At 37.4% G+C, this 121,896-nt stretch overlaps 3 protein-coding genes across 3 annotated transcripts; all 3 read right to left on the bottom strand.

Annotated features, from left to right (window-relative positions):
- Window positions 1-24,603: 24,603 nt before the first annotated feature.
- Window positions 24,604-58,136, bottom strand: LOC140157446 (uncharacterized). Its single transcript, XM_072180649.1, has 6 exons — window positions 57,766-58,136; window positions 37,479-37,853; window positions 35,631-35,963; window positions 32,299-32,730; window positions 31,095-31,246; window positions 24,604-25,235 (listed from the first exon to the last, which is right to left on the bottom strand). The coding sequence occupies exons 1-6, from the start codon at window positions 57,818-57,820 to the stop codon at window positions 24,975-24,977; spliced, it is 1,608 nt and encodes a 535-aa protein (XP_072036750.1). The 5' UTR covers window positions 57,821-58,136; the 3' UTR covers window positions 24,604-24,974.
- Window positions 58,137-71,846: 13,710 nt separating this feature from the next.
- LOC140157448 (uncharacterized) lies at window positions 71,847-82,012 on the bottom strand. The gene is made up of 3 exons (XM_072180651.1): window positions 81,585-82,012; window positions 80,444-80,595; window positions 71,847-73,380 (listed from the first exon to the last, which is right to left on the bottom strand). The coding sequence occupies exons 1-3, from the start codon at window positions 81,766-81,768 to the stop codon at window positions 73,120-73,122; spliced, it is 597 nt and encodes a 198-aa protein (XP_072036752.1). The 5' UTR covers window positions 81,769-82,012; the 3' UTR covers window positions 71,847-73,119.
- Window positions 82,013-82,683: 671 nt separating this feature from the next.
- LOC140157995 (scavenger receptor cysteine-rich type 1 protein M130-like) lies at window positions 82,684-111,700 on the bottom strand. Its single transcript, XM_072181244.1, has 4 exons — window positions 111,308-111,700; window positions 105,097-105,471; window positions 94,082-94,423; window positions 82,684-82,844 (listed from the first exon to the last, which is right to left on the bottom strand). The coding sequence occupies exons 1-4, from the start codon at window positions 111,360-111,362 to the stop codon at window positions 82,684-82,686; spliced, it is 933 nt and encodes a 310-aa protein (XP_072037345.1). The 5' UTR covers window positions 111,363-111,700.
- Window positions 111,701-121,896: the final 10,196 nt, after the last annotated feature.

Raw genomic sequence — 121,896 nt, 5'->3', positions numbered from 1 at the left:
TATCGTGCGTAACCATTGGTGACCAGTGTCAATAGCAAAATAGCAGCCGGCCTTGGCCATTATATCGAATAATAATCATCAGAATCGTTGACTCCTGTGATATTTATTATTCTAGCAAAATACTGCCTTGATGACTTACCAAGTATTGAAGTCAATATAAAAAGTAATATCCCCTCATTTGACTGAACTTAAAACAGTTTTAAAAATATTATTATTGATCGATACACTGAATGAGAAATAAGATTGTAAAAGATACGAGTATAGTACAGCATGTTGTGATGGTCTAGTGGTTAACGCCGTGGTTTGAAGTGCGCGAGGTTGAAGGTTCGAACCCTACCTTAGCATTTTGATTTTTTTTTCTCTCGTTCTGTTAGGCCTATGAGGTTGTATGTGTGCAGACCGGTCAGTATTATGATCATTTGGAAATATTTATATGCAACACGTTTGTTTTGCCATGGCCTTCCCTGTAATGTTTTTCATTATGCGTAAATACCGAGATAATGTACGAATTTCAAACCCGATTTTTTGGTATATTTGTAACTTTTACATCGTCCTAACACCCTACCCAGACACACACCTAATTGGAATCAGCACAACTTTGGTGATCTCCAATAGAACACCACAGTTAAGCGGTCAAGATAAAAAAAATGCTTTCTGTCATTTTACCTGATTATTTCTACTTCAAATGACCAGAAACCCTTCCTGAAAGTTGTTTACTAATATCATAAATATTTTCATAATTAAAAAAAAAATCAAAACGCTATGGTAGGGCTCGAACTTTCAACCTCCCGCACTACAGGCACGGCCCTAGCCACTAGACCACACAACCTGCTACCTTATTATTGCACCCTTTGCCATCTTATTTCTAAATTCAGTGTTTCGTTCAAGAAATGGCTTGTGTATTCCATTTTTTGAGTATTTCCCAAAAAAACGCCTTTGCCGTCTTATTTTCAACATTTTGTTACGTAACAGCAAGGGTCACACCGGTAAAAATTACTGGAAGTGAGCCAAGTTGCCGTCGTACTGACTATGGATACATGGCGGCTATTAGTCAGTAATATGATTGCACACTGCTTTAGAAAAGTATTTCACAACTCTTAAAGACAAAACATAATGATATAGGCGCAGGAGCCCCCATGTCACAAGGGAAAAAGCGGTAAATCGCACATTATTTCACATTATTTGCACATTATTTGCAGAATCTCTCATCTTTTTTCAGATTATAAGCTTACTTAACAGAAATTGTGGGAAATTTTGGCGAACTTAGCGTTTTTGAGCGATTTTGCTCGTTTTACCGCTTTTTCCCTTGTGTCATGGGGCCTTCACGTCAAAAAATTAGAATTGATTCCGGATCAAAGTTTCGCAACGAGAACGCGCATATTACTTAGGGCTTTCGAAAGAAGCGGGAAATTTAAATCAAATTTGCTCCACAGGTTCCAAAGTACACAATGTTCTTACACTCAGTGATTTACCAGCCTACCTTGTATGTCCGATGTGTGAAATGTAGCCAATGCTTAATGGGCTGTTCCAGTTAAAATCCTTACACCCTCTAGATGGAGGTCATGACGTCAATCTTGCACAGAGGAGTGTAGATATCAAATGTGGTCACCCATTCAGGCAACTCCATTTGATATTCACACTCCCTGTGTGGAAGATGTCTTGCCGGGTGGGGAGTATGGAATTCAAATGGAATAGCCCAACATTTCTTCTTTTGTAGGATTTGAAGGATTTCAATATTTAAGTCTGTTCCAGATCATGATTTTACATTTGAAATCACTCGCCTTAAAAAAAAAAAAAAATCTGCAGGGGGTGGTAGGTGGGGGGGGTTCTGAAAATTTGAAACGTTCAAAATCACTCATATTTTTAACCACTGGAATCTCAAGGCAGCCAATGTGTAGCATATAGCTCAATTTGGACTCCAACTTGTATATTTTGCATAGGGTTCCATGTAAAATTAAAACTTCAAATGCATTTTTCTGGAATTCCAAGTGCTTTTTTCCTCTGGCGTCAAAAAATTAGAATTGGTTCCGGATCAAAGTTTCGCAACGAGAACGCGCATATTACTTAGGGCTTTCGAGATAAAAAAAAAAAAAAAGCCGCAAAAAATTGAAATCGATATTTTGCTGCTGTGTACTGTACATACTCAATGTGTAGCTGATACAGTGAAATTTGACTGCCACACTCTTGCAGCCAATGGGCTATTCCATTTGACATGCATACACCCCCTACATGGAGGTCATGACCTCAATCGCGCACACAGCGGTGTAGATATCAAATGGAATCGCCTATTCAGGTAACTTCATTTGAAATTCACACTCCTGTGTGGAAGATTAAGGGCATGTCTTCCATAGGGGTGTATGGATTTTAACTGGAATAGCCCAATGGTTTAATCACCTGTTTGAGTTCTGCATGTAAAATCATCTGCAAGTAAGAAGCTTCACGTCAAAAATTTAGAATTGATTCCGGATCAAAGTTTCGCAACGAGAACGCGCATATTACTTAGGGCTTTCGAAAGAAGCGGGAAATTTAAATCAAATTTGCTCCACAGGTTCCAAAGTACACAATGTGCTTACACTCAGTGATTTACCAGCCTACCTTGTATGTCCGATGTGTGAAATGTAGCCAATGCTTAATGGGCTGTTCCAGTTAAAATCCTTACACCCTCTAGATGGAGGTCATGACGTCAATCTTGCACAGAGGAGTGTAGATATCAAATGTGGTCACCCATTCAGGCAACTCCATTTGATATTCACACTCCCTGTGTGGAAGATGTCTTGCCGGGTGGGGAGTATGGAATTCAAATGGAATAGCCCAACATTTCTTCTTTTGTAGGATTTGAAGGATTTCAATATTTAAGTCTGTTCCAGATCATGATTTTACATTTGAAATCACTCGCCTTTAAAAAAAAAAAAAATCTGCAGGGGGGGGTGGTAGGTGGGGGGGTTCTGAAAATTTGAAACGTTCAAAATCACTCATATTTTTAACCACTGGAATCTCAAGGCAGCCAATGTGTAACATATAGCTCAATTTGGACTCCAACTTGTATATTTTGCATAGGGTTCCATGTAAAATTAAAACTTCAAATGCATTTTTCTAGAATTCCAAATGATTTTTTCCTATAGCGTCAAAAAATTAGAATTGGTTCCGGATCAAAGTTTCGCAACGAGAACGCGCATATTACTTAGGGCTTTCGAGATAAAAAAAAAAAAAAAAAAAAAAAAGCCGCAAAAAATTGAAATCGATATTTTGCTGCTGTGTACTGTACATACTCAATGTGTAGCTGATACAGTGAAATTTGACTGCCACACTCTTGCAGCCAATGGGCTATTCCATTTGACATGCATACACCCCCTACATGGAGGTCATGACCTCAATCGCGCACACAATCAATCAATCAATCAATCAATCTTTATTTCATTCAAAATACAACAATACAATAACAGCTAAACAACACATTTGAATGAGGAGATGCTCAGAAGGCCAAAAAGGCCTGAACAAGCACCCCCTTAACCTTAGCCTACGTTTCTTAATTTGTCTAATAAAATACAACTACATACATACAAACACCCCCCCCCACCCTCTTTCATACATTCATGTAGAACGAACTAAGCAGGAAAAAAATGATGAATAAAGAACATGCAGAATATAAGTGTAAGACAAATTAGGATTTCATAACATATGCTCACGTATATCGCAAAAGAAAGCTGACATTTTGTGAATATAGTATAGAAGCTAAGAGATCGGTTAATTTTAATCGATTTTTTTGTTTTAAAAGGAGAAAAATAAAACTAAGTAAATCAAAACTAAGAGGTATTAAGTGTACATTTCCATAAGGTTTGTTTTAACTTGGGATCTAAAGAGTTTTACTGATGTAGCCGTTTTGGCGCATCTGTCGATCGAATGCCATTTTCTTGGCCCGGCGGTTCTTATTGTTTTGTTAGCAAACTCTGTTTTTTGTAAGACAGATCTTGTAATCTTCAGCGTTTCTTGTGTGATACCTGAGGTGATTCCTCTGCTCAACGAAATAACTATTGAAGGCCTTTGGTAACAGATTGGTATTATACTTGTACATGAAAGTGCTTAGTTCGAGATCATAACTATCATAAACATTAAGCAAATTGTAATTCTTGAAAATAGGAGCTGAGTGACTTAAAAGTGACTATTCGATATCATTCTAAGGGCTTTTTTTGAAGTTTGAAAATCTTTTCCAAATATTTTTGACAAGTATTTCCCCATGCTAAGATACCGTAGTTTATGTAAGGAAGTATTAAAGTACAATATAGTGAATACATTATTCGCTCGGGAACAAAATGTTTCAGTTGGTTTATTACACCAACACCTCTAGATATATTCTTTGAGATGTTGGTAATATGAAATTTCCAAGTTAGATTCTCATCAATTGTCACTCCAAGAAATTTGGTCTTATTCAACCTTTCCAGTATTACATTATCTAATATAATATTATTAGTAACATTGTACAATACGCGTGATGTTTTGTGATTTGTACCAAGCACCATATAATTAGTCTTGCTTGCATTCACTGATAGCTTATTAGCCTTAAACCAATTATTAACTTCTTTTAATTCATTGTTGATAAGATCGTATTTGGACACAATGTCCTTATGTGAATAAGTTATAGTAGTATCATCGGCAAACAAGACAAATTTTAGAATGGTGGAAGTATTTATGATATCATTAACATACAAAATGAACAATAATGGGCCTAGGATGGAGCCTTGAGGTACTCCACATATTATATCCTTATATTCAGATTTACAAGAATTGTAATACACATACTGTTTTCTATTATGTAGGTAATCTTTAAACCATTTTAAAACGTTTCCTCTAAAACCATAATGTTCCAGTTTATGTAATAAAATACTATGGTCGATAGTGTCAAAGGCTTTCGACAAATCTAAGAAAATCCCAACAGTTGTCTCATTGTTTTCGACAGCATTACTAATTTTGTCAATAAATTCCAAGATAGCCATATAGGTAGAATGTTTAGATCTAAAGCCAAATTGCTTATCATTTAGAATGTCATATTTATCAATGTAATGTATGCATCTGTTGAATACAAGCCTTTCAAGTATTTTTGAAAAGCATGGCAGGACAGAAACTGGACGATAGTTGGAGAAAACTTCTGGATTTTCTTTCTTATAAATGGGAATTACCTTTGCGATCTTTAACTCATTTGGTACTACACCAGCAGTAATAGACAGGTTGAATATGATAGTTAACGGAATCGCTATTTCCTTTGCAATCCTTTTACCACGTAATTACCAATAGTATCGTGACCAGCACTCTTGTTTTGATTAAATTTATGTATTATTTTTATAACGTCTTCATTAACTATTGGTTTCATGTACATGCTACTGCTTAATGGGCTCTTTAAATAATCATAGTACTTCTTGCCATTTGTTGTAATCTTGGAAGCTAATTTAGGTCCGATGTTAACAAAATATTCATTAAATTCATTTGAAATTTTCTGGGGATCTGACACCGTTTCGCCTTCATCATTTTTGAATTTAGCTTGCATATTTCTTTTGTTGTTACGTCCAATAATAATATTTATTGTTTTCCAAGTTTTTTGTAGATTGTATTTAACAGATTCAAATTTCTTTTATAATACTCTCTTTTTGATTTTCGTATTAACGTGTTTAACTTATTTCTATATGTTTTGAATGACTCAAGCGTTTCATCACATGGCTTTTGTATATACCTCTTATACATCTTATTCTTAGTTTTTATACTTTTGAGAAGACCTCTACTTATCCAAGGAAATTTTGGTTCTTTTTTATTATTACTCTTGCATTTTGTCAAAGGCACACATTCATCATATACATTATTGAAAATATGTATAAACTTATTGTAACTATCATTTACATCTTCATTATCCAGTTCAGCATGCCAATTCACATTTGAAAGTTTTTGCTTCAAATTATTTATATTACAAGTATTATGATTCCTCTTATAGAAGTAATTTGTTTCATCAGGCGATGTTTTTCTTACTGCCCGATTTTTGAGTACTATAGTTAATAGATGATCACTGACATCAGTAACTATTATTTCTGAGTTTACATCGTTGTGATTATTTGTAAGTATATTATCAATAATTCAGTTATTCTAGTTGGTTTGTAAATTGTTGGCATGAACGAATATGAATAAACAAGATTAAGATACTCATGAGTTTGTTTGTGACAGTCATCCTTTAACAAGTCTATATTAAAATCCCCCATTAGATAGCATTCTTTATTTTCTTTAGTTATTTGATCAAAAATAGGACCAATATCTTTGATGAAATGCTCAATTTTCGTATGTGCACGATAAATGGCACCTACTAACATATTTCGTGTATTTTCTCTTTCTATTTCTACAAAACAAGATTCAAAATTAGAGTTTGAAATACAAAGATCAGACCTCAGTTTATATTTGATTGATGTGGAAATATATAAACAAACACCCCCTTTTTCTCTTTCTGTTCTGTTTGTATATTCCATATTATAACCATTTAAGTTGAAGTATTCGGATGGCGATTCTTTTAAGTGAGTTTCAGATAGGCCAATGATGTTAAATTCGTGATTTAAGGTCTAGAATGTTTTCTTTTAATTTTTCAAAATTTTTCTTGATACTTCTAATGTTAACATTCAGTATGGAGAGTTCACTATTGGTATCAATATATTTTTGGCTGAATTCTTCCGGTGTTAAATAATTGCATTCTGGTATTTTGTTCATTTCAATAAATTCGTCATTTTGTTATTATTTTGAAATCTAATTGGATTAAACATCATTTTATCATATTTGTCTATATTAATATCCGATATGTGGATTGTTTCTCCAGATTCATTCATAAGGTCATTATCGCCATCAGAATCCTCATCATTATCTATATTCACATCGTTGATTTTGGAACATTTATTACATACATATTCATCTATTTTAAGTAACGAAATTTCCTTTCGACTGAGGTTCATACATTTCTTATGCACATAGTTTTTACATATTTTACATGAGAAAATTTGATGTTTCTTTTGCATGTTCTTTTTACAAACGATACATTTTTCTTTACCTGCCATTTACGTCTACACACATACAATCTTATAAAACAAATATAAATAATAAAAACAACAACAACAGTATATATATTGTATATCTTAATTTTGTACGATCAAATTATAGAGTGCTCAATAGGACGTGATGTACAAACAATTTGGTGAAAACCCTGCATGCAAAATATCCTAGACGAACGCCCGTGGTTTTTAAGAAGTAAAATGTGGGTAGTGAAGAGCTAAGCTTATTCAGTAATTGAGTATCGATATAATATTGAGTATCGATATAATATTGATCAGCATTGCATACATTCAATCTACACACCAAATAGTTTTATTACACATGATTGCTATATTAAGGGGGTACTACACCCCTGGCCAATTTGGGCCTATTTTTGCATTTTTCTCAAAAATTATAGCGCATTGGTATTAAACAAGTAAGATATGTATATTATAGGGGCAAGGACTACAACTACTGCACTGAAAATTCAGCAACTCAAGGCAAGTAGTTATTGATTTATTGATCAAATATTGGTTTTCCCTCATTTTTGACTATAACTCCACAACTGTTGTCTGTGCTGAAATAAAATTTCCAGTGCAGTAGTTGTAGTCCTTGCCCCTATAATATACATATCTTACTTGTCACTAACGCGCTATAAATTTTGAGAAAAATGCAAAAATAGGCACAAAATTAGGCAGGGGTGTAGTACCCCCTTAAGTAGCAAGGACAATTTAGCATTAAGTGAGAACAACTTAAAACATTTCCCTGGTACCTAATTTAGTCAGTTAACAGTTTTAAAGGTACTAATAGTATTATGGTATTTGCTCGATAGTGATTGAATAACATTGCATACAATTCATCAAGAGAAAGACTCTGATTAATGATTGTACAGAAATTTATCGAATTTTCGTATTGAACAACCTTTAGCCACATTTAACATGCATGTGTATAGGGGCCTACAGCTACGCCATTTTGATATACAATGATTTCAGAATATAATATTGAACACAGTTAATAATTTTATTATTTATATCTGATATATCTTGAATCTTCAAGACAAAAATTTGTCAATAATTTTGTAGCATTCAAGTTCACACTTTCACAGTTATCAATAACTTAATTAGTCTGTTTTTTCTCTGCTTTCCCATGCTGGTCTGTTATAGGATGCATCACCGATTCTACTCTTCCATTGTTTCTTCAAAGTCCCGCTTTTAACCATTTCAGCGCCTTTCCTCCAGATCCTGTCGAGATCATCTTGACAGGTTACAGTCACTTTCTTCTCTGGAACTTCTCTGTTTGTTTGCACAAGACAAGTAACACGACCGTCCCATGTCCATGATGATACTTTTTTAACCCACGGTGCTTTTTGTGAGAGCTGATTTGCCATGTTCAACATGTGCTGGGTAAAGGAAGTCAAATGTTCCTGGATTCCCATTTTCTTACCCTTGAGTTTCCTCCTTTCCTTCATAACACAGGGGTGTAGATATCAAATGGAATCGCCTATTCAGGTAACTTCATTTGAAATTCACACTCCCTGTGTGGAAGATTAAGGCATGTCTTCCATAGGGGTGTATGGATTTTAACTGGAATAGCCCAATGGTTTAATCACCTGTTTGAGTTCTGCATGTAAAATCATCTGCAAGTAAGAAGCCCCCATGTCACAAGGGAAAAAGCGGTAAATCGCACATTATTTCACATTATTTGCACATTATTTGCAGAATCTCTCATCTTTTTCAGATTATAAGCTTACTTAACAGAAATTGTGGGAAATTTTGGCGAACTTAGCGTTTTTGAGCGATTTTGCTCGTTTTACCGCTTTTTCCCTTGTGTCATGGGGCCTTCACGTCAAAAAATTAGAATTGATTCCGGATCAAAGTTTCGCAACGAGAACGCGCATATTACTTAGGGCTTTCGAAAGAAGCGGGAAATTTAAATCAAATTTGCTCCACAGGTTCCAAAGTACACAATGTGCTTACACTCAGTGATTTACCAGCCTACCTTGTATGTCCGATGTGTGAAATGTAGCCAATGCTTAATGGGCTGTTCCAGTTAAAATCCTTACACCCTCTAGATGGAGGTCATGACGTCAATCTTGCACAGAGGAGTGTAGATATCAAATGTGGTCACCCATTCAGGCAACTCCATTTGATATTCACACTCCCTGTGTGGAAGATGTCTTGCCGGGTGGGGAGTATGGAATTCAAATGGAATAGCCCAACATTTCTTCTTTTGTAGGATTTGAAGGATTTCAATATTTAAGTCTGTTCCAGATCATGATTTTACATTTGAAATCACTCGCCTTAAAAAAAAAAAAAAAAAAATGGGGGGGGGGTGGTAGGTGGGGGGGGTTCTGAAAATTTGAAACGTTCAAAATCACTCATATTTTTAACCACTGGAATCTCAAGGCAGCCAAGGTGTAGCATATAGCTCAATTTGGACTCCAACTTGTATATTTTGCATAGGGTTCCATGTAAAATTAAAACTTCAAATGCATTTTTCTGGAATTCCAAGTGCTTTTTTCCTCTGGCGTCAAAAAATTAGAATTGGTTCCGGATCAAAGTTTCGCTACGAGAACGCGCATATTACTTAGGGCTTTCGAGATAAAAAAAAAATAAAAAAAAAATAAAAAAACGCAAAAAATTGAAATCGATATTTTGCTGCTGTGTACTGTACATACTCAATGTGTAGCTGATACAGTGAAATTTGACTGCCACACTCTTGCAGCCAATGGGCTATTCCATTTGACATGCATACACCCCATAGATGGAGGTCATGACCTCAATCGCGCACACAGGGGTGTAGATATCAAATGGAATCGCCTATTCAGGTAACTTCATTTGAAATTCACACTCCTGTGTGGAAGATTAAGGGCATGTCTTCCATAGGGGTGTATGGATTTTAACTGGAATAGCCCAATGGTTTAATCACCTGTTTGAGTTCTGCATGTAAAATCATCTGCAAGTAAGAAGCTCGGCGTCAAAAAATTAGAATTGATTCCGGATCAAAGTTTCGCAACGAGAACGCGCATATTACTTAGGGCTTTCGAAAGAAGCGGGAAATTTAAATCAAATTTGCTCCACAGGTTCCAAAGTACACAATGTGCTTACACTCAGTGATTTACCAGCCTACCTTGTATGTCCGATGTGTGAAATGTAGCCAATGCTTAATGGGCTGTTCCAGTTAAAATCCTTACACCCTCTAAATGGAGGTCATGACGTCAATCTTGCACAGAGGAGTGTAGATATCAAATGTGGTCACCCATTCAGGCAACTCCATTTGATATTCACACTCCCTGTGTGGAAGATGTCTTGCCGGGTGGGGAGTATGGAATTCAAATGGAATAGCCCAACATTTCTTCTTTTGTAGGATTTGAAGGATTTCAATATTTAAGTCTGTTCCAGATCATGATTTTACATTTGAAATCACTCGCCTTTAAAAAAAAAAAATCTGCAGGGGGTGGTAGGTGGGGGGGTTCTGAAAATTTGAAACGTTCAAAATCACTCATATTTTTAACCACTGGAATCTCAAGGCAGCCAATGTGTAGCATATAGCTCAATTTGGACTCCAACTTGTATATTTTGCATAGGGTTCCATGTAAAATTAAAACTTCAAATGCATTTTTCTGGAATTTCAAGTGCTTTTTTCCTCTGGCGTCAAAAAATTAGAATTGGTTCCGGATCAAAGTTTCGCAACGAGAACGCGCATATTACTTAGGCCTTTCGAGATAAAAAAAAAAATTTAAAAAATAAAAAACCGCAAAAATTGAAATCGATATTTTGCTGCTGTGTACTGTACATACTCAATGTGTAGCTGATACAGTGAAATTTGACTGCCACACTCTTGCAGCCAATGGGCTATTCCATTTGACATGCATACACCCCCTACATGGAGGTCATGACCTCAATCGCGCACACAGGGGTGTAGATATCAAATGGAATCGCCTATTCAGGTAACTTCATTTGAAATTCACACTCCCTGTGTGGAAGATTAAGGGCATGTCTTCTATAGGGGTGTATGGATTTTAACTGGAATAGCCCAATGGTTTAATCACCTGTTTGAGTTCTGCATGTAAAATCATCTGCAAGTAAGAAGCTCGGCGTCAAAAAATTAGAATTGATTCCGGATCAAAGTTTCGCAACGAGAACGCGCATATTACTTAGGGCTTTCGAAAGAAGCGGGAAATTTAAATCAAATTTGCTCCACAGGTTCCAAAGTACACAATGTGCTTACACTCAGTGATTTACCAGCCTACCTTGTTTGTCCGATGTGTGAAATGTAGCCAATGCTTAATGGGCTGTTCCAGTTAAAATCCTTACACCCTCTAGATGGAGGTCATGACGTCAATCTTGCACAGAGGAGTGTAGATATCAAATGTGGTCACCCATTCAGGCAACTCCATTTGATATTCACACTCCCTGTGTGGAAGATGTCTTGCCGGGTGGGGAGTATGGAATTCAAATGGAATAGCCCAACATTTCTTCTTTTGTAGGATTTGAAGGATTTCAATATTTAAGTCTGTTCCAGATCATGATTTTACATTTGAAATCACTCGCCTTTAAAAAAAAAAAAAATCTGCAGGGGGGGGTGGTAGGTGGGGGGGTTCTGAAAATTTGAAACGTTCAAAATCACTCATATTTTTAACCACTGGAATCTCAAGGCAGCCAATGTGTAGCATATAGCTCAATTTGGACTCCAACTTGTATATTTTGCATAGGGTTCCATGTAAAATTAAAACTTCAAATGCATTTTCTGAATTCCAAGTGCTTTTTTCCTCTGGCGTCAAAAAATTAGAATTGGTTCCGGATCAAAGTTTCGCAACGAGAACGCGCATATTACTTAGGGCTTTCGAGATAAAAAAAAAATATAAAAAAAATAAAAAACCGCAAAAAATTGAAATCGATATTTTGCTGCTGTGTACTGTACATACTCAATGTGTAGCTGATACAGTGAAATTTGACTGCCACACTCTTGCAGCCAATGGGCTATTCCATTTGACATGCATACACCCCCTACATGGAGGTCATGACCTCAATCGCGCACACAGGGGTGTAGATATCAAATGGAATCGCCTATTCAGGTAACTTCATTTGAAATTCACACTCCCTGTGTGGAAGATTAAGGGCATGTCTTCCATAGGGGTGTATGGATTTTAACTGGAATAGCCCAATGGTTTAATCACCTGTTTGAGTTCTGCATGTAAAATCATCTGCAAGTAAGAAGCTCGGCGTCAAAAAATTAGAATTGATTCCGGATCAAAGTTTCGCAACGAGAACGCGCATATTACTTAGGGCTTTCGAAAGAAGCGGGAAATTTAAATCAAATTTGCTCCACAGGTTCCAAAGTACACAATGTGCTTACACTCAGTGATTTACCAGCCTACCTTGTTTGTCCGATGTGTGAAATGTAGCCAATGCTTAATGGGCTGTTCCAGTTAAAATCCTTACACCCTCTAGATGGAGGTCATGACGTCAATCTTGCACAGAGGAGTGTAGATATCAAATGTGGTCACCCATTCAGGCAACTCCATTTGATATTCACACTCCCTGTGTGGAAGATGTCTTGCCGGGTGGGGAGTATGGAATTCAAATGGAATAGCCCAACATTTCTTCTTTTGTAGGATTTGAAGGATTTCAATATTTAAGTCTGTTCCAGATCATGATTTTACATTTGAAATCACTCGCCTTTAAAAAAAAAAAAATCTGCAGGGGGGTGGTAGGTGGGGGGTTCTGAAAATTTGAAACGTTCAAAATCACTCATATTTTTAACCACTGGAATCTCAAGGCAGCCAATGTGTAGCATATAGCTCAATTTGGACTCCAACTTGTATATTTTGCATAGGGATCCATGTAAAATTAAAACTTCAAATGCATTTTCTGAATTCCAAGTGCTTTTTTCCTCTGGCGTCAAAAAATTAGAATTGGTTCCGGATCAAAGTTTCGCAACGAGAACGCGCATATTACTTAGGGCTTTCGAGATAAAAAAAAATAAAAAAAAAATAAAAAACCGCAAAAAATTGAAATCGATATTTTGCTGCTGTGTACTGTACATACTCAATGTGTAGCTGATACAGTGAAATTTGACTGCCACACTCTTGCAGCCAATGGGCTATTCCATTTGACATGCATACACCCCCTACATGGAGGTCATGACCTCAATCGCGCACACAGGGGTGTAGATATCAAATGGAATCGCCTATTCAGGTAACTTCATTTGAAATTCACACTCCCTGTGTGGAAGATCAAGGGCATGTCTTCCATAGGGGTGTATGGATTTTAACTGGAATAGCCCAATGGTTTAATCACCTGTTTGAGTTCTGCATGTAAAATCATCTGCAAGTAAGAAGCTCGGCGTCAAAAAATTAGAATTGATTCCGGATCAAAGTTTCGCAACGAGAACGCGCATATTACTTAGGGCTTTCGAAAGAAGCGGGAAATTTAAATCAAATTTGCTCCACAGGTTCCAAAGTACACAATGTGCTTACACTCAGTGATTTACCAGCCTACCTTGTTTGTCCGATGTGTGAAATGTAGCCAATGCTTAATGGGCTGTTCCAGTTAAAATCCTTACACCCTCTAGATGGAGGTCATGACGTCAATCTTGCACAGAGGAGTGTAGATATCAAATGTGGTCACCCATTCAGGCAACTCCATTTGATATTCACACTCCCTGTGTGGAAGATGTCTTGCCGGGTGGGGAGTATGGAATTCAAATGGAATAGCCCAACATTTCTTCTTTTGTAGGATTTGAAGGATTTCAATATTTAAGTCTGTTCCAGATCATGATTTTACATTTGAAATCACTCGCCTTTAAAAAAAAAAAAAATCTGCAGGGGGGGTGGTAGGTGGGGGGGTTCTGAAAATTTGAAACGTTCAAAATCACTCATATTTTTAACCACTGGAATCTCAAGGCAGCCAATGTGTAGCATATAGCTCAATTTGGACTCCAACTTGTATATTTTGCATAGGGTTCCATGTAAAATTAAAACTTCAAATGCATTTTTCTGTAATTCCAAGTGCTTTTTTCCTCTGGCGTCAAAAAATTAGAATTGGTTCCGGATCAAAGTTTCGCAACGAGAACGCGCATATTACTTAGGGCTTTCGAGATAAAAAAAAAATATAAAAGAAATAAAAAACCGCAAAAAATTGAAATCGATATTTTGCTGCTGTGTACTGTACATACTCAATGTGTAGCTGATACAGTGAAATTTGACTGCCACACTCTTGCAGCCAATGGGCTATTCCATTTGACATGCATACACCCCCTACATGGAGGTCATGACTCAATCGCGCACACAGGGTGTAGATATCAAATGGAATCGCCTATTCAGGTAACTTCATTTGAAATTCACACTCCCTGTGTGGAAGATTAAGGGCATGTCTTCCATAGGGGTGTATGGATTTTAACTGGAATAGCCCAATGGTTTAATCACCTGTTTGAGTTCTGCATGTAAAATCATCTGCAAGTAAGAAGCTCGGCGTCAAAAAATTAGAATTGATTCCGGATCAAAGTTTCGCAACGAGAACGCGCATATTACTTAGGGCTTTCGAAAGAAGCGGGAAATTTAAATCAAATTTGCTCCACAGGTTCCAAAGTACACAATGTGCTTACACTCAGTGATTTACCAGCCTACCTTGTTTGTCCGATGTGTGAAATGTAGCCAATGCTTAATGGGCTGTTCCAGTTAAAATCCTTACACCCTCTAGATGGAGGTCATGACGTCAATCTTGCACAGAGGAGTGTAGATATCAAATGTGGTCACCCATTCAGGCAACTCCATTTGATATTCACACTCCCTGTGTGGAAGATGTCTTGCCGGGTGGGGAGTATGGAATTCAAATGGAATAGCCCAACATTTCTTCTTTTGTAGGATTTGAAGGATTTCAATATTTAAGTCTGTTCCAGATCATGATTTTACATTTGAAATCACTCGCCTTTAAAAAAAAAAAAAAAATCTGCAGGGGGGGGGTGGTAGGTGGGGGGGGTTCTGAAAATTTGAAACGTTCAAAATCACTCATATTTTTAACCACTGGAATCTCAAGGCAGCCAATGTGTAGCATATAGCTCAATTTGGACTCCAACTTGTATATTTTGCATAGGGTTCCATGTAAAATTAAAACTTCAAATGCATTTTTCTGGAATTCCAAGTGCTTTTTTCCTCTGGCGTCAAAAAATTAGAATTGGTTCCGGATCAAAGTTTCGCAACGAGAACGCGCATATTACCTAGGGCTTTCGAGATAAAAAAAAAAAAATAATAAATAAAAAACGCAAAAAATTGAAATCGATATTTTGCTGCTGTGTACTGTACATACTCAATGTGTAGCTGATACAGTGAAATTTGACTGCCACACTCTTGCAGCCAATGGGCTATTCCATTTGACATGCATACACCCCCTACATGGAGGTCATGACCTCAATCGCGCACACACAGGGTGTAGATATCAAATGGAATCGCCTATTCAGGTAACTTCATTTGAAATTCACACTCCCTGTGTGGAAGATTAAGGGCATGTCTTCCATAGGGGTGTATGGATTTTAACTGGAATAGCCCAATGGTTTAATCACCTGTTTGAGTTCTGCATGTAAAATCATCTGCAAGTAAGAAGCTTCACGTCAAAAAATTAGAATTGATTCCGGATCAAAGTTTCGCAACGAGAACGCGCATATTACTTAGGGCTTTCGAAAGAAGCGGGAAATTTAAATCAAATTTGCTCCACAGGTTCCAAAGTACACAATGTGCTTACACTCAGTGATTTACCAGCCTACCTTGTTTGTCCGATATGTGAAATGTAGCCAATGCTTAATGGGCTGTTCCAGTTAAAATCCTTACACCCTCTAGATGGAGGTCATGACGTCAATCTTGCACAGAGGAGTGTAGATATCAAATGTGGTCACCCATTCAGGCAACTCCATTTGATATTCACACTCCCTGTGTGGAAGATGTCTTGCCGGGTGGGGAGTATGGAATTCAAATGGAATAGCCCAACATTTCTTCTTTTGAGGATTTGAAGGATTTCAATATTTAAGTCTGTTCCAGATCATGATTTTACATTTGAAATCACTCGCCTTAAAAAAAAAAAAATCTGCGGGGGGGTTGGTAGGTGGGGGGTTCTGAAAATTTGAAACGTTCAAAATCACTCATATTTTTAACCACTGGAATCTCAAGGCAGCCAATGTGTAGCATATAGCTCAATTTGGACTCCAACTTGTATATTTTGCATAGGGTTCCATGTAAAATTAAAACTTCAAATGCATTTTTCTGGTTATTCCAAGTGCTTTTTTTCCTCTGGCGTCAAAAAATTAGAATTGGTTCCGGATCAAAGTTTCGCAACGAGAACGCGCATATTACTTAGGGCTTTCGAGATAAAAAAAAAATATAAAAAATAAAAACCGCAAAAATTGAAATCGATATTTTGCTGCTGTGTACTGTACATACTCAATGTGTAGCTGATACAGTGAAATTTGACTGCCACACTTGCAGAATAATGGGCTATTCCATTTGACATGCATACACCCCCTACATGGAGGTCATGACTCAATCGCGCACACAGGGGTGTAGATATCAAATGGAATCGCCTATCCAGGTAACTTCATTTGAAATTCACGCTCCCTGTGTGGAAGATCAAGGGCATGTCTTCCATAGGGGTGTATGCATTTTACCTGGAATAGCCCAATGGTTTAATCACCTGTTTGAGTTCTGCATGTAAAATCATCTGCAAGTAAGAAGCTCGGCGTCAAAAAATTAGAATTGATTCCGGATCAAAGTTTCGCAACGAGAACGCGCATATTACTTAGGGCTTTCGAAAGAAGCGGGAAATTTAAATCAAATTTGCTCCACAGGTTCCAAAGTACACAATGTGCTTACACTCAGTGATTTACCAGCCTACCTTGTTTGTCCGATGTGTGAAATGTAGCCAATGCTTAATGGGCTGTTCCAGTTAAAATCCTTACACCCTCTAGATGGAGGTCATGACGTCAATCTTGCACAGAGGAGTGTAGATATCAAATGTGGTCACCCATTCAGGCAACTCCATTTGATATTCACACTCCCTGTGTGGAAGATGTCTTGCCGGGTGGGGAGTATGGAATTCAAATGGAATAGCCCAACATTTCTTCTTTTGTAGGATTTGAAGGATTTCAATATTTAAGTCTGTTCCAGATCATGATTTTACATTTGAAATCACTCGCCTAAAAAAAAAAAAAAATCTGCAGGGGGGGGTGGTAGGTGGGGGGGGTTCTGAAAATTTGAAACGTTCAAAATCACTCATATTTTTAACCACTGGAATCTCAAGGCAGCCAATGAGTAGCATATAGCTCAATTTGGACTCCAACTTGTATATTTTGCATAGGGTTCCATGTAAAATTAAAACTTCAAATGCATTTTTCTTGATTTTTAAGTTCTTTTTTCCTCTGGTTTCAAAAAATTAGAATTGGTTCCGGATCAAAGTTTCGCAACGAGAACGCGCATATTACTTAGGGCTTTCGAGATAAAAAAAATAAATAAATAAATAAAAACCGCAAAAATTGAAATCGATATTTTGCTGCTGTGTACTGTACATACTCAATGTGTAGCTGATACAGTGAAATTTGACTGCCACACTCTTGCAGCCAATGGGCTATTCCATTTGACATGCATACACCCCTACATGGAGGTCATGACTCAATCGCGCACACAGGGGTGTAGATATCAAATGGAATCGCCTATTCAGGTAACTTCATTTGAAATTCACACTCCCTGTGTGGAAGATTAAGGGCATGTCTTCCATAGGGGTGTATGGATTTTAACTGAAATAGCCCAATGGTTTAATCACCTGTTTGAGTTCTGCATGTAAAATCATCTGCAAGTAAGAAGCTCGGCGTCAAAAAATTAGAATTGATTCCGGATCAAAGTTTCGCAACGAGAACGCGCATATTACTTAGGGCTTTCGAAAGAAGCGGGAAATTTAAATCAAATTTGCTCCACAGGTTCCAAAGTACACAATGTGCTTACACTCAGTGATTTACCAGCCTACCTTGTTTGTCCGATGTGTGAAATGTAGCCAATGCTTAATGGGCTGTTCCAGTTAAAATCCTTACACCCTCTAGATGGAGGTCATGACGTCAATCTTGCACAGAGGAGTGTAGATATCAAATGTGGTCACCCATTCAGGCAACTCCATTTGATATTCACACTCCCTGTGTGGAAGATGTCTTGCCGGGTGGGGAGTATGGAATTCAAATGGAATAGCCCAACATTTCTTCTTTTGTAGGATTTGAAGGATTTCAATATTTAAGTCTGTTCCAGATCATGATTTTACATTTGAAATCACTCGCCTTTAAAAAAAAAAAATCTGCAGGGGGGGGGGGTAGGTGGGGGGGTTCTGAAAATTTGAAACGTTCAAAATCACTCATATTTTTAACCACTGGAATCTCAAGGCAGCCAATGTGTAGCATATAGCTCAATTTGGACTCCAACTTGTATATTTTGCATAGGGTTCCATGTAAAATTAAAACTTCAAATGCATTTTTCTGGCATTCCAAGTGCTTTTTTCCTCTGGCGTCAAAAAATTAGAATTGGTTCCGGATCAAAGTTTCGCAACGAGAACGCGCATATTACTTAGGGCTTTCGAGATAAAAAAAAAAAAATAATAAATAAAACGCAAAAAATTGAAATCGATATTTTGCTGCTGTGTACTGTACATACTCAATGTGTAGCTGATACAGTGAAATTTGACTGCCACACTCTTGCAGCCAATGGGCTATTCCATTTGACATGCATACACCCCCTACATGGAGGTCATGACCTAAATCGCGCACACAGGGGTGTAGATATCAAATGGAATCGCCTATTCAGGTAACTTCATTTGAAATTCACACTCCCTGTGTGGAAGATTAAGGGCATGTCTTCCATAGGGGTGTATGGATTTTAACTGGAATAGCCCAATGGTTTAATCACCTGTTTGAGTTCTGCATGTAAAATCATCTGCAAGTAAGAAGCTTCACGTCAAAAAATTAGAATTGATTCCGGATCAAAGTTTCGCAACGAGAACGCGCATATTACTTAGGGCTTTCGAAAGAAGCGGGAAATTTAAATCAAATTTGCTCCACAGGTTCCAAAGTACACAATGTGCTTACACTCAGTGATTTACCAGCCTACCTTGTTTGTCCGATGTGTGAAATGTAGCCAATGCTTAATGGGCTGTTCCAGTTAAAATCCTTACACCCTCTAGATGGAGGTCATGACGTCAATCTTGCACAGAGGAGTGTAGATATCAAATGTGGTCACCCATTCAGGCAACTCCATTTGATATTCACACTCCCTGTGTGGAAGATGTCTTGCCGGGTGGGGAGTATGGAATTCAAATGGAATAGCCCAACATTTCTTCTTTTGTAGGATTTGAAGGATTTCAATATTTAAGTCTGTTCCAGATCATGATTTTACATTTGAAATCACTCGCCTTAAAAAAAAAAAAAAAATCTGCTGGGGGGGGTTGGTAGGTGGGGGGGGGGGGTTCTGAAAATTTGAAACGTTCAAAATCACTCATTTTTTTAACCACTGGAATCTCAAGGCAGCCAATGTGTAGCATATAGCTCAATTTGGACTCCAACTTGTATATTTTGCATAGGGTTCCATGTAAAATTAAAACTTCAAATGCATTTTTCTTTATTTTCTAGTGCTTTTTTCCTATGGCGTCAAAAAATTAGAATTGGTTCCGGATCAAAGTTTCGCAACGAGAACGCGCATATTACTTAGGGCTTTCGAGATAAAAAAAAAAAATAAAAAAAACCGCAAAAAATTGAAATCGATATTTTGCTGCTGTGTACTGTACATACTCAATGTGTAGCTGATACAGTGAAATTTGACTGCCACACTTTTGCAGCCAATGGGCTATTCCATTTGACATGCATACACCCCCTACATGGAGGTCATGACCTCAATCGCGCACACAGGGGTGTAGATATCAAATGGAATCGCCTATTCAGGTAACTTCATTTGAAATTCACACTCCCTGTGTGGAAGATCAAGGGCATGTCTTCCATAGGGGTGTATGGATTTTAACTGAATAGCCCAATGGTTTAATCACCTGTTTGAGTTCTGCATGTAAAATCATCTGCAAGTAAGAAGCTCGGCGTCAAAAAATTAGAATTGATTCCGGATCAAAGTTTCGCAACGAGAACGCGCATATTACTTAGGGCTTTCGAAAGAAGCGGGAAATTTAAATCAAATTTGCTCCACAGGTTCCAAAGTACACAATGTGCTTACACTCAGTGATTTACCAGCCTACCTTGTTTGTCCGATGTGTGAAATGTAGCCAATGCTTAATGGGCTGTTCCAGTTAAAATCCTTACACCCTCTAGATGGAGGTCATGACGTCAATCTTGCACAGAGGAGTGTAGATATCAAATGTGGTCACCCATTCAGGCAACTCCATTTGATATTCACACTCCCTGTGTGGAAGATGTCTTGCCGGGTGGGGAGTATGGAATTCAAATGGAATAGCCCAACATTTCTTCTTTTGTAGGATTTGAAGGATTTCAATATTTAAGTCTGTTCCAGATCATGATTTTACATTTGAAATCACTCGCCTAAAAAAAAAAAAAAAAATCTGCAGGGGGGGTGGTAGGTGGGGGGGGTTCTGAAAATTTGAAACGTTCAAAATCACTCATATTTTTAACCACTGGAATCTCAAGGCAGCCAATGTGTAGCATATAGCTCAATTTGGAATACAACTTGTATATTTTGCATAGGGTTCCATGTAAAATTAAAACTTCAAATGCATTTTTCAGGAATTCCAAGTGCTTTTTTCCTCTGGCGTCAAAAAATTAGAATTGGTTCCGGATCAAAGTTTCGCAACGAGAACGCGCATATTACTTAGGGCTTTCGAGATAAAAAAAAAAAAAAATAAATAAATAAAAAACCGCAAAAAATTGAAATCGATATTTTGCTGCTGTGTACTGTACATACTCAATGTGTAGCTGATACAGTGAAATTTGACTGCCACACTCTTGCAGCCAATGGGCTATTCCATTTGACATGCATACACCCCTACATGGAGGTCATGACCTCAATCGCGCACACAGGGGTGTAGATATCAAATGGAATCGCCTATTCAGGTAACTTCATTTGAAATTCACACTCCTGTGTGGAAGATTAAGGGCATGTCTTCCATAGGGGTGTATGGATTTTAACTGGAATAGCCCAATGGTTTAATCACCTGTTTGAGTTCTGCATGTAAAATCATCTGCAAGTAAGAAGCTCGGCGTCAAAAAATTAGAATTGATTCCGGATCAAAGTTTCGCAACGAGAACGCGCATATTACTTAGGGCTTTCGAAAGAAGCGGGAAATTTAAATCAAATTTGCTCCACAGGTTCCAAAGTACACAATGTGCTTACACTCAGTGATTTACCAGCCTACCTTGTTTGTCCGATGTGTGAAATGTAGCCAATGCTTAATGGGCTGTTCCAGTTAAAATCCTTACACCCTCTAGATGGAGGTCATGACGTCAATCTTGCACAGAGGAGTGTAGATATCAAATGTGGTCACCCATTCAGGCAACTCCATTTGATATTCACACTCCCTGTGTGGAAGATGTCTTGCCGGGTGGGGAGTATGGAATTCAAATGGAATAGCCCAACATTTCTTCTTTTGTAGGATTTGAAGGATTTCAATATTTAAGTCTGTTCCAGATCATGATTTTACATTTGAAATCACTCGCCTTAAAAAAAAAAAAAAAAAAAAAAATCTGCAGGGGTGGGGGGGTGGTAGGTGGGGGGTTCTGAAAATTTGAAACGTTCAAAATCACTCATATTTTTAACCACTGGAATCTCAAGGCAGCCAATGTGTAGCATATAGCTCAATTTGGACTCCAACTTGTATATTTTGCATAGGGTTCCATGTAAAATTAAAACTTCAAATGCATTTTTCTGGAATTCCGGGTGCTTTTTTCCTCTGGCGTAAAAAAATTAGAATTGGTTCCGGATCAAAGTTTCGCAACGAGAACGCGCATATTACTTAGGGCTTTCGAGATAAAAAAAAAAATAATAAATAAAAAACGCAAAAATTGAAATCGATATTTTGCTGCTGTGTACTGTACATACTCAATGTGTAGCTGATACAGTGAAATTTGACTGCCACACTCTTGCAGCCAATGGGCTATTCCATTTGACATGCATACACCCCCTACATGGAGGTCATGACCTCAATCGCGCACACAGGGTTGTAGATATCAAATGGAATCGCCTATTCAGGTAACTTCATTTGAAATTCACACTCCCTGTGTGGAAGATTAAGGGCATGTCTTCCATAGGGGTGTATGGATTTTAACTGGAATAGCCCAATGGTTTAATCACCTGTTTGAGTTATGCATGTAAAATCATCTGCAAGTAAGAAGCTTCACGTCAAAAAATTAGAATTGATTCCGGATCAAAGTTTCGCAACGAGAACGCGCATATTACTTAGGGCTTTCGAAAGAAGCGGGAAATTTAAATCAAATTTGCTCCACAGGTTCCAAAGTACACAATGTGCTTACACTCAGTGATTTACCAGCCTACCTTGTTTGTCCGATGTGTGTGAAATGTAGCCAATGCTTAATGGGCTGTTCCAGTTAAAATCCTTACACCCTCTAGATGGAGGTCATGACGTCAATCTTGCACAGAGGAGTGTAGATATCAAATGTGGTCACCCATTCAGGCAACTCCATTTGATATTCACACTCCCTGTGTGGAAGATGTCTTGCCGGGTGGGGAGTATGGAATTCAAATGGAATAGCCCAACATTTCTTCTTTTGTAGGATTTGAAGGATTTCAATATTTAAGTCTGTTCCAGATCATGATTTTACATTTGAAATCACTCGCCTTTAAAAAAAAAAAAAATCTGCGGGGGGGGTAGGTGGGGGGGGGGGCTTGCTGAAAATTTGAAACGTTCAAAATCACTCATATTTTTAACCACTGGAATCTCAAGGCAGCCAATGTGTAGCATATAGCTCAATTTGGACTCCAACTTGTATATTTTGCATAGGGTTCCATGTAAAATTAAAACTTCAAATGCATTTTCTGAATTCCAAGTGCTTTTTTCCTCTGGCGTCAAAAAATTAGAATTGGTTCCGGATCAAAGTTTCGCAACGAGAACGCGCATATTACTTAGGGCTTTCGAGATAAAAAAAAAAATAATAATAAATAAAAAAACGCAAAAAATTGAAATCGATATTTTGCTGCTGTGTACTGTACATACTCAATGTGTAGCTGATACAGTGAAATTTGACTGCCACACTCTTGCAGCCAATGGGCTATTCCATTTGACATGCATACACCCCCTACATGGAGGTCATGACCTCAATCGCGCACACAGGGGTGTAGATATCAAATGGAATCGCCTATTCAGGTAACTTCATTTGAAATTCACACTCCCTGTGTGGAAGATTAAGGGCATGTCTTCCATAGGGGTGTATGGATTTTAACTTGAATAGCCCAATGGTTTAATCACCTGTTTGAGTTCTGCATGTAAAATCATCTGCAAGTAAGAAGCTCGGCGTCAAAAAATTAGAATTGATTCCGGATCAAAGTTTCGCAACGAGAACGCGCATATTACTTAGGGCTTTCGAAAGAAGCGGGAAATTTAAATCAAATTTGCTCCACAGGTTCCAAAGTACACAATGTGCTTACACTCAGTGATTTACCAGCCTACCTTGTATGTCCGATGTGTGAAATGTAGCCAATGCTTAATGGGCTGTTCCAGTTAAAATCCTTACACCCTCTAGATGGAGGTCATGACGTCAATCTTGCACAGAGGAGTGTAGATATCAAATGTGGTCACCCATTCAGGCAACTCCATTTGATATTCACACTCCCTGTGTGGAAGATGTCTTGCCGGGTGGGGAGTATGGAATTCAAATGGAATAGCCCAACATTTCTTCTTTTGTAGGATTTGAAGGATTTCAATATTTAAGTCTGTTCCAGATCATGATTTTACATTTGAAATCACTCGCCTTTAAAAAAAAAAAAATCTGCAGGGGGGGGTGGTAGGTGGGGGGTTCTGAAAATTTGAAACGTTCAAAATCACTCATATTTTTAACAACTGGAATCTCAAGGCAGCCAATGTGTAGCATATAGCTCAATTTGGACTCCAACTTGTATATTTTGCATAGGGTTCCATGTAAAATTAAAACTTCAAATGCATTTTTCTGAAATTCCAAGTGCTTTTTTCCTCTGGCGTCAAAAAATTAGAATTGGTTCCGGATCAAAGTTTCGCAACGAGAACGCGCATATTACTTAGGGCTTTCGAGATAAAAAAAAAAAAAAAAAAAAAAACCGCAAAAATTGAAATCGATATTTTGCTGCTGTGTACTGTACATACTCAATGTGTAGCTGATACAGTGAAATTTGACTGCCACACTCTTGCAGCCAATGGGCTATTCCATTTGACATGCATACACCCCTACATGGAGGTCATGACTCAATCGCGCACACAGGGGTGTAGATATCAAATGGAATCGCCTATTCAGGTAACTTCATTTGAAATTCACACTCCCTGTGTGGAAGATTAAGGGCATGTCTTCCATAGGGGTGTATGGATTTTAACTGGAATAGCCCAATGGTTTAATCACCTGTTTGAGTTCTGCATGTAAAATCATCTGCAAGTAAGAAGCCCCCATGTCACAAGGGAAAAAGCGGTAAATCGCACATTATTTCACATTATTTGCACATTATTTGCAGAATCTCTCATCTTTTTTCAGATTATAAGCTTACTTAACAGAAATTGTGGGAAATTTTGGCGAACTTAGCGTTTTTGAGCGATTTTGCTCGTTTTACCGCTTTTTCCCTTGTGTCATGGGGCCTCGCAGGCATGGACATAGGCAAAGAAATAAAATACATACTTCCAGAGGAGTTAAGTGTTGTTACACCCTTTTTTCTTGATGCTAACACTATTTTACCGACGAGTTTTATCTATTTACTGACGACAAAATAGGCTTGTAATCAGAGCCGAAGACTTTGTTATAGCCATAGAAGGTGACATCGGCCTCAAGACCACGACCACGACCACGACCAGTGCGTATCTTTTGGACACATCCGCGACAAATCTCAAGTGCAGATCTTTAATAGGGCTGAGCACGCGATTTTCGTAGGTATTGTAGATGATCCAAATGTATTTACTCTTGCTGCATGATCCATGATGTAAACATGGTTCGGGGGCTATGTTGAAGTTACCACCCTGTATTAATAGTAATTAAATTAAAAAAGGAAAAAAACCCGGAACAACGTATAAATGACTAGAATAGTGTAATACATGATACATTACAACAATAATGATAACAATAATAACAATAATAACAATAATAACAATAATAACAATAATAACAATAATAACAGTAATAATAATAACGGTTGGTCCTATATATAATGTGATTGTAATATGATAAATCATATCATAATTATCATAATGATAGGCTAAATCATACTAAAATAAGGGGGAAACATTCAAATTATGCTCATTGAGTTCTGCGAATGTATTCAAAATGTGTCTCCAATAATAATTTATTCTGCTAAAGATAGCCCCTCGCCCAATTTTTGAACAAATTTGCATAAATTATATAAGACAAAATAAATCGCATTACATGTAGTAGTATATGAAGAGCTTATTTCCAAACCGTGTTAAGGGATGGGGTATGAACGTTTGGACAGTATTTATTGTGGGACATTAGAGCACATCAGACATATCGAATTGCATTCTGAATGTCCTTCTGATATCAAATAATGATTTTTTGAAAATTGATATTTTTGATATTTAACAGTACTCGAAGTAAACTTATAAATTTGATGATTTATACTTAAAGTGTACGGTAGGTGGGATGAAAAGCCGACGATCAATTGAAAATTTTGACCTTTCGTATTGAAGATATGGATTTTTTCCCAAAACACCAAAAAATTAGGTCTTTTGGGGAAAAATCCATATCTTCAATATGAAAGGTCAAAATTTTCAATTGATCGTCGGCTTTTCCTCCCAGCTACATACACTTTAAGAATATCATTAGATTTATAAAATTTACTTTGTTATCAAAAATGTGAAAAATATCAAATTTTAATAATTTGTGATTGGACACGGCAAATCAGCCGTAAATTCGGCCCCGGTCAATTTTTGTTTTATTTCGTGTTTAGAAAATATATATCGTAAGCTTTAAATGGTATATCATTTGACTTCAAATGATATCCAGAAGCGGGTTTATGGTTTGTTGAACTTTTTTCCTTGAACAAAATTATACCTTTTTCGGTTCTACGTGTGACTCTTTTTCCACATTTCTGGTAATAAATATGAAACAGACATAATTGGAGGTCATTACAAATCATCCCCAAGTCAACGAGGATCAGGAATGTCCTCTCATTGTTAATTGTTGGTTATACATACCTAGACAAAATGCAATGCTTTGTTATCTACCACTTGAACAGGATTTAGCCAAAGCAAACAAAGACAAGAACTATTCTATAGAAATAGATAGAAGCTTATTATCCTCTTTAGCAATAGGATTATTGATTGGTTTAAACGGTGGTTGATCAGACACTTGTCGCAACGAATTGAGATACCTATGAATACGACCGTCACATACATTTTACACTATAACTCAGAATGCAGTTTGCCGAGTTTACGGCTCATTCGACGTGTCCACTCACATTTGTCATATAATTTGTATTATATCGTGAATTTCAAAAAATGAAATTAATTTGACATCAGAAAGACATTCTTCGTATTCAGAATGCAATTCGATATGTCTGATGTGCTCTAATGTCCCACAATAAATGAAGAGCTTTGTTGCAAAACCCCTTACATCCACTTTTGACTTTTTGAGAAAAACAGCTTTTTTAATTGTGCAAGTATTATTTGTTCGATTTGATTCAATTTGGGTTTGGATAAAGTGTTGATGAATAGAAGCTAAAAGAATAGGTTTGGTACAATTTTCAAGCCTTCCTATTTATTTTATTATTTCTTTTATATCGCACCTTTTGTGGATGTAAGGGGTTTTGCAACAAATAATTCTAGAAACCACCTTTGCAATCAAATTTGAGCCCATTTGTTTGCACTACTTTATGTAACTTGACTAATGCTTTGAAAATCAAAAAGAAAAATTGAAATATCTCATTTACTTTTTTAATTATGATTTTTAATTAAATTCGAGAAAATGGCATTTTTTGGGTATTTCCGAAGCTACACCTTTTGTTAATTAAAATGATTTTTTCAAACATAGTGACCCCAAGACAGTTCCTTTTGGTTTTAATAGGTAAAGAACATTCCAGGCTACCATTATACATCAAAAAATTAAAACAAAACAATTCTATATTCATTTTAAGTTCAGATTTCCGGTAATTCCCTAAGATTTCCCAAACGGGAAATATGCGATACCTCTGGAAGGGAAGGTAGTATGAAGGTCAAACAACCACCAAAATGTGTATTTTTACCCACACTATAATATTATGCCAATAAGTTTTAAACCAGAGCACCTATAATCATGCACAGAGACACTTTTTCGGGTATATCCAACCCCAAATAAGGCGCCTTAACCCTAAATAAGGAACATACCACCCCCCAGATAAGGCATCTAAACGCCACGTAAGGTGCCTTAACTCTAGATAATAATAATAACAGCACTTAATATAGCGCTTTTCCAACCTGATCAAAGCACTTTACAAAGATACAAAAAATATACAAAAACATAATACCTGAAAAAAGGCTTAAAAACAGCAACAATCAGAACAAGTGAGTTTTAAGGTTACTCTTGAAACTATCTACAGTGGGGGAAACTCTGATGTTTAAAGGGATATTGTTCCACAGTTTGGGTCCCTGTACACTGAAAGACCTATCACCAATTAATCTGTTGCTCCTGGGGACAACTAGACGAGTTGCGTCTAACGCCGAGCGTAAACCCTCTCTGGTTGGGATATAGATCGTCAAACAATCAGACAGGTATATTGGTGACAGATCATTCAGTGACTTGTAGATGTATAAGAGGATCTTTAACTTGATGCGTTTTTCGATGGGTAGCCAGTGGAGGGAGTCAAGAAGCTCGGATGACGAGTATAAGCGGCGAGGGACTTGGAATACAATGCGAGCAGCTCTGTTCTGTAAGCGCTGGAGACGAGCAATATCGGTAGACCTGCAACCAGATAGAAGCGCATTAGCGTAGTCTAATTTGGAGAGAACAAGTGCTCGCATTGCATTGCTACAAGTATCTTGATCGATATAACCCCAGATAAGGCGCCTTAACTTTAGATGAGGGACGTAAACCTAGGATAACACAGTCTAAACCCCAGATAAGGCATCTAAACCCCATATAAGGCGCCTTAACCCCAGCTAAGGGACGTAAACCCAGATAAGGCAGTCTAACCCTCAGATTAGGCGCCTTCCATCAGATAAGGAGCGTAAACCCCAGATAAGGCATCTAAACCCCAGATAAGGTGCCTTATCCATAGATAAGGGACGTAAACCGCAGATAGAGCAATCTAAACCCCAGATAGGGGACGTAAACCCAATATAAAGCTGAAATGACATACCTATGCTTCCATATCCATTACTATTTTATAATTAGCCAAAAAAAAGGGAGTTTATTTATGATCCTAGGTGCTCCCATTCAAAAATTACATTTACGCTCTACCAAATGGGGGCCATCTTGGATTTCTGGGCAAAAAAAAAATGTTATAACGTCAAATTAATGTCAGATTCGGATTTCTTGGGGTCGATTTACCCGAAAAAGTGTCTTTGTACACGATTTTAGGTACTCTGGTTCAAAACTTATTTTGGATTTCTGGGTAAAAATGAGGTCGTAATGTCAAAGTAATGTCAGATTTGAAATCCTTGTGGTCGACTTATCCAAAAAAGTGTCTTTGTACACGATTTTAGGTCCTCTGGTTCAAAACTAAATTTTTCAAGATGGTGCCGGCGACCATCTTGGACTTCTGGGTGAAAATGATGCTGTAATGTCAAACTAATGTCAGAATCGGAATCCTTGTGCTGGACATACCCGAACAAGTGTGTTTGTACATGATTATAGGTGCTCTGGTTCAAAACTTAATTTTTTCAAAATTGTGGCGGCGGCCATTTTGGACTCTAGCGAAAAATGCCGTGATTTTCGCGAGGGACATGGGGGCTATAGAAGTTAAATCAATCGTCAAACCTTACTAGCCAGAGAATGGTCACGGAATTGAGGTTTTTTTTACCTAACTAAGGGGAGACTGGGGCAAAATGAACCACGGGGCAAAACGAAACACCCCATTAACTTATGCATATGCTGCCCTCAATCTCCAAGTTCGTGTATTTAGAACACGGCTAGATCCTGCATTGTTTGTGACAGGGGGCATTCGAGTGAGTCAGGTATGTGTGCTTTTTACAGAAAACATATGTTTAACCCAATAATATTATTATCTGCCAAAGCACTGCTTTTGCTGAATTACTTCGATAGTCATATTAATGATAGATGCATGGTAACATGGGTAGCATACATGATAGTGATGTATGTTGGGAGAAATCCCACTTGGTCGGGGCAAAGTGGACCGGGGCAAAGTGGATAATAGTCCAACGTGGATGGGACAAAGTGGAACGCCAGAAACAGACCCCACTCAGAACTATGTAATACAAATGTATCCGGCCATAGCATACTGATGTACCAGGAGGTAGGCCCTAAGTGGTGTTGGCAATGAAGACACACCTGAAGGGAATGCATTTCTGTAACGCCCCCTCCACGTTTCACTTTTCCATAGCCCCCAAACCCTGGGGCAAAGCGGAACGGACTTTTTCAAGTTCACACCATTTAAACAAACTGGGTTTTTGATCAACTTTATTATGTCATTTGTAGTTGCAGTCCTAAGGTTGCGTTCACATAGAAGTATACTATTCGGGTGTACGGTGCACGTTTTGCAGGTGTACGCGTATAGCTTAAATCGAGCAAGGCAATTTCATAGTACCGGGTCACATAAGGCTACGATCGCATAGAAGTATACTATTCGGGTATACGATGCACGTTTTGTAGGTGCACGCGTATAGCTTAATTCAAGCAAGGTAATTTCATAGTACCGGGTCACATAAGAGCTATTCGAAAAGGCCGTATACCTGCGTTCAGTATAGTATAGTGGGAATCGCACGTGTGCGATTTTAGTGCAGCGTATACCGTCCAAATTTTAAAAACCTAAACCATATGTGGGTAAATTCATTTTTTTAATAGATGCACTATCTAATTCTGCACATTATGACACCTCATTGAATGCAATGTGACCTCAAGAAGTAAAGTTACAAGCATTTGATAAGACGAAGAAAATGGGTAACTGACATACTCGCTATTCGCTATACGAAATACGCTCATTCGATCAGGCCGAGTTCACATAGTATACTCCTATATGAACTCAGCCTGATCGAATGAGCGTATTTCGTATAGCGAATACCGTATTACCGTATACTTCTATGTGAACGCAGCCTAAGGTAAGATTATACCTAAAGTTTTGCCATGCCTCGCTTTGTAATCCTGTTTGGGCTGGACAAAAATGTTTTGGTCCACTTTGCCCTGGTCTCCTACTAATTGGACCTAATTGGAAATAAATGAGTAGGTCTTGATGTAAGATTGATTTAATTGATGAAAACTGTATGAGGAGAATTATTGCTGCCAGGTAACCAGGTAACCAGAATGGTGTTATTTTGCCGGTCTCGAACCCGGTCTCGGACGAGACCTCGAGACCAGTAAGGCCGAGACCGAGGCCGAGACCAAGACCAGGCTTCGAGACATACAACACTGATCGTCACCCTCAGAACCAAATTGCCCAAGTCATTTTTTTTTTTTTTTGCTTAACTCATTTTTATAACAATTGCCACCTTGTAACAAAATGACGATTCCGTGCGTATATGCCTTAGGCTAATTGCGCAATGGCAACACGTGGGATGCATGCATGCGCAGTGGTCTCCTTGTTAGATAACTACCTCCCAGAGCTCTGACTACCTCCTAACAACATCATGAACATATGCCCCTTTACCACCCTACTACCTATGACGTGTTGTCACTACAGCTGAAACTATAGGAATGAAAACGCCTTATCTTACATATAGTCGGAAGACTTTCTTGGGGAACTGGAGCACCATCTTCCAGGAGTTATAGTAATCGGAAATGGGAATGTGTATCTCGCCAACAAAACCTCCAATCCAAATATAATCTGGCAAAACGGTAGTTCTGAAGTGCTGTGGTGCTGGAGCGGCTGAAATATAACATAAGATGAACGCTTTATTTGATATTAGGACACACGCTGACAAACATATGTTTGATTATGATAATTGAAATACCGAGATGATCAGAATCCTGAATATAAGGGCATGTACTTTGGGCTCAGACTTCCTGCCCGTAGTCGTGACCTGGGTTGTTAGTGGCGTTTGTATTGGTCTATACGCCGTAGAAGTGACGTCATAATCGGATTAATTACCATAGCAATAGATGAATACAATTTTGACTATACCGCCCTGCACTACAGCGTTAACGATATCAAAATGCGCGTAAATAAATCATCCTTCTTTCTATGTAGAAATATTGTGGAAACAAAATATTAGCTCTGAAGCTATATGCGTATTTGTAACAGCTGCGTTATTTTTTGTGCAGACTTTATATTACCCTTCGCATCGGCAATTTCACGCCTACAAACATTGCAAGTGATGTAGTTTCCCGAACCAAAAAAGACTACTTGACGGTCCCAAATATGTTTTATTAATACTTGGGTACCCGGGAATACTCCCATGTTGTCAGAGGTAGAGAAAGCGCGTGCACCACCATTACACGCGCCATTGAAATACACAGTAAGACGCGTTTTGAATCGCGTTTTGAAAATGAAATACCGTAATTCAGATATAAAGGTTGGTATCGAATTAAAGCTAATCATGTGTAAAATATAATTCTTATGACGGTATATATTGCTATAACCACCAACTTTGTTTTGCTATTTGCCGCAAAGAAAAGTGGATTTTTTTTACTATCGGAAGGAAAGTAACGAAAAAGGATAACATGAACAAAAGAGGTCCTTTGGTCACCCGGGTATTGACCCTGGAACTCCTAGTGTGCCGAACACAACTTGGGAGGGATCAATGACCTCTTGCCACGGGGGTTTCGCTGGGTCGGCCAGCGATTCCGTGCGTATATATGACTATAATAGTGTTTTTGTGTGATGGAAACACGTGGTATGCATGCATGCGCAGTGGTCTTCTTGTTTACAGCTTTTCTTGGTATATGGCCTGAAGGGTTAATAAGCTTGTTGGTACTTACGTAAGACAAGCAGAGTCATTCCCCTAGTGAAGGAGGAACTGGCCGTCACGGAGTCATAGGGATCTTCGTCTATAGCCTGGCAGTCTAATACCTTCATGTTGTCTTCCTTTCGAGCGGTGTAAACCATTGATGCAAGACGCTTGCCTTTTCTACCATTAAATCCTAACCCGTTGGATTGATACATCTGAACCTTCTCTTGGAGGGCAATACCATTATGGTTATCACTCGAGATTTCTTTTCCCCCTAGATGCCATTCGATGTCCACGTGGTCGTCATTTAGGGTATTCAGACCTCCTGCACGAATCGATGGACATACGATTTTAATAACGGCTCCCTCTTGGATACGGAAAATTGGAAGAATGGAACTGGGATTGTGCTTCCAGGCAATATTCTCACCGTCGTATGTTTGAAGATGGTCCTGCAAAAATAGACCTAAAGGCAAAATAGATTGATTTGTTGTTCCCTAATAAGTGTGAGTGTGTGTGTGTGGTGGGGGGGGGGGGGCAGAGCAAAATTCTCCAAATATTTCACAACGCGCTTTTACTATTATATTAATATCATTCATTGTGATAACGTGAAAAGGTTATCCAAGTTTTAAAACCAGTGCACAAAGTGTTTATTGTTGCCCCTCATTTTTATTCTCAAACGCCCTTCGTGTACCGACAGCCTTAGGTGAACCGGGCGGCCATGATGAGCTGGGGGCCCGGTGGGCGGGGGGGGGGGGGGCACTCACATATAATGGAGCTACTCATGCTTGTTAATCAATTCCAATACTGGACCCTAAGTGGCGTATTGAGTGCCGTTTAATATGCTACCCTTAACGGCGTGATTAACCAAAATCACCCCCCTAAATGGCGTTTTAACCAAAACTCTATTAACCGATATTTTGTGTAAATGACTGAATAAAAGTGTTAATCGTGACACAAATAATCGATCATGTTACTCATTTTCATCTTTTATGTCTGGAATGACTTTATTTCAGTGTTTTTCTCTTCAGAAGTTTATCCTATACACTGCTTGTTGAAAGTCAACAAGATTACTCGTTCACATCAATATTACTACAAGACTGCATCTATTGGATCTGCATGCAAGAAGTCGGACAAAGGAATACATCAAAACATACTTTGCATCCCGGGCTTCGTCTGAACATTTTTGCATTCGATGCATACATGATGTAGGCCTACGTGTATTGCTCTCCATTTTTCACAGTTTGCTCTCAAATAACCTGGATAATGCTGGACCCATTCAGATCCCATTTAGTTAAAATGTGGGTCCAAATTGATTTTTGTGGGTCCAAATTGCACTTATGGACATGTATTTTCAGTAGGCCTACTGGCGTGCACGATAATATTGAAGTATGCCTGATTCGACACCCAGAACTTAACTAAAGTGAGCCAAATTACTGGGTGAAAGACGACTTACCGGCACGAAGTATACTGTAGAATACGGTATACGGTATCCGTATTCGCTATACGCTATAGGTCAATTTGCCAATTTTAAAACTGAACCTTCGTCTAATCAAATGCTTATAACTTTACTTCTTGAGGTCACATTGCATTCAATGAGGTGTCATAAAAATTGAGAATTAGATAGTGCATCTATTGAAAAAATAAATTGACCCACATATGGTTTAGTTTTAAAATTATGACGGTAGCCTATACGCTGCACTAAAATCGAACACGCACGATTCCCACTCAGGTATACATACGGCCTTTTCGAATAGTGCCCTCTTATGTGACCCGGTACTATGAAATTACCTTGCTCGATTTAAGGGATCTGGAATGAGCGTTTTGAGCGTTTCGACAGTATTTTTTGTGGGACATGAGAGCACATCAGACATATCGAATTGAGGGTTCAATTCCGGGGGGTAAATGTACGAGAAGGCATGTACATTCAAAAAAATTTGCGCTGATGAGTAATTCAATTTTGTAATCTCAACCTGCAAATCAACAAAATGTGCGCACTTTACAATTCGGCTGGAACACTACCGGTATGACTCCAACAATGAGTAATAACTCCAAACGGTAATTTTGGACCCAAGATAGTGGGGGGGTCGTAAAACATTTTTGCCCGCGATGGGGGGGTCTAAAAATTGACTCGGTGGTCACCGACATATTTGAGACCACCCCCCTACCGAAGAAAATGCCAGCCCCCTAAGAATTTCTATTAAACATCACCCTTTTTTAAAAGGCTGTTTGACCTACCCTTGAGTACTTGAGTACATTGTAACCCAAATTACCTAGAAAATCCAGTTATCTAAAAACTCCGCTCCATTTCTAGCCCCTTTTCAGATTCGTATCAGAGGGCGGGGATATGTCATGTCACATGTATAGATTGTCTTATTTCTTTTTCTTTTAAAGGAGGTGTCCGGCAATCACAACATTATGACTTATATGTTTAGAAAAATAATTATCATGCACGAATCACATGGCTTTAATTAAAACAAACTCATATTAACCATACAAACGAATAAAAACAGCCATATTCAAAATTCCCGCGCCGAAATTATCTAGAGCAATAGATAGCGACATTACTCCTCTTTACAATAACACCACATTTGAAACAATCACTTTTTTCACGCCTGAATACACGTCTTGTGAATGTAGTTGGGTCTCAAACAGAATGTGCCAAATTGACCATTATTCTGGGCACCACTTGAAGCTGCAATTCCATATCTTCACAATAAGGAACCTAATGGAATCCTCCCAGATGCCAAGGTCACCCCCACAGAGCCAGGGTAGTCAACGACTACCAACATAATATGGAAGTAGAGAGAATGGAATGGGTTGCCATCAGCCCAGACCTCAACCCAATTGAATACCTGTGGGACCAGCTGGGTCGTGTTGTGCATATGCCAGAGTAGCCAATGCAACCAACCACATCGAATGACCTGTGACAAATCCTGGTTGAAGAATGGAAGGCCATCCCTCAGCAATGTGTGACCAGGCTGGTAGGCAACACCAGAAGGAGGTGATGGCTGTTCTGGCTGGGTATGATTTTTCCAACCGCTATATTGAGGTTAGTGACTAGTGAGCACAGAATAATGGTCAATTTGGCACATTCTGTTTGAGACCCCACTACATTCACAAGATGTGTACTCAGCCGTGAAAAACGCGATTGTTTCAAATGTGGTGTCATTGTAAAGGGGAGTAATGTCGCTATCCATTGATATGCAATATGATATGAACATGTCACAAATAATCTGAGATATAGATGCTTGAAACACTTTCCAAACTTTTGTTGAGGAGTTTGGTTCTAAATTCCAGTACGATTAATCACACATTTGCCGGTCACCTTCCGTTTCTTTAATACTACATAGCAGTGTAACTTACCATGATTTGAGCAAAGGACTCCTACGTCATCCGAGTGACTGCAGCCTGATACGGGATACTCAATGTGTTGACAGAAGTCGATTCTCTCTTCGTCTCCATTGCATTGTAAATCGGAATAGATAATACTTCCACTGCCGCCAGGAAACACGTTTTTCACTGCACGTGCGTATGTATGTGGCAATCCCAAATGGCGGCAGACTACCTTGGCATCCTCATACCAGAAATGTCCATTGTGGCAGATGGTTCCCCAAGAACCAAATAGATTGATTTCAACACGTCCTGAATAAGTACTGGTTCCACCGACTAGCCGTAATTCTGGTATTGGATCGCTGTCTGAAGGAAAAGAAATTTGTAGTCACATTTAGGGACCGTTCACAAACACTTGTTAGGGGGGTCTGATGCAAAAAAATTCCATCACGAATTTTTTTCGCCCACCCTTTCGAGATCTCAAAATTTCAGGCCCCTTTTTGCTTCAGCCCCCACCTAACAAGTGTTTGTGAACGGTCCCTTACCATGTGTAGGCTACCTTACTTGCACTATCACAAATCCTATCTTTCTGCCAAATATCCCATTATTAAGGATACGATACAAGATTTACCGACAAGTGACTCATTTCGGAATGCGATCATGAATTTTGAAGAAAAAAAGTTTCCACAGGCTTCGTTGGGACTCGAACCAGCGATTCTCAACTTCCTTCGATTATGCGTCTAGCGCTTTACCACTCGGCCACCGTGGCAGTTGAGCGGAGGAGTGTAATGATAAAAGATAAATCTCATAATGCCATCTTTAGCCTTTTGTTTACTAAAAAAAAGACGCGTTTTGTAAAGATAGATTAGCCGTTTTATGCATAAATAGCACGAACGTTTGGGAAAGGTTTCAAACAAATAATAAAGACACTGATGTGATGATGAAATTGCGTAAGTCGGGAATTATCTGCGTCGCAATGTTTTGTTTTGGTTTTAGGAATTTGACCTTAAAATTTACGACTTCATGACATTATCATTCGAAATAACAAAAGATATTTCAACACTATATGTCCTCATTCTTTCTCTAGAATGTTTTGTACATGTATATGAAATAGCTTCAACAATGGTTCGCTGCATAATGGTAAAAATAGCCTTGACCTAAAAAAAGGGCGAGAGGTACCATATTTACGGATTCAGGCTAAATTTCAAATTGATATAAAACGTTTGTTTTTTGATCGATTACAAACATTAATTTTTGTCGTATAAAGAAATTGTATCTGGCGTGAATTACACTACAGTTTTTATTCCTAGGGCTCTTTGACTTCTTCAAATAACTTTTTTAATGATAGAGTGAATCCCCTGGCCCTCTATAATTACGCACAAAAGATCGACCCCCCTTAAAGTATGGCCTACCCACTAATACCAAGACGCGTCTTAAAACGAAATATTGCGCATTTATACTTCACGCTCTACATTTATAAGTGTAAGCAGATTTAGAATTCATATCTTTTGTAACCTCATAAATAATTCATATTTAAAATTTAAAGATCTATTCAATTTAGATCTTGCATAGGCTATTTCGTTTAAAAATTATACACAATATGTATTTTCGCTGAATTTTTCCGGAAAAAAATTCAAAAAAGTTCGTTGAAAAAAATCTGCATTTTTTTTTTTACAAATTAGCGCGCGGGCTTGGAGACAAACCTTTTTTTTTTTTTTTCTTTGGCCTTAAAAATTAATGAATGATCATATCAAACAACCGTGTTTACTCATCAGTGCATGGGCGATTTTTTTATCTCACTTAGTGTGGCCGAAGGTTTTATTTTAACGGCCCTCCCTGGAAATCAAACGGTGCGCCGCTTTGCATTATGATAACACTCACCTTCTATGCAATGCACCCCGACATCTTCGTAGTGATAGCACTGTGTCGTCTTGGTGGAATCTCCTGCTGATGAACTAAGTATTGAATCATCCCCATCATAGTTACAATCGTCGACTGTATTGCCAGAAGCAGGACAGTTCGTTATATTTGCAATCAGTCCTGTACCATCTGACCATGGACCATCATATACAGGTGTAGCATGGTCGGTAGAATGGCCAAGTTGTCGACAGATCACTTCAGCCTCATCGTGTCCAAATCCGTTGTCGCATACCGTCGCCCATTGACTCTGAACATAAAACTCCAGTCTACCAACACGATCGTTATCTCCATCTTCAAGTCGCACATCACCCGGCTCTGGGGATTGACCCGAGGCTCCTGTTGAAGCAGAAACATAAAGCAAATAAATAGGCCTATATTGAAAGCAAATGAATACACAACATGAATTCAACACAACATTGAAATCACATTAATGTTAACTGTATTTAGTCATTCAAGTTAAATGAATTTATTTAATATGGGAACCCAGAACACACAAAATCCAAAAACATTGTAACATAAATATTATTGAATGTTGACAATTATATTTAGCTAAAATGTTCACCATAATTTATCCATAATTTTTGTCAAATGGGTCTAAAAGAAGAGGTCCAGAGTGTGTTTTTGTCGATTTCGTCCTGACAAGTTGCCTCATATAATAATATAAGGCCCTTGACGGCTGAAGCATTGACATTTATGGAGGACAAACATATATATTTTGTGCCGGTGTCATGGAATTGTTTTGCCAGACTTTGTTAGCCCAAAATGTAGTTCAATTCCGTATTTGATTATGGATGGCGGAAACCTTCAAAATACGCCTAAGAATACGCCTAAGAATACACCTAACCTTAGACGTCTAAGATGCAATCTTAGACGTCTAAGATGCATTCTTAGGCGTCTAAGATGCAATCTTAGGCGTCTAAGAAATTCGCGGTAGACTTAAATCAACGAATCACAGGACTAGAAATCCCAAACAACCAATCATCTTAGGCGTATTCAATTATTGACCAATGAAATCTTAGACGCCTAAGATTTTACACGCCTAAGAATTCTTACACGTCTAAGATTGACCATTTGACCGTGACTAGTGATGGAAGGTATCGCAAATTCGATCAAAACGTACAACGGACGCTGTGAGAATATTTCGAACAATGGCTGGGTGGTGTGTTTTTAATAAACTCCTTTTCTCTCCATAGCCACCCGCGCCCTGAATCCCAAAGAGAAAGGGGTGATGGGGTGGGAGGGGGATAGGGTACATGTTCTCCCACCTTTCGGCACAATGGCCCATTGTTTTGTTCTTTTCAGCCACTTTTTGACAATTCAGGCGGAACAATGTATTTTTACATAATAGGTTTTTTTCATTTGAACATAATCTAGCAGTTGATGTTGTTGTTGCAAACTGATAAAACTTTTAATTTGTTTTAAATATTTTGTTTTTCTGATGTAAGATTTGTTGTTGGTGTTGGTGTTGGTGTTGGCGTTGTTGTTGTTGTTGTTGTTGATGACGATGGATAATACAAATGATGTCAGATGATTATTAGAGTCGTGGTGGTGATGATGATGGCAGTGATGAGGGATTAAATTTAGTATGAAATTTTCACCCCCCCCCGCACCCACCCAGTCAATGTTGTTTTGATACTGAGATAGGAACGGACTAGTATTGGCTCCAACGTTGATTGGGGAGAGGCCCGGAGGGGGTTGCAAGCAATATGAAACATTAATGTTTGCCACTCGTGTTACTTGTAATGCCACAAAGAGCACGTGTCTATGGTGTCACCCTGCTCACTTTTCATGTATGTTTTTTCTTAACACGTATGCTATGAATGAGCCAAAATACACAGTTAAGAGACCTCGATACATCCATTCAACAAGAAAGTTAACCTGACGGTGTAGGTTATGATGCGTTTATATCCAATACGTTCAGAGGTCAAGTTATTACTGCACACACATTATAAGGTCAACCAACTATGTCTTTATAATTCGAACAGCGTGTGACATATTTTCGCCAAGGCCAAATCGTCTTTTATAATTGAAGAGATCAGATATGCTTAAGGGTTCAGCCTATAGGAATAAAGACCAATCGAACATATTCTTGTTTATGCCATAATATTGTAGTCTTTCAACCCTTTCATTACTTCAGCTGTGTAAAGCCGCTAAAAAGTGGTTCTTTTAATTTTTGAAAATCTGGATTTTTCGTACTGATCATACTAAACACAGCCAAAAAAGAAAGTCTCCAGTAGTTCCATCCCCATTTAATCAGATTCTGATGAGTTTATGGCAAAATAATTTATATAATAATTTTCTATACACTCTCCTTCGAAGATTGATACCAAATTTAATATCAAAAGTTTTATCATCGTGAGCATAGAAACATTTGTTTGGAAATTCATGCAATTTTAAAAATGACATAGGGAATTGTATCACGTAGCAGAGCTAGCGTGAGTGTCAAGAATTACGTCGCCTGAATAGGCCGGCAGGTTAAAGGTTTGCCCATGCATGTCAAAATGCAAATCAAATACCCCGCTCTTTCAATTGTGCGCAGGCAAGTGTACAATGATTCCTGTACGGGCATGCTTCAGGCCACATAATAAGCTGATACCATGCATTGATTTTTGCGTGGTCAATTCGTAATTTGTCATTTTTAAAATTGCACGAATTTCCAAACAACGGCTCCTTTGCTCATGATGATTAAACTTTTGATATCAAATTTGGTATCAATCTTCGCAGGAAGGTGTATAGAAAATTATTGTATAAATTATTTTGCCATAAACTCATCCGAATCTGATTAAATGGGGATGGCACTACTGGAGACTTTCTTTTTTGGCTGTGTTTATAATGATCACCAGACAATAATGTTCTAATCACACTATAGACTGCTAGGCAATTTCGGTCATATGCCCACGGATATGTTATGTTCAGTACGGTGTACCATGAGGAACATGCTACCTTAAAATAATTTTTGCAAACTTTGATAATTTTTTACAAACTCAAATGATTTTTTACAAACTCGAATAATTATTACAAACTTTAATTTTTGTTGTTGCAAACTTTAATATAATTTATTGTGCATGTAGAGGCCCATTTATTGTCGGATTTCTGTATTTAGATCACGCAGGGGACGCACCATTAGATTCTCAGGGGTGCATGGGAGTTTGGGTCAGGCAGAATTTTTTTTTTGTTTTTTTTATCGCCTCCAAAGGGAGGATTTATTTTCACCGCCTTTTTTTATTTATTTATTTATTTTTCAATTATAATGTATACCTTTATACAAAGTTGGGTGGGAGAAATTTGTTTTACTCACCAGTGAGGCAACAAAAATTTCCATCTCACTAGTGGGCGAAGTTGTTTTTTCGTCTCACTAGTGGCCGAAGTTTTTTTTTCTTTAAAAAACTCCCATGACCCCTGGAAATTAAATGGTGCGCCTCTTAACGCGGCTGTGTACTCTAGACATTGTTTCTTTCGCAAAATTGAGGGGTTTTTTTATGTTTGCACTTTGTTATGTTTTTTATTTTTAAAGGAATGAAAATCCAGATTTGTAAACTCCAACTGCAATATTTTAAGGATTTTATTTCACTATTCCACTCGTGTTTGAAATTGAAAAGGAAAGAAAATCTTTGTTGAACCAGCAGGGTACACGCGCCCAACAACGCATCGCGTTGCGTATCGCGCAATTTGTTAACGCACAAATACGCTACGCATACGCGACGCTTACATGCGCGGCGCATCTTATGGAAACACCACGGAAGCACTGATTTCACAAAAACCTAGTGGTCAAATGGCTCCGTTTTAGCTGATAAAATGTGGGTTTTTTCAAGTTCTTTCCCCGATTTAAATATCAAGTTATGAATGGATTTCGCTCAAACTTCTCAAGAGGCTGTGGATTTACCCGATGTTCACGTAATATAAGGTACAAAAAACGAAAACTGCCCTATTCCCCTGTGAAATTCGATGAAAGTGCAAAATGTGACCACTTTAAACTTCAACGGCCATTATTTCAATGTTCATTTTCTCGGTAAAATGACGATTTAGGTACGATAACTCAATAAATACAGCATCTATAGGTAAGCCAATATGATCATCGTAAAAAGCACGATTGACTCAAGAAACGGTTTTCTCATTTTTTTATATTTTGGTCTATTTCCGATTTTAGGCATCATTTTGTGCAAATAGGCGTTTGTGAATTTTAAAAAGTTCAATTTGATGTCTTATATGGTCAATATCTCAAAATATAAGGCCAATTGATATAAAAACAAATATAAAAAACCCCGTTTTTGGAATGGAGCCTCAAGTTGAGCTAAAAACAAAATAAAATATTTTGGAAAGAGTGTTTTTTTATGATGTACCTAACAAATATTGCAAAAATTCACTTTTTTGTGATTTTTTCAGAATTGTTGTTTTACCCCAAATATTTATTGATGTCTTGCCTTCATACAAATGTATACTTTTATATGTCTTGTGCGAATAATTACAAAGTTATTGCACTTTTACTACATGCATGTCTGAGAGTACACAGCATCCTTAACAACAATTGGGCGCTATTAAGGTGGCTGTGTACTCTCAGACATGCATGTAGTAAAAGTGCAATAACTTTGTAATTATTCGCGCAAAACATATAAAAGTATACATTTTTATGAAGGCAAGACATCAATAAATCTTAATACAAATACAGATTTGGGGTAAAACAACAATTTTGAAGAAAATCACAAAAAGTGAGTTTTTTTGGCAATATTTGTTAGGTACATCATAACCAAAAAACACTCTTTCCAAAATATTTTATTTTGTTTTTAGCTCAATCTTGAGGCTCCATTCCAAAAACGGTTTTTTTATTTTTTGATATTGGCCTTATTTTTGAGATATTGACCATATAAGGCATCAAAATGAACTTTTAAAATTCAAAACGCCTATTTGCACAAAATGATGCCCAAAATCGGAAATAGACCAAAATATAAAAAAATGAGAAAACTGTTTCTTGAGTCGATCATGCTTTTTACGATGATCATATTTGCTTACCTATAGATGCTGTATTTATTGAGTTATCGTGTACCTAAATCGTCATTTTACCGAGAAAATGAACATTGAAATAATGGCCGTTGAAGTTTAAAGTGGTCACATTTTGCACTTTCATCGAATCTCACAGGAGAATGCGACAGTTTTCGTTTTTGAAACTTATATTACGTGATCATCGGGTAAATCCACAGCCCCTTGAGAAGTTTGAGCGAAATCCATTCATAACTTGATATTTAAATCGGGGAAAGAACTTGAAAAACCCACATTTTATCAGCTAAAACGGAGCCATTTGACCACTAGGTTTTTGTGAAATCAGTGCTTCCGTGGTGTTTCCATCAGATGCGCCGCGCATGTAGATAAGCGTCGCGTATTTGTGCGTTAACAAATTGCGCGATACGCAACGCGATGAGTTGTTGCGCGCGTGTACCTTGCTGGTACAACAAAGATTTTCTTTCCTTTTCAATTTCAAACACGAGTGGAATAGTGAAATAAAATCCTTAAAATATTGCAGTTGGAGTTTACAAATCTGGATTTTCATTCCTTTTATTTATAAAAAACACAACAAAGTGCAAACATAAAAAAACCCTTGTATTTATAAAAAACATAACAAGGTACAAACATATCATAAAAACTCAATTTTGAGAAAGAAACAATGGCTAGAGTACACAGCCGCGTTAATACACATTAATGTTTTAAGCAAATAAAATTCCAAAATATGGTATGTTTTCTGCCTTTGCTTGCCACGTGGTAAGCCTATGTTGAGGTTGCGATTATATGTAAAAAAAATTCAAGATGGATACCAACAAGTCGTGTGGCCGAGCGGTCTAAGACCCTTCTTTAAAAAAAATCATATCTCATCGCGCATAGACTCAATCTCGATAGCCTGAGTCTCGCTGGGAGTCTTGCTCTCTCGTGAAAGTCGAAAGTTTGCAAAAAATATTTCAAGTTTGTAAAAAAAATATTTGAGTTTGTAGAAAATCATTTCAGTTTGCAAAAAAATATTTGAGTTTGTGAAAAATTATTTTAAGTTTGCATGTCCCTCATGGTACACCGTAGTTCAGGGACTGTGCTTTTAAAAACCCGCCAGATCGCAATCAGGCCATTGACCTGTGTTGTGGTCATACGTTGCTCGCTCAACCATAACATCATGACTGTCCCTAATAGCTACTCATTAATAATGCGTTGCGTCAGGTCATGGACTCTATTCAATAATTTTAATCCTTTCTTTAAGGTCAATAGATGAAAGGGAGACCTTGAAAAACAGATGCCTGTTTCTAGATAATATTTTATCATCCAAGCTGGTGATCTAAGATACTTCTAGGAGGCGACACTTATTAATTCATACCGCTCACATCTTTCTTCATCCAATGGACTTTGGGGAACTGCTGAGATAATAAGTGGATGTTACAATCTAATCGGCTACAATCGGCATAGTTGATGATATCTGATTCTGATAATTCACTAGTAGCAGCGAAATTACAGCGCTTTGTATCCTCTGGTGCACTATATAAATCTTATATGGATTCATGTTATTTATTTATTTTATAAATATTTCTTGTAAACACAATCTAATGTGGTGCTCACTACATGTAGAAGGCCTGGTCTGCAAATGTTCAGTGCATAAATCTAGTAAAGATAAAGCTTCATATGTTTAGTGTAATCAAATGAAATACCAAAGCTGGATATTATACAATCGTGATGCATTCCTTCTTGTTATGGACGACAAGTATTAACTTTGATATTATTATGGCAATATCCATTCCCTTCTCAATTGATTATGCTTTCTTTTCGAAAAATAAACCATGAGGCCTAGAGGCCATGATATAAACCTATATTCGGTATGCGGAAACCTTCCACGGTTAGGGCGGCGCTTGCACTCGCATATTCGCTAAACTGCCGCCTCCTTCATTTGCCAACCTTTATCGAGGGGCGTGTTTGAGGTTTTATAGTCATACATGTAGGCCTACCATTTTTCACCCTGATGTGGCAGTCAACGTCAACGCGTTGAAGCAGCTGTTTCGCTCGCGCATCTATGTGGCGTATTAAGCGTGTGCATGGGTACACCAGCGCTTTGGCCGAACGCTAGTAATTATTTGGCTGTGCCCAATTAAATGCTCACTGTACTGACATCACTACCACATCAGGATGAAAAATCGCATATCGCAAACCAGCCAAATTTGTCATAGGTTTGAATTGTAATAGGAAAATCGTGAATATATGGTCTCAAACTCTGAAACATCTGAGCAGAAACGTGTCCTTTTTACTAGTTTAAAGTGAGTCTGTAGCTGTCGCCATCTTTGGAATATAATACAACATTCTCTGGCCAAACATCGGGTTAAATGTAAGTAAATAGTTCAAATCGTCTAAACTCAATAATATCAAACAGTCACGGACATTAAGTCAAGGCTACATGAGAAGTTTGGGGTAGGTCACGCATTTCCTTGGTATAAAAAACAGCCAAAAGGATGTCTAAAATTCCCTCTTTTTATCACAACGCGATTTATTACGAAACAGCATTTTCATAGGGCATACGCTGGTTCTTTCAATTCTAGTTTAAAATCTGTTCGTCACATGCAGTCTGATTTGGTATCTATGTTTTCATCAAAGTCTTGGGAACTAATGTGGACAGTAGTTTCGTTTAAAAAACGGATACTGTTTAAAATATCAGTATTTACGCGAGCGACATTTTGAGTGTGTAAATTGCATTGAAAATTGTCGGCTAAAGAATGCATAAATTAAAATCGCGAACAGTAATAGCAACAATAACTATCTACATTCCAAGCGGAAACGCTTTTCATAAGCATACCACCTATTTTTGGGCAATCGCTGCAACCGAAGTATAAAATTCCAGGCCATCTGTAAAAAAGAGCGTGAGCATATTTTACTATGAACTTGGGACATCAAAACACATGTTTTAATTGGTGTCAGACCTATTTTAATGATACGATAATTATGCCCCCAATAATGGCTTTCATTTGAACTATTATTTGTTAAACTGCTATTTTTACTTTTTGAGAAATTAATGAATTTATCGAAAACTCGACGGAGAGTGTCACATTAACAGCTACAGGCCTTAATTTCAGTCTGCAAAAGTGCAAGAAGACAAGCGGTCAAATTTTCTATGTTAAAAATAGAATCATGGAGGTATATAAATATATGCTAGGCATGTTTGTTCCTCTTTGTTGTTTGTGTATTAATTTTCATCATCATCATCATCATCATCATCATCATCATCATCATCATCGTCGCCGTCGCCGTCATCATGCTCATCAACATTAATACCTGACTACTACTAGCCACACCAAAACAGCACACCAAACCAACGAAAATAAAATCAAACCAATTAATCAATTTTGCTGCAAGTCCTCAGAGAAAATCACATTGGTGATACCGTCCATCACTAAAATATCAATCTTAGACGTGTAAGAATTCTTAGGCGTGTAAAATCTTAGGCGTCTAAGATTTCATTGGTCAATAATTGAATACGCCTAAGATGATTGGTTGTTTGGGATTTCTGGTCCTGTGATTCGTTGATTTAAGTCTACCGCGAATTTCTTAGACGCCTAAGATTGCATCTTAGACGCCTAAGAATGCATCTTAGACGTCTAAGATTGCATCTTAGACGTCTAAGGTTAGGCGTATTCTTAGGCGTATTCTTAGGCGTATTTAGAAGGTTTCCGCCATCCATATTTGATGGGCCAGAGCGCCCAAAGCGAATTTTTTTTCTCTAATTCCCCAAAAACGGTGTTTTCGGGCTAAAAGGAAGATGCCCAGGGCAGTATTTTCTTATATTGCGATTTTTAGGAGAGACATTCCCCAAGAAAAAATAGGGCCACGTGTCTCTTGCAAGCCCTTGCCTCTGATATACGCATTTGCGCTCTCGTCCTGAGGGGCTGTGCAATAATTATGAGCCAGGAGGGGGTAAATTTCAAATGGCGTGCCAGAAATCGCTTGCCCCCTCTCGGCCCTCCAGAAATTGCTTGCCCTCCCCCTCTCAGCCTGCCGAAAAATCTTTGACCCCCCCTTTATACATGCCATTTTTTTGAGATCCCAATTTCTTGTTTAGATATATGTTGCGAGCGCAGCGAGCAGGAACATTTGCATTAAGCCTTTCCGTACTGTTTTCCCAAGCCTTTGTAGAGCGTGTTATTTAAAATTGAAATTTGCACCCCTACAAGTATAGCGCGATTTGCTATAGTAGTTGTCTTTCCCCCAACCCTAAACAATAGATGCAATTATTACCCCTAAACATGCAAACACAGAAACAGATGCCTTTAACCCTAAATAAGACGCTGCTGCCTGGTCTCCTGGATCGGTGTCACGTTGGGCGTAAAACCGGGGTGTAAAACCCCTGAAATAGTTTGAGCCCGCAACATGTATATAGACCATTTAATGTTTGCAAAGATTTTTTGGCGGGTCAAAAGGGGGGGCGATATTTCGCGGGCCGAGAGGGGGGAAGCGATTTTTGGCGAGTTGCTTGAAATTTTACCCCAGGGGGGTCATAATTATTGCACAGCCCCTTAGATTTAGATGACGATATTTAAATAAAACAAAGTAGCATGGAAACTTTATGAAATGTCGGCGATATATCTGATAGTTAGACAAACAATACATATCGTCTAGTTAGGGGTTGTGCAATAATTATGAGCCCTGGGGAGGGTAAAATTGGGGAGGGGCAACAAATTTATGGCGAGCCGAAAGGGGGGGGCAAGCAATTTTGGCAAGCCGAGAGAGGGGGGCAAGCGATTTTGGCACACATTCTTGGGGCACCTTTTAAATAAAACGCTCTAAAAAGGCTTAGGAAAACCGTTACGGAATCGCTTAAGGGGGTACTACACCCCTGCCCAATTTGTGCTTATTTTTGCATTTTTCTCAAAAATTATACAGCTTTGATGACAAGTAAGATATGTATATTATAGGGGCAAGGACTACCACTACTGCACTGAAAATTCAAGGCAAGTAGTTATTGATTTATTGATCAAATATTGGTTTTCCCTCATTTTTGACTGTAACTCCACAACTGTTGTCTGATGAAATAATTTTTTGTGTGCAGTAGTTATAGTCCTTGCTCTATAATATACATATCTTACTTGTTATCAATGCTCTATCATTATTGAGAAAAATGCAAAAATAGGCCCAAAATTGGGCAGGGGTGTAGTACCCCCTTAAATATGTTAATTTTCCTGCTCGCTACGCTCGCAACATGTATAGACCATTTAATGTTTGCAAATTGGGATCCCAAAAATTTGGCCTGTGCAAGGGGGAAGTTTTTTTGGCGGGCAGAGAGGGGGGGGAAGCGGTGTTTGGCGGGCCGGGGGGCAAGCGATTTTTGGCAAGATTGCATAGCCCCTTAGATTTAGATGACGATATTTATGACAATATCGGCGATAGCTAGACAAAATTTATAAATATCGGCGATATATCTGATAGTTGACAAATTTGATATATCGTCTAGCTAGATCTTGATAACGATAGTTAGACAAAGTTGATATATATCATCTAGTTAGATTTAGATGACGATATTTACATAAGATAAAGGGGCAAGGAAATTTTATGAAATATCGGCGATATATCTGATAGTTAGGCAAATGATACATATCGTCTAGTTAGATTTAGATGGCGATATTTAGATAAGACAAAGTAGCATGGAAATTTTATGAAATATTGGCGATAAATCTTATTTGTTTTAATATCTTGCAGTGCTAGTTACTAGTGCTACTTGTTTTTACCTTGTAAAAGGGATGTTTTATGCTCCCGAAACGTCGGTTGTTTTGTCTTTTTAACCATAAACTTTGGATGTTGTTGTACATATTAAACAGTTTTAAGATATATCTGATAGTTAGACAAAACGATGATGATATTTAGATAAGACAAAGTAGCATGTACATTTTATGAAATATCGACGATATATCTGATAGTTAGACAAACGATAGGCCTACATATCGTCTAGTTAGATTTAGATGACGATATTTAGATACTAGCATCGACATTTAATAAAATATCGGCGACATATCTGATAGACAAATGATATAGGTATATATTGAGAACGATAGTTTGACAAATTTGATACATATCATTTAGCTAGATTTAGATGGCGATATTTAGATAAGACAAAGGAAATTTGTATCTAATCTGTTTATCTGTGATATATATCCGATAGTTAGACAAATGATACATATCGTCTAGCTAGATTTTGAGAACGAAAGTTAGACAAATTTGATACATATCAGTTAGTTAGATTTATATAGATGGCGATACTTAGATAAGATATTATAAAATACCGGCGATATCTGATAGTCAGACAAATTTAATGCATATCATATATAGCTAGATCTAGAAAATGATAGTTTAATTGATATTATATCATGTAGCTACAATCTACGAAAAAAGTCCTTGGAACTAATGTTAATTCAATGCATTGAAATCGAATTGAATTGAAATGAATTTTGGGCGATTTTCATTTCAATGCATTGGAATTGAATTGGAATTGAAATGAGTGGGCCTGGGCATGAATTGAATTGGATTGGAATTGAAATCATCGTGAGCAATGAAGAATTGAATTGGATTGGAATTGAAATCATGTTGAGTGATGAAGAATGAAGTGGAATTGAAATGAAATTCAGCTTTGATTTCAATTCAGCATTTCAATTCACACGCAGATGTCTAGATCATTCCACCTGTAAAAAGTGCCTTTCCCCGGTTCTGAATTCTGATACACTTCCAGGTCTATTCACACAAGAGACACACATTAAAAATTTAGCACCAATAGCTGATGATATAATGAGACACCCCCCAACTTGCCAAAGATCTCAAACTTTTGGCACTACATACATTTAATCATAAAGCCCATATTTTTCTCAAGCTCTTAATTTTTATGTTCAAAAGTCATTGTACATTTGAACAAATTGTGAGAAAACCATTAAAGAAAATGCTTATACAGGGTGATTTAAAATGAACTGTACCCAACTTAACCCATTTTTTATATATATTCGCGGAGATTGTACATATCAAAAAACTATCATGAAGTGTTCTGTAGTAGAAATTTTGAATTTTGATAATAAGTGGTTTTAGTCAGAAGATATCGTATTTTCAATTTATCATCCTATTTTTAGACCAACACATTCTAAGTTTATCCGTGTTCTCTACCGCAGTAACAAAATTGGTGTGTTTTATAGAGATGTACTTTTCTTCAAAACCATTTTAGGAAAAGACATTATTTTTCACCAATATTAGGAAACATACTATCCTGTTACAGCTTACAAACACAAATTATTAAAATGTCGGTAAGTATTTTATTTTTATTTTTGAATTTGGGTACAGTTCATTTTAAATCACCCTGTATATTTGACAGCTTTTTTCACACTTTTTCAAAAGTACAAGGATTCTGGGTGTAAAATCTTAGGAGCAGGAGACAAGTAGGCCTAGGAGCTATCTAATAGTATCAAAACCTTGATTTTTGACATCTTTGAGGTCAGTGTGGGGACAGGGTCCCATTATCGATCGTACCCCACACCTTAAGTTTAGAAAATAATGTGCATTGTAGACAAGAACTTAAGACAAATATTAGGAAGTCAGTCACCTAAGAACTAAGAAGTTACAAAGTTTCATAAAAAAGGACCCAGAGGTCAAGGATCACTCGCATTGTTTGAATGTGAAAAGTGAGTTAACATAACAATAAAGTATCTTCTGTTGAAATGCTTTTGTACCAATTAAGTAGTGCACTTGATTTTGACTTTGTGTTGCTGACTCAAGTGTTATAAAATTGGTAGTGAAATTTAAAACATGCACTGGAAAAACAGTGTCTAGATATTAAACACCATTCTAGACACCATCTTGTCCTCGATTTGTAAACATATGTAAATGCTAAACATGCTTAGTAATTTGATGCCTTGTGTTTAGATATTAAACACTTGATGTTTTGAAGTTTGACATTTGTGTTTAGACTTTAGATTTTACATGTGTTTACAAATCGAGGACAAAAAAATCTCTAGACACAGTTTTTGCAGTGTGCCTTTGGTCAATTAACACAAACTGCATTTCTGTATTGGAATTGGAATTGAATTGGAATTGAAATGAATGCTAAGAATTGAATTGAAATTGATTAGCTGTTGATTTCACTGCATTGGATTGGAATTGAAATGAAATGATTTTGAAATTGAAAAAATGAATTGGAATCGAATTGAATTAATTCTAAAGCAAGGTGGATTGAATTGGAATTGAACAGTAATACTCCAGGTGTAGAAAGAATTGAATTTGAATAGAATTGAAATCAATTTTCTGGAGTGAAATAACAATACTTGGAACGCTTGGTACACTCTGTCGAAATTCCGTGCAGATCGAATTTCATATGTTCATGGAAGTGATGTATATTTTGCCTTGGAACAAGCATGACATCTACAACAATGATTTACCCTTCCCCTCTCCCCATCAATCAATGTTAGAACACATTGGGAAACCACTGAAGACTTTGGTTTTTCTCAACATTGCACGGGGGAGAGGGGGTAACAGTTTTCCGTTATTTACACGCAAGCGTTCCAAGACTTTTTTCGTTGATTGTCTCTACCGGATGCAAAATATTTCATCTAAATTTCGTTTTTGTGTCATAACTCAAAAACGGAATGTCGTATGAGCTTCATATTGCACGCGATTTGAGAGTAGATTAAATGCTTTGGAATCATAACAAAATTGTTGATAAAGAAATTGGATTATTTAGGGATTGGTCACTGAAACCACCCCTATGCTAAACAACACACGTTTCGTAAAATGGCTCTAAACGGCTCTAAACTGCTCTAAAATGTCATTTTTGTCCCATAACTTAAAAACAAAATGTTTTATGAGCTTCATATTGCACACGATTTGGGAGTATATAATATACCATTGAATCATAATAAAATTGTTGATAAAGATGTTGGATTATTTTGGGAATGGTCACTGAAAACACCTATGCTAAATTACACACATTTCGTAATTATGACTAAAATCTCGTTTTTGTCTCATAATTCAAAAACACTACAAATATAGTTTTAAAAAATATTGCAATGTTTTTTAGCATGTTTTCCAAAATGTTTTTGAATTTTATTAAAACGTTCTGTACCCTTTATAATATAACCCAACATGTAAATGTTTTCTGTAAAACTTTGCGTTTGCTGAGTATAGGCTTATCCGAACGAATCAGAAAGATTATGATGTAACAATTTGAAAAAACTCATTTCTGAATATTATTTATAATAAAATACGCTTTTGCGGTGAGAAAAAAAAAAGGAAAAAGAAAACAACAATTGAATACACTTAAGGGGTACTACACCTGGCCAATTTGTGCCTATTTTTGCATTTTTCTCAAAAATTATAGCGCATTGGGGACAAGGACGAGATGTAGGTTTTAGGGGCAAGGACTACCACTACGGCACTGGACATGTTATTTCAGCCCAGCCCGCAGTTGTGGAGTTCCAGTCAAAAATGAGGAAAACCAATATTTGATCAATAAATCAATAACTACTTGCTTTGAGTTGCTGAATTTTCAGTACAGTAGTTGTAGTCTTTGCCCCTATAATATACATATCTTACTTGTCACCAATGTGCTATAATTTTTGATAAAAATGCAAAAATAGGCCCAAAATTGGCCAGGGGTGTAGTACAATTGAACAATGTTTAAGACTACCGCTTTTCATTTGAAATAATGCACTTATTGTTCATCTCCTCTATGGAGATATTTTCCATGGCGGCCATCTATGATCATGCTTGAGGTTTCACCAAACAAACCATGGGTTTTGAGGTCTTATATTTTTTGTTGTATGTCAACAAAATCGATTAAATTTTCAGGATGATCTTATTTTCATGTTGTTATAAGCAAATATAATGTTCCAGATAAGCTAGTTAATAAATACATTAAGAAAAAGTACCTTAAAGTTGCACTTTCTGTTAGTATTCCTTTTGGACTTTAACTTTTTAACATGTTCTAGCAGCCCTATAATATATAAAACCGTGACACTCGAAAGGCCATATCTCTGGAATGAAACGTCCGATTAAGATTATTTAAACGCCAAAATGTTTCTTTCATCAATTCCCAGCCAATGAGTTAGGTCTGAATCAATTTAAAAGTACTTCAATTTTTAGTGGACATGCCTACTATTAGGCCTATTAGGTTAATCGTGTTCCCGATAAAATTCGTAGAAGTAACTGTACGTCCGTCCTTAATTTGGACAAAATCGTCATCATTTCTACATTACAGTCTCCCAACATTGAAAAATGGGGTGGAGTGGGGAAGGGGAGAGTGTAATCTGAATGTGCAACTATTATACAAAATAATACGGAACTAACACATATTTAGCATCGATTGCGTGCTTTTAACACCAGAACGTGCTGGTGTGGCAACGAATTTCCGCCAGAGTTGTAGTCGTTTATGTCGATATTTGACAATATATATCACATGCTATTTCCAATAATTGAAACTCCCGGCTCCGACCGGGAGTTCCAACAGGTGCTGTGTATGTGTTTGTATGTGTTTAATGTGCATTCACATACTGACATACACACTTAGCCGTCGGTTCGAAGAAATCGTTGAGGCTCCAAAAATGATTGCAAATTTTGTAATCATTTTTCACCACAAAATATGATATGAAAACACAGGTGAGCAATGTATGAATCAGAGAAGATGTAATAAAGAGGAGGGTCAACAGAATTATATCCTTGAGATAATCCCGTAGGTAATCCTGTCGCATCTATTCATAGTCCTTTATTCTCAAAGTAGTTAAACATCCACTTGAAATATCCTATGATGTTATGTGTGTGACCGCCCATGGTTGACCGATTTTCACTTCAGAATTGGAAATATTTCCAATGTTTCTATAGAGAATTTGTTGAAAAGTATGAAACGCGTGTGTTAAGGACCTGCTGCTTGGATGGAATACCACATGTGGATAATACAAGAAAGAAATCGAGTGCTGTAAAATTTCCTCCCATATCCGCCCTTTTGTTGGACATATATACATTTCTAAAGAAGAAATTTTTAGGATTTTTTAGAGTGGTGACGATTGTTGATCATTTCTATTTTATTATTTTATGTATTTTCCTGTCATTTCCTGCAAACCTAATAAAGATATTCTGATAATTGAAAACATTCTTTATCATAAATAATAGAGGCTGAAAGTGGCAACAAGCAGCAAAAATTATAATTTGCCATGGAACTTCAGTCATATTTTATCCGAAATCTGACAAGATGACAGGGTCTGCATGCATGGTGTGCATGGCATGATGACATGCACACACTGACCTATCCCTAAAAGCAGTTAGCTGCAACTTGTGTATCACACCCATCCCGGGTTCAAACCCCATTGTGGTATTCTATTGTAAAGCAGCTAAATAGGGTGATTCATCATTTACTTTGAATGAGCGGTGTCACACATATTTTGTTTGAGGATAGCTTGTTCAACCTCCTCTTTATTACATCTTCTCTGGTATGAATATATGGAGAGGTCAAACAGGTTATTAATTATTGTCAATATTAATATTTTGCGACATTTCTAATGAAAATAATTAACACTGAAGACACCCTATATGTACCTTCTACAACTTGAGAACAAGTCCTCAAACGTTCGAAATTTGTAGTTACTACAACTGATCACATGCAAATATCATATAGAATCTAGCAATGTTGACGATAGACGATATATATCTTCTAAATGTCATGCCGTTAGCATTACTCGTTGACTGCCGATAAAACGCCCAATAAAGACCAGTTAAAGTACATGCCCTATCACACCACTCCACACCATACATAAATTCTCCCAGTCACATTTCCCAAATATGAAATTAAAAAAGTCAAATTTTAATTTACTTCTTTTAAAGTTTGGCAGAGGCGGGGTTCGAACTCACGGCGCAACGCTTAGTACTCTATGAGCCTAGCGCCTTAGACCACTAGGCCACTTGTCTTCTTGTTATTCAGCTGAAACTTATTTAAAAATATAATCGCAACTTCAACATAGGCCTACCACGTGACAAGCAAAGGCAGAAAACGTATTATATTTTGGAATTTTATCTGCTTAAAACATTAATGTGTATTATAATAGAGCTACCATTATTTATATTGTTGAATTCTCAAGCGCATAGAGACAATTAATACGAGCGTCCTATAATACAACACAATACATAAAATCGATTTTGATCTTCGGCATTACTCGGTGACCTCCGATAAAACGCCCAATAACGCCGGTCAGTTAAAAAAATGCTTAAGTACATGCCCTATTGAGATAAGCAATCCTTTTGTGATATGTCCATTCATCCATATAATAATAGCAATCAGATTTTTGGATGGATGTTTTACACAGTGATTGGAGAAGAAGCTATGTAAATAATCAAAAGTACATGTCTACAAATTGACAAGGACAACTCCTTTTGTCAAAATTGTTTTCACCTATTGCTCAGTATGTTAATTAATCCGATTAATTACGTAATTTCGCCAGCGTATGATATATCAGTACTAATATGTAGGCCCAAGGAGGTTAGATATAGAAAGAAGAGGAAATAGATTACGTATCGCATATTGGTTCTTTGTGCCTATTAGAGTTTCCGCCAAGGGGAGGAGAAAAGAAGGAAGGGGGGGGAAGGAGAGAGATGGAGAGGGAGACCGATGGAGTCACAGGGCTCTAAATTACATAGGCGTAGATCGGGGGGGATAAATGCCACAATATTTTGCCAGGGGAATGGTCAATATAATCACCCCCAATATTGACGCCTGTGTATTGGTTTGTGTCGAAATTAACCTCATATTTGGCCATTTTATAGCCACAGAACGCCATTTTTAGCGCTTTGCGCGAATTTATTCCACTTTTGTCCCATATTTCACCAGTTTAGTTTCAATAGGCCTATGCTAAAATTTTATGCGCGCATTTGTACCATAAGGTTCACTGTACTGGGTACTTTTAAAAAATCCTAACCTAACCTAAAACATAACTTTAACCCTTAGATTGGAGCTCTACTAGAAGTAAAAATATAGATAGTGAACGAATTTAGTATTTCTATATCTATGTGAGAATGATACAATATAGAGGCCCTGCATGAAATTATTGATTGGCTCCAAACAAAGGTTTTCAACCGGTGTCCTTCACCGTAGTTATGGCGGAGTGCAGTCCATTCAATCAAATGTTGTCATCAACCTATTTGATCGTAGTGCAGGATTATGTGTGTGAGACGAACTGTCACGGTAGATTGCAATCATGCTTTTGTTGAATGCATTTGAGTAGTCCGCCATATTTACGGGATGATACGTCGCATGCAAGGCCTCTATACGCTGGCGAAGTTACGTAATAATCGGATTAACTACCATAGCAATAGGTGAAAACAATTTTTGAATATACCGCGCTGCACTGATACGTTCACGCGGTACCTCTTCATTGAACCGTATCAGGCTGATCACTTGCACCTGTAAGATTTATATCTTTGAAAAGACCAGTATTGTATTCAATCTATGATTGCAGACATACACAGGTGATGAGTGTAACCTGCTTGTAGTGAAGCGCGATATGTTCAAAATTGTTTTCACCTATTGCTGTGGTAATTAATCCGATTAATTACGTAACTTCGCCAGCGTATATGACATGATGAACATAGTCATTGATGCATCAGTTTTAAAATAGACTAGGCGGTTACCCATATTTGGCGGTTCTCGGCTGGGCGCGATTACCAGGCTGATGGTGACATGCCCATATGACAATTTTTCTAATTTGACCTCAGATGACCCCAGGGTGACATTGGATGACCCCAAAATGACCTAAACTTATAACTCTAAATGTTGACTGTACCTACCAAGTTTCATGCCCATATATGAGCTTTTACTAATTTGACCTCAGATGACCCGTGGTGACCTTGGATGACCCCAAAATGACCTTCAAAAAATGCTGCTTTAAATGTTGACTGTACCTACCAAGTTTCATGCCCATACGACACTTTTTAGTAATTTGACCTTAGATGACCCCTGGGAGGGGACCCCGTGGTCGGATGACTTAACGAACATAGACATCTTCTTGCCAGGACAGAACTACACCCACCCACCGAGTTTGAGCCCCGTAGGACCTAGTTTCATGCCCATATGACTGTTTTTAGTCATTTGACCTCAAATGACCCCTGGGAGGGAGCCCCGGGGTCGGACGACTTAACGAACATAAACATCTTCTTGCCAGGACAGAACTACACCCACCCACCGAGATTGAGTCCCGTACGACCTAGTTTCATGCCCATATGACAGTTTTTAGTCATTTTACCTCAAATGACCCCTGGGAGGGGGCCCCGGGGTCGGATGACTTAACGAACATAAACTTCTTCTTGCCAGGACAGAGCTACACCCACCCACCGAGTTTGAGCCCCGTACGACCTACGGCGGCCTCACATTAGCAGTCACAGACAAAACCTAAATCTACAGAATATATCCATTACTCGTCGATACTCGAAAGAGCTCAAAATAAATAACTTAGAAAATTTTCTTGATGTCCTTTAACATGTTTTCATAGTTAACCATCGTTAGCCATGGATATCTATCATGAGAACTGACCGGTGACTAAGTCCGATTTATTGGGACGTTTATCGGCAGTCAACGAGTAATGGACTTGTCTATTAGATATACCGCCATTATTAGATTATAGATAGCAGCATCTAGATAAAGGTGATATTTTATATTAGAAACTGATGATATTTGGACGATATACCTTCTTTAAAAAAAAAGCGCAGTGATTTATAGTGCGCTACGCGTACGCACACTAGGCACCGGGACTAGGTACAACGCCTGAGACGTTGATCCACAAGCCTCAGCACACTTTACAAGTTGTGATCGCTGACCACTACGGCCCCACATCATTCCATAAACCATATAACAACAAATCAACTTCTGCTGCTACAAGAGCTCACACCTAGGCATTCCACACATAGCCATCGCAACCAGGATCAGCTCTAAATATCATGATCTAAACTTGTTTTAAAGTTTATCACAGAATCTAGAAAGCTGATATTTCGGCTATAATATCATGTTTGTATATATTTCTGGTAAAGCCAGAGGTTCACAAGATATTTTCAAGTGAGACTTCCTAGTTAGTTGTTTGACGCTCTGATAATATTTTCAAATAAAGCTTGATAGTTGTTTGACACCGTCATAATATAGTTTTAAGACGATAGTATCGACGATATTTGATATTTTGTGACAATATTTTTCAAAAAGACCAATTCTGCACCTTATGAATAAGTAAGCAATTGTACATACCTGTAAAACACAGGATTGCCATAGTGGCTGCAGCTAACACTATACGTCCATCCATCTCGAATGTCAGCAGAACAATATTTCATAATTATGCAGGAGGAAGTCAGGAGGGTGAAAGTGCATATAGGAACAATGCCAAAAACTACGTCACGCCGGTCACGCTATTGTTCGACTTAAACTACATCATTCGCCATTTTGTAAATATTAACGCATGATCGTTGCTTTGAAGTTTCCACCGGATAGTCTGTGGATAGCGCAAGAGCATGCTTTGACCATGCGCAAAAAATGAATATCATGAAGATGTTTAAGATTGATTCTTAGATGTTTCAAAAATTACCGTCATATTGCATAGATTCATCAAAGAATGGTTTGAAGTACTAACCTTATTTAGTAATTTTAAAAATCAGGAGAATTTTACAAAATCAATGTTTTTACCTGTCGGTATTACAACTCGTGAAACACATTAGTGATGTGCCTGGGTGACCTAATCTACTAACCTTTAACGTTTCCTCTATGAACTCTAACCCTCCTGCAATATGGCGCCTATTGTCTAGAGTTAAACTACATCTTTCGGTGTGTTACGTAATACTACGATGCCTATCCCATTATATCGATCCCTGAAGTCAAGCGAAGTTAACCAGCGCCCTAGCTCTTTCGGTGTCATGGGTTGCCAGCAAATTTCAGCCCTTTTTGGCGGGTCATATCATCGAAAAGTCACCCAATTTTTCTCTTAACCGTTGGTTTATATGACACAGGGTACTATCGGAAGTCGCATGGGGCCAATGTTGAAAAGTCGTCCATTTTTTTTTTCGTAGCCATTTGTTTCTACGCCACAGGAAATATTCAAATATCGTGGGGGAAAACTTCAAAAGTCGCCCAATTGAGCAACCAAACTGCAGTTTTGGCAACCAAAAAGATGGGATACTGTTGAAAAGAATATTATGCTCCACTGAACATCACAGACTGAAATTCATCATAGAATAAATAGCATTACAAATTGGGGCTTTGATGCCACACACCCATACCCTAAAAGAGTATAAAGGAGCGATTGTTATACTCCCGGGGTACACAAGCCTGTAAAGTATTCTAGTGGGTGTCTTGAGATTGGTTATAAATATATAAAACTAGAGATATAAAGAATAGAAGGAGGTAGCTCGATACTTCTACAAAGAGCTATTAACGTGTTTATAGTGAGCCAGATTTTCCGTTATTATAGCGTATATTAGCGTATAAGTACTGCGAAATCAATTGTATTGCAGTAAAATCTTGCCGTATACAGCCACTATAAACACGCCCACCTATTCAAAATGAAGTGCAGTTGGCCCCAATTATCCCGCTTTTTGAGGATCTTTGCTTTATCACAATGGACAGTACAGAGGTCTAGTGATAAACAAACTCATCATACTGATTTCAGGGAGAGGACAGCTAGGCCTGTATCATACACCTGTATCAGGCAAATTTGATTTTGGATAAATTGTGACCAAAATTCAATGGCAAATAAGTTGTACGCTATGGTACTGCCCTCAAGGTTTTAATAAATGCACAAGGCAGCAGGGTCTTTATCAAGTTTACACTGAGGAAAATACGGAAAAATTGATTACATTGAAATGGTCACAAAAATCACTGACATACGTATTTGAGCCATTTTAAGTTGCTTGAAAATTTCCTACAAATCTCTCGGTAATCATTAACTTGCTACCCTTTTCATGCACATGTAAGACAATGTGATGGCAATAGCATGCATATTAATGTTATTAATGTTAAATTATTACTGCTGAGAAGCTAACGGCGTTGCTGATCGGGCAAATTACAATTGTCCTGGGAAGAATGTGCTGTGCAAAAGTGCTAACATTATTATTTCCTGCTAGTATACACAAAGTATAACTCGAAGAGAAATAAGACAATATCTGCAGCTGAATACCAGTTTAATTTCTCAGAGCTCGTTAGGATGATAACCGATAGTAAATTATGATTCCCTCCCCCGGCTGCTTCACCGTGCTGATACCACTTTGATAGGCAAATTCTTAATTTGCATAATTGTCGTTTTCTAAAAGAATGTCCTTCGAGTGTAATCATCTGGAAAATCCTCCATGTCAAATAGGAGTTGATGTCTTTCAAGATAAAACCATCCAGGCATGATATAGTCTCCCATGAATATCAATTGGAGGCAGAGTCAATGCACTCAGAACACTAGACAACCGATGGCTATTGTTGTACAGCATACTCAGTAATTTAAAGGTCCACCACCACATCTGGAATAATGAACTTCATAATTGAGTTATGTGGCCCAGGGCATGTCAGTCCAGACACCACCTTAGTCCAGACATGTATACAAGTATACAGGAGTGTGGTCTATAGGACAAGGTCACCTACCAGTTGACCAGGCCAACGATTGTGGACCTTTAAGGGTATACGAGGTATTGTTGGTCGAAGCAGCCAAAAATAAAACGATTTTCATTGTCTGAATCAATATATTAATGAAAAACAACACTTTGATGTTTTGCAGAAGTTCATTCTACAAATCATATACTTTGAAAACGTGCTTAATTTATTGTTGTTAATGAGTTATGTACGTTTTACAAAAGTGTTGTTGTTATTTCAGCCCTCTTTACAACATAACTCAAGAACCACAGGACCTACAAAGTATATCTGTGGTATTTGAATTCTTCTACACGCATACTATGAATTGAGCAATACAATTTTTGTTAAAGCTCACTACCATTCGCAAGATGCTGTGACCTACATTTTTTTTGCTGCTTCGACCAACAATACATCGTATACCCTTAATGAGGCAACACAAACGATCGAATTTGATGTTGAAATAAACAAAATTTTGAGTTACACCTTTTTAAAGTAAAATTCATATATTCTCGGCAAAATGAAAAGCAATACTTTTCAGTTTTTCAGTAAATATCAGGAAAACACTATAATGCTTGATATTATATAGTAATTTTGTGTAAGATTTTCGATTTTGATAGGCTTCAACTTGGCCCGCGAGCTTTTTTTATCAACTTTTTAGCTTTTCAAAGTAATATCGTAGACTAATGAAAAATATTTCCCCACTTTCTAAAGCACATCATATCGGGCTATATGTCATAGTTTTGTCAGAACGTCGATTTTTATTGCACCATTTTTCAATTCCGACCACCAATTTTGTCAAAATCAACTCGCGAATGTACCCAAGGATGAATGATTTTGCAAGCCACAATAGAAATATCAATTATTTCTGCTGCTTATATTCTTTAGCGAACTATACTAGTTTGAAACGCAAAAAAAATCCGAAAAAAGCTTACGGACGAAGGTAAGGCCTATAAATATAAAAAAAATCTTGCAATAAAAGACACATGCCTAATTTTAACACCGGGATTTTTTATTTTAAATGTATCCAAGGACCATGTTTTTAACTGACATTACTGAAGAAAGAAAAAAATGCTTTATATTTAACCGAGAATATTAATTTCATAGCAAAAAGGTATATCTCCGAATCATGTGAATTGTGCCGATTTCAACATGTATCGATCGACTTTTAGGCCGACCATGCGTAACAATAGAAGCTGGTGACTAGGGTTCTGAGTGATAACATCTGCAGACTAGACTGACTAGACCCACACCACACTTCGCCATACATACATTCTCCCAGCCACATTTCCCTAACATAATATGAAATGAAAAAAAAAATTCTGCGGAAATTAGGCAGAGGCGGGGCTCGAACCCAAGCTGCACTGCGCCGCTATCACGTATACCATATGACTAGCGCCTTAGACCAGGTATTAAAAGCGTGTGCAGTACCGCAGTCCCGCATGCGGAACTGCACCTTCCGTCACGCACTTCCGCATGCGGGACTGCACATCCCGCCGTGCATTCCCGCATGATGCAGGTCGGGATGTGTAGTACCGCATGCGGTACTGCGACATTTTTGGTGCATTTCCGCTAGGGGATGTGCAATATTTTTGTTGTATTTCCGCTAGGGGATTTGCAATATTATTGGTGTATTTCCGCCAGGGGATGTGCAATATTTTTGGTGTTTTTCCGCATGGGGATGTGCAATATTTTTGGTGTTTTTCCGCTTGGTTTACGTGGGGATATAGTTTTTGTGTCGAACTTATTATACTATGTCGACAATATTTAGGCCTACAGCTCAACTTACCTGTACTTTGCCTAACCAGACAGTCCATGCCAAAATTGTTACTACACCTTTACATTTCATCGAATCTCTTTTTGATGTCTGTCATTTTGAACATCACACTTGAAAGATGTTAGTCTCCACAGCAGCCAGTTTGGTTCCGCTCCCTCCACACAAACAGTCTGCCAATGATCACGAACTGGTCCTTTTTGATTCGCTAACGGTTTTCTGCCGACGTCATCCAGCTTGACGTCAAACAAAGCTTTCAATTGGTCGATCGGCTAGACGGCTACTTTATTATTCATGAGCAAGTTTGACCCGCCATCTCGCGGCATTCTCGCCAGCTGACTGAGGTCAATCAAGTTCCCGTATGTACAGCTCGACGGCTATATTCGTGTAGCTAATCAGAAACGGCGTTATAAGTGGCAATTGGCAGACTGTTTGTGTGGAGGGAGCGTAACCAAACTGGCTGCGGAGGAGACTAGAAAGATGTATGCTATGTAGAAACTTTATTTTGCAATTTCATAATTTGCATATTATTAGCATATTTGCAAGAAAAAACATGAAAATCAATAAATACCTATATTTTTCACAATTTCAATATTTTATTAGAAATTAAGCAAGTAGGCCGTTTGTTATGACTTGATGAATGAAGCTGTTAAAACAGATTTTGATATTTTGCTTATTTTTCCTTTTTGCCCCAAAATGTGTAAAAATCAACATTTTTGGATGACCTATATTTTCTTTGAATATTTATCAAATTTCTTAATTTAGGTATAATACAGTGCAGAAAAAGATGTCAAAAAATCTGTTAAAACAGATTTCAATAAATTGTTCCATTTTCCATTTTGGGTTAAATACTCAATTTTCATGCGCGGGATATTTGAAACATAAAATGAAAACATGTCCATTGCACTTTTTCCTCGAGATGTACTATAATATCAAGGTTACTAATATATTATAAACCCTTCTTATCTTCACTGATCCATCAGATACCTATTGTTATGAATGATCAATGATAAAATTCCCTTTAAAAGGAAAGCCAGCCTCAATGTAGAAGAGGTCTTGTAATTAGTTTTGGTCAATGTGAAAGGCATTTTTAGGATCACGCTTACATCCATGTTACATGACAGTCCACCAAACCATCAACGATGAGAACATGTACACTGAAACAGCAGAAAACATTAATTCCTAATCTCATGTCAACTCTTTAATTCATTACTCCAAATTGTTCTGGTCTGTTTTTTTTTTTTTTTTTTTTTTGTTTTTTTGTCTTTTCAGCTTTTTACCCACGAAATCTCGTTTTACTTTGCGTTTCATTATTTGTATTCAAAAGAGAGTTTTGGAAAGTCTTGTCCGAAAGGTCGGCATAGTATAGAAAACCTAGCTAATAGTTTCACACGCCTCTTTAATGATGACTATTATATATTCAACTTGACATTGTGACCACTTTCTATTAAAGTTCCAACGGAGAATTTCTCAAGTGGATCGATTATCAATCAATTTACGGAGGATAGTAATTTAATTTAGCATAATGAAATGTATATATTTACTGTATGTCAAAACACGTAGCCATCTCACGTAAACTAAGAAACAAATTAAATAGACGACTAGCTATAGTTATAAGTAGGTATATCACCTCAAAAATAAGCGCAGCTGAAAAACGTTATTTAATGTTTCTTCATGAATGAGCTTTATTAAAGCATCAAAAATCAAAAAACGGAATTGAAATCGGTCAATGCATTGTGACGTAGTGTCAATTTTAAGATGCTCGAAAATGGAATTAAAACCTGCCACAAATGGCTATAATGACAAAATTGGCACATTTCGAGATTTTGAAGGTTTATTTGGACGCTTGCTTGAAAAAGCAGCGTTAATTTAAATACCACAGGTTAAGTGCCTATCTTTCCTAACTTCGTTAAAGGAAACAAAATTTAAAAATCTATCATTGAATAATTATAATAAATTAACCAAATATACTATTTTAGCAAATTCAGCCAATCTGCAGACAAATTAAAGGTGAAAAAATGACTAAGTTCAGCTAATTAATATGCAAAATTGATGCCAATAGAAAACCGTACATGATATCAGGGTGCGGTGTTTTTTTTGCACACATATGTATACAAACTTATTTCAATTGATAACAAAAATACACAAAAAGTAATTAATTATGCAAATTAGCTAATTACAGGTAATTATGTATTCATGGTATTTTTATGTAAATTAGGCATGAGTAATTTTGGGTTTTTTCAATATTTAATGAAAGTCTATTCATTCACCATAAATATGTCAAGTATGAACCTGTTATGATGTTGAATAAAGAAACTGCAATTAATTACTGAAATATAATACAAAACATACAAAGTTTGACATTTTGACGATGTCAGGAATAAAATTTTCATTTTTTTCTGTAAACATGATATGTGTCACCATTGCTCAAAGCCAAATCCGAAAAGTAAAAATCATAATTCATTTACAATGAGACTTTAAATGAACATTTTGTTATCTGGATTAACATGGGATGACAAATGGTAAACGGAAAAGCCATTCCCACTGTACCGCGTATACAAAAATAGTATGGCCTTGGACACACACAAAGGCTTAGAGCTATTGAGGTTTGGAAAATTACTCCCTAGAAATCTTTGATATAATGTTTTGTTTCAACTAGTTTTCTCGAAGTGTTTCATTCGTTGTCGACGGAAATAATTTACATGCTAAGACCGATTAGTATATATTTCAGCTAAATGGTGGTAGGTCCCTTTATTTCAATAGGCCTATATTTACTGATTTATGAGCGATCTTCAAAAATCCATAAAAACAGGCAGTAGTTCTTAAACAAAACAATTTTTAATTTTGGGGACCCGATGGTAGCCTCAGGAAGGCTTCACACACCATATATTAAAAATTCAAACAATTTGGATAAATTAAGCATATGAAGAAATTCATTTATCGACATGGATGTTTTCTAAAATTTGCCAACTTTGAAGCGCGCGCTTTTCAGTTCACTGTTATGCTTGCATGCACAGTGTAGCAGAATTATTGTGCAGCCACTGTTACATACCTACTATAAGTAGATCTAAGCTAAGTAGGCCTAAATAATTACCTTTTTAACTTATATTATTACAAAGTTCGACACAAAAAGTATATCCCCACGTAAACCAAGCGGAAAAACACCACAAATATTGCACATCCCCATGCGGAAAAACACCACAAAATATTGCACATGCAGTTCCCCACGCGGAAATTACACCAAAAATATTGCACATCCCCATGCGGAAAAACACCAAAAATATTGCACATCCCCTGGCGGAAATACACCAAAAATATTGCACATCCCCTAGCGGAAATGCACCAAAAACATTGCAGTTCCCCACGCGGAAATGCACCAAAAATATTGCACATCCCCATGCGGAAAAACACCAAAAATATTGCACATCCCCTGGCGGAAATACGCCTAAAGTATTGCACATCCCCTAACGGAAATGCACCAAAAATATTGCAGTTCCCCATGCGGAAATACACCAAAAATATTGCACATCCCCATGCGGAAAAACACCAAAAATATTGCACATCCCCAAGCGGAAATGCACCAAAAATATTGCACATCCCCTGGCGGAAATACACCAAAAATATTGCACATCCCCATGCGGAAAAACACCAAAATATTGCACATCCCCTAGCGGAAATGCACCAAAAATATTGCATATCCCCTGGCGGAAATACACCAAAAATATTGCACATCCCCATACGGAAAAACACCAAAATGTTGCACATCCCCCCAGCGGAAATGCACCAAAAATATTGCAGTTCCCCACGCGGAAATACACCGAAAATATTGCACATCCCCAAGCGGAAATGCACCAAAAATGTTGCAGTACCGCATGCCGTACTGCACATCCCGCATGCGGTAATGCAGGTCGGGATGTGCAGTACCGCATGCGGAAGTGCGTGACGGAAGGTGCAGTTCCGCATGCGGGACTGTAAACGGAAGTGTGCAGTACCGCATGCGGTACTGCACACTTCCGCGTCCCAAAAAATAGTTCCAGGTAGACCGCTCGACCACGAAGGACTTGATAGTGTCATCGTGAAAATTGAAACATATACAATATTAATAGATCGCAACTTCATTACTACATCATATTTTGGGAGTTTATCAGTTTAAAACATTAATGTGTATTATAATAAAGCTACCATTATGCATTATTTATATTGTTTAATTCTCAAGCGCATAGAGACAATTAATACGAGGGTCCTATGAATAGGCCTACATACACAATACATAAAATCGATGGCGGCCACGTGTTCTGCTGTGCATGTGGCACACCGTCGTCATCCCTATATCTTCGTGTTAAAAATTGCCGTGGTAGTACGATAAATCCTCACGTTTTTCAACAACTACGCATGGTGATTTTGAGCTATTTTGTTCGAGATAGGCCGTGCGACTCAGGCTATGCATACAATTTGAGATTTTGAGAGCCGGCCACACTGTTTCTATTCTATGTATTACGATTTTCGCATGATCAGTATATGGCTGGCCGTAACCGCCACAACGTGGAGCTGCTACGCGTAGCTTACTTTTCGCTTCGCGGAGCTAAATTGACCAATCATGTTAGATCTTTTCATTACGCGGAGCCAGTTGATGCATCATCGTTCCAGAGAGAGAAAACTCTTGCCAAAATTAATGTTTACTATGTGGATTTTAAATGAATCGAATGTAAATAAACCACAAACAGTTGTATACAGGATCAATACCATTGTTTGATTAGTGTATAGTCAATGTTACCTTGCATGCATGTGCCATGTGTGTGGCGTGTTTGTTTGTTTGTCTACTGTGTCAGGCCAGGATGACTGACACCCACGGTACTGATACTGTCATACTATCACGGTGATCATATTGTTGAATGTTGTTGACTTTAAAATAATCATGATGCAGTCTACAGTAGAATTCACCACGACCTTTGAAGGACTTAAACCCCATTAAAAGCTATTAAACCAAGATAACACTCAATGAAAACAGCTCAACTATGTTACATCAGATCTTCTCTGGTTAAATACACACTGCACTTGTGTCTGTTTTACCTGTGCAATGAACAATGAGCTGGTATTATAGTTTCAGTTGGGTGAATGATTATAAAGCGAACGCAAGGTAACAATACTGTCTGGGCTTTTGTTTACGAAATGAGACAATAGTCTGCTTATTGTTAACCAGCGTTCTTGAAAATGAGAAGCATAATGGTTTGCAGACTTAACACGGTTTAGAAATAATTTGTTCATATTTTTTGGTGTTATCTGTCGTTTACATATCCTTCCTAAAACACAAAAGTACCAATATTTCCAAACACCTAAATTAGCTAAAATTTAGGAAATGTTACAAAACTATATTTTCTAGAATTTCAGAGAATACTTTAAATATTGACTGGTTATTTTTTTTACACAGTGACGTCATATAGGCAATGGCATAATACTTCTAGCATACACTAGGTCACGCGTCAATGGTGAGCGCACTGAGTATTGTGTATAGGAAAACGGGCAGTACCGTAACTACAGTATGTATGGCCTACTACTAGTATATAAAGTAAATCCGAACTGGTTTGCTGAAGGTCGAATTCCGCAGGCCACGCCGCGCAAGATGTACAAATCAGCTCCCGGCGATACACTGCAGATCGCAGAATGGTGTGCATGGTTTACCACCACTCTGCCTAGCTATATAGTTGTGTACAATACTGTATGAGTTTCTTGTGAGTGCATGTCCATCTTAATAATAAGTCGGTTCGTACTTTTCATAAATTACTTTTTGAATCATAACTACCGTGACCGAGGATATCTTGCAACTACGTGAAGCTCGTCTGGCAAATTCTTAATGACTAAATTCGCTTCACGTAATGAGTAAGTCGTACTTGATTGGTCAGTTTTACCTCCGAGTAATGAAAAACTCTAACATGATTGGTCAATGTGGCTCCACGGAACAAAAAGTCAGCTACGCGTAGCAGCTCCACGTTGTGGCGGTTGCGGCCTACCATATCAGTATCCCATATGATATTTCTATTGTAAGAAAATTTTATTTGTTGTCACGTAAATCACAGGTTTCGTTTAAATGTACTAACTGGAAATTAAATGTACTAATTAGTGAGGACCGGTATTTTGCTGTGGATATGTTTAACTGCAATTTTGATGTAAAACATTTGAAATCCTGGGTAAAAAATTTGATAATATTCAACTCTTTGAGAAAATTATTTTATAAAGGAATGCTGGTAAAACCAGGTGCAATACAATGTACATTATTGACACACTATCACTCTCTTTATCTTCGTCAATAATAGAATAATCGATTTCAATCGAATTGAATGCATGAGTTTGTAGTTGACTACTGAGCGACCTAAGCGATCGATTGCTAGCCAATCAGATAGAACTCCTTTTCTTGCGTTCAGTGAAATACCACTCGTCTGTCGCTCACTACCACTCGCCCGTCGCTCACCAACGGAGTATTAAATTTATATTTATCGTATAGGACGTCGACGGTGTGTGTGGTTTCCCGCAAATAGCGGAAGTTGTATTACGAAGTGCATCCGAACTCCATTTTGAAGCAAATGCTTTTGACAATGCATTGGATTGTTCCAGTTTGCATCCTAAATCCACATTAGACCCCTAATTTTATTTACGAAATCAAAAGATTAGATTATCATAACAAAATCTTTTGTTGGGTCTAATGTGAAAATTACATTAAAAAATTAGTTTTTACAGAATTAATTTTCACTTAATTCAAAAAAAAAAAAAAAATTGGCGTATATAAGATTGAAATAAATTCTCTACCTTCTATACTAGATCAATTGTGACGCTAGTTGTTATCAGGGAGTGTGAATTTTTGTCTTTTGCGGTCACTGTCTTTTGCGGCACTGATATTTTATATTCTTATATTTTTTATTGTAATTGTCAGGTACAATTACAGTGTTTGAGATAATGTTTTCGCCATGCCTGTGAGTGCATAATTGATGTTGATAACAGATCTAATGATGTTGTAGAATCAAAATCTTCATTATATGGACCACATTGAAGTCAAAGTAATTATCTATCCTATCCTGTATCGTTTTATGGATAAAATTGACTCAAAATGTTATTGATGATATTATTGCTATCTAACATTAGTTTTGTCTTTTCAACGGGAAAAATCCGATGGAAAATAAAGTTTTTAGGGGTTAGCTATAATATTGAACAATAAATCCCATATTTTGGCATGCACTTAAATTATTGTCTTACTTTATAAATTATAAATACTGTAAAATGACACATAACTAAAGTGAGGCCACTTTCTATCTTTTTATTTGATTCATAAAATTACATTCAACAAAATGATTGAAGACTGAGAAAACACACAATGCAGACTATTACAGAATGGAGTAGGTAAGATGCCATGTCCATAGCTTTGCAGAAGTTTCGGACTAACAATCAACACATTCAAAAAATAGTTTAAAAGTGAAGATTGTAGTGAATGATCAGTCCTTTTATCATGTGCTTGCCACTATCTACTTTATAGTAAACTATACATTGCGAAATAATATAAAATCATTTTAAAATAAAATGTGCATGTAAGTTGAGTTTACATAGCGAATTAACTAACAACTGCAGTGTATTTCTTGATTTTAATAATGAGCATGGGTAAAAAGCAGTCAAGACAAAAATACAGAACAATTTGGAGTAATGAATTAAGAGTTGACAGGAGTTATAGGAGTTAATGCTTTTTGCTGTTTCAGTGTGCATGTTCTCAGCATTGATGGTTTGGTGAACTGTCATGTAACATGGATGTAAGCTTGATCCTAAAAATGCCTTTCACGGTGACCCAAACTATTTACAAGACCTCTTCTGCATTGAGGCTGGCCTTCCTTTTAAAGGGAATTTTTATTACACCTCATTTTGAAAGTTATGGTATAATTTTACCTGGTCCAGTGCAATTTAAAGACAGTGCAGTCTTAGAATAATCAAAATAAATTTACAATCCGCATGGTCAGAGAAATACATGTTGTAGGCCTACAAGCATAACAGTTGACCCATGATTTCACCTAATTCCGAGGTTATACATTCTAAGGTTAAATACATTCCTCCCATTTGGTTTGCCGAGAGGAGTAATTTAAGACAAATTTCGATTGAATTGGTGCATTTTGAAAATTTGGCTTCTGTGCACCCTGGTGCAATATGAAAATTGACTTCTATTCCTAGAAATGAGAGGAACAATTTGAGGTAGGCCTATATTACAGCATGATAGAACAAAATGGACTGCAAATAAATTGGCCCTATAGTATTTTAACTATCGACCCCTCGTGGGAAGCACAGGGGGCATAGAAAAAAAGATGAGCCAATTCTAGTTTTAGGAAAACTAGATGCTAACTCAAGCGCCATGTACTACAAGCTGAATGTAGGCCTACAGTAATCAGATAGGCCTAAACTGTTTTTCACTTAATAAGTCTCAGATCATGTTTATCAAGTGAAAATGTAGCTTTTCACAATAAACTATACTGAGTTAATCACACAAACTGGGTTTATCACAGATAAACTGGGTTCATCAACTTGAAAACACAAAAAATGCTTTTCATTTGAAAAACAGTTTTAATGATAAACCCTGTTGATCTGTCAGATTAACCCCGTTTATCTGTGAAAAACATAATTATTTCATTTGATAAGGGAACGCGAAATTTTTCGTTGATCCAGGAGGGTGGATTTGGTAAGTTTTAAATGGAGAAATTCGGGAAAACAAGGGGGAATCCGAAATTTTTTAGTGGACGTGAGGGGGGAACGCGAACTTTTTTGTCGGTATTTTTTTCCAAAACCCCCATTTTCCCCTACCGTAAATAGCGATCATTCCCTAAACTAAGTTTATACCAGGCCCTATACACTATGGACCACAATGACCTCAGCCCAATGGCATAGTTCAATAACCTCAATTAAACAACCAGAGTGCAAAATTTGACTTCATGTTGTCGAGTATGAGTTTTTGTACTCAAATTTTCAAAGGTCATTCAATGATGTGTAAATGTATTGGGGTTATAGGACTGTGCCCTGATAGATGAGCATATTGTAGATCCTAGTGTTTTAAAGCTTGTCAGACGATATCCTATTTCAAGTTCGTGGCGATAATATTAAACCAATTAATGTCGTATCACAAGTTGAAGTTCGTGACTGGATGTTTAAACCTGTTAATTCATAAAACCGTGATAACACGGTAACCCCTGATCCGCCCAGTTTCAGCAACGAAAATATGGACTGGGATAAAAACAAACAAAACACAAATTTTGAAAATACGTGTGCATTTAATGCAAGAATTTATTATGAAATTGTGATCACAAAAATGTCAAAACACCTATGTATAGTTTACGTATTTTGATTTTAATACCTATGCAACAGGCCACTTGATTACAGGGGCAGATTTAACCGGTCGCGTGGCCCCGCGCCAGTGGATTTTGCATCGGGCCAGTAAACTTCAAACAATGCTGACCCGATATGCCACTAGATATATGAGCCTGATATAACTCATATGAGACAATATACAATCAGTGATGGACATAATTTGACACAGTTTCTGCTCCGTACTTACCGGGCATACTTAACAATTTTCCGTCTCTTATTATTGCATTGCATGCAAGTTGGAAATATTTATACGGCCGCTTTTTACAGCCATAGTAGACCTACATACTATTTTTTCGTGCTCTACCTGATGATGATAACGATACCGCATAGTAACAAACCTGAACCTTCGGAACTAGATTTTGCACTTTTGCAGTAGAACATAAAAAAAATTATTGAAAAAGCTGGGCCAGTAAATTTATTGCAGGGCCAGTAGATTTGCCATTTCACTGGTCTGCCTGGAGGGCCAGTAGAAAACTGAAACGTAAGTCTGTCCCTTTTGAAACCAGTTGATCGGGTGTGTTACTTGCGTATTAACGGGTGTATTTCTTTTTTGTTTCGTGAGTCGTAGGTTCGAAAGTTACTCTCAAAACGGCCCCGTGTCGCTATCGTGCGTAACCACTGTGTCACTAGCAAAATAGCTATATATAATAATTATAATATCGAATAATAATCATCAGAATCGTTGACTCCTGTGATATTTATTATTCTAGCAAAATACTGCCTTGATGACTTACAAAGTATTGAAGTCAATATAAAAAGTAATATCACATCATTTGACTGAACTTAAAACAGTTTTAAAAATATTATTGTTGATCGATACACTGAATGAGAAATAAGATTGTAAAAGATACGAGTATAGTACAGCATGTTGTGATGGTCTAGTGGTTAACGCCGTGGTTTGAAGTGCGCGAGGTTGAAGGTTCGAACCCTACCTTAGCATTTTGATTTTTTTTTCTCTCGTTCTGTTAGGCCTATGAGGTTGTATGTGTGCAGACCGGTCAGTATTATGATCATTTGGAAATATTTATATGCAACACGTTTGTTTTGCCATGGTCTTCCCTGTAATGTTTTTCATTATGCGTACATATCAAATACTGAGATAATGTACGAATTTCAAACCCGATTGTTTGGTATATTTGTAACTTTTACATCGTCCTAACACCCTACCCAGACACACACCAAATTGGAATCAGCACAACTTTGGTGATCTCCAATAGAACACCACAGTTAAGCGGTCAAGATAAAAAAAAATGCTTTCTTTCATTTTACCTGATTATTTCTACTTCAAATGACCAGAAACCCTTCCTGAAAGTTGTTTACTAATATCATAAATATTTTCATAATTTAAAAAAAAATATCAAAACGCTATGGTAGGGCTCGAACTTTCAACCTCCCGCACTACAGGCACGGCCCTAGCCACGAGACCACACAACCTGCTACCTTATTATTGCATCCTTTGCCATCTTATTTCTAAATTCAGTGTTTCGTTCAAGAAATGGCTTGTGTATTCCATTTTTTGAGTATTTCCCAAAAAAACGCCTTTGCCGTCTTATTTTCAACATTTTGTTACGTAACAGCAAGGGTCACACCGGAAAAAAAATTACCGGAAGTGAGCCAAGTTGCCGTCGTACCGACTATGGATACATGGCGGCTATTAGTCAGTAATATGATTGCACACTGCTTTAGAAAAGTATTTCACAACCCTTAAAGACAAAACATCATGATATAGGCGCAGGTATGGACATAGGCAAAGAAATAAAATACATACTTCCAGAGGAGTTAAGTGTTGTTACACCCTTTTTCTTGATAACACTATTTTACCGACGAGTTTTATCTATTTACTGACGACAAAATAGGCTTGTAATCAGAGCCGAAGACTTTGTTATAGCCATAGAAGGTGACATCGGCTTCAAGACCACGACCACGACCACGACCAGTGCGTATCTTTTGGACACATCCGCGACAAATCTCAAGTGCAGATCTTTAATAGGGCTGAGCACGCGATTTTCGTAGGTATTGTAGATGATCCAAATGTATTTACTCTTGCTGCATGATCCATGATGTAAACACGGTTCGGGGGCTATGTTGAAGTTACCACCCTGTATAATAGTAATTCAAAATTAAAAAGAAAGAAAAGGAACAACGTAATGACACGAATAGTGTAATAAATAATACATAAGGCCAAGTAAAATAAAAAAACATGTTTCACGTCCGGGAGGAGGAAGAGGGGGCTTTTTATTTTTATCGCAAAATCGGTGTAAATACTCATAAAAAACTGGAAAAAGGAGGAAGACTGTTTTTATTTGTTGTTCTGAGAGATAGGCCCCCACTAATTATCACAAAACCTTCCAAAAGTGTTTCTTGATTATCAGCAAGGCTGTAGAAAGCATCTCTACTTCCTAGACACATTTCTAGAAAAGTTACGACTGAATTTCAAAATATAAAAATATAATTGAAAAAACCTCAAAAACTTTACTATTTGCTGCCTATTTGAAAGATATGAATGAAACCAGTCAACAGATTCAACTCCCATTGCATTTAATTTCTCACATAAGATTTGATGGTTGACCGTGTCAAAAGCTTTTTGGAGATCAATCATGATAATGCCTGCATATAAACCACGGGAAGATTGAGTTTTGATATGGTCCATCAAATGAATGAGACAGGAATCGGTTGAAAACTTGCTTCTGAAACCTGACTGGTCTTCATACAAAATGTTGTTTGATGTCAAAAAGTCTTCCAATTGAACATAAACTGATTTTTCAAGAATTTTTGATATTGCACTCAAAACACTTACTGGTCTGTGATTACTTACATTTTTTTTTAATGGTTTTTTTTTTCATTTTTGTTGCCCTGTACTTGGGACTGTTGGGTGGAGAAAAGATACAGAAAACCACCAGCCCCCTTCTTCACGTCAGCCATACAATATTATAAACAAATATGCAATTATTCCTTAAACCCAAATTAAAGTTTGATATGTAGCTACACTTGTAATTATTGACACCCGCCACTCACAAGGGCTATGATGTATCACAGATACTAAAATTTTTTAGTATCTATGGATGTATACACCACACAAGCTGAAGCCAAGACATAAGAAAAAGAATGGTAAAAAAGCGGAAGCTGGACCAGGCCTGACAAAAACACAAAACGAAAACCATCCCAGCACTATCATAAGCGGCGAGTGTCAATTGAGATATAAATGAGACTCACATTCAACATGTTAAAGAGAGTATCAAATTCAAGGCAACATAATCATATGGTCGGACAAACACTCAATCAAATCTACATACCCAGGGTTTTTTTAAACAAAAACAACAACAGACCCATCCCCAGACAAGTCTCATCAAATTTATCACAAAAATAGCAAAGTGGGGAATCAATTCTACCAATCTTATGAAGAAATTTGTTAGTGCAGACCGCCCTATGAAAGATTTTGAAGTAAAAAGCCTTTAGTTGGGTTTCAACACTACAAGAAAAGTTATTATCATGAATTATGCACCAATCCAGAACATCATCAACATTCAGGGCATCAAACCAGTAATTTTCAGTGTCAATGGGGCTATCATTTTGTTTCAAGATCATGTAAGAATATTTAGTGATTTTACCATTATCAAACAAACTTGCAACAACCTGATCAAAAATGCTTTCCTGCACCTTCTTCGGATTGTAAAACCAATCAACATGGAGACCATTCATGAGTGAATTATATTTCCTTCGATCTTTAATAGAAATATCAAACTCAAGAACAAGATCCTCAAAGGTTTTGACAATGTTAAATCCTCTGTCATTGTCTGTAAAGGTCATCGACCACACAAATACCTCGGTCAAACCAATCTTGGTAAAAAAAGAATTTCTTTGTTGTGAGACGAATATTTTTGTTCCACCAAATGGAATCTTGGAGATGGCAGTTTTGATAATCAAGATTATCTTTCATCTTATCTCTATACACATACCATACCCTAAGCGATTAAGCTAATTGGGTGTTTTTTTAATGATGTAAGAACACAATTTGGAGCGTCAGCCTTCCATAAAATTAAAGTATCACTTTGAAATGAACCAAGAATTTTCCAAAAACTTATATTCAGGGTCCAGTAAGTGTTTTGCCCAAAACAACTTTTGTGCTTGTGAAAAAGCCTCAATATCAACCATTCGCAATCCTCCATCACTATAGTAGAAAGTAGAAGTTTCCGTTTAACCCTTTCATTGCCACCATTCCAAATAAATTTAAAGAATAAAGTATTCAATTTTTTGAAATACGGCTTAGGGATAGGGATACATTGTTGTGGCAAAAGAAGACTCTTTATCACAGTAATTTTGCCAATTAAAAATAAATTTCTTGAGCGCCAACAGTTTAAAGTTTGCCGAATATGGGTTAATTTTAGTATGAAATTCAGCTCATACGTGGCTTTCACGTTTAAAGAGAAATTAATACCTAGGGTGCTAAATGTATTATCCTTCCAAACAAGGTCTTCATTACAATAAGGCTTAAAGTCGCTACCTTCATGACCTTTAGAACTACCAATGTGAATAGCTTCAGATTTTGACATATTTATCTTACATCCTGACGATGAAGCAAAATCCTTGAGAACATGAGATAAATTTTTAAAAGAACCGAAGTCACCATTTAAAAAACAAGTTGTTTCATCAGCCAAAAGGCTTACCTTTTTCTCCACTTCCCCAACCTTAATACCACAAATATTCTCATTGTTTCTAATAGATAATGCAAGCACCTTAATGGCACAAAGAAACAGAAGCGGAGAAATCGGACAACCTTGAAATATACCACGTTCCATACAAATTTCTTCTGAAAGGAATCCATTATTACTAATGAAGCTGCGTCTTTTACAGTAAAATGTTTTAATCCACTGAATGAAATTAGGACCCAAATTAAATGCTTTCAAGACCTCAAACAAATAATCATGCTCAACAGAGTCAAAAGCTTTCTCAATATCCAGCAACACTATGGAACCCGAAATATCATTTTCATCACAGTAATCAATAAGGTCAATAATATTTTTTATTGTCCTGATGTTACATCAATATTCCTCCCTTTCATAAATCCAGTTTGATCATCATTGATAAATTCATGCAAAAAGAGCTTGAGGCGGCTAGCCATAACCTTGGCAATTATTTTATAATCATGTTAAGAAGTGAAATGGGACGATGATTTTTAATAAAATGAGGATCTTTATCTTTTTTAGGCAACAGAGTAATTATACCAGTACGCTGTGTTGAAGACATAAAACCTTTTTCAAAAGAAAAATGGAAACAGTCCAGGAGCATATCACAAATATCATTGAAAAAGACAACATAAAATTCAGCTGGAAGGCCATCGTAGCCTGGGCTACGATTCAAATTCAAAGACTTTAATGAGGTTAATATTTCAGCTTTAGTTATTAATAATATCTTTTTGATCCGAAATCATAGAGCCAGAATCATTTTTCAAAATAAAAATGTTTTTCTTCTCATTCGTCCTTTTTTCAAGATTAAAAAAATATTTGGAACTCTTTTCACCATGTTCTGCCCATTTTATTCTAGATCTGACAATTAAACCAGCAATTTCCTGATCAATAATTTTGTTAAATTCAGTTTCAAAAGAATCCAATTTATTAAGCAAATCATTTAATTTTTGACCACTATTATTTGAGCTTCTATTGGAAATTTCACAATTAATCTGCGCAATTTTGGCTTGAATATCAATCTTTTTACTCAACTTCTCCTTTTTCCTACTACAATATTGAATGCAATGGCCAGTAATTGTACACTTAAATGCATCCCAAATGACATGAGGGTCACAGGAAGTGTCACTGTGAATTTCCTTAAATTCAGAGATCTTGTTTTTTTTTATTGAAGTAAAGATTGCATCATGCCTAAGAAAATGACAGTTTAGCTTCCAGAAACCCCTACCTTTTGGTGGGTCATTATTGGAAATTTTGCATTTAACAATTGAATGGTCTGATTTTATCCCACAAATAATATCAGAATCACTAAAATTATTAGATAAATTTGAGGACACTAAAATATAATCCAATCTTGAAAGAACAGGGGGCGTTTTCTGGTGTAAGCACGCAAATTTGGATGTTCATTTCGCCACACATCAATCAAATTATATTCACCTATAAGAGAAAGCAATGCTTTACGAGAATTAAACCCGGGGGGGCACTCAACTTTGGAAGTGACGGTATGTGCCTGTCAATAGGCCCCCTCTTTTGAAGTCGACTATACCCGATGACCCCTTTTTTTTAAAAGCCATACCCGATGACCCCCCCTTTTTTTTTAGTTGCGGCTACCCAATGACCCCTTTTTTTGGTTGCGGCTACCCAATGACCCCCTTTTTTCTAGAATAGCATCATCAAAATGCAACAAAAAAAGGCCGAAACTGTCAAATTTTGCTCCATTTTTTCAAAATTATGCCGAAATTTTCAAAATTTTGCTCCATTTTTCAAAATTTTCTACCCGATGACCCTTTTTTAAATCTTATACTCGATGACCCCTTTTTCAAAATATTGTACCCAATGACCCCCTTTTTTATTTTGTTTGTACCCAATGACCCCCTTTTTTAAAATAACGCTTTGTACCCGATAGGCCCCTACTTCGCGACTGCGGTAGGCACATACCCGTCACTTCCAAAGTTGAGTGCCCCCCCCCCGGGAATTAATATCTCCATGAGTTGGACGAGAACCGCGATAGTCAAGCGGACCTAAGGCAACATTCAAATCACCAGCAATTATTAGACGGGATGAGTCAAATCTAGAAAACACATCAAAATAAAAGTCAGGGTTATCTTTGTTTGGGCCATACAAATTAGCTAAGCTCACATGGAAACCATCAATAACAATATTGAGAATAAGGAATCGGCCATCAGGATCCTTATCAATAGAATTTACAGAAAGTTTATGATTTGCTTTAATCAAAATACCAACACCTCTACTATTAGAAGCAACACTAGAAAACCAACAACGACCACCCCATTGAGAACTCCAAAATTTTTCATTTGAAATGGATGCACGAGTCTCCTGTAAAAATATAATATCATCACCTTTTTTATGAAAAAAACTGAAGATTGATTTCCGCTTAAAACCATCCTGCAAGCCTCTGCAATTGAAAGCGGAAAATTTAAAAGTCATGGATTACAATGTAAAAAACATATATACAAAATACAAATCAGCCAATATTTCACAAAAAATTGAGTAAACCAAAAAATTGAAATGCTTGTTTATGGGAAAAGCTACCATGAAACAGAGACGCAGACTGTCACTCACAAACACGGGAAAACAAAACAGACGTACATACACAACAAACAAAAGCCAATTTTAGCTAGGTAGGGACAGTAGGCCTACTGGTCATAATCGATAAATTAACAATATGGGTTATAGGAACTTTCAAAACTGAGGCACCATCCCTTAAAAACCTTGATGGAATGTTATCAAGCCCAGTGCTCTTATTTGGGTTGAGATTGAGCAGCTCTTTTTCAATAAACTCTTCACCAACACACCTCAAGGAGAATGAGCCGACAGATTTGTCACGATGAAACTTCTGAAAAACTGCCGAGGTGGTAGTGTACAGATTCTTTGGAGAAGGCAGTTTCTCAGCTAAGGTGGAAGCAACACTGGTGAAGAATTCATTTAAAAAATTGGCTATTTTGTGGGGATCATAGCAAGTGACACCATCAATATCTAAAACAACTTTGCTACCCTCTTTTCTTTTGGAGCTATAACCAAGTTCTTTTAGTTGCTGCCAAAGTTTTTTAGGATTGTTTTTGTTCTCATCGATTTGACTTAAATAATATTGAGATTTAGCTCTACGAACATTTCTGAGTTTACAATATTCTTTGTAAAGATGCTTTTCGATTTATCCTTGTTGAATTGATACAAAATAATATCTCTTTCTTTTATGTCATTTAAGATGTCACTTGAAATCCAAGGTTCTGTTCTTTGTTTCAACCTGATTTCTTGCCATTGCATCAAAGACTCCAGTGACCAAATTCCTAAATTTTGACCAGGCATCCTCAACATTCTGCAAATTGCAAACCGCAGACCAATCAATCTCAGATAAACGGTCAAGAAGAGCCTCAGGGATGTAGTTTTAAAATACCTAATTTTAACAGGTTTTATGGTTCCTTGCACTTGAATATATATTTTGAACAGATATGATAGTCGTTAGCTTGCGTCTTGAGAAAGAAGCTTGCGTCTTGAGTCAAAAACTGACAATAATTCTGATTTATATGTGCCGAATTATATAGCGCAGTGTATAGGCCAATCGTGGGGGTAGTCTAAAAGCATATGACCTATGGCGTACCATGCTCGACTCGCACACAGCGAGGTCAGTCACCGGCCTAATCGGGGCTATTGTCAGTAGCCTTAGTCAGATGTCCTTCGGCCCATTATGCGACTCAAAAGTATTAAACAGGTCGATACAAAATGGCCATGCGTGGCGGTGGATTCAACCTACCATGGCGATTTCTGCCATGAAGATATCGGGGCGATGACACTGTGGGTCGGGAGATAATACAAAACGCTGCACGCCCCTACCTCTGGAGCGCACTAGGTTCACCAACTGGTTAAACCCTATATGTAATCCAAGCTTATCCCCGCCAGTGCCCCACAACTATCGGATGGAGGGGGAAGGGGAAGGGTACTTCAACAATGCATAACTACGACCTTACAGGTTACCTACGATCGTGTGGGCTAAATATGTATCGGGAGTTTATTTTTTAAATATCAATGTAACTCTGCTGTTAGCACTACGTATTAACAATTAAAATCAACTCATGCCCCTAGGCCACCCTACCCATAATGCGTTGACACTAGAAGTGACGTAGTTAATCGGATTAACTACCATAGCAATGGATGAATACAATTCTGACTATATCGTCCCGCACTACAACGTTCACGCGGTACCGATGCATTGAACGATAGGTGTCAAAGAAATGCTGATCACTCGCACCTGTCAGATTAGTATCATTGAAAACAACGGTATTGTATTCAATCTATGATTACAGGCATACACAGGTGATGAGTGCAACCTGCCTGTAGTGCAGCGCGGTACATTCAAAAATTGTATTCATCCATTGCTATGGCAGTTAATCCGATTATGACGTCACTTCTATGGCGTATAGCTTAAACAAATAATAAAAGAAATGAAAACGAGTTATCTTACATATAGTCGGAAGACTTTCCTAGGGAATTGGAGGACTATCTTCCAGGAGTTGTAGTAATCGGATATGGGAATGTGTATCTCGCCAACAAAACCTCCAATCCAAATGTAATCTGGCAAAACGGTAGTTTTGAAGTGCTGTGGTGCAGGAGCGGCTGAAATGTAAAATAAGATGGACGCTTTGTGTTATACGGACACACACAGACAAACCGAATTCTTGTTTATGATATTTGAAATACCGAGATGATCAGAATCCTCAATACCAATTGATTTATAAATTGCTTAAGTGAAGGATAAGCCATTCAAATTATCATTTGGTATTTTTGACATGCATAATTTGGCAAAAAAAAACACGAAGAAAACGGCAGTATTGACAAAGTTGAAGCCCCATTCAAATACATGTAGCTAATTTATATACTGTCAGTATATAAATTACAGATTCATGTAAAATGCAAATATTTTGTTAAATACGTGGCTTTTGGCTGAACCACTAATAGCAGGCTATGTTAGCACATCTATGACAATAACAAAGGTGCCAGAATCTGAATTTTGATGGTTTTTACGATCAATTTTTACTGAGTGGGCCTTTAATAGTCGTGACCTGGATTTGTTGGCGTCATGTGGGTCTATTGTGTTGTGTTGTAAATTAGCCTTGGCCATGTTAGCCTTACAATTTCACGTTGAACATCATTGCGTAGTCCACGCCACAAACATTGCAAGTGATGTAGTTTCCCCAACCAAAAAGACTGCTTGACGGTCCCAAATATTTGTTTTTTGGTTTTTTTAACACTGGGATACCCGGGAACACTCCCACTTTGTCAGAGACAGCGCACCACAATTAAACACGCCATTGAAATACACAGTTAGCCGCACTTTTGAATCGCGTTTTGTTTTGTTTTGCTATCGGAAAGGAACTAAAAAAGGATAAAACATGAACAAAGAAGTCACTTGGTCACCCTGGTATTGATCCTGGAGCCTGCCAAGCACAAGATCACCGACCTCTTGCCATGGGGGTTTCGCTGGCTCGGCCAGTGATTCCGTGCGTATATATGACTTAGAGTAACGTGGTATGCATGCATGCGCAGTGGGTTTCCCTGTAAGATTTTTTGGTGTATAAAGGGTTAATAAACTGGTTAGTACTTACGTAAGACAAGCAGAGTCATTCCAGCCTGTGAGGAGGAACTGGCCCACACGGAGTCATAGGGATCTTCGTCTATAGCATTGCAGTTTAATACCTTCATGTTGTCTTCCTTTCGAGCGGTGTAAACCATTGATGCGAGACGCTTGCCCTTTCTACCATTAAATCCTAAACCGTTGGATTGATACATCTGAACCTTCTCTTGGAGGGTAATACCATTATGGTTTTCACTCGAGATTTCTTTTCCCCCTAGATGCCATTCGATGTCCACGTGGTCATTGTTGTGGGTATTCAGGCCTCCTGCACGCCGCGATGGACATATAACTTTAACAACGGCTCCCTCTTGAACACGGAAAAATGGTAGAATGGAACTGGGATTGTGCTTCCAAGCAATATGTTCACCGTCGTATGTTTGAAGCCAGTTGTGTTCTCGACCACCTAAAGGCAAAATAGATTGAGGGGAGAGCGTGTGAGTGAGAGAGGGCGAGCGCACGGGGAGAGAGGGGGGAGAGAGGTGGAATGAGAGAAATAGAACAGAAAATACAAACAGGGGAAGAGATGAGAAAGGAAGAAAACGGAAAGAAATGGATAAAACAAGACAAAGAGAAACAAACTGATAATTACAAACAAAACGTTGATAGAAAAATACTAGGAATGCTAGTAATTTTGTGCGTGACACAACTAGCCGGGTGGGAAATATTGGTATATACCACCATGACATACTACCCAAGAACTTTCATGTTGAAAGCTAAATTGACAAATGTGTGCTAAATAGGTCTACATTTAATTCAAACAACGGGCTCAATGGAAATCGCATCCTCCGAGTCTCAAAACAATCCAACAATCTACACATCCAGCTTCCCATTCACGGTTTACCACTGCGGCAGATTACCTTCGCGGCTACACCTGGGGTAACTCTGAAGCTACACCTTGATGTTGATGGGGTTACTCTGAAGCTACTTCGAAGAAGCTACTCCTTAGCAAATGCATAATTGATACACTATATCAGAGCTACTTCGCGGTTACTCCGTCCCCTGTCCGTCTAAGTGACAACTCCGGTGCTAAACCAGTGTCACATCCTAGATACGATATCCTAGATACGATATCAGATATAGATATTCAGGCCTCCTGCACGCCGCGATGGACATATAACTTTAACAACGGCTCCCTCTTGAACACGGAAAAATGGTAGAATGGAACTGGGATTGTGCTTCCAAGCAATATGTTCACCGTCGTATGTTTGAAGCCAGTTGTGTTCTCGACCACCTAAAGGCAAAATAGATCGAGGGGAGAGCGTGTGAGTGAGAGAGGGCGAGCGCACGGGGAGAGAGAGAGGGGGAGAGATGGGTGAGAGAGGTGGAATGAGAGAAATAGAACAGAAAATACAAACAGGGGAAGAGATGAGAAAGGAAGAAAACGGTAAGAAATGGATAAAACAAGACAAAGAGAAACAAACTGATAATTACAAACAAAACGTTGATAGAAAAATACTAGGAATGCTAGTAATTTTGTGCGTGACACAACTAGCCGGGTGGGAAATATTGGTATATACCACCATGACATACTACCCAAGAACTTTCATGTTGAAAGCTAAATTGACAAATGTGTGCTAAATAGGTCTACATTTAATTCAAACAACGGGCTCAATGGAAATCGCATCCTCCGAGTCTCGCAACAATCCAACAATCTACACATCCAGCTTCCCATTCACGGTTTACCACTGCGGCAGATTACCTTCGCGGCTACACCTGAGGTAACTCTGAAGCTACACCTTGATGTTGATGGGGTTACTCTGAAGCTACTTCGAAGAAGCTACTCCTTAGCAAATGCATAATTGATACACTATATCAGAGCTACTTCGCGGTTACTCCGTCCCCTGTCCGTCTAAGTGACAACTCCGGTGCTACACCAGTGCCACATCCTAGATACGATATCGTAGCTACTCTAAAAGGTACGCTGAAGGTGGCTACTCTGAAGTACATCCGATAGGTGTCAGCCACGAGCCAACCCTGGGGTAACACCGAAGTCAACTCCGGTGTACAACCGCAGCCAAGCGGTTCATTGACCGGCAGTGGTAAACAACTCATCGAACGTGTAATCGGCTTCGTACTAGTGCGCGTACTTATTTATTTATGTATTTATTTATTTATTCATTTTTAGCAAAGAGAACGTTTGAGTCACGCGACATAAATGCAAGTTGTTTTGCAGGGCGTTTTGAATATTTTCAGCCACGCAGTGCGAGAAGGATCGCTTGTTGAAGTTATGGAGACACGAACTTTTTTTGGTTATTTTTTAGTGCTTGTTCTTTTGTTTTATAACGACAGTTAAATTTCTATTCAATTTGTTTTATTTGTGTTTTCTGTTATGTTTTCAGCTTTGTATTTATAATAATATTTTGCACCAAGTTACGGTAGGCCTATACTTGCAATACAGTTTTGATATTTTACACGTTTTGATTCTTTGGACATGTTGGAGTAGTCTTAACTTTTACTGATGTTAACCATTTTCATATTTTTTAATTGACTTGCCTGTTTGATACTCGGTTTTTTTTCTCGTTTGTTTGAGTAGGCCGTATTTTGTTTGTTTTTCAACATTTTTTCTTTGCTTATTATATACTTTAATGATTGGTCATTTATTTGTTAAAAAGTAAATATATAAATAAGTTACTAAACAATTAAGAGTAAATAAGATGAATACATAAACACATAAAAACAATAAATTAATAGTAAATTTAATACAAGCATAAAAATAATAAATAAAAGTGGGGTCCTAAAATAAATATTAGCTATAAAATAACCAATCATTCAAGAATAATAAGCAAAGAAAAATGTTTAAAAACATACAAACGCACCCCTACTCAAACAAACGAGAAAAAAAAACCAAGTTAACAAGCAAACAGGTAATCAAATTAAAAAACTAAAAAACAACCAAGTTAATGATAATCATTATCATTTTATTATTTATTATTTTACATAGGTCTATGAGTACTGTTCATTATTTTGTATTTAGGCCCACATGTTTACTTATGTACTTTCTTTTTTGTGTACTTTTTACTTGTTAATTTGACTATTTATTTACTTGTTTATTCATTGATAAATTTATTTAGTCATTTGTTTACTTCATTAATTTTACTTGTTTGTTTCTGAACTTGTTTATGTATTTGTGTAAGCCTACCTATTTATTTACTTGTTTACTCTTTTCTATTATGAGAAATAATTAATTGGTCGAGCACCAGCGCAGTCACCTTCAGAGCCTTAGTTCACCCTTATACAGATAAGCACTCCATTATAATGCCTCTTTGAAGGTGTCCTGGGAAGTATTTCTTGAACTGCATATCTCCTTGTCTTGGGTAGGCATCAATTGATTCTCTGAGGTCTCTGGACTGGTGGACCAGACTGGTGGGTTAAACCGGTTTTAAGTGCGCACAACCATCCCACTTCCCTCAGTGTAATTAAACCATCATCAGAGATTGGGCACTCCATCCTACTTTCAGGATAGGAACAGCTGGTATGAGTGGCGTAAACCAGCGTCCTAAGTCAATACCCTATATTACCCTGCAGACCCTTGAGCTAGAGTCAGCTGAGCAGAGCTTGCACTGCTGGAACTGGGATGTGCAATGTCATTACGGACAATGACTGGTCACAGGAACCTAGTCTTACTATCAGTTGGAGGGGTAGTTCATTGGTAGGTCACCAGCGCGGTCATCTTCGGAGTCTTAATTTCACCCTTAAGATGAGCACTCCTGGTGTAGTTCACTCTTGGAAGATGACAGAATTGGAAAAATCACCTTGTTGCAGTCTAACTAACAAACGAACAAAATCAGCTTGTTACACTAGCAAGTGCCACACCGTTGCAACAGTCCACCCGGGGTGATGTAAGGCAGCAGGCAGGACTAGTGTATAGCTATGAAAAGTGTCGTTGAGGAATGTTTATAAGTGTCACTTGGCATATTTAGGTCTGAGTGTCTTGTGCTGGTTCGTCTTCTTTATCTTCACATGGAGACGGTTTCCAGCTTTGAATCAGGTCTATCTGTCGGAATGCTTTGCTTTGACGGCATAACCATATCACATAGCTGGTTCTGAGTGCGGTTTTAGAAGCCACATCCATGTGTTACGTCTTTTTCCACTTGGTACTCCGAGAGCAGCGATGCATTTTGTCAGCGATGTGTAAATACCTCTGCTTCCAATTTCAATTAGGAAGTAGTGCGTACACCATCCCCTATTTTCGCAGTCGTCTACAAGATCTTGGTATTTGCTTTTCTTTCTTGCATTGGCATTTGACATGTTTTCTTCCATTGGGACTGTAAGCTAAGATAAGGATAATGAACTGAGTGCAATGCATTCGTCAAGATAATCGCACGCGCCGTGGAGTTATTGCATTTAGCTTGAGAGCCGATAGGCTCGAAAGCTAAATGCAATAACTCCATGGAAAAGTGCAATTATCTTGACGAATGCATTTGCACGATACATATCCGTCATACACTTTGAGTGTAGGCCTATTAAAACAATAGGCAATATTAATTGCTGCATTCATTATATTAGTTTTAATATTAGGGAAAATATCTTACATTTTAAAAACACCGTCAGGACATTGACCAGCTACGTAGCATTTAACTGGTAAAGAAAATCAATCCCTGTAATCAATGGTATCGATTGCGCCATACGTCATACTTAGGTAACTTATTCACGCATGGTTTAATTGACTTGACTTTATGTTGTGATCATTTAATATCGTGGTTTCGAACACAGAGCACTGAACCAGTTGGAAACGATCGATTTAGATGTCAGACTAGTACTACGGTGAATATCAACTGGACTTTATAGCTCTATAATTTGAACTACTTATATTAAAACACACGACATTGGGATTTAACAATTTGTTCAGTATTATCATAGGCCTTCAAACACATGTGTTTGAAGGCCTATAATAATATAAAAGCATGATCATGATATTATGCGCTAGTGTGTGTTTCAGGCCCGGCTATGTTATTTTAGATATAGGCCTACATGTATTTCATTTGTAAAATGCTGAATATTTTGCAATGGTGTCATCTTGTATAATTATGATCCACCTGTTTTTGGCTTTTTTAATTAATAGAAGCTCGATTATTCTCATTTGATGTTTGATTTATTTGAGGTCATTACTCATAATTTATGACAATGATATTTGCAAGGGTGCAACTCTACTAGTCTTATTACAAGACTGCCCTATCCCAACCCTAAACCCTAATCCTAAACTCCGTAAACGAGGACTGGACTCAAGTCTAGCGAGTTGCACCTTATTCAGTAATTGTACACTATTATAGAACACCGTTTGTAACTATACCATTTTAACACCACAGAATGTATATTCGTACTTTTTTGTTGGTATATATATGGAACAGACAATTATATAGTTATGTGATCTCTGTGTCTAAAGCGCCACCTAACTCTACTTTATGGTTATGTGAAAGTAGTATTTCTAGTATTTGAGCGTGCACGTATTATCTAGAATCTATTGTTTAGCGTGCAGGTTTTAGATAATGCATTGTTTAGCGTGCAGGTTTATATAATTTGGGCTGTGAAGGGTAGTTCGCGAAAATAATGCACGGGAGAAGAATACATAACGATGAATAGAAACGGGCACTAGAAGTGTATATGATGATAACTGTTTTGGTCCTTTCAGAATAGATTGTAATATCAGGACGTTTTGCAGTCTCTGTGATTATGGGAGGAAATACTACTTGCTTATGTTCCTCATCCATCAGAAATTCCCAGTCATTGACCTTCTGTAAGAGGTTTGTTGGATCTCTTTTTTAGATTTGCAGTGCTGGATTCCGGTAGGTTACACAATCTGCAGTGCGGAATTTGATAGTAGTCATATAGTTGGTATCTTCTGGAGGGGTGTACGACTTCTGATTTGCCTCTTCAATGAAGGGCATTATGCCGTTGCTACAGCTTCCAGTGTCTGATCATGTCTCCAGTTGTATCTACCACTCTGCAGATAATAGTTACATCCATTTAAGATATGGAATAGACTGCAGTTATTATGATGACATAAATGGCAGGATCCGAGGTTGGTCTTTCCCCAGAGTCTCAAATTAGCTGATGGAAGTTGGTCGTGGATGGCATTGACATGGAAAGATAGGAGCTCTGGTGTCCATACATACAGGAGCTTCTTCCAAGATGTATCTACTTGCATGGCAGAGTCCAATCTGAGCCATTGTCCTTGTTTGGCGTAGACTACTCCGTAGTCCACTTGCCCATTGTGCATACTCTGGATATTGCATTTAAGCTTAAAACTCTGATTTAATTAATTTGTGCACAATTGGTAGATTTTCACAACTGATCTTTTCAGTCACCGTACTCCCTACTGTTTGTTAGCTTCCCAAGTGGACTACTGACTTTGGATTGCGGTTTACATGCTGAACACGGCTGTCTATGGATGAGATTGTCGGATTTCTGGCCTACTAAAATTGGCCATGATGTAATGCATCTTTAAATGGATCTGGCTTGTGATTAGTCGCCCAGATCTAGTTATGGTTTAAATCCTCCGGGCACCGCCAACACAAAGGGCGGTATAGTTGTGTACCATGTAGTTATTAAAATAACTGTGGACACAAAGGGCGGTATAGTTGTGTACCATGTAGTTATAAAACTACATGGTACACAACTATACCGCCCTTTGTGTTGGCGGGAACATTAAACTCTCGTAGGTGCATGAGCGCGTCTTGTATTTGCTTGCGGTTTAATTGGATTGATAAACAAGTATGATTGACAGTGTGAGTGTTAGGGACTTTGCCCGTTCAAAGTCCCGTTTAAAATTGAAAGTCCATTGTTGATTTTTAACTCGGGCTTTCGCGATTAATAAACTGGTAGATTCTAAAATCAGAATTTTTCAGTATTGAAGTGCTAATATAATTATGACATTATGATATGTTGCATTCAATAATATAAGCCTACGTATACTTTACTTTTACTGTCACGAATATAACTTTTTCATAACAAATTTATACTAGTATTTTGATGTAATAAATATCAGTATAATGCCGAGTTCAACTGAATGCTTTCATCATGACTAATAACATGTTTTATTTATCAAAAATCGACTATGGCATAGTCTATGTTTGGCGCAGCCATAGAGGTACACAAGCATGTCATCTTCATCTACGTCTTTTACCAGACTAGTGAGGCATTTCCTATGTTCTTGGGGTTTCATGACTCTTAACAGTTTCTAGTTCTTTTTGAAACCAAGGCCTGCTCTGTCTGTTTGACCTCTGCACATCTCATTCAGTATCAGATGTCGCTCTCTTTGTTCAAGTTCTGACTCCATTCTACCTTGATTGCTTTGCTTTTCTTTGTAGGCAGTCTTTGTAGAGAGTCTGTGTTTTTCCATCTATAGAATACTTGTTGAGATGGTGCTTGGTGACTTGCATGCATTTTACAGAAGTGGTGAGCCTTTTAAGGTGAAACCCATGCTTCTTCCTGCTTCTGTATAGAGCACTGTTGGTGGTACATCTGCTTATTCCTGCCCATCTTTTCAAGTATTTGGTGCAGGTGGCTTCCAAGGCCTCAATGTATGTAATTGGGAAGTTGTAGCTGGTAAACTTCCATGTCATTTTGGATAGGATTGCATTTATATATCTACATCTTCATGATTCCATTGAGTAGGCTTTTGTCCGTCTTTTTAGCATGTATGTTAGTTTCTGCTTTACAGACTCTCTGATTTCCTTATCTTTTAGATCTTTGATGATAAGCTTGCCGAGGAATCACATGGGTTGGTCGTGGATATACGCAATCTCTTCTCCATCTATTGTCAACTTTGGATCGTATGCCACATATTGGGTTTTATGTCCCTCTTGCTTTTGTTTCTTATTTGGGACAAATCTATTCATGGCTTGGGATCGACATTTGCTTGGCTTTGCCTTCATTGATCGAGTCCACCTCAGAAAGTCATTAACGACGTTGACCAGTTTCTGACAGTCTTCTGGGTTTCTTGCAGTTAGAGTAAGGTCATCAGCATAAGCTTTGACTGACGAGTTGATGGTTGAATCCTTCATGCAGTACCCCAGATGGCTGTGTTGGTCAAGAAGAGCAAGGCAAAGATTGAATACTGCCAGGAATAGGATGCAAGATAGTCGGCATCCCTGGAATATTCCTATGCTGCAGTGTATCCAATCTGTTGTCCATTCCTGTCTTTACATAGATGTAGCTTTCATCATAGTAGTTAAAGATCATCTTTCTGATGTGGTCGAGAACATGGTACCAATCTAATGCAAACTGGATGAGGTTGTGTGGCACGGTACCATATGCATTTTGTAGTATCTCGGAGTATCTCGGAAAGTGCCTCGGTATGTTCTACACATCCCGATATTTTCTCCATGAACCCTTTCTGGATGGATTTGCCAATGTATTCATTCTCAGTCAGGTAGCTATCGTCCTCTTGAGCTAGGAGTCCCATTCCAAGATTACCACTTGTATTCTTGATTGTGATTGGTCTGAAGTTGGCAGGTTCAGATGTATTTTCATCTTAATAAGAATGGTTTCTCCCACCCGCCAACTCATCGGAATGTCACCAGTTCTCCAGATGTTGCAGATTACTTCGTGGAGGAGTTCTGTTGTTTTAGGGCACTTCTTTCACACTAAGTAAAGGATGCGATTAATTCCTGGAGCGCTGGAGTTTCTTCGTTTCATAAGATAATTGGTCAGTTCTGTGAGACTTGGTGGTTTGGTATTGAAAGGTTGTTTAGGACATGGCGGTCTTTTCATCCCTTTCAGTTGGTGATACTGTAGCCACGTTTCTCATCATTGTTGACAGAATTGAAGTGCTTTTCTGCAGCAGGTTTCTGAAATGTTGGGTTTCTATTTGTATCTTGGTTTAGAAGTTTCTTAGCAAACTGGTGTGGATTCCTTCTAAAATTATTGTGAGCTTTGCCGCTTGATGCACCCTCCAGTTTTCTCAGTTCCAACTTCCTTAGTAATACTTTGTTATGTAATCTAAAGCTTATGAAAATCTTTCTTCAGTTCCTTCGCAGTTTTATTGTCTCCCTTCTTCAGAGCTTGCTTGAACTTACGTTTGGTTTCCTTCTTCAAGTTTCTCAGTTTTCTCTGTTGCCTGGAAGATTTCGGTTTTTTACTCGCCATCCTTGATGATACTGGCTTCACACCAAACCTGTCTATTAACCTTTTGTAAACAAGGTTCTCAAGGTTGGTAAGTTGTTCCTTTGGTGAGCCACCTATTTCAGTTGGTAGTTCCTCATAGAGTTGATCATCCAAGGCTTTCCAAACTTTGTCATCTGATGGATTTGGTATGTTGCAGTTCAAGTGGTGATGAAAACTCTTGCCTGTCGTCCACGAAGTGCTGTGGGTTTTACCCCGTCTTGAGTTGGGTGTGACAACTGGCTCGACTTATGCTGGCCTTCGTTTGAAGAGCTTGGCTGCGATGAGCTCATCATGCACCTTGATTTTGTGTGATGGCGCTTGACATTCTTTAAACCCGATTTTCAGGTTTCCCCGTATCTGAACAACTTCTCCGTCGTCGATTAGAGAGGTCCAAATGTCGTTGCCGTAATATCCGTCTAGTGGTCCGATCTTCCCTGCTCTCGCACGGACCGTGGGGGTGAGTTTTCTTTATAGGACTTTTATTTGCAATGACTCGGAGATCTATAGGTTGCTAACCTGTCTTTAGATCAACCCGGCTATTTCCCCGGCGCCAGCGGTCTTTCCCAGGTGTCCATTGTCTTTCCAATTGTCAGAATGCTTACTTTTACCAACAAGCCAACCAGTCCTTTCCTGGTCGTCACAGGTATCCACCTGAGGTTCTATTGAGAAGTAATTCATTGGTAGAGCACCAGCGCAGTCACCGTCGGAGCCTTGTTTCACCCTTATACAGATGAACACTCCATTATAATGCCTCTTTGAAGGTGTCTTGGGAAGTATTTCTTGAACTGCATATCTCCTTGTCTTGGGTAGACATCAATTGATTCTCTGAGGTCTCTGGACTTAGGACCAGACTCTGGTGGGTTAAACCGGTTTTAAGTGCGCACAACTTTAAATTTATACTTTTTAAAATATGTTTGATATATCAATTATTTTATTGATAGCATCTTCCTTATTTTCCATCCATAAATAATCACAGAGTATTATCTGTTTACAAAGTATTAGAGTTTAGCAAATTCAATTAGTTGTGTTATCTAGCTGTAGGGTACCAACATCGGGAAATTGCTAATATTTATATTGTTATACTAGTCAAAAACGGATACTTTTCCCAAGGTCCAGTCTGCATGAGGCTCAGTCGCAAACATACACGACAGAAAGCGGCTGCGAAGGAGACTATGTGACTAGATAACTTTCTTACAATAAAATGCGTTTTTGAGTATAATAAAGAAATTCATGCATATGCAAAATGAAGCAAATTCCTATTTCCAACTTGGTAAAATGTAGCCCAATCTTGTACTTTACAACACCCAGTTTTGGTTTTTGGTTTCACAATATTGCAAGCAAACATTGCTTCTTTCAAATATGAGACACAAAACCCAAAATCTAGTACAAACAATCATTATATCATCAAAATATAGCAAAGTTTCCATGCTAGAGATTGGACCCAAGACAAAATACACTTAAATTAAGTGTAAATTCAGGGTTAGCCCACTCATGGCGGAAAAAGAAATAGAAATAAGACCATGTACAGCATGATAATTCATACATTTTCTTTAGTAATACACAGAGGGAGTGAGTGGCATAGCCAGTGAAGAGTGGCATAGTACCCCCTAAAATCAAAAGGGGATAAAAAAAAAACCCACAAGTGGATCCATGCCTATTTCACAAATTTGTACGCATTTTATAGCCACCATCCTGAGAATGGAGCTGAATGGAAATATTCCTATAAATAACCAATAATAATGTAAAAATGTTGCACAAAATGCCTTCATTTAGGCTTTGATTGCTAGTTATTGATCATGCGTGTTCATATAAAACCAAAATTCGCGGCTCAGTTGGAAATCTGTTAAAATATAATGCTCCGAAAATAACTAATAAACGTGTAAAATGTTGCACCAAATGGCTCCTTGGGGCGTTCACTTTCAAAAAAATTCTAATTCTGAGGGGGGGCACATTTTCGCCAGCCCATAGGGCTGGTACCTAATTCTGAGATGGGGTTTGTGTACACTAAAGATTAGCTAAGATTATAGCCTTCTTCTATTCGTACGAATTATTTTTTTTACTCCTCGTGGTGGAAATGTTTTTGATGTCTGCTAATTCGATTTGCAAGGAAAAGAAAGTATGTTTTGCCGTTTCAACGAACGAAAACGATTGAGTATTGCCAAAGTTATGTTTGAATTAATTATGACTTAAAAAGTTATCATAGGTTAGGCCTACACATATAAACATAAACTTGTTCAGCAATCAGCATATCAAAAAAATGACATGGTCAAAGCGGGGGAATGATCACGAGGTCATATCAGTGGACTACTGAGCATAGCATGATGTTTGGTTGCCTGTGAGTGCATAATTGATATGTTGATAACAGATCTAATAATGTTGTAGAATCAAAATCTTCATTATATGGACCACATTGAAGTCAAAGTAATTATCTATCCTATCCTGTATCGTTTTATGGATAAAATTGACTCAAAATGTTATTGATGATATTATTGCTATCTTTAACATCAGTTTTTTCTTTTCAACGGGAAAAATCCGATTGAAAATAAAGTTTTTAGGGGCTAGCTATAATATTGAACAATATATCCCATATTTTGACATGTACTTATAGAAAATAAATAAATTATTGTCTTACTTTATAAATTATAAATACTGTAAAATGACACATAACTAAAGTGAGGCCAATTTCTATCTTTTTTATTTGATTCATAAAATTACATTCAACAAAATGATTGAAGACTGAGAAAACACACAATGCAGACTATTACAGAATGGAGTAGGTAAGATGCCATGTCCATAGCTTTGCAGGAGTTTCGGACTAACAATCAACACATTCAAAAAATACAGTTTAAAAGTGAAGATTGTAGTGAATGATCAGTCCTTTATCATGTGCTTGCCACCATCTACTTTATAGTAAACTATACATTGCGAAATAATATAAAATTATTTTAAAATAAAATGTGCATGTAAGTTGAGTTAACATAGCGAATTAACTAACAACTGCAGTGTATTTCTTGATTTTAATAATAAGCATATGGGTAAAAAGCAGTAAAGACAAAAATACAGAACAATTTGGAGTAATGAATTAAAGAGTTGACAGGAGTTATAGGAGTTAATGTTTTTGCTGTTTCAGTGTGCATGTTCTCACCATTGATGGTTTGGTGAACTGTCATGTAACATGGATGTAAGCGTGATCCTAAAAATGCCTTTCACGGTGACCCAAACTATTTACAAGACCTCTTCTGCATTGAGGCTGGCCTTCCCTTTTAAAGGGAATTTTTATTTCAACATTTTTCGTTCAGACTTCAGCCCCGGGGGTTCCTGTTTCTGGGCACGCCCCTGCTACAATGTGCAACATGTACTTACGATGATTTGTGCAAACGACGCCGACGTCATCAGAGTGACTGCAGCCTGATACGGGATACTCAATGTGTTGACAAAAGTCGATTCTCCTTTCGTCTCCGTTGCACTCTACATCGGCATAGGTAATACTTCCACTGCCTTCACCAAACACGTCGAAAAAAATATGCGTGTTATGTGGCAATCCCAATTGGCGGCAGACTACCTTGGCTTCATTTGCACGGAAGTCACTTGTAGTGGTACCTGTTTTACAGATGGTTCCCCAAGAACCAAATAAATTGATTTCAACACGTCCTGAATAAGTACTGGTTCCACCGACTAGCCGTAATTCTGGTATTGGATCGCTGTCTGAAGGAAAAGAAATTTGTAGTCACATTTAATATGTGTACATTACTTGCACTATCACAAATCGTACTTTTCTGCCAAATGTCCCATTATTAAAATACCCATTAAAGCAATAATGTGTGATTTGCATAAAGAATAGATTCTTATTTAAATGTTTGTTTTCACTGATCACATTCTCCGCTTTCAATTTCGAGCCACACAAATGAGGTATAACGAAGAAAATTGCGATTCATATCCAACGCGTGTACTACGCTCGCCGATCGTATTACATGTAACTGCACGGAGCATCGCGCTCGACGTGTGTACATACAAGCTGACATCCACGGTACATGTTAGCAAGTACTCGATCGCTGAACTCTGAATAAAACCGGGTCGACCCGGTTTTAATACAAAAGTTAAATTTTATTGTTATTAAAGCACTTCAGGCTAAGTCTTTTACGTGGTAATTTAGTATACCACTGGGCATTATAATTATGCAAAAAGTAGAAATCCAAGTAAAATTGAGGGCGTCGCTGTAAAGCAAATCACGCATTCAATAGCTAAACGCATCGTAGAAGGAAATGCTGCGCATTACTGCGCGCTCCACATTTATTATGAGTGTAAGTAGATTAAGAATTCTTATCTTTTGTAACCTCATAAATAATTTATATTTAAAATTTAAAGATCTAAACTCCTCAACAAAAGCTTGGAATGTTTTTTCAAGCATCCATATCTCAGATTATTTGTGACATGTTCATATCGTGCTGCATATCAATGAATAGCTCTACGTTACTTCCCTTTACAATGACACCCCATTTGAAACAATCACATTTGTCACGGCTGAGTACACATCTTGTGAATGTAGTCGGTCTCAAACAGAATGTGTCAAATTAACCATTATCCTGTGCTCAAACAACACTAGTCACAAGCCTCAATAGCGAGTGGAAAAACCATGCAGCCACAGCAGACAGGAACCTCCTCATCGTGCTGCTCACCAGTCTGGCACACGTTGCTGTGGAATGGCATTCATTCTTCAACCAGGAAAGGTAGTCTTTGACTATGTGGGGGCGAGCGTTGTCATCTTGGAGGATTGCATTAGGTCCCAGATTGTGAAGATATGGGATTACAGCTGCAATCCCATAATATAACCCTCGGCACAACTGAGCCCGGATGTCACTATTGAGATATGCTCCATCGAACTTAACAATAAACAATAGGAAACAAACGATTTATTTACTGCTTTATTGATTTTTCACTACTTAAATGTCAAGTACTATAGACATGATATACATCATTTTAAAGCTAATTTCAAGCAGAATATTTTGGTTGAATATCTCAAAAATGATGATTGGCGACTTCAGGGCTCAGTTGTGCCGAGGGGTCACATATTACAGAATAATGGTCAATTTGGCACATTCGGTTTGAGACCCCACTACATTCACAAGACGTGTACTCAGGCGTGAAAAAGGTGATTGTTTCAAATGTGGTGTCATTGTAAAGGGGTATTAAAATTGTTTTAGTGTCACTAGTGTAAGGGAGCGGTCAATTTATGTACATACAGCCTTTAATTTGAAGTTCATGCAATTCAACTAAAGTAGCTCATATAACGTCATATATTGCATTATAAGTGTTGTACGTCCAAGAAATGTTCGTTTTACCCTTTACATGTAAATGAAATATTATAAATGCAATTCATGAAAGTATAATCTTAGAAACATAACATAAAAAACTGAAATAAATGTTTTTTGAAGTTAAAAAATAAACAAAATACATAGAAAATCATTATTTCGTCTTGAATAGATAGTTAACATGTGTAGTATATTTTACAGGTTTTATAGCTATATTGTTCTTATTGTAAGTCTGTAGAAAGGAAAATTAAAATCAAATGTTCAGTACAAAAACGAAGCATTTAATTTAATTTTTTTTATTAAAAAGGCAAAAGCAAATTAAAACAAAACAAATTAAACAAATGCCGGAAATGAACCCAAGCCCTTCCGTTAACTGCCAGTCGCCTTATCCACTGAGCTATTGAGGCGTTGTAATTCTACATGCACTTTTGTACTATATATTCTTTATAAATGAATAAAAAGTGTTTTAAACTAATCCACTTGTTTTATGCATTAATAATTGGCTTATTGAATAGAGAACCACGGTATTCAGACCTTTTCTTCACAAATTAGATTCCAAAACTTGACATAAATAGAAAAATGCACGGTATGCAAGCCTGTAAACAGTATAGAGTCATAGTATTAAAATCTTTATTGTGTCTGCATACCGTAAAACTCATACATTGATATGGTCTAAATTATCGCAAACAAATCGAGTATCATTAAATAGCTCAATTGGTAGAGCGCGTACCAGTTAAGGGGGTACTACACCCCTGCCCAATTTTGAGCCTATTTTGGATTTTTCTCAAAAATTATAGCAAATTGGTGACAAATAAGATATGTATATTATAGGGGCAAAGACTACAACTACTGCACTGGAAATTTTATTTCAGCACAGACAACAGTTGTGGAGTTACAGTCAAAAATGAGGGAAAACCAATATTTGATCAATAAATCAATAACTACTTGCCTTGAATTGCTGAATTTTCAGTGCATTAGTTGTAGTCCTTGCCCCTATAATATATATATCACCAATGCGGTATAATTTTTGAGAAAAATGCAAAACTAGGCACAAAATTGGCCAGGGGTGTAGTACCCCCTTAAACGAGCAGATTTGACCGCACGGGTTCGAATCCTGCATGGTCGCTTTTTTTTTTGATCCCGATATTTTATTTTTCCTTGGTATTTATTTCTACAGAATAGATTTCAGATTTTTGTTGATCTAAATAATGTTTTACAAGTTTGTAGACTTATTTTGTTGGCATTTAATGTGATCAATTGTGTTTCTAAACAGGGCCAAAAATAGGATATTAGGAATTTTAGTGACCAGTCCCTAAATATGACAGATTAGGTATTGTTACTTTTTGTGGTAAAGGATAATGATAAGAGCTGCTTAGCCTCCAAATTGCAGGTCCATATCTTTACGTGGTAATTTAGTATACCACTGGGCATTATAATTATGCAAAAAGTAGAAATCCAAGTAAAATTGAGGGCGTCGCTGTGAAGCAAATCACGCATTCAATAGCTAAACGCATCGTAGAAGGAAATGCTGCGCATTACTGCGCGCTCCACATTTATTATGAGTGTAAGTAGATTAAGAATTCTTATCTTTTGTAACCTCATAAATAATTTATATTTAAAATTTAAAGATCTAAACTCCTCAACAAAAGCTTGGAATGTTTTTTCAAGCATCCATATCTCAGATTATTTGTGACATGTTCATATCGTGCTGCATATCAATGAATAGCTCTACGTTACCCTTTACAATGACACCCCATTTGAAACAATCACATTTGTCACGGCTGAGTACACATCTTGTGAATGTAGTCGGTCTCAAACAGAATGTGTCAAATTAACCATTATCCTGTGCTCAAACAACACGAGAAGCCTCAATAGCGAGTGGAAAAACCATGCAGCCACAGCAGACAGGAACCTCCTCATCGTGCTGCTCACCAATCTGGCACACGTTGCTGTGGAATGGCATTCATTCTTCAACCAGGAAAGGTAGTCTTTGACTATGTGGGGGCGAGCGTTGTCATCTTGGGAGGATTGCATTAGGTCCCAGATTGTGAAGATATGGGATTACAGCTGCAATCCCATAATATAACCCTCGGCACAACTGAGCCCGGATGTCGCCCGTGCCACTATTGAGATATGCTCCATCGAACTTAACAATAAACAATAGGAAACAAACGATTTATTTACTGCTTTATTGATTTTCACTACTTAAATGTCAAGTACTATAGACATGATATACATCATTTTAAAGCTAATTTCAAGCAGAATATTTTGGTTGAATATCTCAAAAATGATGATTGGCGACTTCAGGGCTCAGTTGTGCCGAGGGTCACATATTACAGAATAATGGTCAATTTGGCACATTCGGTTTGAGACCCCACTACATTCACAAGACGTGTACTCAGGCGTGAAAAAGGTGATTGTTTCAAATGTGGTGTCATTGTAAAGGGGTATCAAGTAGCTATCTATTGATATGCAACATGATATGAACATGCCACAAATAATCTGAGATTTAGATGCTTGAAATAACTTTCCAAACTTTTGTTGAGTTTATTTAATTTCGATCTTGCCCCGGGGATCTTGCATGGACTATTCCGTTTGATATACACCCCTGTGTATTTTCGCTCAATTTTTCCGATAAAAATTTAAAAAGTTTGTTGAAAAATTCGCATTTTTTACGGGCTTTGAGACAAACTTTTTTTTTTTTGGCCTTAGAAAAATTATTGAACTAGAGTCAACAGAATCTGAGTACAAGCCGCAGGTCACTTTTGACCAATTTTAAAATTTGACCTTTGACCCTAAACTTTGACATTTGAGATCAAATATTTTTAACATGTTTAGAAAGTGGTAAGAATCGTTCCTGTTGAATTTGAGCTCTATTGGACCAATTTTAAAATGTGACCTTTGACCCCTGGGTCAAAAATGTCATTAAATGTATTTTTCTCGTGATTTGAGGGTCAACTCAATCGGAGCTTAATTGTTTGTAGATTTTGACTTTTGACCTTGAACTTTGACCCATAGGGTCGAGACTATCATAGATCTCCCCGACCACTAATGTTGCATCACTGTAGTAATAACGGGCCCTATCCGTCTTCCATAGGCTGAGATATAGCCGATTTGTCGAGGGCCGGCCAGAAATGACCTTAGATGACCTTTGACCCCAAATATGTGGCTCACAGTAAACATCAGTCAATGGCCATGCATCACCTAGCTATTTCACACATAGCAGATATGAATTTTGAATTTTTTAGACTTTGACCAGAAATGGCCCCTTATGACCTTTGATACCTTATCTGTGAACACCCTATAGACACCGACCAAAGTCGAGTCACATGACTTAACCATGTCATCATCGCATGTTGTTTGTAGAAAATACATTTTAAAGCGAAATCACGTTTTGACCATTGTAGCTAGGTCAAAGGTCACAGCCAAGTCAAAGTCAAATGGAAGGTTTGGCCTAGCCCAGCGGTCAGTTGGGTCAAGTATGGTTGAAATCTGTCAAACCCTGGCGGAGCTAGAGCATTTTGAAATTTTATTGAAATTGGTTGCCAGAAGAAAGAATTGTTGTCAGTAAAACAGAACAAGCCGACGTTAGACGTCGGCTTGTAATAATTATGGATGGCAGAAACCTTCAAAATACGCCTAAGAATACGCCTAACCTTAGACGTCTAAGATGCAATCTTAGACGTCTAAGATGCATTCTTAGGTGTCTAAGATGCAATCTTAGGCGTCTAAGAAATTCGCGGTAGACTTAAATCAACGAATCACAGGACCAGAAATCCCAAACAACCAATCATCTTAGGCGTATTCAATTATTGACCAATGAAATCTTAGACGCCTAAGATTTTACACGCCTAAGATTTTACACGCCTAATAATTCTTACACGTCTAAGATTGATATTTTAGTGATGGACGGTATCACCAATGTGATTTTCTCTGAGGACTTGCAGCAAAATTGATTAATTGGTTTGATTTTATTTTCGTTGGTTTGGTGTGCTGTTTTGGTGTGGCTAGTAGTAGTCAGGTATTAATGTTGATGAGCATGATGACGGCGACGACGACGACGATGAACAAAACAAAAAATATTGTCAAAAATTTATCAAGTTGTCAAGGCAAATAGAAATACCAAAATTGGTGTGTGAAGACAACAGAAGTTTGGTGTTGATTTTGCATTACTAAGGTAAAATCAGTATATATTTTAGGAACTTTCTTTCTAAATTGAAAATTTGGCGAATTCGCTGGTCCTCTTACCATGCACGTTGACCTTATTAGAGTATAAAGCACAGGGGACAATTTAATACTCAGTACAAGTTCCAATATCTGTGTGTCAGTCTGTGGTCATAGTGCTTTTCAAGCAGGGTCAAGGTTATCTAGCAGCGATCTTGCTATAAGTTAATGAAACTGTTTTGATGTCATTACACATCTATTCCAGAAAACTTACACATGAAAATTAATTGTTAATTGGTGGGAGAGAATAATTGGCAGGACAATTGGTTCTACATTTTAAGGAGTTTCACAGGATAATAATTAGATGTTATGATAGAAGAGGGTGTAATGTTATGCCCTTAATCAAAAGTCTGCTATCAAAACCTATTTGCACACATGATAAACAATTACCTTCTTTTGGATAAGTTGATTAACTTCATATATTTTGGTCTATAATAATGATGAAATAAAGTGGTAAGAATCGTTCCTGTTGAATTTGAGCTCTATTGGACCAATTTTAAAATGTGACCTTTGACCCCTGGGTCAAAAATGTCATTAAATGTATTTTTCTCGTGATTAGAGGGTCATAATGGTTATTACTATCGAGTTTGACCCCAATCTAAGCATGTCGGTGATTTAACCTTTGACCTCTATAACGTGACCCCTGGGGTCAACTCAATCGGAGCTTAATTGTTTGTAGATTTTGACTTTTGACCTTGAACTTTGACCCATAGGGTCGAGACTATCATAGATCTCCCCGACCACTAATGTTGCATCACTGTAGTAATAACGGGCCCTATCCGTCTTCCATAGGCTGAGATATAGCCGATTTGTCGAGGGCCAGAAATGACCTTAGATGACCTTTGACCCCAAATATGTGGCTCACAGTAAACATCAGTCAATGGCCATGCATCACCTAGCTATTTCACACATAGCAGATATGAATTTTTGAATTTTTTTAGACTTTGACCAGAAATGGCCCCTTATGACCTTTGATACCTTATCTGTGAACACCCTATAGACACCGACCAAAGTCGAGTCACATGACTTAACCATGTCATCATCGCATGTTGTTTGTAGAAAATACATTTTAAAGCGAAATCACGTTTTGACCATTGTAGCTAGGTCAAAGGTCACAGCCAAGTCAAAGTCAAATGGAAGGTTTGGCCTAGCCCAGCGGTCAGTTGGGTCAAGTATGGTTGAAATCTGTCAAACCCTGGCGGAGCTAGAGCATTTTGAAATTTTATTGAAATTGGTTGCCAGAAGAAAGAAGAATTGTTGTCAGTAAAACAGAACAAGCCGACGTTAGACGTCGGCTTGTAATAATTATGGATGGCGGAAACCTTCAAAATACGCCTAAGAATACGCCTAACCTTAGACGTCTAAGATGCAATCTTAGACGTCTAAGATGCATTCTTAGGTGTCTAAGATGCAATCTTAGGCGTCTAAGAAATTCGCGGTAGACTTAAATCAACGAATCACAGGACCAGAAATCCCAAACAACCAATCATCTTAGGCGTATTCAATTATTGACCAATGAAATCTTAGACGCCTAAGATTTTACACGCCTAAGATTTTACACGCCTAATAATTCTTACACGTCTAAGATTGATATTTTAGTGATGGACGGTATCACCAATGTGATTTTCTCTGAGGACTTGCAGCAAAATTGATTAATTGGTTTGATTTTATTTTCGTTGGTTTGGTGTGATGTTTTGGTGTGGCTAGTAGTAGTCAGGTATTAATGTTGATGAGCATGATGACGGCGACGACGACGACGATGATGTTGAATGGAGGTATCTACGATGGAGGTATCTACAATTTCTTGTTGAATGGAGGTATCTACAATGCTAGACAAAATAGGTTGGAATGAAAAATAGAATGTGCACCTTGTAATGGCCATATTTTCGTTATTTCTAGAGTGATGAAATGGCACTTTCTTGAGTGTCAAGTCTAAACATTACCCTCACCCCCAATACCTCCCCTGCCCCACCAATCAATGTTGGGTACTACTGAGCGCACATGAACAAAATGTCAGGATTCAACATTGATCGGGGGAACGGGGCTCATTTGCAATTTCATTTTTTTTTCATTCCAACCCTTTTGTCCAGGGTTGTAGGTCTCTTAACTGTGTATTTTGGCTCAGTCATAGCATACGTGTTAAGAAAAAACATACATGAAAAGTGAGCAGGGTGACACCATAGACACGTGCTCTTTGTTTAAACATTACAAGTAACATGAGTGGCAAACATTAATGTTTCATATTGCACAACCCCTCCCCCAATCAATGTTGGAGCCAATACTAGTCCGTTCCTATCTCAGTATCAAAACAACATTGACTGGGTGGGTGCGGGGGGGTGAAAATTTCACACTAAATTTAATCCCTCATCACTTTCATCATCATCACCACCACGACTCTAATAATCATCTGACATCATTTGTATTATCCATCATCATCATCATCATCATCATCATCATCATCATCATCATCATCATCATCATCATCATCATCATCATCATCAACAACAACAACAACAACAACAACAACAACAACAACAACAACAACAACAACAACAACAACAACAACAACAACAACAACAACAACAACAACAACAACAACAACAACAACAACAACAACAACAGCAACAACAACACCATATTCATCATCATCATTATCATGATCATCATTTACACTATAGCCACACAAATAGAAATCTTACATTAACTGCAGAAAAACAAAATATTTAAAACAAATTAAAGTTTTATCAGTTTGCAACAACATCAACTGCTAGATTATGTTCAAATGAAAAAAAAGCCTATTATGTAATAAAAATCCCTTTAAAAGGGATGTACCGGCAAAAGGATGAATTACAATGAGTAACATTATATTTTGTTTTTAAAATATAAATTTTCAGTAAAAATAATTTTTAAGTGTAAAGATTATGGTTGTATTTTGAGCCAAATTCCATTTGTTGCTATTCTGTCAAAATCAGTCTTTACGTTGTTACATAAATTTGAAATAAGATGAAATAAATTCCAAACATTTAATAACATTTAGCACCAAATGTGATCATTTGGTATAGTACCAAATGTGATCACTTGATGTGATCCCTTCTACATCCTTAAGAATTTCGGAAGCTAATTCATTAGCAATTTTGCCCAATAGTTTATGTATTCTTCTCTCACTTACGTCAAAACTGTCTATATAGTATAATTGTGATTGCACAAATGAAACTTGTCAAAGCAAACAACATTCGCATCTTTTAGTATAGATTAATTCATAACAATCTAGTTTTGAAAATTTAAACACACACAATATTTTAAAAACACTATATATCAAGAATAATTATTTTTGGAATATATATAAACAACAAATATATTATAGGCCTACACACACTGAAACCCAAAGCTATTGTATGAATTTTGTTAGCATGGTTAAAGACTAGTGATATACGTATAGGAACATAATTCGTTACATCTGCATTAAAGCTCCATTTTTCTGATTTATATCATCATTATTATAGACCAAAATATATGAAGTTAATCAACTTATCCAAAAGAAGGTAATTGTTTATCATGTGTGCAAATAGGTTTTGATAGCAGACTTTTGATTAAGGGCATAACATTACACCCTCTTCTATCATAACATCTAATTATCATCCTGTGAAACTCCTTAAAATGTAGAACCAATTGTCCTGCCAATTATTCTCTCCCACCAATTAACAATTAGTTTTCATGTGTAAGTTTTCTGGAATAGATGTGTAATGACATCAAAACAGTTTCATTAACTTTATAGCAAGATCGCTGCTAGATAACCTTGACCCTGCTTGAAAAGCACTATGACCACAGACTGACACACAGATATTGGAACTTGTACTGAGTATTAAATTGTCCCCTGTGCTTTATACTCTAATAAGGTCAACGTGCATGGTAAGAGGACCAGCGAATTCGCCAAATTTTCAATTTAGAAAGAAAGTTCCTAAAATATATACTGATTTTACCTTAGTAATGCAAAATCAACACCAAACTTCTGTTGTCTTCACACACCAATTTTGGTATTTCTATTTGCCTTGACAACTTGATAAATTTTTGACAATATTTTTGTTTTGTTCATACACTATCTAATAGAAAGTTAGAAACAACAACAAACTTGAGCCGATTAATAAGTCGAGCTACAGCTGGCCGGTACAAAAATACATAGTTCCGCCTGAGTTGTCAAAAAGTGGCTGAAAAGAACAAAACAATGGGCCATTGTGCCGAAAGGTGGGAGAACATGTACCCTATCCCCCTCCCACCCCATAACCCCTTTCTCTTTGGGATTGCTATGGAGAGAAAAGGAGTTTATTAAAAACACACCACCCAGACATTGTTCGAAATATTCTCTAACGCATAGCGTCCGTTGTACGTTTTGATACCGTCCATCACTAGTCACGGTCAAATGGTCAATCTTAGACGTGTAAGAATTCTTAGGCGTGTAAAATCTTAGGCGTCTAAGATTTCATTGGTCAATAATTGGATACGCCTAAGATGATTGGTTGTTTGGGATTTCTAGTCCTGTGATTCGTTGATTTAAATCTACCGCGAATTTCTTAGACGCCTAAGATTACATCTTAGACGCCTAAGAATGCATCTTAGACGTCTAAGATTGCATCTTAGACGTCTAAGGTTAGGCGTATTCTTAGGCGTATTCTTAGGCGTATTTTGAAGGTTTTTCGCCATCCATAAATAATCATATCAAACAACCGTGTTTACTCAACAGTGCATGGGCGATTTTTTTTATCTCACTTAGTGTGGCCTAAGGTTTTATTTTAACGGCCCTCCCTTGAAATCAAATGGTGCGCCCCTTTGCATTATGATACCACTCACCTTCTATGCAATGCACCCCGACATCTTCGTAGTGATAGCACTGTGTTGACTTGGTGGAATCTCCTGCTGATGAACTAAGTATTGAATCATCCCCATCATAGTTACAATCGTCGACTGTATTGCCAGAAGCAGGACAGTTCGTTATATTTGCAATCAGTCCTGTACCATCTGACCATGGACCATCATATACAGGTGTAGCATGGTCGGTAGAATGGCCAAGTTGTCGACAGATCACTTCAGCCTCATCGTGTCCAAATCCGTCGTCGCATACCGTCGCCCATTCACTCTGAACATAAAACTCCAGTCTACCAACATGATCGTTATCTCCATCTTCAAGTCGCACATCACCCGGCTCTGGGGATTGACCCGAGGCTCCTGTTGAAGCAGAAACATAAAGCAAATAAATAGGCCTATATTGAAAGCAAATGAATACACAACATGAATTCAACACAACATTGAAATCACATTAATGTTAACTGTATTTAGTCATTCAAGTAAGTGAATTTATTTAATATGGGAACCCAGAACACACTAAATCCAAAACATTGTAACATAAATATTATTGAATGTTGACAATTATATTTAGCTAAAATGTTCACCATAATTTATCCATAATTTTTGTCAAATGGGTCTAAAAGAAGAGCTCCAGAGTGTGTTTTTGTCGATTTCGTCCTGACAAGTTGCCTCATTTAATAATATCAGGCCCTTGGCGGCTGAAGCATTGACATTTATGGAGGACAAACATATATATTTTGTGCCGGTGTCATGGTATTGTTTTGCCAGACTTTGTTAGCCCAAAATGTAGTTCAATTCCGTATTTGATGGGCCAGCGCGCCCAAAGCGAATTTTTTTCTCTAATACCCCAAAAACGGTGTTTTCGGGCTAAAAGGAAGATGCACAGGGCAGTATTTTCTTATATTGCGATTTTTAGGAGAGACATTCCCCAAGAAAAAATAGGGCCACGTGTCTCTTGCAGGCCCTTGCTTCTGATATACGCATTTGCGCTCTCGTCCTGAGGGGCTGTGCAATAATTATGAGCCAGGAGGGGGGTAAATTTCCAAATGGCGTGTCAGAAATCGCTTGCCCCCTCTCGGCCCTCCAGAAATTGCTTGCCCTCCCCCTCTCAGCCTGCCGAAAAATCTTTGACCCCCCCTTTATACATGCCATTTTTTTGAGATCCCAATTTCTTGTTTAGATATATGTTGCGAGCGCAGCGAGCAGGAACATTTGCATATGTAAGCCTTTCTGTCCTGTTTTCCCAAGCCTTTGTAGAGCGTGTTATTTAAAAGGCGCCCCATAAATGTCCCAAAATCGCCCCCCCTTTGGCTCGCTCACCAAAACTTCTTGCCCCTCCCCGATTTTGCCCCGGGTTTTGCCCACCAGGGCTCATAATAATTGCACAGCCTCAGAAGCATTCGCTACCGAAAATTGCAGGGAGAAGCGGAGCAACTCAGCGTCACCGGAAAATGTTGACTGTACCCGAGCCCGGGGGGAGGGACACTATAGTGGCAAGGTGGGGGGGGGGTACCAGGCGCGTCCATGGACTCGCAAAAAGTACCCTAAACAAGTATTTCTGAGATTGAAATTTGCACATATTGTTACTATGATAACATAATGTAAGTGGACCCTCAAAATATTTGAGACGGGTAATAAACATCTCCAAAAAATTAAATAACCCCCCTTAAATAATGACTATTATTCAAAAACGGGCGATTGTATTACAAATCTGTAAAAGGCGTTGGAAGCAAAATTTATTTCTGCACATTTTGACACCTCATTTGTAGCAAATGACTAAATATTAACGTCACAGCGTACATTTAAATCGATGTAACTCAAGATTTGAAAGTTGCAGTTGCAGGAAATCTGTGCAATGATATCCGAGTATTGGCTTTCAGTGTAATTTGTATTGTATAGGTCCTATAATGTAAGTGCAACTTTCAATTCTGGACCTTACTACATTAAATTGACCCGGTGTTTTGTTTTCTGGGCAATCATATCAAATGAGGTGTCAACATACGCAGAAATAAATTCTGCTTCCAACGCATTTTACAGATTTGTAAGTTTGGTTGGTGTGAGGACTCTGATAGTGTTATAATTCAGGATGTGTCCAGTGTCATGCTGAGTGGTGTGTGCCGGGGTGTGTGTGAGCAACTGTTGCGAGTGGTTATGTGCCCTTCCAATGTGCTGTAAGTGGATTGTGCGCTTGTGAGTAGTCTGGGTTGGATTTCTTGGGGTGGATTATTAACTTGTTTTGCTTTCGTATGGTTTGTGATATAGGGTTTGCTGCAATATTTTGTTTATTTATTTTGTTGTTCACTTGCATTTTGTCATAATTCTTTATTGTGTATATTATATATGTCTTTTAATGTAAACTTTGCTGTAATTTAGCCTGCGGGCTACAATGCATTGTGTTAATAAACCATAAATGAATGAATGAATGAATGAATGAACAATAGTCCCTTTTTGAATAATTGTCATTATTCGCCACTTGCACGGTTCCGCCATTATTCACTATATGCGGGGAGAGCCTCGAACTGGCAGCATCCATGAAAGGAAGAATTACGTAACCTTACACAGAATGTTATGACTGGTTCAATTCCCATTCATGTATGCTGCCAGTTCGAGGCTCTCCCCGCACATAGTGCATAATGGCGGAACCGTGCAAGTGGCGAATTAAAGGGGTTTACTACTTTTTTTGAGATGTTTATACAGCAACTATAGGTCAAAATTGATATTTGGCTAAGGGGCTGTGCAATGATTATGAGCCCTGGGGGAGGGTAAAATTGGGGGCAAGCAATTTTTGGCCAGCCGAAAGGGGGGGGCAAGCAATTTTGGCCAGCCGAGAGGGGGGGGCAAGCGATTTTGGTACACATTCATGGGGCGCCTTTTAAAGCCATATTATAACATTTGCTGAGGAAGACGCCCTCACTGAATTTTTAAAATTCTTTTTTACACGATTAAATTGTACTTTATTAAACCAATATACCCTGCAAAAATCAAGACTCTAAGTGTTGTAGTTTTGTCAAAATCCGTGATTTTGAATTAAAGGCTGATTCAGCGCTTTATTATTACGATGGAATTATTAGTCGAACGCATACACGATGTTCATAACACACAGTACGTCACGGCGTGCGGGACGGTGATATATACACAACAAAGGGTCGTACCACAACATGACCGGAGTGGTACGTATTGGCGACATGTGCGCTGGTAGTAAATTCCAATTTTCTTTGCTTTGCCGTAGTTGTTCGGCTCAAAAATGAAAGGGGATATATCCGACAGTAAAAGCTAACATTTTATGGCAAAGAAATGCTAATCTATTTTGTTTGAAAATGTTATAATATTGCTTTAAATAAAACGCTCTAAAAAGGCTTAGGAAAACAGTACGGAAACGCTTTAATATGCAAATTTTCCTGTTCGCTGCGCTCGCAACATATATCTAGAACATTTAAGGATTGCCAATTGGGATCCCAACAATTTGGCATGTGTAAAGGGGGGGCAAGCTATTTTGGTGGGCCGAGAGGGGGGGCGATATTTGGCGGGCCGTTCGAAAATTTTACCCCGGGGGCCTCATAATTATTGCACAGCCCCTAAACAATCGTAGAAACATGTGATATTTGGATAAATATAAAAGGAAATCACTAATCTGCTATGAATATCAAGTTTAAACTCAATATTATATAGAATATTTTTTGTAAGACCAAAAATAACAGTGGATTCAACCAACAACCCTATCTATATACACTGAAGTACGAGCAGGACCCGCACCTCACACCTCCAAAACTGAAGCGCCCTGCGCTCCTTCCCCTGGGTTCTTCTCCTTCTCCTTCTACTGTTCCCTTCTATTTTCAATAATTGTATGCAGCATTGATTATAGCATAACAATTCTTTTGGAATATAAAACTGACGAATAGGGCGTCGGCGCAAAACCAATTCTTGTGTAATTGCTTTTTTTTTTTTTTTCTTAAGGGACCGTTAACAAACACTTGTTGGGGGGCTGATGCAAAAATAAATTCATCGCGAAAATATTTCGGGCCCCTTTTCGGACCTCAAAATATCAGCCCTCCCTTTTTTTTACATGAAAATTATGGGTCATCAACCCCATAGAAAAGCATAAAAACTCAATTTTACCAGAAAATTTGTGGTCATTTTTTCAGCCCCCCCCCCTAGGAGGGTCAAAAATGTGAAGGGCCCCCTTTTTGCACCAGCCTCCCCCCCCAACAAGTGTTTGTGAACGGTCGCTAAACCAGACATTCCAAGGAATCAGGATGTCTGAAAATCCAAGGATGTCTGTATTTCCTCAAATATTTTCTTTTGTCTCATTATGTTGTATTCAACTTTTCAAGCTTTAAACAAAATAACAAAATGAAGAATAAAGGTTACTTTTCTTTTCACCAATTTTTATTGAAAGAAGATTAGCGGGGATATCTAGCCACGGGACAGTAGTTGGCTTGCACACAGTGTTTTATACTAATAATAACTTGTTTTTGTCTCGTTTTAAAAAACGCTCCGTAGACTGTAGATATAGAACTTCAGCGCTTTTTAAGCTCTTTGGGCTAGCTAGCCGGCTCCCAACTCTAAACTGATTTCTGAGACTGTTTGTGACAAATACTTTGAACATTTTATTTTGAGAATTCTTCTGTCAAAATTAAGACTTGGCATGTTGAATTTAGAAATTGAGGTGGGTAGGATCTTTGGTAGGTACGAAGAAAAGAGATAAATATTTGAGTTATAGTTGTAATATTTCTTGTATTTATGGGCCGGAGGCCTGTGTATACTGTAATAAAATTCTCTTTTGAGGAACGAAATTGAAAATCCTCTTTTGAGGAATGTTAATTTGGACAAAATCGTCATCATTTCTACATTACAGTCTCCCAACATTGAAAAATGGGGTGGGGTGGGGAAGGGGAGAGTGTAATCTGAATGTGCATCTGCAACTATTATACAAAATAATACGGAACTAACCCATATTTAGCATCGATTGCGTGCTTTTAACACCAGAACGTGCTGGTGTGGCAACGAATTTCCGCCAGAGTTGTAGTCGTTTATGTCGATATTTGACAATATATATCGCATGCTATTTCCAATAATTGAAACTCCCGACCCCGACCGGGAGTTCCAACAGGTGCTGTGTATGTGTTTGTATGTGTTTAATGTGCATTCACATACTGACATACACACTTAGCCGTCGGTTCGAAGAAATCGTTGAGGCTCCAAAAATGATTGCAAATTTTGTAATCATTTTTCACCACAAAATATGATAAGAAAACACAGGTGAGCAATGTATGAATATATGGAGAGGTCAAACAGGTTATTAATTATTGTCAATATTAATATTTTGCTACATTTCTAATGAAAATAATTAACACTGAAGACACCCTATATGCACCTTCTACAACTTGAGAACAAGTCCTCAAACGTTCGAAATTTGTAGTTACTACAACTGATCACATGCAAATATCATATAGAATCTAGCAAAGTTGACGATAGACGATATATATCTTCTAAATGTCATGACGTTAGACTTGTCTATTAGATATACCGCCATTATTAGATTATAGATAGCAGCATCTAGATAAAGGTGATATTTTATATTAGAAACTGGTGGATGATATTTGGACGATATACCTTCTTTAAAAAAAAGCGCAGTGATTTATAGTGCGCTACGCGTATGCACACTAGGCACCGGGACTAGGCACAACGCCTAAACGTTGATCCACAAGCCTCAGCACACTTTACAAGTTGTGATCGCTGACCACTCCCGGGTGACCACTACGGCCCCACATCATTCCATAAACCATATAACAAATCAGGGACTTCTGCTGCTACAAGAGTGCACACCCTATTCCACACATAGCCATCGCAACCAGCATCAGCTCTAAATATCATGATCTAGACTTGTTTTAAAGTTTATCATAGAATCTAGAAAGCTGATATTTCGGCTATAATCACAGAATTCTCTAATTCTGTGGCTATAATATCATGTTTGTATATATTTCTGGTAAAGCCAGAGGTTCACAAGATATTTTCAAGTGAGACTTCATAGTTGTTTGACGCTCTGATAATATTTTCAAATAAAGCTTGATAGTTGTTTGACACCGTCATGATAGTTTTAAGACGATAGTATCGACGATATTTGATATTTTGTGACGATATTTTTTCAAAAAGACCAATCCTGCACTTAATGAATAAATAAGCAATGATTACATACCTGTAAAACACAGGATTGCCACAGCGGCTGCAGCTAACACTATACGTCCGTCCATCTCGAATGTCGGCAGAACAATATTATGCAGGATGAAGTCAAGCGAAGCAGCGAAGTAAGCCAACGCCCTAGCTCTTTCGGTGTCATGGGTTGCCAGCAAAATTTCAGCCCTTTTTGGCGGGTCGTATCATCGAAAAGTCGCCCAATTTTTCTCTTATATGACACAGGGTACTGTCGGAAGTCGCGGGGCCAATGTTGAAAAGTCGTCAATTTTTTTTTCGTAACCATTTGTTTCTACCCCACAGGAAATAATATTATTCAAATATCGTGGGGAAAAACTTCAAAAGTCGCCCAATTGAGAAACCAAATTGCAGTTTTGGCAACCACAAAAAGATGGGATAATGTTGAACAGAATATCATGCTCCACTGAACATCACAGACTGAAATTCATCATAGAATAAATAGCATTAAAAATTGGTGCTTTGATGCCACACACCCATACCCTAAAAGAGTATAAAGGAGCGAGTGTTATACTCCCGGGGGTACACAAGCCTGTAAAGTATTCTAGTGGGCGTCTTGAGATTGGTAATAAATATATAAAACTAGAGATATAAAGAATAGAAGGAGGTAGCTCGATACTACTACAATTGAGCTATGAGCGTGTTTATAGTGATCCAGATTATCCGTTATTATAGCGTATATTAGCGTATAAGTACTGCGAAATCAATTGTATTGCAGCAAAATCTTTCCGTATACAGCCACTATAAACACGCCCACCTATTCAAAATGAAGTGCAGTTGGCCCCAATTATCCCGCTTTAGGATCTTTGCTTTATCACAATGGACAGTACAGAGGCAGGGATATAAAGGGATAGGCATCGTAGCTATTACGTAACACACCGAATGATGTAGTTTAACTCTAGACAATAGGCGCCATATTGCAGGAGGGTTAGAGTTCATAGAGGAAACGTTAAAGGTTAGTAGATTAGGTCACCCAGGCACATCACTAATGTGTTTCACGTACGAGTTGTAATACCGACAGGTAAAAACATTGATTTTGTAAAATTCTCCCGATTTTTAAAAATTACTAAATAAGGTTAGTACTTCAAACCATTCTTTGATGAATCAATGCAATATGACGGTAATTTTTGAAACATCTAAGAATCAATCTTAAACATCTTCATGATATTCATGATATACGTACACCTGCGTACACTGTGTATGGGTGGGGTTTAAATTGGAGGTGGGCTTTATTATTTACAAAATGGCGAATGATGTAGTTTAACTCGAACAATAGCGTGACGTAGTTTGTGGCGCTGTTCCTATATGCACTTTCACCCTCCTGACAGAGGTCTAGTGATAAACAAACTCATCATACTGATTTCAGGGAGAGGACAGCTAGGCCTGTATCATACACCTGTATCAGGCAAATTTGATTTTGGATAAATTGTGACCAAAATTCAATGGCAAATAAGTTGTACGCTATGGTACTGCCCTCAAGGTTTTAATAAATGCACAAGGCAGCAGGGTCTTTATTAAGTTTACACTGAGGAAAATACGGAAAAATTGATTACATTGAAATGGTCACAAAATCACTGACATACGTATTTGAGCCAGTTTAAGTTGCTTGAAAATTTCCTACAAATCTCTCGGTAATCATTAACTTGCTACCCTTTTCATGCACATGTAAGACAATGTGATGGCAATAGCATGCATATTAATCTAATAATAAATCAGTTTAAAATTAATGTTAAATTATTACTGCTGAGAAGCTAACGGCGTTGCTGATCGGGCAAATTACAATTGTCCTTGTAAGAATGTGCTGTGCAAAAGTGCTAACATTATTATTTCCTGCTAGTATACACAAAGTATAACTCGAAGTATACTCAAGTATTATAAGAGAAATAAGACAATATCTGCAGCTGAATACCAGTTTAATTTCTCAGAGCTCGTTAGGATGATAACCGATAGTAAATTATGATTCCCTCCCCCGGCTGCTTCACCGTGCTGATACCACTTTGATAGGCAAATTCTTAATTTGCATAATTGTCGTTTTCTAAAAGAATGTCCTTCGAGTGTAATCATTCGGAAAATCCTCCATGTCAAATAGGAGTCTTTCAAGATAAAACCATCCAGGCATGATATAGTCTCCCATGAATATCAATTGGAGGCAGAGTCAATGCACTCAGAACCCTAGACAACCGATGGCTATTGTTGTACAGCATACTCAGTAATTTAAAGGTCCACCACCACATCTGGAATAATGAACTTCATAATTGAGTTATGTGGCCCAGGGCATGTCAGTCCAGACACCACCTTAGTCCAGACATGTAGTATACAAGTATACAGGAGTGTGGTCTATAGGACAAGGTCACCTACCAGTTGACCAGGCCAACGATTGTGGACTTTTAAGGGTATACGAGGTATTGTTGGTCGAAGCAGCCAAAAATAAAACGATTTTCATTATCTGAATCAATATATTAATGAAAAACAACACTTTGATGTTTTGCAGAAGTTCATTCTACAAATCATATACTTTGAAAACGTGCTTAATTTATTGTTGTTAATGAGTTATGTACGTTTTACAAAAGTGTTGTTGTTATTTCAGCCCTCTTTACAACATAACTCAAGAACCACAGGACCTACAAAGTATATCTGTGGTATTTGAATTCTTCTACACGCATACTATGAATTGAGCAATACAATTTTTGCGAAAGCTCACTACCATTCGCAAGATGCTGTGACCTACATTTTTTTTGCTGCTTCGACCAACAATACATCGTATACCCTTAATGAGGCAACACAAACGATCGAATTTGATGTTGAAATAAACAAAATTTTGGAGTTACACCTTTTTAAAGTAAAATTCATATATTCTCGGCAAAATGAAAAGCAATACTTTTCAGTTTTTCAGTAAATATCAGGAAAACACTATAATGCTTGATATTATATAGTAATTTTGTGTAAGATTTTCGATTTTGATTGGCTTCAACTTGGCCCGCGAGCTTTTTTTATCAACTTTTTAGCTTTCAAAGTAATATCGTAGACTAATGAAAAATATTTCCCCACTTTCTAAAGCACATCATATCGGGCTATATGTCATAGTTTTGTCAGAATGTCGACTTTTATTGCACCATTTTTCAATTCCAACCACCAATTTTGTCAAAATGTACCCAATGATGGATGATTTTGCAAGCCACAATAGAAATATCGATTATTTCTGCTGCTTATATTCTTTAGCGAACTATACTAGTTTGAAACGCAAAAAAAAATCCGAAAAAAGCTTACGGACGAAGGTAAGGCCTATAAATATTTAAAAAATCTTGCAATAAACGACACATGTCTAATTTTAACACCGGGATTTTTTAATTTTAAATGTATCCAATGACCATGTTTTTAACTGACATTACTGAAGAAAGAAAAAAATGCTTTATATTTAACCGAGAATATTAATTTCATAGCAATAAGGTATATCTCCGAATCATGTGAATTGTGCCGATTTCAACATGTATCGATCGACTTTTAGGCCGACTATGCGTAACAATAGAAGCTGGTGACTAGGGTTCTGAGTGATAACATCTGCAGACTAGACTGACTAGACCCACACCACACTTCGCCATACATACATTCTCCCAGCCACATTTCCCTAACATAATATGAAATGAAAAAAAAAAAATTCTGCGGAAATTAGGCAGAGGCGGGGCTCGAACCCAAGCTGCACTGCGCCGCTATCACGTATACCATATGACTAGCGCCTTAGACCAGGTATTAAAAGCGTGTGCAGTACCGCAGTCCCGCATGCGGAACTGCACCTTCCGTCACGCACTTCCGCATGCGGGACTGCACATCCCGACGTGCATTCCCGCATGATGCAGGTCGGGATGTGTAGTACCGCATGCGGTACTGCGACATTTTGGTGCATTTCCGCTCGGGGATGTGCAATATTTTTGTTGTATTTCCGCTAGGGGATTTGCAATATTATTGGTGTATTTCCGCCAGGGGATGTGCAATATTTTTGGTGTTTTTCCGCATGGGGATGTGCAATATTTTTGGTGTATTTCCGCGTGGAGAACTGCAATATTTTTGGTGCATTTCCGCTAGGGGATGTGCAATATTTTTGGTGTTTTTCCGGATGGGGATGTGCAATATTTTTGGTGTTTTTTCCGCATTGTGTGTTTTTTCCGCTTGGTTTACGTGGGGATATAGTTTTTGTGTCGAACTTATTATACTATGCCGACAATATTAGGCCTACAGCTCAACTTACCGTACTTTGCCTAACCAGACAGTCCATGCCAAAATTGTTACTACACCATTACATTTCATCGAATCTCTTTTTGATGTCTGTCATTTTGAACATCACACTTGAAAGATGTATGCTATGTAGAAACTTTATTTTGCAATTTCATAATTTGCATATTATTAGCATATTTGCAAGAAAAAACATGAAAATCAATAAATACCTATATTTTCACAATATTTTATTAGAAATTAAACAAGTAGGCCGTTTGTTATGACTTGATGAATGAAGCTGTTAAAACAGATTTTGATATTTTTGCTTATTTTTCCTTTTTTGCCCCCAAAATGTGTAAAAATCAACATTTTTTGGATGACCTATATTTTCTTTGAATATTTATCAAATTTCTTAATTTAGGTATAATACAGTGCAGAAAAAGATGTAAAAAAAATCTGTTAAAACAGATTTCCAATAAATTGTTCCATTTTCCATTTTGGGTTAAATACTCAATTTTCATGCGCGGGATATTTGAAACATAAAATGAAAACATGTCCATTGCACTTTTTCCTCGAGATGTACTATAATATCAAGGTTACTAATATATTATAAACCCTTCTTATCTTCACTGATCCATCAGATACCTATTGTTATGAATGATCAATGATAAAAATTCCCTTTAAAAAGGAAAGCCAGCCTCAATGTAGAAGAGGTCTTGTAATTAGTTTTGGTCAATGTGAAAGGCATTTTTAGGATCACGCTTACATCCATGTTACATGACAGTCCACCAAACCATCAACGATGAGAACATGTACACTGAAACAGCAGAAAACATTAATTCCTAATCTCATGTCAACTCTTTAATTCATTACTCCAAATTGTTCTGGTCTGTTTTTTTTTTGTTTGTTTTTTTTGTTTTTTTTGTCTTTTCAGCTTTTTACCCACGAAATCTCGTTTTACTTTGCGTTTCATTATTTGTATTCAAAAGAGAGTTTTGGAAAGTCTTGTCCGAAAGGTCGGCATAGTATAGAAAACCTAGCTAATAGTTTCACACGCCTCTTTAATGATGACTATTATATATTCAACTTGACATTGTGACCACTTTCTATTAAAGTTCCAACGGAGAATTTCTCAAGTGGATCGATTATCAATCAATTTACGGAGGATAGTAATTTAATTTAGCATAATGAAATGTATATATTTACTGTATGTCAAAACACGTAGCCATCTCACGTAAACTAAGAAACAAATTAAATAGACGACTAGCTATAGTTATAAGTAGGTATATCACCTCAAAAATAAGCGCAGCTGAAAAACGTTATTTAATGTTTCTTCATGAATGAGCTTTATTAAAGCATCAAAAATCAAAAAACGGAATTGAAATCGGTCAATGCATTGTGACGTAGTGTCAATTTTAAGATGCTCGAAAATGGAATTAAAACCTGCCACAAATGGCTATAATGACAAAATTGGCACATTTCGAGATTTTGAAGGTTTATTTGGACGCTTGCTTGAAAAAGCAGCGTTAATTTAAATACCACAGGTTAAGTGCCTATCTTTCCTAACTTCGTTAAAGGAAACAAAATTTAAAAATCTATCATTGAATAATTATAATAAATTAACCAAATATACTATTTTAGCAAATTCAGCCAATCTGCAGACAAATTAAAGGTGAAAAAAGTTCAGCTAATTAATATGCAAAATTGATGCCAATAGAAAACCGTACATGATATCAGGGTGCGGTGTTTTTTTTGCACACATATGTATACAAACTTATTTCAATTGATAACAAAAAATACACAAAAAGTAATTAATTATGCAAATTAGCTAATTACAGGTAATTATGTATTCATGGTATTTTTATGTAAATTAGGCATGAGTAATTTTGGGTTTTTTCAATTTTTAATGAAAGTCTATTCATTCACCATAAATATGTCAAGTATGAACCTGTTATGATGTTGAATAAAGAAACTGCAATTAATTACTGAAATATAATACAAAACATACAAAGTTTGACATTTTGACGATGTCAGGAATAAAATTTTCATTTTTTTCTGTAAACATGATATGTGCCACCATTGCTCAAAGCCAAATCCGAAAAGTAAAAATCATAATTCATTTACAATGAGACTTTAAATGAACATTTTGTTATCTGGATTAACATGGGATGACAAATGGTAAACGGAAAAGCCATTCCCACTGTACCGCGTATACAAAAATAGTATGGCCTTGGACACACACAAAGGCTTAGAGCTATTGAGGTTTGGAAAATTACTCCCTAGAAATCTTTGATATAATGTTTTGTTTCAACTAGTTTTCTCGAAGTGTTCCATTCGTTGTCGACGGAAATAATTTACATGCTAAGACCGATTAGTATATATTTCAGCTAAATGGTGGTAGGTCCCTTTATTTCAATAGGCCTATATTTACTGATTTATGAGCGATCTTCAAAAATCCATAAAAACAGGCAGTAGTTCTTAAACAAAACAATTTTTTAATTTTGGGGACCCGATGGTAGCCTCAGGAAGGCTTCACACACCATATATTAAAAATTCAAACAATTTGGATAAATTAAGCATATGAAGAAATTCATTTATCGACATGGATGTTTTCTAAAATTTACCAACTTTGAAGCGCGCGCTTTTCAGTTCACTGTTATGCTTGCATGCACAGTGTAGCAGAATTATTGTGCAGCCACTGTTACATACCTACTATAAGTAGATCTAAGTAGGCCTAAATAATTACCTTTTTAACTTATATTATTACAAAGTTCGACACAAAAAGTATATCCCCACGTAAACCAAGCGGAAAAACACCACAAATATTGCACATCCCCATGCGGAAAAACACCACAAATATTGCACATCCCCTAGCGGAAATGCACCAAAAATATTGCAGTTCCCCACGCGGAAATTACACCAAAAATATTGCACATCCCCATGCGGAAAAACACCAAAAATATTGCACATCCCCTGGCGGAAATACACCAAAAATATTGCACATCCCCTAGCGGAAATGCACCAAAAATATTGCAGTTCCCCACGCGGAAATACACCAAAAATATTGCACATCCCCATGCGGAAAAACACCAAAAATATTGCACATCCCCTGGCGGAAATACGCCTAAAATATTGCACATCCCCTAACGGAAATGCACCAAAAATATTGCAGTTCCCCATGCGGAAATACACCAAAAATATTGCACATCCCCATGCGGAAAAACACCAAAATATTGCACATCCCCAAGCGGAAATGCACCAAAAATATTGCACATCCCCTGGCGGAAATACACCAAAAATATTGCACATCCCCATGCGGAAAAACACCAAAAATATTGCACATCCCCTAGCGGAAATGCACCAAAAATATTGCATATCCCCTGGCGGAAATACACCAAAAATATTGCAGATCCCCATATGGAAAAACACCAAAATGTTGCACATCCCCCAGCGGAAATGCACCAAAAATATTGCAGTTCCCCACGCGGAAATACACCGAAAATATTGCACATCCCCAAGCGGAAATGCACCAAAAATGTTGCAGTACCGCATGCGGACCTGCATTACCGCATGCGGGAATGCAGGTCGGGATGTGCAGTACCGCATGCGGAAGTGCGTGACGGAAGGTGCAGTTCCGCATGCGGGACTGTAAACGGAAGTGTGCAGTACCGCATGCGGTACTGCACACTTCCGCGTCCCAAAAAATAGTTCCCTTAGACCGCTCGACCACGAAGGACTTGATAGTGTCATCGTGAAAATTGAAACATATACAATATTAATAGATCGCAACTTCATTACTACATCATATTTTGGGAGTTTATCAGTTTAAAACATTAATGTGTATTATAATAAAGCTACCATTATGCATTATTTATATTGTTTAATTCTCAAGCGCATAGAGACAATTAATACGAGGGTCCTATGAATAGGCCTACATACACAATACATAAAATCGATGGCGGCCACGTGTTCTGCTGTGCATGTGGTTTCCCGCAAATAGCGGAAGTTGTATTACGAAGTGCATCCGAACTCCATTTTGAAGCAAATGCTTTTGACAATGCATTGGATTGTTCCAGTTTGCATCCTAAATCCACATTAGACCCCTAATTTTATTTACGAAATCAAAAGATTAGATTATCATAACAAAATCTTTTGTTGGGTCTAATGTGAAAATTACATAAAAAAATTAGTTTTTACAGAATTAATTTTCACTTAATTCAAAAAAAAAAAAATTGGCGTATATAAGATTGAAATAAATTCTCTACCTTCTATACTAGATCAATTGTGACGCTAGTTGTTATCAGGGAGTGTGAATTTTTGTCTTTTGCGGTCACTGTCTTTTGCGGCACTGATATTTTATATTCTTATATTTTTTATTGTAATTGTCAGGTACAATTACAGTGTTTGAGTTAATGTTTTCGCCATGCCTGTGAGTGCATAATTGATGTTGATAACAGATCTAATGATGTTGTAGAATCAAAATCTTCATTATATGGACCACATTGAAGTCAAAGTAATTATCTATCCTATCCTGTATCGTTTTATGGATAAAATTGACTCAAAATGTTATTGATGATATTATTGCTATCTTTAACATTAGTTTTGTCTTTTCAACGGGAAAAATCCGACGGAAAATAAAGTTTTTAGGGGTTAGCTATAATATTGAACAATAAATCCCATATTTTGGCATGCACTTATAGAAAATAAATAAATTATTGTCTTACTTTATAAATTATAAATACTGTAAAATGACACATAACTAAAGTGAGGCCACTTTCTATCTTTTTATTTGATTCATAAAATTACATTCAACAAAATGATTGAAGACTGAGAAAACACACAATGCAGACTATTACAGAATGGAGTAGGTAAGATGCCATGTCCATAGCTTTGCAGGAGTTTCGGACTAACAATCAACACATTCAAAAAATACAGTTTAAAAGTGAAGATTGTAGTGAATGATCAGTCCTTTTATCATGTGCTTGCCACTATCTACTTTATAGTAAACTATACATTGCGAAATAATATAAAATCATTTTAAAATAAAATGTGCATGTAAGTTGAGTTTACATAGCGAATTAACTAACAACTGCAGTGTATTTCTTGATTTTAATAATGAGCATGGGTAAAAAGCAGTCAAGACAAAAATACAGAACAATTTGGAGTAATGAATTAAGAGTTGACAGGAGTTATAGGAGTTAATGCTTTTTGCTGTTTCAGTGTGCATGTTCTCAGCATTGATGGTTTGGTGAACTGTCATGTAACATGGATGTAAGCTTGATCCTAAAAAATGCCTTTCACGGTGACCCAAACTATTTACAAGACCTCTTCTGCATTGAGGCTGGCCTTCCCTTTTAAAGGGAATTTTTATTACACCTCATTTTTTTGAAAGTTATGGTATAATTTTACCTGGTCCAGTGCAATTTAAAGACAGTGCAGTCTTAGAATAATCAAAATAAATTTACAATCCGCATGGTCAGAGAAATACATGTTGTAGGCCTACAAGCATAACAGTTGACCCATGATTTCACCTAATTCAGAGGTTATACATGCTAAGGTTAAATACATACCTCCCATTTGGTTTGCCGAGAGGAGTAATTTAAGACAAATTTCGATTGAATTGGTGCATTTTGAAAATTTGGCTTCTGTGCACCCTGGTGCAATATGAAAATTGACTTCTATTCCTAGAAATGAGAGGAACAATTTGAGGTAGGCCTATATTACAGCATGATAAAACAAAATGGACTGCAAATAAATTGGCCCTATAGTATTTTAACTATCGACCCCTCGTGGGAAGCACAGGGGGCATAGAAAAAAAGATGAGCCAATTCTAGTTTTAGGAAAACTAGATGCTAACTCAAGCGCCATGTACTACAAGCTGAATGTAGGCCTACAGTAATCAGATAGGCCTAAACTGTTTTTCACTTAATAAGTCTCAGATCATGTTTATCAAGTGAAAATGTAGCTTTTCACAATAAACTATACTGAGTTAATCACACAAACTGGGTTTATCACAGATAAACTGGGTTCATCAACTTGAAAACACAAAAAATGCTTTTCATTTGATAAACATAGTTTTAATGATAAACCCTGTTGATCTGTCAGATTAACCCCGTTTATCTGTGAAAAACATAATTATTTCATTTGATAAGGGAACGCGAAATTTTACGTTGATCCAGGAGGGTGGATTTGGTAAGTTTTAAATGGAGAAATTCGGGAAAACAAGGGGGAATCCGAAAATTTTTAGTGGACGTGAGGGGGGAACGCGAACTTTTTTGTCGGTATTTTTTTCCAAAACCCCCATTTTCCCCCTACCGTAAATAGCGATCATTCCCTAAACTAAGTTTATACCAGGCCCTATACACT

Source organism: Amphiura filiformis, chromosome 7, assembly GCF_039555335.1.
Source record: "Amphiura filiformis chromosome 7, Afil_fr2py, whole genome shotgun sequence".
NCBI classification, from domain to species: Eukaryota; Metazoa; Echinodermata; class Ophiuroidea; order Amphilepidida; family Amphiuridae; genus Amphiura; species Amphiura filiformis.
The sequence above is the reverse complement of the archived record's forward strand: the minus strand, read 5'-3'. Positions and strand labels throughout refer to the sequence as shown.

Bases quoted from the DNA above. Each gene is read 5' to 3' on its own strand.
- LOC140157446 (XM_072180649.1), bottom strand. From the start codon at position 57,820: ATGGATGGACGTATAGTGTTAGCTGCAGCCACTATGGCAATCCTGTGT. The intron at 37,854-57,765 runs GTATGTACAATT...CTGCTTCAACAG, and splicing joins GGCAATCCTGTGTTTTACAG to GAGCCTCGGGTCAATCCCCA. The intron at 25,236-31,094 runs GTAAGATAAGGC...CTATTAATACAG, and splicing joins AGAAAGTCTTCCGACTATAT to GGTGGTAACTTCAACATAGC.
- LOC140157448 (XM_072180651.1), bottom strand. From the start codon at position 81,768: ATGTATCAATCCAACGGTTTAGGATTTAATGGTAGAAAGGGCAAGCGT. The intron at 80,596-81,584 runs GTAAGTACTAAC...TTTACATTTCAG, and splicing joins AATGACTCTGCTTGTCTTAC to CCGCTCCTGCACCACAGCAC. The intron at 73,381-80,443 runs GTAAGATAACTC...ACTATTATACAG, and splicing joins GGAAAGTCTTCCGACTATAT to GGTGGTAACTTCAACATAGC.
- LOC140157995 (XM_072181244.1), bottom strand. From the start codon at position 111,362: ATGGACGGACGTATAGTGTTAGCTGCAGCCGCTGTGGCAATCCTGTGT. The intron at 105,472-111,307 runs GTATGTAATCAT...CTGCTTCAACAG, and splicing joins GGCAATCCTGTGTTTTACAG to GAGCCTCGGGTCAATCCCCA. The intron at 94,424-105,096 runs GTGAGTGGTATC...CTTTTCCTTCAG, and splicing joins CGGGGTGCATTGCATAGAAG to ACAGCGATCCAATACCAGAA.